At 34.9% G+C, this 124,709-nt stretch overlaps 10 protein-coding genes, 1 long non-coding RNA gene and 2 other non-coding genes across 17 annotated transcripts; 4 read left to right on the forward strand and 9 right to left on the reverse strand.

Annotated features, from left to right (window-relative positions):
* Positions 1–353: 353 nt before the first annotated feature.
* Positions 354–1,153, reverse strand: LOC132314816 (uncharacterized). Its single transcript, XR_009483512.1, has 2 exons — positions 1,121–1,153; positions 354–886 (listed from the first exon to the last, which is right to left on the reverse strand). It is a non-coding gene; the product is annotated as an uncharacterized LOC132314816 (long non-coding RNA).
* Positions 1,154–34,895: 33,742 nt separating this feature from the next.
* LOC132314794 (uncharacterized) lies at positions 34,896–35,780 on the forward strand. The gene has a single exon (XM_059813614.1). The coding sequence runs from the start codon at positions 34,922–34,924 to the stop codon at positions 35,621–35,623; it is 702 nt and encodes a 233-aa protein (XP_059669597.1). The 5' UTR covers positions 34,896–34,921; the 3' UTR covers positions 35,624–35,780.
* An 897-nt stretch (positions 35,781–36,677) lies between these two features.
* On the forward strand, positions 36,678–36,797 carry LOC132282490 (U5 spliceosomal RNA). The gene has a single exon (XR_009471782.1). It is a non-coding gene; the product is annotated as a U5 spliceosomal RNA (small nuclear RNA).
* A 239-nt stretch (positions 36,798–37,036) lies between these two features.
* Positions 37,037–39,950, reverse strand: LOC132314805 (large ribosomal subunit protein uL5-like). Its single transcript, XM_059813622.1, has 5 exons — positions 39,872–39,950; positions 39,650–39,757; positions 39,530–39,572; positions 39,251–39,446; positions 37,037–37,424 (listed from the first exon to the last, which is right to left on the reverse strand). Exons 1-5 carry the CDS (start codon positions 39,872–39,874, stop codon positions 37,226–37,228), a joined length of 549 nt encoding a protein of 182 aa, XP_059669605.1. The 5' UTR covers positions 39,875–39,950; the 3' UTR covers positions 37,037–37,225.
* Positions 39,951–40,040: 90 nt separating this feature from the next.
* TRNAE-CUC (transfer RNA glutamic acid (anticodon CUC)) lies at positions 40,041–40,113 on the reverse strand. The gene has a single exon. It is a non-coding gene; the product is annotated as a tRNA-Glu (tRNA).
* A 2,659-nt stretch (positions 40,114–42,772) lies between these two features.
* On the reverse strand, positions 42,773–47,323 carry LOC132314822 (uncharacterized). 3 transcript variants are annotated; one of them, XM_059813642.1, is made up of 3 exons: positions 46,116–47,323; positions 43,301–43,469; positions 42,773–43,144 (listed from the first exon to the last, which is right to left on the reverse strand). In XM_059813642.1, exons 1-3 carry the CDS (start codon positions 46,598–46,600, stop codon positions 43,130–43,132), a joined length of 669 nt encoding a protein of 222 aa, XP_059669625.1. In that variant the 5' UTR covers positions 46,601–47,323; the 3' UTR covers positions 42,773–43,129. The 3 variants fall into 3 exon arrangements, with proteins under 3 accessions (XP_059669625.1, XP_059669621.1, XP_059669615.1); XM_059813638.1 differs by having other exon boundaries at positions 42,773–43,469; positions 46,116–46,785; positions 46,881–47,322; XM_059813632.1 differs by having other exon boundaries at positions 42,773–43,469; positions 46,116–47,322.
* A 1,546-nt stretch (positions 47,324–48,869) lies between these two features.
* Positions 48,870–54,058, reverse strand: LOC132314845 (probable LRR receptor-like serine/threonine-protein kinase At5g45780). 2 transcript variants are annotated; one of them, XM_059813646.1, is made up of 11 exons: positions 53,787–54,058; positions 53,554–53,686; positions 53,343–53,414; positions 52,855–52,998; positions 52,694–52,765; positions 52,502–52,561; positions 51,783–51,856; positions 51,550–51,696; positions 51,121–51,459; positions 50,210–50,601; positions 48,870–49,484 (listed from the first exon to the last, which is right to left on the reverse strand). In XM_059813646.1, the coding sequence occupies exons 1-11, from the start codon at positions 53,887–53,889 to the stop codon at positions 49,164–49,166; spliced, it is 1,857 nt and encodes a 618-aa protein (XP_059669629.1). In that variant the 5' UTR covers positions 53,890–54,058; the 3' UTR covers positions 48,870–49,163. The 2 variants fall into 2 exon arrangements, with proteins under 2 accessions (XP_059669629.1, XP_059669632.1); XM_059813649.1 differs by having other exon boundaries at positions 53,554–53,663; positions 53,787–53,844.
* A 1,755-nt stretch (positions 54,059–55,813) lies between these two features.
* Positions 55,814–58,866, reverse strand: LOC132281028 (shaggy-related protein kinase zeta-like). Its single transcript, XM_059782770.1, has 4 exons — positions 58,831–58,866; positions 57,492–57,575; positions 57,125–57,226; positions 55,814–55,882 (listed from the first exon to the last, which is right to left on the reverse strand). Exons 1-4 carry the CDS (start codon positions 58,864–58,866, stop codon positions 55,814–55,816), a joined length of 291 nt encoding a protein of 96 aa, XP_059638753.1.
* An 871-nt stretch (positions 58,867–59,737) lies between these two features.
* Positions 59,738–67,125, forward strand: LOC132314860 (probable LRR receptor-like serine/threonine-protein kinase At3g47570). Its single transcript, XM_059813654.1, has 8 exons — positions 59,738–60,150; positions 60,223–60,366; positions 60,671–61,027; positions 61,952–62,242; positions 62,507–64,498; positions 64,620–64,982; positions 65,267–66,750; positions 66,929–67,125. The coding sequence occupies exons 1-7, from the start codon at positions 59,781–59,783 to the stop codon at positions 65,314–65,316; spliced, it is 3,567 nt and encodes a 1,188-aa protein (XP_059669637.1). The 5' UTR covers positions 59,738–59,780; the 3' UTR covers positions 65,317–66,750; positions 66,929–67,125.
* Positions 67,126–69,115: 1,990 nt separating this feature from the next.
* LOC132314875 (O-fucosyltransferase 8) lies at positions 69,116–74,987 on the forward strand. Its single transcript, XM_059813658.1, has 10 exons — positions 69,116–70,389; positions 71,001–71,090; positions 71,242–71,341; positions 71,492–71,562; positions 71,747–71,835; positions 71,999–72,119; positions 72,205–72,348; positions 72,945–73,279; positions 73,387–73,627; positions 74,318–74,987. The coding sequence occupies exons 1-10, from the start codon at positions 70,000–70,002 to the stop codon at positions 74,624–74,626; spliced, it is 1,890 nt and encodes a 629-aa protein (XP_059669641.1). The 5' UTR covers positions 69,116–69,999; the 3' UTR covers positions 74,627–74,987.
* Positions 74,988–75,307: 320 nt separating this feature from the next.
* Positions 75,308–80,490, reverse strand: LOC132314885 (nucleobase-ascorbate transporter 2). Its single transcript, XM_059813665.1, has 14 exons — positions 80,068–80,490; positions 79,850–79,947; positions 79,386–79,562; positions 78,499–78,599; positions 78,321–78,396; positions 78,166–78,225; positions 77,335–77,519; positions 77,073–77,169; positions 76,900–76,986; positions 76,537–76,595; positions 76,343–76,434; positions 76,178–76,255; positions 75,928–76,088; positions 75,308–75,773 (listed from the first exon to the last, which is right to left on the reverse strand). Exons 1-14 carry the CDS (start codon positions 80,156–80,158, stop codon positions 75,561–75,563), a joined length of 1,575 nt encoding a protein of 524 aa, XP_059669648.1. The 5' UTR covers positions 80,159–80,490; the 3' UTR covers positions 75,308–75,560.
* Positions 80,491–85,739: 5,249 nt separating this feature from the next.
* On the reverse strand, positions 85,740–110,430 carry LOC132314905 (uncharacterized). Of its 2 annotated transcripts, none has more exons than XM_059813686.1 (8): positions 109,752–110,430; positions 108,785–108,845; positions 107,245–107,501; positions 102,713–102,914; positions 101,682–101,813; positions 101,398–101,498; positions 101,123–101,241; positions 85,740–86,022 (listed from the first exon to the last, which is right to left on the reverse strand). In XM_059813686.1, exons 1-8 carry the CDS (start codon positions 110,172–110,174, stop codon positions 85,956–85,958), a joined length of 1,362 nt encoding a protein of 453 aa, XP_059669669.1. In that variant the 5' UTR covers positions 110,175–110,430; the 3' UTR covers positions 85,740–85,955. The 2 variants fall into 2 exon arrangements, with proteins under 2 accessions (XP_059669669.1, XP_059669661.1); XM_059813678.1 differs by having other exon boundaries at positions 101,383–101,498.
* On the reverse strand, positions 88,750–90,762 carry LOC132314897 (uncharacterized). The gene is made up of 3 exons (XM_059813672.1): positions 89,950–90,762; positions 89,750–89,868; positions 88,750–89,659 (listed from the first exon to the last, which is right to left on the reverse strand). Exons 1-3 carry the CDS (start codon positions 90,752–90,754, stop codon positions 89,204–89,206), a joined length of 1,380 nt encoding a protein of 459 aa, XP_059669655.1. The 5' UTR covers positions 90,755–90,762; the 3' UTR covers positions 88,750–89,203.
* Positions 110,431–124,709: the final 14,279 nt, after the last annotated feature.

The following is a 124,709-nucleotide window of genomic DNA, read 5'->3' on the forward strand; positions in this document are numbered from 1 at the left end:
ATAAATCATTTAGACAAATCATTTACTTTTTCTTATGAAATTTCTTTTATGTACTTCTTTTCCTAAAATAAAAGTAGACATCACTAGATAGTTTATAACATTTGCACACTTAATTACTCACATATATATTTTTTAATTTAGATGTTTATATGTTGTTTTGATGGACATACAAGCAAAGCCAATTGAATTGGTATAAAAAATGAAATTTTGATCCATTACTCTACTTTATAATTCAACCTCCTCTTGAGAATTAAAAATAAACCAATTTGAAAATATAACACAGGTTGAAATTTTGAGTTACAGTACGTAGTAGATATTTGATATTTCTGTTAATAGTGTGAAAGACCAATTACTTATGAGCCAAGAGTAGAAAATTCTTCTGTTGATCTTATTCAAACGTGTGCTAATCATGATCCAACAGAAACAGTTCATGACATTAGGAAACTGGATTGAACTAATCTGAGACTTGTTTAAGTGGTAAAAGGAAGAAAAAAATATGGAAAAAGAAAAAAAAAATTAAAGAAAGAAACAGAAAAGAATTAGGGTTCGGGGTGTTCCCCTTCTCTCTACATAGTTGACACATCATTATTATACTTTCTTACCTTACACGGAAAAAAAAAAAATAGGGTTCTTGAAGACATGATACTTAAGTTGAGCTAGTCATACAATTTCTCCTCATTTTGCTGCCGAAAGAATATGTAACCCTATCTCCAAAGCACCTTCTATCTTGAACTTAACTCCATTTATAGTTGTAGTGTATGTGATGTATTGTTTAGTACGTAGTTTCCATGATGAACTTGTGCTTTCAGTTTCTCGATTAAGTGGGTAATCACTGACATCTTACATTGCTACAGATCTCTGCTACTAGCTTGAGTACTCCTTTCACCTGTCAGTGAATAAAATAAATTAGGAAATCACTAAATATATACATACAAAACACCCGCCCTTAAATATATCAATATAGAATTAATAATGAATGTGTATTAAAATTGAACTTAAAGACGAAAAATGGTAGAGTGTAGAATGGCAGGGCAATTCTCCATTGGCAGAAAGGTCACTCCATGCAATTGCATGTGTAATTTTTCTGCCAAACGAGAACGGCCCCGTTATTCTTCTTTACCCTAAAAACTACTTAGTTTGTTCGATCATCCTGTACAGCTTTTTATTCCGAATGATGGGGCTTCGCATATTATGTGGATATTCCGTGAAAATGAATCCATCCGCATATCCTAAGCATATTTCCTTTAGACCTTTCCCTTGATCACTACTGTTCACTCTGTTGTCGCAGTTATGGTCCCCCTTACCTTACCATGCTTTTTTTTTTTTTTTTTTTTTTAAATTTGAAACTGGTTAATAAAAGATGATCAAGAAGGTGTTTAATTATGGATCTCTGAAATAAAATTATTATTTATAAGATGATCTTCAGTAACCATCATTATCATGATGAGTAAATTTTTTTATTAATTATATCCAAACTTAACGAGGATGTTCTCATGACATCCGGCAATTCGTGGCTAACATGACAAAGTCTCATGAATATGCATGCATGATAACGTCAGATGTAAAACAAACATATATGAAAAATCTATCATATATGAGCATGCGTTGATCTATCATCCCAGCCACAGAAAAAAGAAATAGCACATCCTAAAGATAAGAATAGGAAAAATATGCCAAGGATCGGACAAAAATAACATGTTTTTGTATCTTCCTTAATGAGCTGTTTCTTTCCAGCTTTGCTTATTTATTTATTTTCATCTTTCTCCATGGTGTCTATGATAATCTTCAGGGTAAAGGAAAACCACCTGTTTAACTGTTTTGATACTCATCTAGATAAAATATGGGTATATATATGTAGTTCTCATGATATATATATATATATATATATATATATATATATATATATATATATATATGAATGACTTGATATTAATGGACCGACTGAACCGAACAATTGTTGGACCACTGTTTAAGAATTAAACTCAATTTTGTGGGAGACAATTAGACATGAGCTCATAGCAAGCTATATATATTCCGGTAACGGCATATATAAATAGGACAGTCTATACATATATAGACGAATATTTTTCCTTGGTGATGGTCCTGATGGATACTTTTACCAACAAAAGAAAATATATGATAAACTTTCCCAAGTCAATTTTTATTTATTTATTTTATTATTATTTTTTTTTTCACCAAAGGGTATTTGGCTCAATGGTATAATCTTCCCATCTTCAAAGAAGAGGGAAGGAGTTCAAGCCATGGCATGGGCAAAAAAGAGTGTGTATGTTTACTTTACTATCCAAAAAAAAAAAATTCTATTTTTTCTCCTGTACTGCAGTACACTTAATAAAAAATATAAAAATAAAATAACGAAATAATATTTAATTACCAAAAAAAAAAATTAGAAGAACATTATGTAAAAATTCTGATATATATTGTGCGCAGGGCAGACCAAGTGACCCCTAGGACGTCCCCCACCCCTAGGACGTCCCCCACCCTACATGATAGAGTGTTTCTCAATTTCATCATAGTGCTTTATTTGAGGTGGAGAAATCTTTAGTTGAGATGGAGCTATGAAGAATTTGAGGTGGAGCTATAAAAAAATCCATGTTCAATGTGGAGTTATGCATGGAGGAGCACATTAAGACATAGTCTGATCATGTATGGAAAATTTGGGAGGGTCGACCTTGGCTATTGGCATATTGCAATCGGTATCTGCGTGTGATGTTGTAGATTTTGGTTTGGCTACTGCCAACGTGAAATCGGCATATGTAATTCCCGAGTGTATACATGTAGTCTCAAAAGAGATGATGAGTGAGTGAGTGGGGTTTTGACATGTGGTTGTATATTCTCTTCATTGATTCATAATAGTGAAATCTCTCTCCATAGACGTAGCCCTAAAGTTGGGTGAACCTTATAAAATATTGTCTTGTGCGTGGATGTGTATGATTGTTATCTCTATATATACTTGTGTTGATGTGATACGATGATATTTTTGCTGTGTGTGTGATGAATGAGGGATTTAACTCTTAACAACAGCTTATTGTTGAGTGGGTTGGAGGAAGTTAATTATCCCTGACAACTGATATCAGAGCCGATGGTGGGTCAAGGCCTGTGATTGTTCTTGAAGATCAGTAGTAGAAGATTGGTGTGAAATTTATCAGAGCAGAGGATGATCATGAGGTGCTATGGAGATTCAATTAGAATTGACAATGACATGAAGAAGATAGATAATGTGAAGCCCATAAGGAACAAATATTGGGATATGCCAAAAGATGCTCATTTTTAAGATGGGGCGAAGGTGATCGATAAGGGTGAAGCCCATCAGGAACAAGTGTTAGGGACAAGTTAGAGAAGGTGGTAGTTCTTAAGATGGGCAAAGGTGTAAAGAATGAAGGAGTTTGATCTAAGCCCGATAAAGAGCAAAGAGGAATATGAAGAGTGAAGAGGGAGATATTTGTTGGTTTGAACCAGAAAAACAATTGATGAAGAAGAGTTGAAAATTGGTGGGTTGCTATGCGTGAGTAATTAAACACCAATGGGGTGGATAGAGAAGAAGAAACATGATGAATTGAGAAAATGTTGAGATTGTTAGAGTGTTTCTCAATTTCATCATTGTGCTTTATTTGAGGTGGATAAATTTTCAGTTGAGGTGGAGCGCGTTATGAACATTTTGAGGTGGAGCTATAAAGAGATCATTGTTCAATATGGTCACCCAAAACTGCCAAAAACGGGGCGGGGCGCGTAGGTATCCGCAGGGGCGAGACAAATTGCTATCCCTAGTTATGGACATGAGGGAAATAAATTAATGAAATAGGGTCGAGTAACTAATAATAAAAATAACTTTGTCTCACAACTATTTGATTGTTTTATTTGGAAAATGAACTAAAGGCTTGAGAATGAATTTTATATTTTTAATCAATTGTGAAATTTTTAATTAATTGTGATTAAACTGGTTTTGTGATCTAAAGCTCTTTTATTATTGGATAATACTTAGCTGCTCACTGGTGAGTAGGGTGAAGCTACTCACCCCTATGTGATCCAAGAACAAAATAACACATTACCTTTAATAATAAAATAATTCACACATTTATCTGCTTTTTCGGATCAATCATTGAATAAACGAATATAATATTTTTAGGTGTGAATTATTTTTATTATTAAGTGTGATGTGTTATTTTATTATTGGACCATGTAGGGGTGAGTAGCTTCACCATACTTATCAGTGAGTAGCTAAGCATTATCCTTTATTATTAGGAATCATGATTTTTTTAGATTTTATTTCTTTTAATTAATAAAGTTGTATTCTTTGCTATTATTATTATTATTTTTTTTTCTTTTACACTCAGGTAAAGTGGTAGGCTTACTAACTTATGATGTTATTCACTTTCATTTGCCAAACTACTTTTACATGAAAAACAATATTTATTTGTCCAAATTGTTCTTACGGTTTCATTTAGTTAGATATAATCAACAGGACAAAGGAAAAAAAATAGAAAATTTTAAAACTTTTTTTGTAGTTTAGTTAGATAGAAAAGGAAAAATTTTAGAAAATTGTAACGACCCGAACCCGGGGGTCCGAACCGTTAACCGGGTCCTTACTCGAACCCGAAGTCACCTAAGTCAAACACTTCAATTCTAGGTCAACACATCATCATCTTGCCTTAAATCAAACGTTAAGGAGACTCTAAACAATTTTTCCAAAGCCGAAAATAACTTATTCCAAGGAAAGAAAAAGAGTATACAAAGCAGCACCATTTCGGTAAACCGAAATGGGGCTTCGGTTGGCCAAAATGGCCTCTAAAGCTTCCCCTAAACAGGTTGACCGAAATGCCCTTTTCGGTCGGTCGAAATGCAAAGTCCCAAGGTTGTGAAAAGGATCGGTCGACCGAAGTGCCATTTCGGTCGGCCAAAATGGCTCTGAGAGCCCTGGACCTGCTACTAGTTTTCTATAAGTTTTGAAAAAAATGCAATAGGCCTATACATGAGTTGAAAACTGATTAGAACTTGCTCAAACAAGCTGCAAAATGGCCTTTTACATTCCATTTAATGAAAATACAAATTCTACACACCCTATATATGATCCCAATATGATTTACATGTATTGCGTCAACATTGTCTCAAGTTTTACAACAATTGCCATCATGAAATTTTAATTACAACCACAAGCTACAAAAATTTATACATGTTATACAAGCTTGCAAAATGGGATATGGTTACAAAAGGTACCCAAAATAGTCTTCTAATCTAAGCTAAGGCTGTGGTAGGTTGTCGTCCGCCACTTCCTTTTCATGACCTAAAAAATGTTAATATGAAAGGGGTGAGCATAAACTCAGTAGGAGGTGCCTAAGGCACACCTCTTGAGACCCTGTGAATCCATACAATGAATAGATAATAGGGAAGTCGGGATCATGCCATACCGAGAAGAAATTACCACATAATCATATCAATAATCCAACTCATGAATGAAAATGCCGTACAATGGGACAATGCCATGCAATGTCGCTCCCCATTTTCAAAGCCATTTCCATCATCATTTTTAAACCGTTAATGCAACCCGTCCCATGGCAGCTCTATGGCAGCACGAGAGAAGGATTGACTAACTGTAATATCCCTAATTTTAAAAGGATAGTCCTGGTATTTTAATATATTGTTCAATTGCATTTTTAATTATTTAATTGTTTATTTGTTTGAATTATTTGAATTATTTGAATTATTGGTTATTATTTGAATTATTTGAATTAACTGTTTAATTAATTGTTTTATTTAATTGTATGTATTTTGTTTTCTCGGTAATTGACTAAATTGTATGATTATTATTTAATTAGGGTTTTGTGTTTTATGTTTCACGTTGTGGCCGACTAGATTTTGGTTAAGGTTTTTGGTCTCTAATTCTATGTGGATTAGGGTTTTCAGAGATGCCTATATATATATATATATATATATATATGATGTCTGTCTAGGGTTTAAGACATAAACCACAAATAGAGAGTTGTGAGAGGCAGAGAGAAACAGAGTATGCAACGTGATAGATAATAGAGGGATTCAAGGAGTACAGGATTGAGTGCTTTTGGGTTGAACCAAGAGCAACGGAGGTGTGGAACGGCAGTCTAGAAGGTGGCCGGAAAACTTAGAGACGGAGGTTTAAGGTTTTGAACGGAAACCTAAAGGCAAGTCTCTATTCCATCTCTTTCCCTTAAACCTGTGTTCTGTGCATGTCTAGGTAGACTCTAGGGATTAAACTAATGCTAAAACACATCTTTTATGCATGTTTAAATAGTATGTAATTTCTTTGAATTAATCTGGTTGAGTTTGCTTAAAGTTTCTAACTGAAATCTTGTTACTTGTTTTAAAAACTTGTGTTCAATTCATGTCATGGTTGTATAATAATGTATTATGATTAATCTGGGACTGAGATTGAACCCTAGAACAAGTAATAAAATTAGTACAGAGACTCTGAGTATTGCCGGAGGCAAGGAAGATAACGGAAAACGGACCGACGGCTCTTAAGGGTAAGAGAGCAGGCTCCCAAAAGGAGGGAGCCAGCTCCCACAAATCAAGAGCCGGCTCCCAACACCTTAGAGCGGGCTCCCAAGGGTGGGGAGCCGGCTCTCCTTGTTCTGGAGCAGGCTTTCAACTTTTGAGAGCCTGTTCTCACTTTGAAACGCACTTAAATGGTTTTTTAGGGTCTGTTTGAACTGTGTAGGGTGTTTCTACTCAGTTTAAACTATTTTAAATTATATATATGATTGTTGTATATCTATAAAATAATGGGAAAACATTAATTCATAATTCGACTAAGGATTGGAGCAAAGTGAATTTGCGGAAAAACCTATAGGTTGTGCACTGTTTTGATTAATAAACTTATTTACTGGAACTTGGAGGTTATTTTATTTATGATTTAATACTGTTAATCACATTTAGATGGAGTTATAAGTATAGTGGATCATCTGAATTTACCTATGCTTGGTTTGGAATAAATTGATATTTGTTTGTTCTTAACTGTATCAATTTCTGGATAATTTGGAGGATGTAAATGCTTAAATTTATTTTAGCGATTTACATAGTTGTAACATGATTTTTAGATTCTGTAATGAGCATCTAATATCATTATGTATTTAGATGCATATCTGGGAGAATGATTGATGAATACCTATCGCTGTTTTGTCAATTATGCTAATTGGAGGATTGTATATACCGGTATGGGACGGTATGTGATACCCCTCGGATCCGAGACACGGGTTGATCAGGCTCAGGCCCAAACCTGAGGGATATTAAACAATTAAAGTATTTTAAATCGAACACGGAATACAAAATGAATTGAAGAAATAAAATTAAAAGCTGAATGAAAACTAATTTAAAATCCTCAAATACATATAATTATCCAAATCCAATAATCCAAAACTCCATAAGTTTATAACTCGGGAATCCATCCAGTGGATCCCTTATTAACATTCTCAATCCAAAACTGACATGACTGAAATAAAGTCTAAAGCTAATATAGAGAAGATTCCTACGTAGTCGGAGGAATGAATATCTGTATCTGCTCTGCACGTCCAAGCTCTAACCCTGGAACTGACGACCACCTGAAAAATAAGAGAATGGGTCAGGCCCACATGCAAGTCCTATTCTACTACGATCCATACAGTAATCCGATACGCAGATACATCCTAGAAAGACTCAATAATATCTAGAGTAGTCCATATATGTATATATAGTACACACTATAGGATGCTCGCTAGTCCAATAGGTCTGTCTCAGCCTGAATAGAAGGCAATATGCGAATACGCACCCGAAGGTAGGCATGCATACCTAGACCTACCAGGGAATAACACCTATATCCAGTTATTCATCCTAGGCGATATACGCGCCCTAACCATGTTCCTGAGACTCAAGCTCAAACCATGGCACATAAAATAAATATATAAAGTCCGTACTCCTATCACAAAATATCAGCCATCTATGTAGTGGTCTAATATATGTAAATACTCCATCCTAAAACCATAGTATGTCATTCAATTTATTTGATTGACATGACACAAGTAGGTGATGGACTTAACCTTTATGGTTAATCCATGCCATAATCCAATTTAGGTAGGACTTAGTGTTTTGATCTAATCCATTCCCAATATGACACCGTCCCATACCGGTTCATATATATATCCAATGAAGTAAGATTTAACCTTTTTATGGTTAATCCCACTCATTCCAAATTAGGTAGGATTAGTGTTTTAACTAATCCATACCTAGTATGTCACCGTCCCATACCTGTACATACAATCCTCCAGTTAACATAGTTGACAGACAGTAATATATACTAATCAACCACACTCCAAAATTAGCTTACATATGGTCTAATATGTATATGGCCAATTAAGATGTCCATTATAAGAATTAGATCTTACATTACAGTTCTTAATATAAAAGAAATAAGACTGCGCATTAAACTCCTCCAAACTGAGTAGTTAATTTAAACCACTCTATATACTCAACATCCATCCTCCAAAACAAGCATCAGTATATACTAACAAATATCTAATGTCATGAGAAAAATCACTACAAAGATATGTTCCAACAATTCAACTGGTAAACAAATTATAACATTTAAATCTTCCAAAAATATCCCATACATTGATACCATTACAACAACTTATGTAACGGTTAAATTCCAACTAAGTATAGTAAATTTTAGTTAACTCACCATACTTATAGTACTGTACAAATATGATTATATATATCATTATATCATATTTAAAAACCTTGTAAAATTCTAGAACATCCAATTAACAAAATAGTGTGCAATAGTAATAGTTTTCTTAACCGTAGGTTACTCCATGTTTAAATCAATTTACAGATTAATGTTACACTATTGTTTTATAAGACTACCATAGTCCTGTCCATCCTTTAAACCAAGTTAAACAAATTAAAAATACCCTACACAGTTAAAAACACTTGAGAACCAAAACTGGGAGCGTCCAGTTAAGAGCAGGCTCATTAGAAATAAAGAGCCTGCTCTTTTTCACAAAGAGCCGGCTCAATGGTCCTAGAAGCCGGCTCCTACCATGCTAGAGCCGGCTCCACATCCTTTGGAGCTGGCTCTAAGGGTAGAAAGAGCCGGTTCCTCCTCTTTTGGAGCCTGCTATTCTCCCCTTAGTTGCTGTTGTTCGTTCTGCTGCATCCTCTTCGACTCCGGTGATTAACAAAGCCTCTGAAAACCTTTTTAAAATCTTGTTCTATGTTAAAACTCAGTCCTAGGTTCATCTTAAACCACTGACATCCCGCCATAACATATATTGAACACCACCTCTTGAAACAACGGCTTCAGAATTTCAGTTAGAAAAATTTAAGCGACTCTAAACAGATCTATTCAATGATAACGATTACTGTTTTTAAATACTGGATTTAGAGTTTAATCTTAGACTCAGATTAACAACAAGTCATCATTACATAATCATGATCTTAATTTAATCAAAACTTAAGCATAAACACAAACACTGAGAAGAACAAATAACAGGAACACCAAGGATTTTGCAAACCACTTGTACCAATGAGATTAATATCACTAATACATGCATACAAGAATGGATATAATGTTTGTTTAATCCATTTTTAACCTTTAATTTAATTCCTAGAATCTAACTAGGCATGCATAGAACACGAATTAACGGGAAAGAGAAGAACAGAAACTTGTCTGCAATTCCAGATTTTGAAACTGTAATCCTCTGTCTCTGAATGTTCCATTAATAACCTAGACTGTAGTTCCACCTCTGTTGCTATTGGTTTCACCTATGAGCAACCTCTCCTTTCTCCTTCTTGGTCCAACCTAGCCTTCCTCTCCTATCTCTCTTTCTTGCTCTCTGTTGCTCTTTCTGTATCGTGAACAGAGTTTTGTATTTTCTAAAACCCTTAAACCCACATAAGATTATATTTATAGGCTTAATACTCCAACCCTAATCCTTGTATAATTAAAGCCCTAATGCAACTCTTAGTCGGCCCAAGAAAACCTAAGTTATAACCTATGTCGGCTAAAACCAAAACCCTAAATTCTTAAACAGTTAATTCACCTAAGCACGTAAATAACTAAACTTAAGAAACATAACTAATAACCAATTAACATAAAACAGTTTTATTTAAAACAATTAATACAATTAAGTCAGTAAAGAAAACAAAATCCAATTAATCAATTTAAAACACAATTTAAAATAATCCAATTAAAAACAATAATAAATAAAAGAGAATAATTAATTAAAATAAAACACAATTAAATAAAATAACCCACAAGTTATTTAAATAAAACAAACAAACAAATAATTTAAAAAAAAAATGACAACTAATCAAATAAAATGCAATTAAATACAATAATTAAATTCCAGAATTATCCTTTTAAAATTAGGGGTATTACACGGTGGCATACTAGGGATGGATTAGTTCAAATACTAAGTTCTACCTAATCTGGATTGAGGTATGGATTAATCATAAATAACCCACAAGTTATTTAAATAAAACAAACAAACAAATAATTTAAAAAAAAAATGACAACTAATCAAATAAAATGCAATTAAATACAATAATTAAATTCCAGAATTATCCTTTTAAAATTAGGGGTATTACACGGTGGCATACTAGGGATGGATTAGTTCAAATACTAAGTTCTACCTAATCTGGATTGAGGTATGGATTAATCATAAAGGTTAAGTCCAACTCATACTTGTGTCATGTCAATAAAATAATTGAATGACCTACTTTAGTTTCTGGTTGGATTATTATACATATATCAAGCCACTATACCAGATGAATGATATTTTGTATTAGGAGTATACGGACTTTATATATTTATGTTATAGTGCCATGGTATGAGCTTGAGTCTCAGGACTATGGTTAGAGTGCGTATATCGCCTAGGATGGATAACTGGACATAGGTGTTGTTCCCTAATAGGTTTAGGTACACATGACCACATTATGTGCGATTTGTATGATATCTCTACTCAAGCTGAGACAGACCTATTGGACTAGTGAGCGTCCTATAGTGTGTACTTATATATATATGGACTACTCTAGATATTGTTGAGCTATCTAGGATGTATCTGCGTATCGGGTTTCTGTATGGATCGTAGTAGAATAGGAATTGCATGTGGGCCTGACCCACTCTCTTATTTTTCAAGTGCTCGTCAGTTTCAGGGTTAGAGCTTAGTTGTGCAGAGCAGATACAGACACACATTCCTCCGACTACTTAGGACTACTTTCCATGTTTGGGTTTAGATTTTATTTCAGTTGTTTCAGTTTAGTTTGGGATATTATTAGGGGTCCACAGAATGGATTCCCGAGTTGTTAATTTAATGGAGGTTTTGGATTATTGGATTTTAACATTTATATTTTGAGGATTTTTAATTAGAACTCTGTTAAGCCTTTATTTATTTATTTCTTATTATTTCAATTTGTATTCTGTATTCGTCTAAATATTAATTGTTTGATATTTCCTCGGGTTTGGGCTTGGGCCTGATCAACCCATGTCTCGAATTCGAAGGGTATCACACTAACTGTCTCTGACCACAAGGCAAGTTCCAAGGCGTCATTTGGGACCCAGTTAACTCAACCACGTTAGGACAGTCTTCCTAATTCTCTCTAGGTCACATTAACGCTACGAACCCATAGGCAATCTCCTAGGCAACCAGGTTTTCGCAAACTTTTCAAAACTTCTTTCCCAAAAACTCATTCTCATTTCTTTCAAAACAACTTCCCATTTCTTTCCAAATGCCTATGCTTGGATGTTTCATGTTTCACGTTTCACGTTTCACAATCTCATACATGAATGTACCATGCCAATGCTCATCATTATACAACTACTTCAAGCTTAAAACACATAGCATGATTTACAAGAATTTCAAAATAATTATAACATACTTTCATTAAACAATAATTTGGCAAGGCAAGCATATAAGGCATGAATTCTATATCATACAAGCATGCTAGTCCATGTAAATCAACTAAAGCACATAGTCACATACTTTATTCACAACAATTCAATCATTTTAGAGGAAATTCAACATAAATTAGCATGCTAGACAACAATTCAAAAAGGGAAATTCACAAAGGAGCAAGAAGTTTTGTGAATTAGAAACCCCTACCTCAAAATGATGAAAACCCCCAAATCAAGCCCTAGAATTCAAAATTCTTAGGATGCACCAAAGCTGAAATTGCTTACGTCAACTAGAAGATTTCGTCAAGTTCTCCGATTTGCCGTAAATGGCACCCAAAAACTCCAAAAGGTTGTAGATAAATCAAAGATTGAAAATTTAGAAGAAAAGAAAAAGAAAAAACAAAGAAAGAGGGAGAGAGAGATAACGGGGAATGAGAGGAAAAGAATGAGGCCAATGTTGGCCTCATGGCCATTAAAACATTAGTGGTGGGTCCCACCATTAAAAATTCTCTTTTTTACTTTTCTTTTCTTTTTCTATCACATACACATATGCATGCATACAAACTAAATTAAACCCACACAAAACACATTAAATAAAAGAAATGAAATGCAAATGGACCCAAACAAAACCCCTATACGTAAAAATTCCGGTAGCAGGTCCCACACGGGACTTTCTGGTCCGAAAAACGGACAAATGCCGAAATGACAACCGGTACATTTTCAAGAGTCCTAAACTCAATAGAATGCTCCAACTAACTTTTGGACACACCCGGTACACCCCCTCGGTGTCCGGCATGCAGAACGTGAAAAGACGAAATTGCCCTCGTAAAATCAGAAAATTCCAAAAATGAAAAATAATAAAAATTGGAAACATTACAAAAATCCAAAATGTTTTTTGCACAAAACAGGGGGAAATTTTATTTTCCCGTAAAAGTATCATCTTTTTATAGGCTCTGTTTGGTTAGGTAGAATCAACTAGAAAAGAATGGAAAGTGAAAATTTTATTACTTTTTAAGAGTTTGGATAGAATGAAAATGAAACGTTCTGGAAAATTTGAATTCTCGCAATCCGTTATTTTCCCCAAAAAGTTTCTTGCCCAAAACACGCAAAAATAAAATTTTCTTGTGAAAATAATGTCTTTCTATTTTGCATTCCTATGTTATCCAACAACTATATCGACAATTGTAAAACAACTATATATATATATAGTCGATATATATATATATAGTTGTTTTATATATATATAGTTGTTTTTGCATTCCTATTTTATCCAACAACTATATCGACAATTGTAAAACAACTATATATATATATAGTCGATATATATATATATAGTTGTTTTATATAAAACAACTATATATATATATATCGACTATATATATATATAGTTGTTTTACAATTGTCGATATAGTTGTTGGATAAAATAGGAATGCAAAATAGAAAGACATTATTTTCACAAGAAAATTTTATTTTTGCGTGTTTTGGGCAAGAAACTTTTTGGGGAAAATAACGGATTGCGAGAATTCAAATTTTCCAGAATGTTTCATTTTCATTCTATCCAAACTCTTAAAAAGTAATAAAATTTTCACTTATATATATATATATATATATATACAGAATTATTCAATTGCTCCCTGGTGTGCAAGAAAATATATGTACACCTCAAGTATTAACCGTTAAATTCTATTAGGCAGTTAAAAAAATAGTTTATTCTTTTATATCCAACGATTAAGATTTAATTCGTACATAAAATTCTTGCACACCAATGAGCAGGTAAACAGTCCTATAATATATATATATATATATATATATATAGACACACACACACACACACACACACACACACACACACACTAGGTTTAAAAGAATCACAAACCAATAATAACTTTATTGGTGGTAGAGTTTGAATTAATTTTACTTCTATAACTAGTAATTTATAAAGAGTCAATTAATTGAAAACTATATCATTTTTTTTAGATATATATTACTAATTATTAATTTTTATTACTCTACTATTTATTTATTATTTTACTATTTTACTATTTTTTATAAAATAAGGACAATTTAGGTAAGTACAAATATTTTTGTAACTTTTACACTATTCAATACAATTTTCTTGAACAAATTTTCACCTTAACCACATGCGTGTTAGAAAATAAATTTTCTTTTCATTTACTTCACTTTTCTTTTCATTTTCCATTTCTTTTCCTTTCTTCTTAGTTCTATCTAACCAAACAGAGGTTAGTGTTCCTCTATTTTACCTAATAACTTCATTGATATTATTTTAACTAATAACCTCATCGATATCATTTTAACCAACACAATAATTTTTTATTAGGTTTCAAAGAATTGGAGTTCACTAACAACTTTATCATTGATAAATTTTTAATTAATTTGACTTCCATTTCTAGTTGTTTTTCACCTTATATATGAATAATAGTAATTCAGAAGATCTAAATTAATTAAAAACTTTATCATTTTTTTAATGTATTTTATTACTAATTCTGTGTTATTTTTATTAAATAAGGATAATTTAGGTATCCAAACTATAATATGATATTTTCTTACAATTTTCTTGCTTAAATTTTCATCCTAACCAAATATATAGTAGAAAATCAATTTTATTTTTATTCACTTCACTTTTTTTTTTCATTTTTCATTTATTGTCCTTTCTTGCTATTTCCATTAACCAAACGGAATAACGTATCTTTTTCTTTTCCTCTTTACTTAAATATGACTAACAATGTAAGAAAATGTGTCATATTATTATTATTATTATTATTATTTAATTAAATACTACACAACTATAAATGTTTTACATACAGTCCAACCCTTCAAAGGTTGAGAGTATAAAAATTGGGCTTGTTAGTGGTGCTACGCAGGCCGAATGGACCTAAACCAGCCACTCATAATTATGTGGGCCTCATTGTGTAATCACACAATGGTGGATTCCACGTACTGTTATGTGAGTTTAGATGATTCTATAGTATATGTCATAAATAAATAAAATAGTTGTGAAAAAACGTTCAAAAACTCATCTGACTATAATTATATGAATGGAGATCAGATGTCAATCATAATGATAATTATGCCTGTGGTGCACTCACACGCATGGTAGGAGAATAAACTCAGAGAAAACCTAAAGAATTAAAATAAATATTCTGCTAGAAGTTTCACTATTGTTTTTAATTATTATTATTATGATTTTTTTATTTTTGTGGTGGGGTCTGTCAAACAAGTAGATATAGATACGGGCCTTGTGTTTGCACAGAAAAGCGTCCCAAAACAAAACCTAAAAGGTCACAATCTAATGCCCCCAACAAGTTTCACTATATATTGATTCATTACCAGTACTTTTTGGTAAATGTTCTTAAACAGCATAAATTAATTCAATCGAATTTTCTCCCTGAAGACGATCAGTGTATCCTTGCTTTATTTGAACAATATATATATATATATATATATATATAGGAGAAGAAAACAAAAATAATTTTCAAAGGTAAATCTTGTGTATCAAAATTAGAGGACCACATATACAAATTTCTCTTACAACATGTACAAAAAAAGTGGATGTGCTTAGAATATCCTGTTTCATTGGAAAAGAGCATGCTTTTCTCATCAACTATAAAATGAATTCAAAGCTCGAACTAATTGTTCATCTCTTTAGCATGCAAGTTAGTGTATGGACGTATATTACTGGGCAATTCCTCTTTTGGCAGTTGGCCACTAAAAATGCCTGTGAAGATTTATTCATCTCACAATTAAGTGAGCTCACTGCCAAAGGAGATTTGCCCCGCAATTCCTCTTTGCAATCATCCAGCTCGCTACTTTGATTTCAACTCCATCGCAATTATTTGGTAACACTCTCTCTTCACTTCAGATTCTATATGTAGATGGTTATTATGTATATATTGCATGTAAAATGATGTAGAACAAGTTATTGAATCTTATGTCTGGTCTGTTTGGACTGTCAAAAGACCACATGGCAGGACTGACACATTTTTCGGTGCAATTTGATGAGCCTGTTTAATTTGTGAAGACATATTCCCGATCAGAATTGATGAGCAGGTTTTCACTTATGGAGACATTCTCGATCAGAATTGACGAGCTTGTTTTGACTTGCAGAGACATTTTCTCGATCAGAATTGATCCAATAATCAATACTCACTAGCTTTGTTCATGGTATACCTAAATGAACTCATATTATTATAATTTTTTGATAGTTATTTTAGTTTAGCCATTAGAATTGATCTGATCATAAAATATATATATATATATATATATATATATATATATATATATATATATTCATTGGTAAGAAACACACTCATACACTTATAATGCTCCTACGGGAACTTGAACCCTTGACCTTCTCATTTGGAAGGTTAGGAAGTACCATTAAACTATACGTCTTTAATTTTTTCAGAATTTCTTTAAAATACTAATTTTGGACAAATATCAATAATATTCTAGTTTTCTCAACAATTTGTGATCCTAATTATACTAACATAATTCTCAATTTGGCTTATACTTCGCCACATAAACTTTATGTTAGCTTTACATTGAGTAGAGAGATCTTTGTACAGTTTATGGAAGAATTTATATATTTAAGTTATACCTACTCTAATCTAATAGCTTTAACTTTTAGAGTAGATGACAGTTAACATGATATTCGAGTCAAAGGTTTCAAGTTCAAATATCACCGTCACCTAATTAAAAATTAAAAAAACCTCACTGTCACCTAATTAAAAAATTAAAAAAACACGTGTCGGATCAAAAAGAACATCACACGGAAGGAGACGTATCGAAAATTTTATGTATTACCTAAGCTTTTATACTAGGTGATAGTGAACACAGCTTTACATTTAGAGGGTGCTTCCTTTTTCTTTTTGTTTTATTTATTTATTTTTTTTAATCCTAAATGGCTTTATATTTAGAGGTTCTATATGTCCATGTACCTAAACTCTTTAGAGAACTGTTTTTAATTACTACGTAGTATTATTTATAGAATCATATTATTGCATGTGCACTTACAAAAGTTGTTTTGTAAAGACCTTTTTAGCTTACCTAATATGTATAATTATAACATAATGTGATCATTTTTATGGTAACACATGCTAATGTAAAATGTCTTCGGAAATTGTAGTAAATATCATTATATTTGTTAAGAAGACAAAAAGGATTAAGTTCAAGAAACCTCTAAGCAATAATTTAACTTTTGCTACTATATTACATTTTAGCAAAAAAATCTAAAAAATAATAATAATAATAATAAATCCCTCCTATATGTAGACTTACATAGAATATAGGTGCCCAATTACAGTTGTGCGTATAGCACTATGGTAATTACTAATTAGGGGATTACAATACTTATAGATGTTACTGGCAGCTATACCTCAAAGATAAAATAAATAAATAAATAAATAAAAATGTTTTAATTTTTTTTTTCCCTGCCCTGAATCATTGAGTCGTTAAAAAAAAAAACAATATTGGATTCAATTAATGAAGACCTACATGCATTTTTAAAATTTATAGGCCATTAAAGAAGCAAGCCTATGAAAATTAACATAGCTTTATAGTATGATGCAATAATGACTGTTTTGATCTTCTCTAATTGGATTTGATTACTGGCAGTACTATTACTTTCTTCACTGATTATTTGGCAACAACATTCTTGGTTTTCAATCCTGAACGCTTGCATGACAGAGTTAGCTGAGAATCTAATGTAAATATGAAGGACCGCATTCATTTTCGGTAGTGATTAAAGAAGTCAGAAAAAAATGATTTTCTCTATTTAGATTTGATATATATAAGCTTAAGTAAATGGGTACTTAATTTTAGAGTTGTGACAGAGAGTCTAAAAGTTGGAACAATTTATACAACTTATTTTTTTTATTATTATTTCTTAATTTTTTATTTAAGTGAGTGGAGAATGATGCCGGTCGTTTTTTTTTTTTTTTTTTTTCTGTAATTAAGTAATTCACATAAATATAAAAGAGTAATTACAAAAAAAAAAAAAAGGAGGGCATTTCCCTCAGCCCAAACATTACAGAACTGGGCAAGATACTAAAAACAAAATGTCCACTATAGTGGCCCAAAGAACCCAACTAAGAAGCCCAAAACGTGACAAAACCCATGGTCCAAAAAATACTTCATTCTGCACATAGATATGTATGTACCTTCAAACACATCCTCGGCTGGGATGAATCAACAAATCATAAAGTATTAACCAGTGATTCAATATATATATATATATATATATATATATATATATATAAGTTAATTAAAATGTCAAGTTCGCCCTTTAACAAACCGCATGTCGAATCAAAAACTGAAAGTTGTTGGTTTTTCCTTTTTTTGGGAACCTTGATGGATATGCATGGTAAAACATTGAAGGATAGTGAGAGCGTACGAGGGGCGCGATCTTACTCGTGAGGGTAATGAAATTATCCGTGAGGCTAGTAAATGGAGTCTTGAACTAGCTGCTGCTTGTGAGGTATGGAAGGAGATTAAATTTGAATTTGAAACAATGGATACTTTGTAATCCAGTAATTATCGTTCGTTCTCTTAATTGAATTGCAATTAAACTCAGCCCAATCTTTTACTAAAAGGATTGAATTGCAGGGCAATTCTCCTTTGGCAAAGGAAAAGTATGCAATGTATGTATATATGTGCATGCATATATATATGGTTTCCTTGCCAAAGGAGGACTGCAGTACTGTAATTCCTTAAACCCCACATTTTAATTTCCTTGCTTCCAAACACACAAGCTCGAGTACGTTGTCACAGAAGTTGAAGCTAAGCCCTCAATATACTAATCTGTTGGATATGCCAAAGAAAGGAATAGCATATGCTGGGACGACTTCAGTAGTGGTTTCTCTTTATCCTTCACATGGAATAGCAAGGATATATATATATATATATATATATATATCATCACCTCTTTTTTATTTTGATTCTTTGTGAGTACATGAAATTAAAACATACCAATTAATTTGCTGGTCATAGAAAAGTAGAGATTCTTATTGTTCATGTTATTGCATTTTTGTATATGATAAATCAAATATGTTTCTCCTTATTTTCTAGTGCTACAAATGAAAGTTGATAATATTGTTTACAAATATTTCAAAGAATGAATTCTATATATAAGAATACAAAAATTCAAAAGCAAGGGAAACTTTTTTACTCCCCTACACCAAAAAAAGGAATAAACACAAGTAATAAAGGGACTCCTAGTTGACATGTTTAAATGGTATACAGAGATAATGTGATTACAAAGTTAATTCACTGCATGATAAAAGCTTGTCACAACATACAAGGATTATTCTTGGATTTTTTCCTACATTGCACATTATTTATGTGCATGAGGCCCTCCTCATTGGAACGTCTGGAAAGCTAAGCTCAAATGTACTCAACTTTACCTTTGTATAGAAAGTTTCCTATTTTTGTTGTTCATCATGCGAAAGACCAGTAACTTATGAGCCATACCAAGAAAAATCTTCTGTTGATGTTATTCAAACTTTTGCTAATCATGATCCAACAGAAACAGTTTATGATATAAGTAAACTGGATTGAACTAATCGGAGACTTGTTTTAAGTAGTAAAAAAATAAAAATAAAAATAAAAATAAAAAAACTCAGAAAATATCACATTGACTTCTCATTAACACCCCTATTAGATTTGGCCAAATAGCACATTAAAATATCTTTCGAAAATAACTATCACTTGCATTGTAAACATTTGGTCCCTTTTTCACTCTCCCCAAAAGTTATTTTTGAAATATGTCAGACCACTTTTTACATGTAAAAAGATATTATTACCTTTTTGACTTTGTGTTGACTTGGTAAAGGGATGTTTGATGTATCAAATGACATTTGTACCCCCATTGAACCTATATTAAGTGACCAAAATACCCATTGGAATATATGTGTGTGTGGGTATATATATATATATATATAAATTTACTAAAAATTCAACAAAATCCATAAAATAGATAAATAAAACCTAAAAAATAGATCGCTTAATCCTTCACATACACTAATTCTTCCATAAAATAGATAAATAAAACCTAAAAAATAGATCGCTTAATTCTTCACATACGCTAATTCTTCATATATATATATATATATATATATAAAATTAAGTGAAGGTGTTAGTGTTTTTGGATAATTGATGGAATGTAATTTCGTCCTTATATAATTATGATGTTTTAGATTAAAAGGCATTAAAAAAATGAGGGTAAAAATGTCATTTCACACTCTTATTGACTGTGTCGAGTGATTTGGGGTATGATGATAGTAATTTTCAAATGGTGTTTTAATGTAATATTTGACAAAACTTGAAGGGGTGTGAATGTAATTAATCGTAATATAATTTCTTACCTAGCTTACTGGGAAAAGAATAGTAAAAGGAAAGTCTTAGGTTATTTATGTTGTGGTAGTCAAACAATTGCTCCTCATATTGCTGCCAGAAAGATATCTAACCTTAGCTCCAAAGCAGCTTCTATCTTGAACTCAACTCCATTTATGGTTGTAGTGTCTGTGATCGATGTATTGTTAAGTAGTTTTCATGATGAACTTGTGCTTTCAGTTGCTCGATTAAGTGGGTAACCACTGACATCTTACATTGCTACTGATCTGCTCCTACCTTTTTTTTTTTTCAAACGGTTCTGCTTCTGCCTTGAGTACTCGATTCTTTCATCTGTCAGTGAATGAAATAAATTAGGACATCACTAAATATATTCATACAAACACACACACAAACTTAAATATATCGATAAAGAATTAATAAAGAATTAAAATGGTACTTAAAGACAATGGTAGAGAGTGTAGAATGGCAGGGCAATTCTCCTTTGGCAGAAAGGTCATTGCATGTTTTCTGCCAAGGGAGAACTGCCCCGTTATTCTTCTCTACCCTTAAAGAAAACTACTTAATTTACTCCATCCTGCACGGCCATGCTAGCTTGTGCTGGAGGTTGAAGATCAAATGCTGCCTTTTATTCCGAATGATGGGGTTCGCATATTATGTGGATATTCCGTGAAAATGAATCCATCGGCATATGCTAAGCATATTTCCTTTAGACCTTTCCCTTGATCACTACTGTTCTGTTGTTGCACTTATGGTCCCCCCTACCTTACCATGGCTTTTGTTTCAGTTTTTTTGCTTTTTAATATATTGAAATTAGGTTAATAACAGATGATCAGTGTTTAGCTTAATTAAGGATATATGTAATAATCATTATCATGAGTTGATGAAGAGTATATAATTCGTTTATTAATTATATCCAAACATTTTTTTTAATAAAAATAATTATATCAAAACTTCACGAGGATGTTCTCATAATATCAGGAAATTCACGGCTAACATGACAAAGTCTCCTATATAAATATATATACCTGATACAATGATAATGTCAAATGTAAATTAAATACATAGAGGAGCCTTACGATGGGTATATAACATATTTAGATAGGAGCTAGCACACAAATAATATATATATATATATATATATATATATATATATATATATATAGGCAGAAAAAAACACATGTCCATACAGGTAAATGTATTACATCAATGTGAATTAATTGTAAAATTATGTAAGCAATGAATTTGTTATGTGCATCAATCGATCATTATGTGCATGAAGCCATGAACATGCATTTATAAATATACGTACCTACAAGAAAGCTAAACATATATATATATAACTAAGTTTGTGTGTTTTTGTATGTAAATGAATCAGTCTTTGAGTACTCTTTGCTCACCATCATCCCAGCCACATAAAAAAATAAAAAAATAAATTAGCACATCCTAAGGATAAGAATGGGAAAAATATATACGAAGGATTGGAAAAAAGAGAACATGCTTTTATATCTGTTTCTGTCCAGCTAGCTGTTTTTTCCATCTTTCTCCATGGTGTCTATGATAATCTTGAGGTAAAGGAAATCGACCTGTTTTGATGGATACTCATCTAGAAAAAGATGGGCATATATTGTTCTCATGATATATATATATGTATGACTAGATATTAATGAACTGGCTGAACCCTACATTGTTGGACCATTGTTTAAGAATTAAACTCCATTGTGTGGGAGACAATTAGACATGAGATCATACCAAGATATTATATATATATATAGGAATATTTTTCCTTGCTGATGGAGACTTGGCAACAAAAGAAAATGTGTATTAAAATTTTCCAGTTACATCAATACCTTCTTTTTCTCAGTGGTGCTACTAGGCCGATCCAGCCTGGGACGACCATTATAAAGTAATGGATCCCACATACTGTTATCTGAGTGATAGATTATTCTACTCAGACCTAAATAAAATTCTAATCTCCATTCAGCAGCAGCACGAGTAGTTCTCTAAGGATAAGGGAATAAATTCTATGTACGTACTTGTGTAACTAGGCCTAAGTACTCCTATATAAGTCTTCGATCTCCAAAAGTATAAAATACTATATATGTTATTTGATATTTACTTGAAAGCATATGTACCTGCATTTGATCACTGCGATGAATTAGTGAGTGAGTCTCCTCTTGGCAAATCGCCATATGATAACATGGAGAAATTGAGATTGTACAATTAATTCCATGGAACTTGGGCATCTGCCAAAGGAGATTTGCTCACCAATTCCACTGCACGCCCACAGAAACAAGAAATCTCTATCTGCAACGCTTAATTTCTGGGCCTCATCAAGGTAAATAAAATTAATGCACAAATACCATCCACCATATATATATATATATATCAAAATCAAATTCAGTTGCGCGACACACACTTATACTTATATATTTTTAGTAGTGGCATTTATAAAGTTTAAGCTTGATAGAGAAATATTCAAGTTTAAGCACGTTTTCAGACTTATATTTGCTCATTCCATCTCTTCTATGTAGATTAATTTGATACAATATAAAGAAAAGCATATACGTACATCTATATTTTTGGATTTCATAATTGTGTATGCATATTGATTGCATTAATATATGTCCAGGATGAGCCATCTTTTTTTTTTTTTTGAAAATTAGGATGAGCCATCTTATAAAGCAAGGAGTACATTTTTTTTTTTTTGCTAGCTGTTATGTTACATATACTAATAACACGCAGTGATGCATGTGATTAAAAAAGAAAATTGCATAGACATTTGTTGACCAGTTAACCGTTAACCCGCCACTGGTTACCGTGTACGCCACAACTAGGCTTTCAATTTTAGTTGGCCTTTCCTTCGGTTTGTGATTAATTGTTAAAACCTTATAGTTACTTGAATACAAACTAGGCCTTTGGACCTTTGTGCTTTTTCTAGGGTATGGCGCCCCTATAGTCTATGCCTTTTTTAAAATTTTTTTTTTTTTTTATTATTTTCCAACTATTACTTACCAATTTTTATTTTTTTTATTTTTTAACACCACCGGGCCTCTAGCCGGGATGTTATTGACCTCTCCCCTCCAAAGGAGAGATTAAGAGCTTGAGTACCTTTGAGGGCAGGGATGTGTCGTTAAATTTGCTTTTATCTTTCGAAATTCAACTTATATATATATATTTTTACAAAAATAAGTATGGAGGAGAATAAAGTCATAGAAAACCGTCAAAATCAAAATAAATATTTCGCTAGAAGTTTCACCATTGATTCTGTACTAGTATCATCTGGTAATTGTTCTTAAACGGCTTAATTAATTTAATTGAATTTACTCCTTGAAGATGATCAGTATAAATTAGAAGAAAAAATGAAGCAAGGATACAAAGATCATAGCTACATTTGAACTGTATATATATTTAGGAGAAGAAAATTAACAAAAGTAATTTTCAAAGGTAAATGTTGTAGATCAAAATTAGAAGACCACATAGATACATTTATCTTACAACAACATATACAAAAAAATAAAAATAAAAATAAAAATAAATAAAGAAGAAGAAGAAGAAGGTGGATGTGCTTAGAATATTATGTTTCCATGTTTCCATGAAAAAGAGCATGCTTTTCTCATCAAAAATCGAACTTGTTCATATATCGCTGTAGCATGCAAGTGAATTAGTTTGATATCAACTCACAATTATTTGGTAAGAAATGGTAGGGCCTTCAGGAATAAATCTTCGAGTGTGCAGCACATCATATGTCTTATTAAAGGCTGCATCAGAGCAAGGCTTGCATCACTGGCATTGAAGAATGGTGCTAAAATGAACCAAAAGGATTCCATTGAGGATATTTGTTGTATATTTGCAGGACACCCTTGGCTTCTCTCGGATTGACTCATCTCATATAGGGTTTGTCGCTGTACTTTAGTAGTATGTCTTTACACTCTTGGCTGTAGTTTAGTGTGCCTGTAGGGCTATGTTGCCTAAGGTTGTTCTTGTAATGATTGTCTCACTGCTCTTTCTTTCCTTGGGGGTTTAGAGTTGGTTGGGGGCTTCTTTAGCTGCCCTTGCTGCTTTGTTTTGTTTTGCATCTTGTTTCCCCCTCAGTAGAGGCTACATGTACTTTCTTTTTCTTTTTTCTTTTTTTCTTTTTTTAATATGCTAACCCTTTAACTAAAAATAAATAAATAAATAAAAATTCCAATTCTATAGCAGTCCCAGTAAAATAAGCTGTCGCAAGTTTATTTATAGTAGAATTTTGGATGCAAAAAAGGGAACATACACGAGCCCTCATACGCATATATGTGGACAGTTAGTTTCTATATATTTTATTGCTTGTAGAATGATTCAATGATTATGTGTGGGCCATTTCGACCGTCTGTGTAGTGTGTGACATTGGCAATGACAGTGGTTAATTTTTTTTTTTGGGTGCAGTTTAACACATTCATGATTATGTGTGGGCCATTTCGACCGTCCGGAAACCGAACTAGCTGAAGCACTAACATATTTTTTGGTGCAGTTTAACTAGCTCTTTCTATTTTTTGAGATCGATTCCTGGTTGGGATGGACACAGATCAATACTCATGAGTTTTGCTCATGATATATGTTTTTTTTTTTTTTTTTGCATTTTTTTATTTTTTTTTTGAAAGTTAAAATCAGATTTTATAAAAAAAGAACCAAACAAAGGCTAGGTGTAACGGGTGGGCGCTTGTCCATTTACTCAAAAGCTCGAACTATTGGGTAGTGCTGCATACCCACCCATTTATACCCATGTCACTTCCCATCCGGATCCGATGTAGGACAAGTTTTCCCCTGTAACATTCTCCCCCATCCGAACTTGCAACGCGCCCTCGTTGCGGTCGGGCCACCCTGCCTATCCGGGGTGGCTCACCCGGACGCCTTCCGGGCCGGGCGCTAGGTGTGGCACCGAATCAAGGACTGGGTTTGACTCTGATACCAACTGTAACTGGTGGGCGCTTGCCTATTTACCCAAAAGCTCGAACTATTGGGTAGTGCTGCATACCCACCCATTTATACCCATGTCACTTCCCATCCGGATCCGACGTGGGACAAATTTTCCCCTATAACACTAGGCCACTGGCCTCCTTTGAGAGGTAGGAATTTGATACTGGTGAGCCACTGACTTGTTGATAACTTTGGTGTTAAGTGTTTTTCAATGTTAGGTGATGTGGGACAAGTTTTCCCCTATAACACTGGGCCACTGGCCTCCTTTGAGAGGTAGGAATTTGATACTGGTGAGCCACTGACTTGTTGATAAGTTTAGTGTTTTTCAATGTTAGGTGGTGTGTCCAATTTTTTTTTAGGTTTGTTTAGAGATTGAAATGTACTAGGATTATTCCCAACTTCTTCTTCTTCTTCTTCTTCTTTTTTTAATCTCTAAACATAATCAATTTGGCAATTTGGCAATGACGGGTTAATTTTTTTTTTGGGTGCAGTTTAACACATTTATGATTATGTGTGGGCCATTTCGACCGTCCGGAAACCGAACTAGCTGAAGCACTAACATATTTTTTGGTGCAGTTTAACTAGCTCTTTCTATTTTTTGAGATCGATTCCTGGTTGGGATGGACACAGATCAATACTCATGAGTTTTGCTCGTGATATATGTATTTTTTTTTTCATTTTTTTTTTTTTTTTTTGAAAGTTAAAATCAGATTTTATAAAAAGAGAACCAAACAAAGGCTAGGCCACTGGCCTCCTTTGAGAGGTAGGAGTTTGATACTAGTGGGTTACTGTCTTGTTGATAACTTTGGTGTTTAGTGTTTTTCAATGTTAGGTGGTGTGTCGAATTTTTTTTTAGGTTTGTTTAGAGATTGAAATGTACTAGGATTATTCCCAACTTCTTCTTCTTCTTCTTCTTCTTCTTCTTCTTTTTTTATTTTTTTGTAAGTTATCTTAGTTTAGTCATTAAGGTCTTATTCCTTTTCTTTTTTATTTTTGATTTTTGATTTTTGATTTTTGCTTCTTTTTATTTATTTTTTATTTATTTATTATTTTTTTATCTCTTTGATGGTCAATCTTAGAATAGGAATATAATAATTCTCAATTTAGCTTCTATTTCGTCACATAAACTATCTGTCTTTAAAGTAGGATCTGTTGAGTGAGAAATCTCTATGCAGATAATTTTATATCTATCTACTGGTTATACATGTAAAAATGATCGAAACTCTTTGATGATCAATCTTAGTATTTTTTATAGAATCATAGCCACCTAATATTTATGAATGTAACATAATGTGATCATATTTCAGTGGGTAACACATGCTAATTAATGCTAATGTAAAATGTGTGCGGAAATTGTTGTAAATATCATTAAATTTGTTTTAAATATTTACTACAATTAAATTTAAAACAAAATTTAATGAGAAGACAATAATTTAACCTTTTGCTAGTTGCTACTATAACCTTTTAGCCGGAAAAAAAAAAAAAAAAAAAACCCTCCAATGAATATTATATATATAAATATATATCATAAACTTCCCATGCCATATTGTAGTGAATATAAAGCACGCAATTACAGTTGTGCGTAACATTAATTAGGAGATAAAAAGACTTGATGTTACCAGCAGAAGCAGCTATACCTTAAAAATTGGATTTTTTAATTTTTTTTTTCTGCCATGATGGCATTGAGTCATTAAAAAAGCACAAATAGTGGATTCAGTCAAGACCTCCGCACAATTATTGTAAGCCAGTAAAGAAGCAAATTATTGCTTTACCTTTCAAAGAAAAAAAAAAAAAAAAAAAAAAAAGCAAATCTATGAAATCAACATGATTTTCATTGAATGATGATGCTAATTATTCAACACACCATTTGATATTTTAAAGACATAAAATAGCTTTATGGTATTACGCAATAATGGTTATGTTTTAATTCAACCAAAAATAATAATAATAAAAATAATGGTTGTTTTGATTTTCTCTAATTGGATTTAAATATTACTGCCAGTATCTGCCTTCAGCCGATGTCTACTTTTCAATTGTTGGATCTCCTATAGCAAACAAGAAGCGACACCCAGCCAGTTACTTAGTTGGAGCTTCACACGGAGACTTCAGGAATTCGGAACGTAGATCAATGGAGTCTGATTCCCTTTGAAGTTGAGAGACTAAGCTACGTATTTGGCTATTACGTTTTTGGTTTTCAATCTTAAGCGCAGGCATTTAAGAATTCTCCAATAACTTAACGTAGAAGTGAAATATTTAATTTTCGGTCATGACAAAAATCAAAGATTTAAATATTTTTTCTAACGGGATCGATTTGATAGAGGTTATGGCGTATAGGTAGTTAATTTTATGGCCATCGTAAATTCATAATTCAAAGGGTTAAAGAGGTTTATTATACAACTTGTCTCGTCCACGCCTTACTAAGGGTGAAAAATCATCAATAAAATTCACACACACACACACACACATATATATAGTTTAGCCAACCAGCAGCCTGCTGATTAGTGTTCCTGTGAAAAGATTGTAGAAAAGCAGCAGTGTTTCCCACTAAATGAAATTAAAGAGGATGCATGACTAACGCTGTTCTGGCCAATAGTGCATGCTATAAATTCTCCACATTTAAAACAACTGATCAGCCAATTATATATCATAGACTGGACATCAGCATAATTAATTTGATCAACCATAAATTTCTTACATGAAATTAACTCATTATGGAGAATGGAATGAATATAGAAACAAATTTTCCCTGAGATGGGGTTGTTGTACTTGAAAAGAAAAAAAGAAAATCTATTTCATGATTTCTCTTATATATTCTTAATTTACCTTCAACAATATACATGGAATTGAAGAAATATAGCAATGCTGATTAAATTCAGGAGTTCATCATGGAAATGGTGGCACTCCACTCCATCCACGCTGCTTGTAAAATTACCCAGTGATTCAATAAAAAAATCCTATATATGAATCTCATGAACAATTACCTGCCAAAGAATAGAAAGATTATTGAAAAAGAACAAGAAAAAATTATATATAAATCAATGAAAATATCAAATTAGACCTTTAACAAACCGCATGTAGAATCAAAAACTGAAATTTAGTTGTTGTTTTCTTCTTTTGGGGGGAAACTTCATGGATATGCATGGTAAAGTATTGAAGGACAGTGAGAATGAATTGCAGGGCAATTCTCCTTTGGCAAAGAAAAAGTACATATGCGATGTATGTACGTATATATGTGCATGCATATATGGTTTCCTTGCCAAAGGAGGACTGCACTGTTATTCCTTAAACCCCACATTTTAATTTTCCTTCCTTCCAAACACACAAGCTCGAGTTGTCACAGAACTCGAAGCTAAGCCCTCTCTATATACTACTTTAGTTCGCACCTTCAACTTGGATATGCCAAAGAAGGGAATAGCATATGCTGGGATGACTTCAGTAGTGGTTTCTCTTTTTCATTGACATGGTAGGCCAAGGATATAAGCACCTTTTCGATTTTGATTCTTTACTAGTACAAGAAATTAAAACAATATATAAATTTGCTTGTCAATATATCAGAAGGGTATGATTATATGATTATTGTTCTATCATAGAAGTAGAGATTCTGATCATTAATGTTCATATAATTGGATTTTTTTTTTTTAGTTGGTACTCTCACACACACACTTCTATTGAGGCTCGAACTCCTGACCCTTCTTTGAAAAGTAGGGGTTTGATACTGTTTAGTCACTGGCCTGTTGGTATAGTTGCATGTTTTGCATATGATAAGTCAAATCTGTTAACCTTAATTATTTTATAGTACAAATGAAAGTTGATAATATATATTGTTTACAAATATTTCAAAGAATGAATTTTATAAGTATACTAAAATTCAAAAGTAAGGAACGTTTTTGACTCCCCCTACATCAAAAAAACAAAGAATAAACACAAGTAAGAGAGGGACTACTAGTTGACATGCATGAAATTAGAATACAGAGATAATGTGATTACAAAGCAATTTAATTAACTTACTGTATGATAAAAGAATGTCACAACATAGAAAGCTTATTCTTGGATTCTTTCGTCAAACGTACGCAACTTACTCATGTTTAGGGAGACTGTTTTTTATTTTGAAATTGTGGACCTCCATGTCATAATGGAGCAACATAACTTGCTATTGCGCCACGAGCCATCCTTACTTATTTTCTCATGTACATTGTCCATCATTTATTAACTATACATCTCTTAGTCCCGATATGAGTAGGTTTTCCGTTTAAATTAATATTAGTATAAACTAGATCGAAAAAAACAAAAGAGAACCAATTAAGGCAATGAACATAAATAGTACATCCTCATATGAATACTGCTACATTTCCAAATTTGAAGTTATTACGAAGATAATTAATCAACTTCTGCAAATAGACCAGTCTACATATATATGGCTTCCTCATTTATCTGGTCAACTTCTGCAAATAGATCAGTCTACATATATATGGCTTCCTCATTTATCTGGTTTTCCTTGTATACAAATTACAAGAGAACCTGAACATATATAGCATGTCTATGTTGGATTCATATATGCATGAATGAATGTAAATAAATCAATGGATGCATACATACATGCATGCATGCATCAATTATATATCGACACCTGCACGCAAAGACAAATGGAACCCTGAACTTGTATCTGAGGCTCCAAATGGAGATAAGAATGGAATAGAAATGGAGGAGAAAGGAAAGAACATGCCATTGGATCTTTTGAATATGCTCTTATATTTACATTTTCTCTCCTCATCTTTTTATGATTTTTTTGTTTTTCTCTCTCTTTTATCTTTTTTCTTCCGACAGGCAGGTATTGATCCACTAGATCATTAAAGTGAGGCACACTACCTTCTGATATCATACTTTTCTTTCAAGGCTTTTATACTTTCAACTAGTTCTGGTGTGTCTCTGGATAGTAAAGGGTCAGGAAGGACAATATTATTTAGCATTACAAGCATTAAAAAAAAAAAAAAAAAGCAAAAAGGAGGCAACAAGCAACTGATGTCTTTAAATGGTATTTCAAGAATTCATTAATATATATTGTATATTCAGTTCAATTTTCATTTTAACAAAACAAGTTTGCTTTATAATTTTCTGGATTACAATATTGCTTCGCTAATCAATTTATGCATGGTATCTCATAATTATTATATATGGAACAGTGTGAGTGTGAGTTGCCAGTTAGCTAGATTGCTTAAATAGTTAACAGAATTAAACTCCATAGAAAGAATCATTATGGTTTAATTTCTCATGTTCAAAGGAAAACTTTTTTTAATGAAATTTAATATATTTTTGTATATTATTGGATCGCCAAACTATTCTCGATCAATAATGTAAATGTATTACAGTACCCTACATAGAGTAGTATCCATGCATTAATAACACAACACATTGAAAACATTAGATATAAACACAATATTTGAACTTCTAATCGAAGCATATAAATTTATTATCAACATAACCAGCTCATGCACACATATTTGACACATTTAAAAAAGTCACAAAGGAATAAAATGTGTCATAAACAGCATTGTTTCATCCATCGATCCCCAGCCTCCAATGAATTATATTTTCAAAAATTATATAATCAAATTTAATTTTCATTCCACCCCTTTGTGGAGAAAGAATTTTCATTTATCTAACAAATTTTGGTAAATGAGAGAACAAAGTGATGAGGCTGTCTCTGGATAAATTAAACAGGACCACTTGTTCTCTATAAAAAAAAAAATAGTGGATGTGCTTAGAATATGCTATTTGCGCGGAAAATTCCAGACTTTTATCAAGACCTATAAATTGATTTCAATCCTTGAAGCTATTCATCGACGAAGTGAGTCTTGTGTATGGATGCATTACTGGGCAGATACTCCTTTGTCAGACGGCAACTCGACTGCACTTGGATTAATATCACAAGGCAGACTAGTAGGCTCTCTGCCAAAGGAGATTTGCCCGGCAATTCATGTTGTACAGTCTTCAAGACGAGAAATTATTGGGCATCCCGATGATACTGATAATATAGCGCTCCCATCCAATTACTTTTATGTAATTGAATCCACCATTTCAAGGTATGACTTGCTTAATTAATATCTATGAAGACCATATACATATATATATATATATATATTTTTTTTTTCAGATCAGATTATACATGTTATACTAGCTACTAATAGTCTAATACTCGTATTCAGCTTCACTATTCTTATTTATGGTTTAGGTTTTGATCTCTAATGCCATCCTCTTTTTCTTCTTCTCAGGTAATTCTTTGATAATTGGGAATAAAATATGATCAATAAAACTAATTAAGTATGGTCATTTGTCCAACTGACAATGTGCACAAAGGTTTTGTTTTACCTACCCAAAAACAAAAACAAAAAGTGCAAAAAGGCTAAGATGATCATGTTTGTTTATAGGTTACGATTTATTTGTATCTTTTGTATTTGTTTTTAGTCAATTAGATGATTGAAAAAAAAAAAAAATTATGGAGTTTGATGTCATGATAATCTTATTTATAAATTTTCTTCATATTGTACAGATAATGCATATTACGAGATTTATAATATAGTTGAATTTGCGCCATGTAACACAAAAAATTCTACTTCTAGTATATATGGTTCTAAGTTCCTGTGAGTAACGTTTGACATCAATCAATTTGGACCATTAACTAAATGTGTATTTAGCGATATTAAAAACTCTAAGGCTATGTTTTGCTACATGAAATTGAAATTAGTGAAATTGGAGAAAGTAATTCACAAAATTGAACTAATTTCTCAAATTTCATCAATTCTAATTTCATATAACCTAACGCAGCTTAAAAGTAAAGAATGTAATTTTTTTTTGAATATATAGAATGGTCATAGTACTTTCACAAAATTTGTATTTTTCTTGTTTTTCATTTTTTTTTTTTTTTTCCTTGTAAAATCCACCAAGAAAGCAAAATCGAATCCCTCAGCAGGTACAAAAGATTGGAGAAAAAAAACACAGAGTTAGCTACATGGAACATGGCGGTTGACTGGAGAGAAAAGCAGCATGCATGGGTACGTCTTGAGTCTCTCGACCCAAAACGCAGGAAGGGATGGTCTGACTAGTTGTTCTACACCTTTTATTCCTTTGGACCCCACACACACACACATATATATATATATATTTACTGTTTCCAAGCTGTTTGGTGCCCTCTCAAATTGGTATACCAGATGAGAATCTAGTCTCTGGTCCAATGTTACTACAATAATATGAAGAACAACATTACAATCCCATTGTGCATGTTGAAGACTATTGTTATTTTTTATTTGTTTTTATTTGTCACATTATAATTTTATTTCATTCATGTGATAATATTATTACTAGTATTAACAATCTTATAATAACTATATGTTGTATGGAATTTTAAAACTAATGTCTTAGAATTTCATACAACTGAACACATAATAATTGTTTTTAAAAATTTTCTTCAAATATGTCTTACGGGTAAATTGAGTAATTAAAATTTTGAAAAATTGACAAAAAAGAAAAAAAGAAGGCATTATGAATATATTAATTAAATAAACAAATCAAGAGAAATGTGAATCACGTGATTTAAAATAAACACGTGGGTTTTTTTTTTGTTCAAGTGAGACCCCATTGTGCATTTTATGATGATGTGGTAAGAAAAAATATATAGATAAGATGAAGGTGTAGAGAACAGTAGGAGTAGTAGGGTCAAAAGGTTGCTTGACATTCATGGACGCGTGGCAGAAATGTCAGTGCCATCGGTTTTTGACTGTCCAAATTTATATGCCATAAGAATATCCGTGAAAACAATATCTTGACCATATCACCCTCCACACAAGTGTCAAATTTCTTACACAACCACTATTAAAGAAGTTCCATCAGCCCTATCCTTTTCCTTTTCCTGTTTTTTTTTTTCTTTCATTTTTTATTTTGGTGACAACTGACAAGAGAAATGTTGACTATTTCTTTCCAAACACATAGCAGCCTCTAACCGTTCTTCTTTGTGAGAAATTATTTATATTTTCATTTGTGTTTAAGAAATGATTAATTGAAATTATATAATTTCGGACCATGTTATGCGATACTTGGTGCATAAGGAGGGGATTATAATTCATAATGTCATACATCGATTGTGATTAATCTATTAATGTTCACACTTTATGAATGTAGATGTTGTCTTTTTAAAAAAATTACTTTCTTTATTATGTATATTTTTTATTTTACCAAAAAAAAAAAAAAAACTCACACTTACTTTATATTAACCAAGACTTGAACAAGTTTTATGCAGGTGCGATGCTAATCCAGTGACAAGGCGTGTATTGTTTGGAACTTTTGATTATATTCGAAACTCACCAACATCATTTTTCCTCCCCTTCTAACATCTAACTCCCTAATCCCACCAACTATTGCCAAGTAATCAAAAAAAATATAATAATAAAAATAAAAAATCTACTATAACAATAAAGTGAGGAAACAAGACTTGGTTATTAATAGTGTATTTATATATTTGGTAAGACTAGGATATAGTCTTTGGTTATTTTTTTATTTTTATTTTTTTTCTTAGAATCCGTATATCGGTCTCACAACACACGCTTCATTTAAGTTAAGAGTGCAATTCGAAAATAAGACCTCAATACTTACCCCCTCAATCCCTGCCAAAATCACTATGCCCCTGGAGACATAGCCCTTGGTTATTTATTGAGTATTTATATATTAATTTATATTTTTTCTTTTGTTAGCAATAAATATGAAGGAACTTCTCCCTCCTCGCATCTATTTGCCTTTTTTCTTTTTCCAAATTAACAAATAATATACCTATCTATTTTGTTTTATAGGACTTCAACTATTAACTTTTCACTTTAAAAAGTTAAGATAATTACAGTAATTTGAAAGTGTTAGACCCTTTAATAAATTAATGATTGTTTTTGCATTAGTTCCAACATTAATATTTTCTCTAGCTCTCAAAGTAGAAGATGAATGTTCAAGTTTTCAAAGAAGCTAATACATGTGTGATTTTTTTTTTTTTTTGCCCAGAGAAGAAAAAAAAAACATGTTACACATTTAGCTACATATATACAAGTCCAATTTGAGAGACTATGAAAAATAAAAAATAGAATGAGGTTGAGTATTTAGAATTTTCTTTGAGTTGTTTGGATTACAAAATTTTCATATGAATTGACAATCAATAATAATTAGTTAAGAAATTATAAAGAAAATAAACAAATTTATAAATTCAAAGAAAAACAATTTATAATACGGACAGGCTTAAAATTTTGTTGTAAGGTTAAGTCATTAAGCTGCAATAACTGCAAAAATTTGTTGTTTTCTAATATTTTTATTTTCAAAATTTTTATGTCTTAATTGTGTTGAAATATAATAATAATAATAATAAATAAATAGCGATAAGCATCATCTAGTTGCATATAGTGACATCTATAGTGAGTCATGTTTGTCCCGCAGTCAAATGGATCACCTTCGAAGCAAATACAAATGTCATTTCTTTCCATTTTAATATAGAACTTTCCTGAAACAAACCAACCCACGTAAACAAAGAAAATTCAAAACGTTAGAAGTGTTTCAGATTTGAAGGGTAATTCTGTCAACAAATCTAATATAAATATCTCATAAGTAGCTAAAATTCTCATATCATCGACATCCTTCTATCTGTTTTTCTTCCTTATGGACCCCGAAGAAGTTATGAACCTCTTTGATTCATGCTGGTTCATTTATGAAATCTTCAAGAACCCATCAAATTCTGAAACAAACCCAGTTCTCCAAAATCACCAAAACCCACAAAAACCAGTAATTTCGAGGCCACCAACAATCCTTGTCAGGTCCAAAAGTGATGAACTTTGCTCAAAAACAAGCTTCAACTCTGATTCTCCCTCTTCAAATTCAATCATCTCCCTACCACATCTCCAAACCATCCTCTCAGGTAAAGAAGCTTTCCAACAAGAGTATTCAATTATTGAAGAACAACAACAACAACCACCACCCAAGAAAGCTACAGATAAGAGAAGAAGAAGAAAGAAGCGTGGAAGCAAGAGCTTGTCAGACCTTGAGTTTGAGGAGCTAAAAGGGTTTATGGACTTGGGTTTTGTGTTCTCTGAAGATGATGAGGACTCGAGTTTGGTTGAGATCATTCCTGGGTTGCACAGGTTGGCAAAGAAAAAAGATGGTGAAGAAGAAGCGAGGAGTAGTATTTCTGATGAATCTGCAGTTCGAAGACCGTATCTTTCTGAAGCGTGGGAGATTTGGGAGAGAAGAAACACAGAGAAAAGATTGATGGATTGGAGAATTCCTCCTAACGTGGTTAATGAAATTGATATGAAAGATAGTCTTAAATGGTGGGCTCATACTGTTGCGTCTGCAGTTAGATGATGAGGATGAAGGTCCTCTTGATTCATTGTTTTCCTTTCTGTTCTTAGTTTTGATTCAATTAATTTGTTGTTTGCTATTGTTGATATTCTAGAACTTGAGTCTGTAAATGTAAATAGAAGTATATAAAGTGAATTTGTCAATGGTTTTGATTGTGTCATCATTATTGATTATACATTAAAATGGTTGGGAAAATCTTGAAGAAAGACAATTAAATGACAGTTGGTAGAACGTAGAAATCAAGGTTTGATTGTTGGAATTGGTCACATCCCTTAAAAAAAACAAACAAATTATGCTTGTGACTAGTTTATGTTGCTGTCGTGTAACATAATTTTTTATTTTTTTTTTAGATAAATGGTTGTGTAACATGATTGATGACATGAAACGAAGGTAAAGTTGATCTTAATTGGAAAGAAAGAAGATGACAAAATGGATCACTACAAGAAACCTAGAGACTTCCCGATAATAACATATCCTACATAAATAAACAAAACTCCAACCAGTTATCTGCTGCTAAAATTGGACAATATCAAGCTCTCTACGGCAAATAGAAATCAATAGTTGCCCTCCAACACAAGCACGTTTAAAGCCGTCCTTAGACCCTCGCCGTCATTATTTGTTATTTTTACTTTAATTATTTGTCATTTTTACTTTCATTGATTACTCGTTTAAAACATTAAAAACATTACTTTTTTAAAAAAAAGATTTTCCTCCTCACCACAATTTTATTTCAAAATTCAAAACTCAATTTTATAATTTTACTTCAATTAAGATTTATAATTATAAAAATCCACATTTAAAGTATAAAATTATATATATGTAAAGAATATATTTGCTTAAGCTCGGTGTGAATTCATCATACCTCAACTGTACATATTTTAAGTTAAAATGGCCACCACTGAAAAAATAAATAAAGGGAACTCGCGACCGGAAAAAATAAAGGAAGGAAACAATTATACATAAATAAAACAAAGAAAGAAAGAAAAGGTATTCATTCACAAGAAATTAAAAAGTACTCCGAGATTTTGGTTATTTGACGGTAGAGATTGAATAGATTATATAGAACGAAGCGACCCTCACCAACTATTCTTTCGCCTTTTACTAAAGAAGACCGTGTGCGCGCCGCAAATAGTGGCATACGCCCATTTTTGGAGGGGCCCATCCCATTAGGGATGGTCTCCAAAATAAATAAATAAAAAATTATATAGAAATTATGTTTTGATTGGGTAAGTGATACATATCTATATAATTTGTTAAAGGGTATTTCTGTCTTAAGATTTTAGATTTTTAATGCTCCATTAAAATAGGAGCAACCTATAACTGCTATAATTGATTTTTTAACCAAATTGTAAGAGCTGACTATAGACTATAGAATGACATTGAGCGACTACAGAAAAACAGTTGAGGTAGTGACAGTTTCAAAAACCACAAAACATAGGATTGATCTACTCCCACATATAAAAGCAAAAGGTGTGTTCAAGCATGAAAAACACCAAATATGGTACTACTACAAAAATGTGAACCACTGCAAATTATAAGGGAAACAGAAAATAAAATTCAGCTTCATAAAAGCTGAACTACAATCTAACCAGTGTAGAAAAGTCCCTAACCACCGATTTGTTGAGATTTGTTGAGGATCACACCCTCGTATTTGACCTGGAACCACTTCATTGCATCCTCCTTTGTAACTCTATGCTGGATCCCAACAGTGGACTTACATCTACGGCGACGACCCACACGATACCCTGGGCGTTCTAGAACCACATAGAAGTCCATCCCATAAATACCAGTTGAAGGGTCGTACCTGGCAAAATAAATCAAAAGGGGCAAAAAAAAAAAAAAAAAAAAGTCAATTCTAACATGAAATCCTTCCTATAATAGCAAAACGAACTGTCCTCTAAATCAGATGAATCACAATTCCTGCATATCATTTCATCCATTTTAAGCTCCACCTGAATTAAATGCCCATAAACCTCACACAAACTTCATCTTTTCAACATGGGGCCTCTTTTCCAAGTGCACGGAGATTGTTTTAATCAAACAAGTTAGTTGAGTTATGATTTGAAAAATGTCTGAACTTCATGCTACTTATCATTCACCACATAGATTTTCCATTACAAATTACCAAGGATTTCATCAATGAACCAGCATCATACAGGAATCATATTAATCAAAAACATCATAGTTATAATTAAAATTTTCTACAGAATATAACTCTAAAAATGAAATGATTTTCAGCAGCAATACATGGTTATTGGATGAACTTTAACAACATTTAGAAATGCATTAGGGAGGAACAGGTGTGCACATGTAACACAGTTAATCTCAATCAGAGTGGCAGATAACTGAAACCATGTAACACAGTTAATCTCAATCAAAGTTGTCTCCATTAAGTACTAAGATGATGTGAGGTGTTAGGTGCCCATTTTTCTGTATGGAGTCTAACATTTACTTAAAGAGCTAATTGTTGAAGGAAGAATATCGTCCATAATTTCTTTTTTAGGGTAAACAACATTGTTCTCACTCCTGTCTAAACCATCTTGATGCCTGTTACCACCGTGCTTTGGCAACTTTGGCAGCAAGGCTATACGAGATGGAAGATGTGAAACTTCCTAGCAAACCAGTTATCAGCCAAAAGACTCGGACTGATAATATCGGAATATTTATTTAAGAGATGATTTATTCAACATCAACCTAATCCCCATGATTTATTTGCATCACAAGTGTCAAACACTACTGCACCTAATATGCAGAGATCATGGAAGATAAATAAATACAACAGAGCAATGCATCAACTCATGGCCATAGCAATCATGTAGCTAGTTCAAAATTTAAATATCAAACAACTGCATCAAGGCACCTAAGAATTGGTACACGAGACGGTATACAAGATATTCTCCCATACACGGTTGTTAAAGGCTCAAGGTGCACTGATGCGCCCAAAAGCCTTCCAGAGCCTAAGCACAAAGAACAATATAAGGCAGGGGAACAATTGAAGGACAGCATGTACGATAATAATGTATATTTAACCATATATTGTTATATATATTCAAAATCAAGCACTAACTGCAGTTAGTAAGTAGTGTACCATAAATTTATGAATTTTTTCAAATATTTCAAAAGGTTAAACAATACAATATACTATATAGAACCTTTTAATTTAGTAGTCATTAAATAAATAAAAAATTGATATGAATAAATGATTAAAAAAATACAAGGCGTAGCCTGATTGAAAGGGCTTGGCCCGTAAGTAAGTTGAGGCACTCTAGCTGAGCATTGACGAGCAAAAAGCCTAGGAACGCCTTAAGGTTTAACTTAATTCAACAACCCCGCACACTCATGATTCATTGCAAGCAGAAGTTCCGTGTAAACCTAGATGTGAAATCACACTACACTTCAACACTCCAATTGACAAACTGTATGACAATAAGAACCCAAATTAACTCTAGAAATTCAGTAATACATCAACCACATGAGTATTTCCCAATCAACGTTATGAATCAAATAATACCCAATTGGAGACTCATCACAGGAAGAATAAAATTCATGCAAAGTTTGTCTAAAAACTGCAATAAAATAGATCATACACATATATATTCATTATCAAAGAAATATACAATGCTGACTTACTTAATGCCGAGATCAATGTGTTCTTGAATACCGAAACCGAAGCAGCCAGTGTCACTGAAGTTGCGCCTAAGAAGTTCGTATTCCTTAACCTTCAACCCACTCTCCAAAAGTTGCATGGCTTTGTCGCCTCTTACAGTGACATAGCACGCAATCTTCTCGTTACGCCTGATTCCGAATGATCGAACGGTGTACCTTGCTGTGGGGATGAACATAACAGACCGTCAAATTCAGAAGATAATATTTGTAATTGAATGGATCAAAGGTAGAATTTTTATATACCTTTGGAGAAGACAGGGGTTTGGCCACTCAATTGTTCCAAAACCTAATAAGTGGAAATCGAAAAAAATGGGTCAGTATAAGAGAAGATTGAGTAGAGAGGGAGAGTTTTGAGATAGAGACCTTGGCGGCGCGGGTGAGACGATCGCCGCTTTCGCCGACGGAAATGTTGAGGACGAGCTTCTGAACTTTGATCTCTCTCATGGGGTTAGAGAGCTTTTTCTCTGAAGCCTGACATTCACATCAACTCAGTTAGTAGATATATATATATACATATATATATGCGTAAGTGTGTGTATACTGTATATACATATAAAAAGAGAGAAAAAGGAGAGGGAGAGATACCATTGTGAAGACTGGAGAAAAGCTCTGAGAGACGGAAGATGAAAAGATCGTGAACGAGGAGGTGAAGCTACTCGCTAGGGTTTTATTGGTGAATGATTTAAATGACCATAATGCCCTTGGGAACAAGGCTGAATTGCAAAAATGGAAAAAATAAAAACACAAAAAAGGTTTCCGTTGCCGGGACTTGAACCCGGGTCGCTCGGGTGAGAGCCGAGTATCCTAACCAACTAGACTACAACGGAATTGTTATTTACATCTCTTCGTAAATTAATTTTATTTATAAAGGCTAAGAACTGAATGTATAATACTAAAATCCAATAAAAAATGGGGTAAAGTGCATTAAACCCCCTTCAACTATACCTTAAAGTAGCATTAAACCCCCCTGAAGTATGTTGTTTGGTTGCACTTTACCCCAATCCGGCAACCGGCCGATGGATTTCTACCATGCGATAGCCCATATTTCTCTAAATGACCATAGAGCCCTTATGGAATGTAAAAAGACCATAATAACCTTTAAAGACATTTGAACCCAACTAGTATCCAAACAAGCCCTAACGTTTTGTCCGTCTCCCTCATCGATCTGTGCAGTATATATCTGCCAATATATGTATACATCTATATATATATATATATATATATATATATGTTGTATGTTTTACAGATGCTCGTGACCGGTCCTTTGGCATTAGAATTGAAACGATTCAAGGCATAGAAGCTTGGATTCATCCCATTTACAGAACAAGAAAATTTCAAAATTACAAAAAAATTAAAAAATTAAAAAATCAAAACCCATTTACAGAACAAAAAGCTTGGATTCATCCTTGCCGGCCGGTCCACTCCACCGCCGCATTTCTTCCTCACGGCCGAGCCCTCGCCGGTCCATCACTGCCACTGCATCACAGCCGACATCATCCAAAGCCGAAACCGCCGAGGCCGCCTTCATCCTTTCCACCGTCCGAAGCTTTCAACCCATAACCACCAGTCCACCACCACCTTCAACCAATTAAAACCATCACCACTCTCCACCCAAAACCTCCACAGTCACCATTCTGCCCAACCAATCCACCCTAGCCGAAAAAATGAAATTGATTATGGTTTTGCCAAATTTCCCCAAATAATATTCAACCAAAAATAAAATAAAAAATAAAAAAAATCCCCAAATCACGAACTCTGCAACTGGTACGGTTTTTTGTTGCCGTCGAACCCAGAAACGGCGCCGACGAGGACAGAGGACAACGGCACAAGGAGTTATTGGTGAGGCGGTGAGGACGCGCTGGGTGTGGCACAAGGAGTTACGGGAGTCCATCACCGTCTGCGCCGTCAACAACTTTGGGATGTCAGATCTGCTTTCGTCGTTTGCCGCTGTGAAGAGGTCGACTATGAAAAGGTCGTCCGGTGAGGACTCGGCCATGATGGTCCATCTCCGCCGCCCGGGTCTCTGCCGCCTTTATTTCTGTTCTTCGCAGGACACATGGGACATGTTGGTGATCTGGAACGCCGACGAGGACGACGGCTGCTTGCCGTCGGTGTCGCCGGTCAACGACAACATGAACGAGGTGGCATTATAACTGGCCGGCGAGATCGATGTGCTCCCTCTCCTCTCTGTGTCTATATATATATGTATATATATATATATATATATATATTATATACATATATTTATAATATATACACACATAGAGAAATAGAGAGAGGGAAATAGAAACGATGTAGTTTTGAATAAGGGTAAAATTGTCTTTTATCTTTTCCGGTGGCCTGAGTGGGCAAATTGCAAATAAGTGAAAGTTCAAGAAGTTTTTTTGTAATTCAAGGGGGTTAGTTGCAAAACCCCCCATAGCTCAGGGGGGGTTTAATGCACTTTACCCTAAAAAATGATTACAAGATGGAACTTATTGAAAGGAACATGTTCGATAAAAGATGACAACAATAATAAAGATTCCATTGCAGGGACTCAAACCCGGTCCTATTTGGATAGAGGTACAGGCAGAGCCTGTTGGCTGTTATTAGGAGTCTTGTTCATGATTTCATCAACAAAGCATTGAGAGTCATTTTGCTTATGTATATCTCAAACAAAATGCAATGCACAGTTGTTTTTACCAAGATTCACAGCTTGCTCTGGAAAGATTGTTTCCATAAGTAGGATAGAAGATTCAAGTTTACTTAAGAGAGTTGGGAACCTTGTTGCAGTGATTAAAGTTTGAACTGCCAGATGTGTAGGCTACAACATTGAGAACTCTTCATTCCTGGACCTTTCTTTGTTATTTATCAGATGAGCATCAAGATTTTCATAACCATTGTTACAATCACACATGAACATGACCTCGATAAGCTATTACATTACATTCAAACGATTCTCTCATCTCGGGGTTCTGAAGCATTGTTCTTTGCTGAATTTAGCTCATAACTCAGTACTAAATGCTTATTGGAGTAGGAGGTGAGTAGATTCTGCCTTTTGCACTGTTCCTCAGCCCATTTATATTCTTCATCAGCTGCCTGTTTAAAGAAGCCAGACTGAAAGACATAGGACCTCTTCCTTCCAACAATTTTCACCATTTCAACAAATCCTAATTTTCTTATTCCTTAATTAAAGTACTACCCAAGTTTGCAACTATTCCTAATGCCTCCTAATGTTTTACTTTAAGTACAATAGTTTCACATTCTGGTTCTGAGCCATGTAATAAACTAAAAACTCGTGATAAAATCCTATTGATACCAGCAGTTCATATCAGAATCTGATACATTCTTTCAAGAGTCATGCTTGTGCATCAGATAAAAACATGCACTAATGTAACAACCGTAAAAGTAAAAGAAAAATAGAAAAAAGAAAAAGAAAAACAGAGAAGTTATATTACCTACCAAGTACACAAAAGAATTCTCTTAAGCTCAGCCAGCAACCAAGAGGAAACAAAAATTTAAGATGCTTATTTCACTAAACATAAATATTGAATGAATCCGTAGCAACTTCCATTTGTACAGGGAGACTCTCAGAACAACAATGGCATGCCAAACTGAGAATAACCTAAGGATTGAAAACTAAGGGAAGAAGAGAAACTCACTCACCGACTCGGCCTAACAATCATTTGGAACCTATAGTTTGGAACCTATGCCATATGCCAACTGCAAGGCAGAATATAAAAAAGATAGACTGCCTACACTATCACAGCCAGCCTAACTTTTAATAGTTGAACCCTTGGATCTTCATGGCTGAGGAATACGGATCGCGCCTGTGTAACTTCTTTAGGGAATGGCTGAGCGATATTACAATTGGACTTCCTTTAAGCATCCGACGACACCCAACAATCAACATTATGCATCAGCATACAGAAGTAGGCATGAAAAATGATGATGAATGGTAAATATCTTTCAATTCATTTGCTTCAGTTAAAACATATTTACGCGAAAAAACCATGGCAACACAAATGCTATTACCAGGCATGCCATCAAGAAATTACAAAATGGTTGTCCTCGCCAACAACCTCCACCCCTTTCTGACGCATTAGTACCACTACCAGCAGATCTTTCATTCCACTCTTCCATGAATCTGTTATCCCCAACACCTGTAACGTTTTTTGCAGTCTCGCCACAAATTTCACACATTCTGCATAAAGAGTAAAAAAAATAAGATATTTATTTAAAATATTTCTTATTAGCTTTCAAGCAAAACTAGAAGAAGCAACCACTTTTTTGAGACTTTGAACTTGTCAGAACACAGCCAATTTAAACCCATGAAATTTGGCAATTGACATTGAACAGTCAAGTGTTTTCATTATTTTCCCATTCCTCCAATTTCACGAGTTCAAAAACTGCCTGCACTTTCAGCAGCATGCATGCGTGCAAGAGTAAAAAAGAAAAAAAAAAAAAAAAGGGCTAGCAGTGTGCACGAGGCTCTCAACAGTATGCAGCTTGGGGAGGGGTCAAATATACACAGCCTTACCTCCGCATGGAGAGGCCTCTTTTTGGTTTCAAACCCATAACCTCCAGCTCATGATGGAACAACCTTACCTTTGCGCCAAGACCCACCTTCAAATATTTACTAAGCTAATTAGCACATACCTACATGTCCTACACTTTCGAGCCATGGCTAATTTCTATCTCAAAGAGACAAATCTACCATGAAAACTAAAATATGGACAGGATATAGCATGCTGACATGTTAAACAGTAGACTCTCATCTTCGACAAGTTTCAATTTACATGTAAATATTAGGATAACCATTGTATTTTTGCAAATAATAAAAAACCTATGAAATTATTGAGTTATTACTTGTGTACATTATACAAACAATATTAAAAAAAAAAAAAAATGCATCAAAATTTCCAAATAAATAAAGCAGAGAGAAGATGCTTGGAACATATGAGCTGTACAAGAACAGATATGCGCATAACCGGTTCAATTAATGGAAAGTATTATAAAAGAAGGACCCTCCCTCCCTCAAATAAATATATATTAACAGCCTCTGCCAAAAAATATCTTCAATTAAAAACCAGCAACAGTTAAATCATCTAATTCAAATATAATAAAAAGCTTATTCCTGGTTTTATCGAAATCTAAAAGATAAAGAATAAAAGGGCTTGTCCAGGTAATAGTAAATTAGATATAATTCAAAATTCCCACATATTCAATTTAAGGAAATTAAGAGAGAAGAATAATAAGTCCTCAAGTGGAATTTGCATGCATTGGCCAAGAAAAAGATTCTCCTAGTATTGTAGCTAAAAAGCAACTATACGCATGGTCTGAAGCCGCGGCGTAACAAACGCAGGGCATAACTAGCGTTATGTAATAGTATCAACTATCGAAAACAATGGTCACGAAATTTTCTTGATCTTTCACACCATTAGATGTGTTGCCTCGGCCAAGTTGCTAGGGACAAAAAGGGGCTAAACAAGGCTTGGCCAAGTCGCAAGGGACTTGGACGAGTCCAAAGGGACTCAGCTGAGTCTGATGTGATTCAAATTCCAACCGATATACCCATGAGTATTGGACCCGAGCTTGGGCGATAAGCAAAAATTCTGACACTATGCAGAACCATGTCTGTACATGCTAGGGAAAAAAGAAAAAAAGCATTCTCCTCAAGATTGGGGGTCTTGAGTAAAATCTGAGAGGCAGATTTGCACTGGTATAAGAAGCACATGGTTAACTGAAACTGATTGTCCTTAAACATACCAACAGTGGCAATAAAATCCCAGTCATTCAATGAAAAATATGCTATTGTTGCTCTATATATGATAGTTATAGTGAAAATACTAAATGAGAAGCCAAAATTCTCAAAATTTATAGATCTCCTCCCCCTCCTTTACATAAAACACAGTTAAAAGATGTTATTGTAAGAAATACAGAAAAAAGAAACTATTAATCAATGGGTTCCCATTTATTTCTACATTGTTCATATAACTCGTAAGATCTTTTATGAGCTCTCAAAAAAGATTAGGTCCCATCTTTTGTATATTTTTCATTTCAATTTGATTTAGAAAACAGGAACTGAACCACGACAACACTCAGTTCGGGTGTAAATGTTTCCTCTCAATTCAAGTACTGTTTGTTGCCAGGAAATTGCAGATGTGGCACTATCTCTGATGATGTAGGAGGAGAGGGAACCAACCAAAGCAGAAGTTAAGGCCAAGATGCTCCCCAAAACGGCAAAAAGATCTAAGCCAACCATGACGAATTCAATTAGAATATTATTCTTTTAGCAGAGTAACGGATATAGAATTGAATTCTTTTAAGGTGAAGCTATTATATTAATTAAGGTAATCACTTGTTCTTGTCTAAATTTCAAACTAAATTTAGAGGCCATACTAAAAATTTAAAAAGTTTTCTTACATTTCCTGTGAATAATACCATAGTACATATTTCATCAATTATTAAACTAATTGATGACAAAACCCAGTCCATGACACCAAAATTACGCATACACACACCAACAGGTAAGTGGCCTAGCGGTATCAGCCTCTTGCTTCCCAAAGGAAGGTCAGGGTTCAAGCATCATAAGATAGATGTGCACGTGAGTACCAACTAGGAAAAAAAAAAAATTAGACATACACACAAAACCAAAAAAAAGGAAGTGAAAAAAAGAAAAGAAAAAGAATACCACACAAAACAAGTAAAATAGAGAACATAGAATAAGTAAATAAAACAATCAAGCAAAAATAAAAATACTCATAATGAAACAATACATATTTCCTCCACAAAATCTGAGCAACACATAATAAAATTCCTTGTCAGTCAAAAGAAAGAGAGCAGTTACCTATTCCCTTTTAGGGTAAACCAGGCCTCTGCGCAATGAGAATGTGCAATTCCAAGCTCATCTTTACAACCACAACCAAGATGAATTAAAATCACTGTCACAGTAGCAGTAGTAGTTTCTGATGATTGATCAGAGCTCAAATGGCATATCCTACAAACCCTCTCCCCATCCAAATTCTCACCAAGTGCTCCACCTCCACATTTCACATCAATCACACAGGAATGCTTCTCCTCAGGTAAAACCTTTATCTTTGGCTCCTCCACTGATACCTTACTCGATCCCGGAACATTTGCCTTCACAATCAAATCTCCATTTTCTCTACCGACGCACGAGGCCTCTTCCTCGTCGGATTTTATCACAACTACAGTTTCAGACACAACCCCATCAACCAAAATCTTTGAATTCTCACCGGCCCCTGAATTAACTGAATCAACTGAGTCCACAGACTCACTGATTCGTTCTTGGTCATGCGTTTCATGATCCATGACTTCTTCGATCAATCAATCAATAAATCCCAATATTATTTAAAAACTTCACAATCCAAACAATCCATATTGCATATACATATATAATCAATCAATCATATAGCTGACATTCTATCTTCAAATTGAGAACAACCACCAAAGTGATCGGCCTCAGTTCTACCTCAACCAGATCAAACTTCCAAGTACTTAAAAAAAAAAAAAAAATCAAATTCTAAACTTGATTAGAGGATAATTAGCGAACTAAATCACAAAAATTATGAAGCGACTAATGAAGTCGAACCTTTTGGCCTTTTGGAATACTTAAACATATATTCTAGATCGCACCAACCCGCACTCCATGGTTTCCTTCGCTTCCACGCTGAGATTGACCCATCACTACACGACACTTGCGAAGAAGAATAAGCCCGTTTACTTCCATGACAATAAATCTATAGAATTCTGAGATCTACTATAGATCTAGGGCTTGGCTTCAGTTCAACTACAGCACGTCCTTCTGTTGACCCCCATTTCTCTCTCTAGGTTTATTGGGGGCACCGCACTGGCATTGGGTTAGGCGAAGAAAACAGCTTGATAACATTAATACTTGATAAATATGTATAGTAGTAGTGCTACTCAAATTTAGAGATGTAAATGCACCTGTGAATAAATATATAGATACATACAATGATACACAGTGGATAGTAATTTGGGACGTGTTAAGGAGGACAAAAATGGATAGATATATATGGAGATAGAATTAAGAGTCACGGAGTTCTCGTCATCCATTAACGAACTCATTGCAGGGGTTAGGTGTGGGCCTGGAATTGGTAAGTTGATGTGACGCTTTTAATGCTTGATTCATAACTGCCGTGATGGGCGTTAACGCTTTCTCCATCGTTTGATGTTGGTGTTGGACACTTGGGCTCTACTTAATGGACTACTGAAATTTACCATCTTACCTTAGCTCAACTCAGATCCAATAAACTTTTATGTTGACACATTGATCTGTTCGTTTTTTTTTTTTTAAATTTGATATCGTTACATATGTTTATAAACGGATCGATTCAATCGTTTAAATTGTTATTCATCTGAATCTGTTTACATCATAATCATGAACGACACCGCAACTGCAAACTATGCATTTCACAATTTACAATTCTCATCCAATACAAAATCACGTCAAATTCAATACGTACCTTATTGACTCGCCACCTCATATTACAAAAACAGATGTAAAGGCCGTGCACTTATTATTACCTTGATCTTATGTGTTAATAGGTGTTGCATTCTATTGATTTATTTTTAAGGTAAACGTGTTAGAAAGGCATTGGGTGAGTTACGATCATTTTAACACAAGTGGGGAGGATATTTGATATGTGGGGACATGTTTATTTTTAGGTGTATCTTGATGCAATTCTGAATGTGAATGGGTCAATTGACTCGATCCTACGTGTACTCAACACATATCTATCTAATCATTAAAATATCCAAATTGTTCCGTCTTCAGATTACACACAATCACGCAGAGAAGGTGGTACCTCCAGCATTAGATTGTGAGTGTCACAAAATTGTACACGCCATACCATTTCAATTGGTAACGAGACTGACTAGGAGCTAGCAACTGACGTGAGTGGTGCCTAGCAATTGATATAAAATCAAAGTGATATATTTTTTGGAGAGAAAAAAGATACGCAATGTTGATCTGCTATTATAATTATTCCCCACCAAATCAATCAAGTTCATGTAACATTATTATACACATATATGATATTTTCAACTTTAGAAGATCAACATGCTACTTCCCGTCAAAAGAAAAATAAAAAATAACCATTCTTGTCCATTATGATATATATATATATATATATATATATATATATATATATATATTTGTAATTTTGTGCAGACGACTGTCACGAAATACAGAGCAAGAGCGCAAGCAATCACTTTCTTTTCTTGTATAGTAAACCAAATAAATAAAAGGTTAAGAAAAAGGTCAAATGTGGGTTTGTAAGTTTAAAGCACACCCAAAAGCTCCAAAGTGGGGGAAAAAAAAATACTCTGAAGTGCATATATGTAAATGCAAATAAACAAGTATGAATATGCTTGAGTTAGTGACTTTGTAAGCGTAACAAAGAATATACGTAAATACTAAAACATCCGTCGTAGCACAGTATACATGCAGAATCGCAGATATAATTGTGGCTTTTTTTTTTTTTTTTTTTTTTTTTTTGGTTGCACCATTCGAAAAAAAAAATAGAGGAAGAACATGAAATTAACAAAAAAAAAAAACTTGTGTGTATTCATGATACAAAAAGAAATATTTGAATCTTCCTTTAAATAGTAGCACAAATACATACTCAAGATGACCAAAATTTCTTAATAGAAATATGCTTCGAGTTTCAATATCTACACTTGTTATAGTTAACATTTCTCGCCTGTATGTACTGGACTGGAGGGTCTTGTGACCAAGTCACAAATGATATCCACTTGCACCATTAGGAAGCTTACCCAAAAAATGCAGAACTTCTATAAACGAGTCAGGAAGAAGGCATGTAGTCATCATGAATTATACTACCATATTCTGTCACCGAGGACCAGAAAGCTCTATTGCTTCAATGATGAACGAAGACTCTTCATGGACATCACTGAAATTCCTACAGAAACTACAAGTCCTTCCCTCAGAAAGGTTGTTTCCACCTACTGGTTCTTCTGTGTGCCCTGGCTGTCCAACCATACTTTCCAGGACCTTCAGGACTTCTGACATCTTCGGACGAAGGTTGGGGAGCGACTGAGTACACAGCAAAGCCACTTCCACCATTTTTTCTAGCTCTTCTGCATTGAAACATCCCTTCAAATCCCTATCTACCAGCACTTCTAGTCTCTTCTCCTCAAATAAGGTTCGAACCTACATGATTCAACTGATATTATTATTTAAACTGATGGAATAAAAAATAAAATAAAAACCAATGTATGGTGGTTTTTATCTTGTAGTTCATTTGCACCAGGCAGTCTATAAGCTTAAATGTTATTGCACTTTCCTCCACCAAGAAGTAACAGATGAATTTTTAAGGCCCTCTAAACATGACATGCATAAGAACAAAACAACGAAGAATACAACAGTGCATTTTGTTTTCCTAGGTGACCAGGACGAAATGCAGCATGGGAGAAGTAAAACATCAACTAGTCTGGATCTGTTTCAAGACTCTGCTTTAGGTCACATATACAGCAAGTCTTGCCTGAAGGGACATACCTCCTATACAGTGACTATTAAAGCCACAGAAGATGGGGGGCAAAGCAAAATCAACACAAATATGAAGGGAAAACGTGGAAACTGAAGTTGAAGTGAAAAATATCTCTAGGAAGCAAAAACACCAAAGAACATGCACCTGACGGAAAAATTTAGCAATTAATTGGTCAACTAAGTTGTAGAGTCAAGCAGAGTTCCAGCATAATGTGAAGAGAATCACTCAACAATCTTCTTTATCAAGCAATGCCCAATTAGAGAATCCACATCATTGGTTTATTTACACCTTATGATTAAAGAAAGGTACATTCAGTTGAAATATGTCAAGACGATTTTGCACAAAAAGGAAAAGTATCAAGGTGCTGTTGACATCGGAAATTACTTACCCAATCAAGGATCATTCCTTTCTGAACCTGACCATTTCCAGCATCCAATGCCTTCTGCCCTGTTATGAGCTCTAAAAGCAAAATGCCAAATCCAAAGACATCTGTTTTCTCAGATGACTGTCCAGTTGAAAGATACTCAGGAGCAATGTGTCCTACAGTACCCCGCACCGCAGTCGTGACATGTGAATCCCTACAGTCCAACAGCTTAGCAAGACCAAAATCTCCAACAACCGCTTCAAAGCTTTCATCCAGCAATATGTTTGCAGCTTTAACATCCCTGTGAATTATTTTCGGATTGCATTGTTCATGCAAGTATAGAAGTCCACGAGCAGCTCCAATTGCAATGTGCATGCGTTTGTTCCAATCTAAAGATGGCCTTTCCCCACCAGTTTCTGTTAATAAGAATGAAATCGAAGTAAGGAGAGAGCAATGGCGAACAAAGAAGCAGTGTTTGGCTTAATTTGTTTGAATAAAAAGAACCATGGGTACAGAATATAATTACATGCACCATGCAATCCAAAGCCCTGCTATGGATGAAATTCTGTTAGATAACTATTATAGTGTCATCGTTTACATGCATAGTCAGAGTATACATGAACAACATATTCAAATAAAAAATGTTGCAGTTTACGTAACATGGAATTGGGAAAGGCTCTGAAGCAAAGGACAGTACTTTTCACTCTTAAAACCTATTTATTCCTTTTAAAACATTTTGTTTGTTTTATCAAGAAGGAAAAAAAACACATATACTTCAGCATTCCTTACAAATGAAAATCATGTCTAAACAACAAAAGTTATGGATGAAAATTCAACATATCTACCAGCATATTGTTGGGGGGAGAAAGGGTCCTACTTGAACGAGAGAGATGGGGAGGGGGGCAACCACAACAATCAACCCATTGAAAACAAACCTCTCAAGCGATCGGCAACGCTCCCATTTGGCATGTAAGGATATACAAGCAATCTCTCGTTACTTGTCATACAGAATCCGTATAGCTGTAGAAGGTTTCGATGCAAAGCTAAGCCTATCATTTCAACTTCAGTTTGGAACTGCACTTCTCCAGTGAAATTGGGATCTTTCAGCCTTTTGACTGCAACTACTGTCCTGTTCGGAAGACATCCTTTATAGACAATTCCAAAACCACCTTGTCCTAGGATGTTTTTGGAACTAAAATTGCCAGTAGCAATTTGCAATTCACGAAACGAGAACCTCTTTAAATGATCAATATTGAATTCATAATCTTGCTGCACTGCACATTCAAATGATTAGGGAGTCTCACAGTGTCTATCATGTACATGCTCTATAAGAATAGAAAAAACCAGTGTCATTTAGAGAGTACCATAGGATGTAGATAGAAGACGAGATCTGTACCAATGCACCCAACAAACAAGCAGCATCACAGAAACCACAAATGTGCAACTGACCCCAATGACAACAGAAACAACCCATCGACGAGGACTGCTGACTTTCGGGTATGAACTTGCATCTTAAAAGAGAAACTTACTTCAAAAAATTAACTAAAAATCTAAAATTTAACATAACCACCGTTATGACAGAATGTACATATATTACTGTTTACTGGTTTTGGAACATCCATGCAGACTTGTGGGGATGATGCGGAGCAAAGAAAGCTGTTCCCCGTAATGCTGAAATAAAAAGATACACAATCAGATGGCTGAAAACAAGATAGCAGGAGAAATTTCTTGACCATGTATACCAAGGAACTTTTTTTTTTTTTTTTTAAAAAGTGTTTTGTTGAGATAGCAGACTTGGAGTGCCAAGTATACTAACAGATTTAGTCACTATTCAAATGTCAAACACACCATTGCTGGGATTCAATTTCTCTCCAAGGACTTGCATGCATAGGCACAGGCAATGGTGGTGGTACACCAACTGGACAGTGTCAGATATTGATGGTAATCCAATAATGGCAACAGAAGTGCCAATGCATTGCTGCTGATTGAGATAGCCCGTTATGGTAGTGATAGAAGTTGACAGTGGAGGCAACAATTAGCATATTTGCGCGTGTTAGTTCGAGGGTAGGAAATTATGTAATTATATTTTATCTTCTAGTAGAATTAATACAATTGTTGCTTTCAACTGTACAAGTGATACATACAGAAAATTCATCTTGAACCAAATAAAGGACAATTATAGCATAGAGTTAGAGGCAGTCAACTAAAGTCAGGCCACTGCAGTATGGATAAAGCAATCACATTACACCTAAATATTGGAAATCAATGTAAGCTCGTCTATTAAGAGAAAACAGTCACTTTTCACTAAGATGTTACCTGTAGCCTTGAGCTAGTATTTTTGGTGTGGGGCCACTAAGGTTATTGAATGATAGGTCCCTGCAAAATGAGATTAAAATAGTATTTAACAAAGTAACACACTACTTAACCAACTGATGATAATACTAGTAATAAAATTACTAACACAACTTCAATGAGGAAATTCATTTGACACTGCAATGGAGAACATACAGAAATGTGAGGCCTTTAAGGTTTGCAACAGGTCTAGGAATCTGTCCGGACAACTTGTTTTTGCTGAGCCGCCTGAAATAAAAAAATTAAAACCCAAACAACTAAAGCAAGCTGAGTGTTAAACCAATAGGAGTAACAGTTGAAATGTAAGTTGCACTCACAAGTAACTTAAATGTGTCAGGTAACCCAAAGAGCTTGGAATTTCACCAACGAACTGATTACCCGAAAGGTCAAGAGTTTGGATTTCTGAAAGCTTCCCAATCTCAGCTGGGATTAAACCAGATAACTGATTGTTCTGCAATAGCCTGAAGGAATATCAAGGGAGATGGAAAGGGTCAGGTAGAAGAAGTTTTACAAGCCAATAATTTGGACTATCAAATTGTATTTCTATTTTTGGTCAAGCAATCAGATAAATAAATAAAGAGTTTCAATACTCTTTCAGTAACACTACAAGAGTGATGTAATCTTACAGCAAACAATGTAATTTGTGCGAGAATATAAAATAGCTTTTGGCAGCCAAAAATGAGTCAATTTTAAGCTAAAATAGAAATGGCCCTGAAATTCCATTGTGAAATCTTTTTCTACATATATATATAATACCCCCTTAAAAGTTCAACAAATTTCAAGCAAAGAGATTAAATGGGCTCACATTGTCTGAAGGCGACTCAAATTGCCAATGCTCGGCGAGAGGGTTCCTGATAAGCCCACACTAGCCATTTCCCTGACAACAATAACCAAAAACAAGTTATAGCAGACATTTATTAAAAAATAAAAAATAACCCTAACCAATAATTCAAATTCATTAGCATAAAAAATTCAAATTTAATTCCTTCAAAACACTGAACATCAATGTGACTTACAGAGAAATGACGAAACCCTCAGGAGAGCAACCAACCATGTTCCAAGTGCAAGGATCAACGGAATTTATATCCCATCCATCAAGCACATGATATTCATCTCTCATTTTACTCTTCACAGACATCAATGCAGCCACTAAAAATTCACCCAGCAAGATTTAAAAAAAAAAAAAAAAAAAAAAAATCATACATATTAAGAAGAGAAAGGGAAATCAAGAAATGGAGTCTCTAAACACCTTCATAGTTGACTCCCTTGGGAGAGAGAAGACTAATGGAAGCTCCAACCATAGGCAGCAACCAAATCAACGGAAACATCAACTCAACCATTACACTCCCCATTTTACTCTTCGAATGCAGTGTAGCGACTTCTCCAAATTTAGTGCCTGAAAACCCTAGAAATACTGTATTTATGTGTATACAAAATTGAGTACATTGTAGACTACAAGAGTTACAAATTTGAGTTAAAAAGTTTCGAGATCTGGAAATGGACAGAGATTGTCGCCTTGTCCTTGTGTTTAAACAGCATGACTTTTGTTGACTTCAGGTCCTGTGTGGTGGGGCATAGCATTGAATGTCACACCAGTGACACGAGAACCGCGCCATTGATTATTAAATGTTTAACATACAAGTGGGTCCCACTGATCGAACGCTACCGAAAGAGGCCCTGTTGTCGACGTACAGAATCGGCTAGCTTTTGATGATTTTTGAGTCGTAGCCTTGGAGTACTCGTTCGCCCATTGGCGCGCAAATATATGTTGACAACTTGACGGTTCCATGTGAATGTTTCCAACAGAATCGCATCCGTTGGATTGTATGACTTCTATTAATGAGACTTGATAATCATGGATTCAGGGTAGTCTAATACAACTCATTGAATCATGTTAAGTACGTAGTACTCCGTAGTTTCAATTCTACAAGCTGCCGTTTTACTTGGTTACTTGGCTGGTGATCTTCAGTCCTACGTATTTTGGTGCACAGTTTTTCCAAACAGGACATGTGTTTTTTTGGAATAATAACAAACAATAAGTCCGTCCCATAATAGTTATCAATTTGAAACGCTTTGACTCACTACTATCTTTTATTTTTAAATCATTTGATGTTATTTTTAGCCATATTCCTTTAATATATATACTACCTATATCCCATACTAGAGGTCTATTTCGATAATTTTGACTCACAAAAATTATGAGTCAAAATTTTTTTAGAGTTAACAAGTAATATGGGACCGAGGAAGTAAGACTTTTTAACTTTTTTTTTTTCCAAAAAAAATTGGTGGATGATAAGTAACAGAATCCTACGTTGTACAACAATGTATTACAGCAAGGATGATTAGGATTCTTCACTTCACCCGTGTAGAACCACCACAGGTGTGAAAGATCCTAATCATTCATTGCTACAACATGCACGCTGCACTACAGAGAAATCTACACACATATAAATTCAACATTCAACCAAGCATGCCTCACCATAGGTTTTAAGTGTTCCAAGTAATCCTGCAAATTGCAGCCCTTAATGCAAATTGGAAGCAGATTACATGAAAGAAATGCAACTAATTTTAGGATTGCTCTAAAACTTAATTTCAGCCATCAATACAACTAATTTCACCCTATCGTGGATGAGAATAAATTTTACATTATGCCCGTGAAACCAGAGTAATGTCAACTAATGCAAGCTCACAGAAACCTGCTGCCTCAATCACATTCCATTGTGAAGTCACCATGTTTTCAGCTTTGCTCAAAACATGAGGAAACTTTTTACACTAGAATCTGCATAGTAATTATGGAGTATATGTATAAAACAAACAAATGAAAGCAATGGAATATCTGGATGGGAGAAACCAAGCTCTAGTATAGGTAAAAGGACAGAGTACTAAGTCTTTTGCAAGAGTAACAATATTGCTTTGCATTTTGAAGTCAGCAACAACAAACACTAAGTTATAGACATGTAAAAGAAAGATTGACAATCAACGACTACCTCACCCAGCTCAAGCCCTCCATCCTGGTTGCTATTTTTGGGGCCTTCCTTCTTCGAGATGTTCTCTGATTTACTTACGTTCAACATATGTATGATGCAAAGATAAAGCATCATGCAAGGAGGTGCAGCCATCCGGCTGCCTGAATCTGTACTCATGCTTGTAGATCAAGAAATGCTTCTGGTCAGGCAGGTTGAATGCAAGGTGATAACGGTTGTCTTCATATCTCACTCGTCATTTAGCATTCCATGTCATTAGTCCATGTTTATGTGACTGATGGATGCATGAAATTTAGACCATTTGCCGCCTCACGTGCTCTGGTATCAACTTCTTAGCAAGCTCTGGAGAAGCTCCAGACAACTGTAACCAGAACAATGAAATTGCTTACATATTAGAACAGTCTCAATCAGCATGCAACAGTAATCACATACAATATAAATCAATGGTTGATCTCAGAATGATTTTTAGCTTCACTCAACTCAACATATCCTCACTCGTATTGTGCTTATTAATTGCAAAGCTTACAAATATGTGCCTGCTGTTTGATAGAGAAAAACATGTGCCATTTCAGCAATGCATGCTGTTTGATAATAGAAACGATAATTATATCTCCTTTTTAATTCTTAATCACTACCAAAAGAAAAAAAGATGAATGTGACAATGCATTAAGTTCATATAAATCAGTAACTCTTCAACTAAAGATATGATAAATAAATTAAAAGACTGTGCCTGATATTAAGGATATCATTAAGGTTGTCAAGATTAAAGACCTCTCATGTACAATAATTTTTCAATAATCAATTTCTTTTATAGTAATATTTAATATTATTATTAACATTCACCAAGTAATAATACAATTCGCATGTTTATATTTTAGACTAAATATAAAGATCTGAGCTTTACGGAGTAATATTAATGATTGTCTTATTATATGCTTGTTTAATATTGTTAATCTATAGGTTATGTTTCAATCTTTAGTAGTCACAGCCTAATCACTAGGCCACGCTACAGTCCCTCCTGTGATCCTAGGGGTTCCATGAATTGATGGATGAAACGAAGCACTTGCCAAGATGTAATTCTAAAAGCAGGATGCCTAGTGGTAGATTTTAGAGAGAGCAAGATCGTATGTCCTTCGAGACACCGACTGTCTGCCAAACATCTACCCTAACACATTCTCCACCTCACTTATGTCTGCTCTCTTTTACTGAACTGGAATTTACTAGGTTATTCACTAGCAACGAGTTTCCAACAGGCTACTGCTCCTTCACTTGGCTAATTTGCTCCAGCATGTGCCACTGGATGCCTCTGCATAAGAATGACTCTTTCGCCATTGAAGTTCTCTCTGATATCTTTCAACACCCATTGCTCTCTCTCTCTCTCTCTCACACACACACACACACACACACCTCTTTCTAAAAATACATATAAGATCCTATGCTTTAACATATTCTATTTTATCTTGAGCAATCTTTTGCTTTATCTTTTAAAATATTTTTTCAACAAAGTTCTTCATTCAGGTGCATCCTTTAAAGGGATTTAAGTCTACAAAAATAAAAATAAAAAAAAAAGGCAAAATTTCAGTTCAGGAAATACAAGATATACCTCCTGCTTAAAGTTGAAAAGGGGAGGTAATGGACGACCATCAGGTAAGCGGGCATTGGGTTCTCGAAGCTCATCAAAGAAAGGATGTGCACATGCTTCTAGCTGCAATGTAAAGAATAAGATGTAGTCAAGCACGAAAACAATGGATGTGTATATATACACCTAAGGGGAAAAAAAGCACGGCAGTTAAACAAACTTTGTTCCAATTAAAGGGAAAGAGTGACAGAACAAGACGACGGAGTACAAAATTACCTAAACATTCATTTGCAGGTAAATATTAAACCACGTTGACTCCTCATGGTTATAACCTTTTAGATAACTAGATATCAATGAAACATCTACAAAACGAAAGCAGAATCAAACTCACTGCGGTGCAACGGAGACTAGGGGAGTATTGCAATAGACGTGAAGCAAGATCAATTGCTTCAGGAGGCATCCATTTGTGGAAAACCTGAAACCAAGAACATAAAAGGTAAATGCACATATAGTTCTTAGCATGTAGAGGAAAAACAATATTACTTCATCAATTTTTAAATATTTGCGCCATTTAAAGACTGCCGTGTCAAATGGTGGTTCAGGGTTAGAAACTAAAATAGAAAAGTCATTTGAACGGTGGTATATTTACATCTGTAATGGTGAATGTAGATAGAGAGAAATAGAAAAATTCAAAAGATCAATAGTACAAAAGTTAGGATGTCTCTAATACAACACTATAATTTTTCATTTGAATGTACTGGTCCTGAGAGTCAACTTATATTGAAGTTGTTAGATGGTTGTCGGTTGTCTTCAACTTGTTTTAGCTTTGTTAACCATGCATTACTGTGCCTTGCCCTTTATGTTTCTCAATTTATTTACTCATCAAGAAAAATTTGTAATATTTGCTCCATTAGAGATTTGACAAATAATCTCAATACAAACATTATAAATTCAAACTCGGAGAGAGTAAATTTATTTCTTTTTAGAGGTTAGAATGAAACTCAAAGAGTTGGAATAAAGGCTTGTTAATTAAGTTTAATGAAACATATTTTTAGCTAAAAGTATAGTAGAAATGTAAACGTCATTGCTTGAACTATACTAGTCACATCAGATTGTTTGCAAGAAAACAAACTGATCCAAATTTTTGGGTTAACCTACAACGCCAATATTGGGTTTGTATGAGCGTGCAGACAATGTGCCACTGCAAAAGCTTTACAGATTCTATGTAGTTCTAATAAACTTTCAATGAGGGATGCAAGTAATTGTGGATTGCTTTAAGCTTAACGATGTGCGATAAAATATGTACGTGTGTATGTATCCATACATCGAATATGCCAAATCTCCGAACAGGACACATGGATATCACTAAAAATTAATATAATTTTATAAAATAATTTTAGTTTCTAAAGTAAAACAATGTCATTATGTAACACAGTGCCTAATATAATCATTTCATTTATTTTGAAGCAATAATATGATAGCAATGAATTATTGCGTCTGTTTTTTAGGCGCATGTCCAACCAAAGCTTTCGGATACACATACCCATGTCTGAGTGTTGTGTGTCCGACATGAGTACTTCACCTACTTTTGAAGAATTCAGGTAACATAGGTGAAAACCATACTACATGATATTGGGGTTGAGATGTCATAAATTCGAATGAACTTTTTTTTTTTTTTTTTTTTTTTTTTCCTGGGTGAATTTGACTCAATAAATCCCCTAGTTTTCAACCTTTGATACATACAGCTCAACTATGAAGTCCGCCATGCATAAGCATGCTGCAAAAGGCACAGTGTTCCATGTGGCAAACTATTTTCATCAATTAAAAAAAACAGGAAAGACGAAAATACCCTTGAAAAAATCAAAAAATTCCAAAAATTGGAAAATGGCAACAATTGAAAACATCACAGTTATATGATATGTGTTTGAATCCCCATCCAACCATCTTAATGCAACTGGAAGCATAATTATGGAATCTCTTTATTGCTGTGCCCCATGATCACTAGAACAGAGTTAGTTGCTAACTGATAAGATGATTAATTAGAAGACGAGGCAGTGATTAATGATTTTGGGGATGACCAATCAAGCACGAAATTTTTTATTGATTTTCCAAACGTACTATTGTGTGGAATCTTGACTTGGAGACATTCATTATACAGAAATTAAAAGGTGGGTCTGCAAATTGAAAGAGAAAGGGATAGAAGTGAGCAAATCTTCTTGTCCAAAAGCGAAGACTGAATTTTTTTGATTGATTTTCCAAACGTACTATTGTGTGGAATCTTGACTTGGCGACATTCATTATACATAAATTAAAAGGCGAGTCCGTAAATTGAAAGAGAAAGGGATAGAAGTGAACAAATCTTCTTATCCAAAAGCGAAGACGGAATTTAAGGCATAAAACAAAATGCATGAATGGTCACTATGGAGTCCTTTTCTAGAGGAAGCCTCCATGTTTGAAGACTTTGACATGATCAAGGTCTGCGTTTCCGTGAACCAAAAGGCACAGTGATAGCTTTCGATTTTGGAAGTATGCAAAGACTTAAAAGACTCGAGGCAAGACCACATATATCTCATCCGAATTGCTAATTAAAGCGAAAGAGACAACTATACTAAATTCATCATATTAATACCACACTTGCCTTCCTCTTCTGATTCACCTCGACCAGCTGTGTCTCCTTTTCATGATGGAGAAAACTAGCTCCCTTATTTCTGTTACATTTCTATTTTTGGTGCACTACTACTACTACTCTCTCATGGCTTGCTTGGCTGTGACGGTGAGTACTAGTAGGACTGTAACCAATGTCACCACTGATCAATCGGCTCTTCTTGCCCTGAAATCCCACATCACTAGCGACCCTCAAAACATTTTGGCCAACAATTGGACCACCTCAACCTCCCATTGCAACTGGATTGGTGTCCATTGCAGCACTCGCCACCACAGAGTTGCTGTCTTGAACCTTTCTTACATGGGCTTAAGAGGCACCATCCCTCCACACATTGGAAACCTCTCCTTTCTAGCCTTACTAGACATCAGAAACAACAGTTTCTATGGTAATATCCCTAAAGAGATTGGTCATTTGCGTAGACTAGAATCCATTAATTTCTTTTCCAATGACTTTACAGGAAACCTTCTTAAAGAAATCGGCAAGCTTGCTAGTCTAGAGTTTCTTGACGTGAGGTGGAACCAACTTTCGGGCTCCATACCAAGAGAAATTGGGAACTTGACTTTCCTCAAAGAGTTATATCTTGGTGCAAACAATTTAAAAGGTCCAATAAATTGTACTTTTGTTCTCCTTAATTACTATACCCATATAAGCTTACATATATGGGCAAGGACTTTATCGATCTTATACAGTGACAAATTTTGCATACCAGGATGGTTTGGGAATTTGTGCTCTATTAATTATTAATTACTAGGATGAATATTAAATACATAACCTCCCCATCCTGCTATCCCTCAACATTAAAAAGTTAGAAACAATAATTTCTGTTATGATATCCCTAAGGAGATAGGTAATTGTGTTGACTAGAAATATATCGATCATGATTTTCACTCTCAATGACTTTACAGGAAACATTCCTACAGAAATTAGCAAGCTTACTAATCTGAAGGTTTTGAGAATGGGGTGGAACCAGCTTTCGGGATCCATACCAGCCTCCATCTTCAACATCTCCTCACTGGAAAGAATTGGTTTGGACAATAATAGCCTGTCGGGTAATCTTCCAATGGATATGTGTTACAGTCTTCCAAAACTCTACTGGCTTGGTTTGTCCTCTAACCAGTTTGATGGCCAAATTCCTTCATGTGAATGCTCGGAACTTCAAACCTTGTGGTTGTCAAATAACAAATTCAATGGAGAAATACCAAGAGAGATTGGGAACTTAACCTTCCTGAAAGAGTTATATCTTGGCACAAACATCTTGAAAGGTAAGATAAATTCTGTTTTTGTTCTCCCTTGCTATGCCCATGCTTGCTTACATATGGACAAAGACTTTATCTTATAAAATGATTCTGAACAAAGTTTTGCATACCAGTAAAGTTTGGAAATTTGTGCTATATTAATGTTGTATATTATTTACTTAGAGGAATAAATGTATGGAATATACATTCAAATATATAAATAAATAATTTGCCAGCAATTTTTTTTCTTTATACTAAAAATTTATTTTGTCCCAGAAATATATTTTAATAAATTATTTGCAACCTAGTTATAGAACTAGATAGATTAATTTAAAACTTATGTGGACTCACTCTCCCAAAGGGCATTCTGATTGAGTTTTGGTTTAGAGTATAAAAGCAACGATAACATGACATGACATGATTCAACTAAAAAAAAAAAACATTACATGACATGATGTAGTTAGATTAATAAAATGGACATCTATGACCAAAATATTAAAGATTAATTAATCTTATGGCTTCCAGAAAAGGTGAACAATAAGCGACAGAAAGTTGTTTTTTTAAAACTTTGATCGAAAGGCCTATCTCACATTAAAATGATTCTATACATATAGAGACCATGATTTACTTACCAAAAAAAAAAAAACACAAGGTAGGATTTGCGAAGAGATTAGTTGTGTTTCGTTGCAATCTTTTAGTTTTAAATAAAATGTACAAATTAGCTGTGTTTAAGTTTCACATGCTTGGTTGTAGACATTTGAATTAAATCACAACCTTAAGTTGCTCAATAAAGGATGATAATGGTTCTTCGCTTTAATATGTGCAACTGTACCAGCGTGGTGTGGCCTCAAGTTACATGCTATGTTGGAAATCAGCTTTGTCTAAATAGAAAGCCTATAATATACTTGAAAAAGAGGTTAATTAGTTGGTAATTTTGTAATACCCGTGTAGGTAAAATTCCACAAGAGCTGGGAAATCTTCATAATTTGGAGATGCTAGGAATTGACAAAGCTGGCCTCACTGGTACCATACCATCTTTTGTCTTTAACATTTCTTCTTTGAAAGGGATTTATCTCAATAGCAATCACTTTACTGGTAGTCTCCCACATGGTATGAGCCGGCATCTTCCTATGCTCCAGATACTTAATCTTTACAGAAATGAACTGTATGGAAGCATTCCAAGAGAAATTGGAAACTCTACTTCATTGATTCAATTAAATCTGGGGGAGAACAATTTCACAGGTACCCTCTTAATTATCAAGCATATCCAACTTTCTTAATTTAAAATAACTTATTCCTTCTCTTTTTTTCCTTTTTTCTTTTTTCTCAATGGATAGGAGCTTATTAGAACATCTTCACATAAACTTTACTATGTGAGATCGCCAACACAAAGAAAGACGTAGTACTTGCTAAAATGTACATAAGAGAACTGGTAATCATTGCATTCTGCATGTGCCAACAATTTACTTGCTTTTTATATTCTAATACATACATAAAAATTTGCAGGTGCAATACCAAAAGAGATTGGAAACCTTCATAATCTGGAATTTTTAAGTTTATCATTGAATAGGTTAAAAGGTCCGATTCCGGAAACAATTTTTAATATGTCGAAACTACGATCCATTTCATTGGTTGAAAATTATCATCTTTCAGGCAAACTTCCATCAAGTATTAGGTTACCCAATCTTGAAGGATTATACCTTGCTGGAAATAGCCTCAACGGAATTATCCCTCACTCTATCTCAAATCTTTCCAAAGTCACTATTTTAAGCCTTTCCAGCAACAATTTCAGTCATTCAATTCCCAACTCACTTGGTAATTTGAGACAACTCGAATTTCTAGACCTAGCATGGAACAATTTCAACAGCGAATCTCCAAACCAAGAATTAAGCTTGATCACTACCTTGACAAATTGCAAACACTTGAGAAATTTGTGGATACATAACAATCCTTTGAATGGCATCCTTCCAGTTTCCATTGGGAATTTTTCAACTTCGCTCCAAGATATCCAGGCAAGTTATTGTGAAATTAAGGGCAACATTCCCAACCATATTGGTAACTTGACCAATTTAGCTTTCTTAAGGCTAAGTGGCAATGGCTTCATTGGATCTATTCCAACGACAATGAAAGAGTTGCAAAAGCTTCAAATTTTAAATCTTGGAATTAACAAGATACAAGGCCCCATTCCAAATAATCTTTGCCACCTACACAACTTGGGTTTATTAGCTCTGAATGAAAATGAACTTTTTGGTCCAATTCCAACTTGCTTAGGGAATATTACATCTCTAAGAGAACTCTTTCTGGGTTCTAACAAATTAACCTCCACAGTGCCTATAAATTTGTTCAGCCTGAAAGATATTTTGTATTTGGACTTGTCCTCAAATTCTTTAAGTGGCTATCTTCCTTCAGAGATTGGAACTTTAAAGGTCGCAATACATATAGATCTGTCACTGAATAGATTCTCTGGTGATATCCCTAGCGCCATTGGAGATCTGCAAAGCTTAATCAATCTTTCTTTGGCACACAATGAACTACAAGGACCTATTCCTCAATCATTTGCCAACTTGATAAGCCTGCAATTCTTGGATCTATCTTACAACAATCTCTCAGGTATAATTCCAAAGTCAATGGAATCACTGCTGCTTCTTCAGTATTTCAATGCATCCTTCAATAGGCTAAGAGGAGAAATTCCCAACGGAGGACCATTTGTAAACTTCATAAATCAATCCTTCAAGTCAAATGAAGCACTCTGTGGTGCCCCACAGTTCCAAGTCCCACCATGTCACTCAAGCTCTCTTCACGGATCAAGAACAAAAAAAGTTGTTCTAGTTGTTTACATTTTGTTGACAATTGCTTTAATTGCCTTGATCTTCACATTTGTCTCAATAAAATGTCGAAAGAGAAACAGAATTCCAATTGAAACAGATTTGTTACCCACGTTACCACAAGGAAGAATTTCACACCAAGAACTTCTATGTGCTACTGATGGTTTTAGCGATAAAAACTTACTTGGAATGGGAAGTTATGGTTCTGTTTACAGAGGGAGATTTATAAATGGAACCATTTTTGCCATCAAGGTATTCAATGAGCAACTAGAAAGTGCTTACAAGAGTTTTGATACAGAATGTGAAATGTTGCGCAACATTCGTCACAGAAATCTCACCAAAGTTATCAGCAGTTGCTCCAATCTAGATTTCAGAGCTTTGGTGCTCCAATACATGCCTAATGGGAGTCTTGAAGAGTGGTTGTATTCTTCTAACCATTTCTTAGATATCTTACAAAGATTAGATATAATGATAGATTTGGCATGTACGCTCAATTATCTCCACCATGGTTATTTAATACCGTTGGCTCATTGTGATCTAAAGCCCAACAATGTTCTGTTAGAAGAAGATATGGTTGCACATCTCAGTGATTTTGGCATTTCAAAGTTCCTGGGTGAGGGTGAGAGTATTGCACACACCAAGACTCTTGCTACATTAGGATATATTGCACCAGGTGAAGCTTTTAACTTATGTTTTCATTCAAATTTGTACTTTAATGTTTCTTTTTATAGTAAAAAAAATTTTAATTGGAGTTCTAATTTCCATGTACATGTTAATTCTAATGTTGGATGTAGAGTACGGATCGGAAGGATTAGTATCCACAAGATGCGATGTTTACAGTTACGGTATTATGTTAATGGAAATATTTACAAGAACTAAGCCCACTGATGATATGTTTGTTGGAGATTTGAGCTTGAAGGTATGGGTAAGTGAGTCACTACCTAATGCAATAATTAAGGTTACAGATGCCAGGTTGCTCAGTCAAGAAGACGGACAACTTGGTGCAAAGGTACAGTGTGTATCATCCATCTTGCAATTAGCTCTGAAATGTTGTGCAGAGTCACCCCAGGAGAGGATAAACATGAAAGAAGTCCTGGAAACACTAAAGAAGATCAAACATATGTTTCTTGCAAGCCGTGAAGGCAATAAACACGAAGGTATTTGTGTTTTATGTTACATTTAGTTGTAAATATCAAATTTATTATGGCCATATTTAGAAGTTCACCTCATTTTAAGAGGGTATTTCTTCAAAGTAATCTGTTAATCAAATAATTTATACAATTAACTTCCAAACCATAGGAAAGCATTGTGATTTTACCTTGGTATGTGCCACTAGAACTAAGTTTTTAATTTTTCTGCAAATAATATCTGTATCAAGGATAATTACTTAAATAAAGAAATTCAGATGTTTTGTTCTGATAGCAAGATTCTATGGCAACAGATTGCATTGCTTTGAGAGGTGGAAGCGATGGTGGCTCCTCTGCTCCATGATATCAGAACTATGTTTGAAAGGGAGTTTGCTCTGTAAAATAGGTAGATGACATTGGTGGAAGCACATATATGTTGTTCCGTTTTTATTAAAAAAAATTGGATATATATGGTGTGTTATGTCACAGTTCATATAATTGATTGTCTTTTGGATCTAGTGGTCATGTACTGCTTCGCTGTTTTTATTGTGTGTATTCTAGCTGTATGCTGCGTGTATGTTTTTATGGTATCTATACATAATGTTTTTTTATTTATTATGGCGTAGCCTTGATGTGTTTAGTACATTTCTGATGGGAGCTATCCAAAGTGATTTCATTCTAACATTGCTTATGTTGCATTTGCTTTACAAAATCTTAATCATAGTGATTTGAATTAGCCAAGTAAAATTTAACCTATATGATGACATGGTTACCCATGTAGGTGACTGGCATGACAAAGTTTTAAACTGAAACTGAGTCTATGATACAAACCCAAAACCTATTTATGATTCTGGCTTTATGACACCAGGTTATTTCACACTATAATATTTGTTAAACCCCAGTGTGCATTTTCAACTACTCATCAAAGTTATCAGCAGTTCTTCCAACCTAGATTTCAGAGCCTTGGTACCCCAATATATGCCTAATGGGAGTCTCGAAAAATGGTTGTATTCTCCTAACTATTTCTTAGATATCTTCCAGAGATTAAACATAATGATGGATGTGGCAAGTGCGCTGGACTATCTCTACCATGGTTATTCAATACCATTGGTTCACTGTGATTTGAAGCCTAATAATGTCTTGCTAGAAGAAGATATGGTCACACATGTTAGTGATTTTGAAATTTCAAAGTTCGAGGATAAGGGGGAAAGTTTTGCGCACACCAAGATTCTTGCAACTTTGGGATATATAGCACCAGGTGAAGTTTTAACTTTTGTATTTATTCAAATCTTACTTTAGTTATTTATTTATTATTTTTTTTCATGCAAGTACTTTAGGTTTCCATTTTAGCCTAATTTTTTTTTTTTTTTAATTGGAGTTTTACTTTCCTTCCGCATGTTAATTCTTTTGATTAAATCTGATGTTGGAAATAGAGTATGGATCGGAAGAACTAGTATCGACAAAGGTCCGGTGTTTACAGTCACTGTATTATGTTAATGGAGATGTTTACAAGGACTAAGCCGACTGATGAGATGTTTGCTGGAGATTTAAGCTTAAAGCTATGAGTAAGTGAGTCACTACCTAATGTAATAATTCAGGTTATAGATGCCAACTTGCTCAAGCAAGAGGAAGGACAAATAAGTGCAAAGGTGCAAGGTGTATCATCCATCATGCAATTGGCTCTGAATTGCTGTGCAGAATCACCACAGGAGGGGATCACCATGAAAGAAGCGCTAACAACACTAAAGAAGATTAGATATAAGTTTCTTGCAAGTTAGGAAATGCAAGAATCACGAAGGTATCTATTTTATGTTACTTCTAGTTGTGTATATCAAATTTTGACAATTATGTGCTACTAGTACTAATTTTCTATATTTCCAAGAATGCCTATGCCCAGGTCCTCATGAATCAAGGATAATAAGGGAAAAAAAAAAAATTATATGTTTTATGCTGATAGCATGATTTTATTGCAACAGGTTGCACTGCATTGAAAGGTGGAACTAATTGTAGCTCCTATGCTCCATGATACTGAAACGTCTCAAATGAAGTTTGCTGTGTCACATATTTGTTGGTTCATTTTGATAGGAAAAAAAATATGGATATATATGGTGTTGTCTGTAACCCTGACAGTCTATTGGCTTGATTTTCTTTAAGATCTAGTGGACTTGTATTACTTCGGTTCTGTATACTCTGTGTTTTCTAGCTAGTTGTGTGCGGTATGTATGTTTTCATTATATCTGTGTATAATGTTTTTTGGTTAATGAATTTCTTTTCTTCTACAACAACTACATCAGAAAAATGTGAAAACTGATTAAATTAAGAAGATTACATGTGTTGTTGCCTTGTTGGATCACATGCCATGTTGCATTTGCTTGACAAAATTTTGATCATAGTCACTTAACAGTAAATTTGAATTACTCAACTAAAATTTAACTGGATGATGACATAGTTACCTATGTTGGTGAGTGGAATTACAAAGTTTTAAAATTGAAAGTAAGTCTATGGCACAAACCCAAAACCAATCCCTGATTTGGCTTGATGGCACCAGGTTATTTCATTACAATGTTTATTAAATTCATTGTTTGCATTTTGCACTAATTATTGATTAAATGTTTGTCAGAAAGATGAACTTGATATTGTGCTTGTTACGATGTAAATAGGATTGGTAATCATTGCAATATGTAGGATGCTAACAGTTTACTTGTTTGTGTGTGTTACAATATATTTTTGCAGATGCAATATTACAAGAGATTGAAAACTTTTTCGATCCGGAGTTTTTAGATTCACATTTGAATAGGAAAAGGTCCCATTTCAGAAACAATTTTTAACATGTCAAAATCACAAAAAATCATATTTCAGGCAAATGGAAGTAGTTTTAAATTGCAAAGAAAAATCATTTCAAAAGAGTCGTATGCTAATTGGGAATACAATATATGTTAACGTTCACAAGTGCATTATCAAAAGGCTAGGATAGAGGATTTACTAGATACTAATTATTTTATGTCCTTTTTAAAAATCTGTATCTTTCTCTATTTTGTGCCAATTAAATTTGGGGGTGAGGATTAAAGATTTTGAAGCATTCAACCTCCTCATTATCATTATTATTATTATTAGTATTATTATTAAAGATTTTGAAGCATTCAACCTCCTCATTATCATTATTATTATTATTAGTATTATTATTATGCTATGTTGACAAATAAAACACACACATTCAAGAGAATCAAGGGTCCCAGAGGTATAGTAGTGTTGACAGGGATTTGGGGTAAGTTCTTGAGGTGTCACTTTTCAACCACACTCCTTACTTGAATGATCCGTTTTAGAGCCGATACACGTGTTCTAATTTGGGGGGGGGGGGGGGATTAATAAAATAAAATAAAATTCAAGGATTCTCACTTGTCCTGTCTTTATGAGAACCCTTGAAATATCAAGTGAGAAAGTAATTTGTACAAATATTTTACATGGAGTAGCCCAGAGGCTTACAAGGCGTGTGGCTCAAAACAAAGAGACCAACATTCAAGAGGCCCAAAACAATGAACCGAACGAGACCTAGGCCCAAAATAGTTGAAATCCGAAAATAGCCGTTGGTAACGGATCGAGGATGAGCCCGTTAACAATGGAGATTCGATCAAGAGGTCTGGGTGGAGGACGATGACCAGAAGGCGAAGCCCAATCATAGTAAGGATGAGAGATCACAATAGTGAGACTTTCTTAAAGCTAGGGTTTCTGAACAGAGGAGATGATTAATAAATAAATTAGAACTTCCATGTAAAGATAATGGCTCAAGAAAAAAGAAAATTTCATAAAAATTATTCAAGATACAACACTATTTTTTTAGAGTTTAAAACTCTTGTCATTCATTTAAGAAAATAATAATAGAGATATTATTAGACACAAGATCTGTAACTAGTAAGAATCATACTTAAATCACATTAAATGAATTATCCCTCACCAAATAATTTAAATTAAATAATTAAAAACAAAATATATATCCCACGTAATCTTATCATCTAATCCATACTTAAATGACATCAAAAGAATTATCTCTCCCCCAAATAATTTTAAATTAAATAATTAAAAACAAAATATATATCTCACGTAATCTTATCATCTAATCCAAGTTCTGCGTTTTTCAGTAGAAATTTTTTTTTGGCTTTGAAGTTTTAGACCCCTAATATTCTGTAAGCTTTAGCCAACTTCGCAGATTACCGAATTCCACTTCTTATGTCGGCCCTAGTAGTTGGGTATTTATTCATCCTGAGAAATCCTGCAACCTTTACCCTAGCTTAAGTGAACCATCTGTGTATCATTGTGTGTGTTTGAAACTTTATTTATTTATTTATTTATTTTATCCCTGTTTATTTTCCCAACAATCCCAACTGTTTGGTGTGAAGTTGGTTTGTAAAGGCCCGGGAAATCACTTGTATCATATCCGTTTGTTTCTTTCTAAATACATAAACATATACAGCACGCTCTCATGGCCGGTTAAAAGGGGTGTCTCTCTCTCATTCCGTCTGTTCACTCCACTTGCGATTGCGATTGGAAAATGTTGTAGTACCAACTCTCATTGTGTTGGGTAAGAATTAGTTGTTGCAGACGTGATTCATTTCCTGTATTATATACAAGGTCGGTCTTTTTATAATTCTATACTTGGGTATTGGTAAATGTATTTCTTACGTTTCACTTATATATATATATATAGTAGTACAAATATCATTATCACCACCTTCTTTGACTTCATTTCTAATTAATTTAGGGTTGGATGGTTTCATTTCAACCAATTTCTTTCACTAGTCGCTGCCACCAACCTCAAATCTTCTCATACCATCTAATGGGTTGCCAAGTCTGTAGTAGGGAAAGACATTGTTTGTTCTATAGAGTCAGTCTACATAGGAACAGACGCCATGCCAGGGTTCATTTGGACTCTATTGTAATCAATATTTTGGAAGTAATTTTTATTAATGTTTTGAAATTACTCGGTCATAATAAGGGCCGGTGGTGGTGGTGGTGGTGGTGGTGGTGGTGAGAGATATGCTACTATGATTTAATGGGAAAGCAAGGGTCTCCGAGAAGTCCACGTCCTGAACACCCGAATGTTGATGTATCGTTTGGGGCAAAAGATTATCAGTATAGATGCTCGGAAACACAACAAGGCTGTGATCCTTGTAAAGGGAGGAGGATATCAGGGGGAGACTACTACCACTGGAATAAGACCTTTCTTCTTCACAACTTGAAGAATGAGTCTGCCAAATTTAGTGCTTGTAAAGGAGTTTATGTTGGGAAAAGGCATATTTGGTTACGTAAACACGTGAGGTCCATTGTTTTCACTTTTGGGTTTATGGGTTTTCTTTTTCTTTTCGATTCCCTTTTGTTCTCCATTTTGGATCCCACTATTCTGCACATTGGTTCAACTCCTGGAATATCAACCGCTACAGAGGTATGACTTCTTTTTCTTTTTCTTTTTTGTATATTGGGCTTAGAGATGCATTTCCATATGCTTCTGTTCTCAATTAAATTTTAGATTATCGTCCTATTGAACTCTAAACTTCAAAGTGGGATTGGCCAGAATGTACAGGCATTTCCGTAGGCATGGAATGATTATGGAGAAAATATATATGAAAATTTAAAACAAATGAACTTGAGTAAATTCTTTGACTATTGCTTCATAATAAGATACGAGCTTGTAAAATTGATGGTAGTTGTAGGGAGTGTTCTTAGAATTCGGTAGAGAAGGCCATTGATGGTAATTGTAGGGAGTGTTCTTATGATTGATTAAGTTCTTAAAAATGGATAGGCCATAAGGATTTTTGTTAAGGGACTAAGAAAGGACTTTAGTGGTAGTACTTGAGCAGCATTTGTGGTCTGACAAGGAAGTCCTTGAATAGAACTTGGATTCTGATTATGGTGATCTGAAAAACTCTACTAAACAGTTTTGTTCAACCTAGGATTTTACTCATCAAATAGCTGTTAATTATTTATTATAAATTTTAAGTGTAATTTCTCATATAATACCACTAATATTACATTTACTACTTTGTGTTCCTGAAGGAGAGTAGAACTACTTCCATTAATGAAGGAAAAGCGCCAGTACAGATGTATGACCGCCTCCTAAATCTGGCTTCAAGTGCTCTTGCACAGGTTTGATTCTTGACCTGGTTTAATGTACATTACACGCACATTATATGCACAAAAGCATGAAGAGTGTATGATTTAGGCATATTTAGTTTGTTTGACTTTTTTATTATTATTAATTTAATTGTTGTACCTCTCTAAAACCTTAATGGTGCAGAAAGAATTGAAGCAAGACGCATCAAAATTCTGGAAGGAACCATATCCTCAGGCATCTATGTGGAAACCTTGTGCAGATAGAAAGAGTTCAACAAATATAGGTACTCCTCAGTTATATATGATTGACCCTTGGTTCTTGCATGTAGCATTAATGACTAATATTTACCTTTTCAAACTGTCCCATAATTGTCATTGGTGGTATAGGTAATTTCCTCTGTGAATGGCATTGAAATTATTTGAAGTTGTTGCAGGGAATCCTAGGAAAAGCACTGGCTTTATATTGATCAGCGCAAATGGTGGTCTAAATCAACAAAGAGTTGCAGTAAGTTACTAATTAAGCTAACAGTTTCATATTAACTTAGGAAAAATTTTCTGTTCTCTGATATTTTATAAATTGAGTGGTAAAATTCTTGTCTTCCTTATGGCCTTAGGCATCGCATTTACTATGATTTTAGCTGTCTTTTAAAATCAACACAATTAATGAGGTATTTTATTTATGCCTGCAGGTCTGCAATGCTGTTGCCATAGCATCTCTACTTAATGCCACTTTAGTTATTCCTAAATTTCTTTACAGCAATGTATGGAACGATCCCAGGTCTGAGACCATATCTGATATTATTGCTCGCTGTTAGCTTATAAAGATATTTCAATTGTCTAAAGTAGTTGATTTGATGCTTGTGCCCATTTCTATTTGCTTATTACTGCATTCAGTGCTACAAAAAGAGATTTATAGTGTTTCTTGTTCTTTTGGATTGTAGCCAGTTTGGTGACATTTACCAGGAGGAATATTTCATTGACATTTTGAAGGATGATATAGATATTGTAAAGGAGCTCCCTCCCCATTTGGAATCGCTGGACTTGGAAGCAATTGGTAGTCTAGTATGTCATTTCTACAGTTCATCTCTTCCTATTAGGGAATTATATGTGATTGGAGACCAATGATTGACTTTACCTTGCTTTTCAGATTACTGATGCAGATATTCCGAAGGAGGCAACACGTATTGATTATGTTAAGACTGTACTTCCTCTCTTGTTACGGAATGGAGTTGTCCACTTCCTTGGATTTGCTAATCGACTCGGCTTTGACCCATTGCCTTCTGAACTTCAGGTTGAGAAAATCTCTTGGACATCTAATCTATTGGACCACAGATATTAGTGTTCTGAAACTTGAGCTTCAGCTTTCCTGAACTACTAAATTTCTGTTTTCTATTTCTGTTGAAAGAGTAGTGAATCTCTTTAATGTCCTTCTTCAGCTCTGATATTTTTTGCCCCCCTGGATGCTGGATCACATTAAAAATAAATAGAAATAGTTCATCTGCGATTTCCTGAAATATTAAAACTTAAAATTCCCTTTACCGGAAAAACAACACCTTACATTCCAGTTTGAGCTGTAGTAGTTTTAATGCAAGTATTTACAGTGATTATGTTGGTCCTGCATCGATATCAAGGTCCTTCCTTCAGTCACTATTATTTACTAGTGTTTAGAGCAATTCATATCTTATGGCCTTCTTTTAGAAAAGTTCCCTTTGAATTTGATAGTTGCTCATCACTTAAAATAGATTGTAGAACCCTTATCTATTTGACTCATGCTGCTTAGAATCTGCATTCCGCGAATCCTTTTTCATCCTGTTTGACGTTATATATCTTGGATATAATATCAACATTCATGCATGTGTATAATATATATTTGTGAATCTATTGCAGAGATTAAGGTGCAAATGTAACTTCCATGCTTTAAAGTTTGTGCCAAAAATTCAACAAGTTGGCTCCTTACTGGTTAGGAGATTAAGAAAATATGACTTCGCGAACAATATGTTGGATACGCAACTGCTTGGAGACTCCATCTCAAATGTTCCCTTGAAAGGGCGGAATGCCACAAGAGGATTTTCCAGATATCTTGCTTTGCACTTGAGGTTTGAAGTTGATATGGTGGCATACTCTCTATGTGATTTTGGAGGTGGAGAAAATGAGAGGAAAGAACTCCAAGCTTACAGAGAAGTCCATTTTCCTCTGCTCATTGAACGCTTGAAGAATTCAAAGTACCTATTTTTATTTGAGTTTTTTGGTTGTGTGTTTTCTGATAATTTTTGGCCCACATATCAGAGTGCATTAATCTGTTTTTCTTCCATATTGGTGATTGCCGCAGGCCTGTTCCTCCTACAGAATTAAGAAAATTGGGAAGATGTCCACTGACACCCGAAGAAGCAGCACTTGTTCTTGCTGGTATTGGTTTTAAGCATAGGACTTACATCTATCTTGCTGGCTCTCATATATATGGGGGACAATCCAGGATGCATTCCTTCACTAGCCTCTATCCCAATTTGGTGACAAAGGAAGATCTCCTCACTCCCAGTGAACTTGCACCTTTTCGGAATTTTTCTTCTCAGGTAAATTACCATTAGCTTTGCCTTTTCAATTAGTAAATATCAGTTTTAATATCAATTTTAACAATTTATCTTGCCAACATTCCCTTGAATGTATACAAGTTAACTGGTTCTAGAAGAATATTGGAACACTCAAATGTTCTTTCATTACCACGTTCAAATTCTAAATTTGACTTTGTGATATCCACATCATTGGATACAAGTAGTGACCTAGGGCGTAAAATTTTATCTACGATATTTTTTTGAAAATGTTTGCACTCACCAATCTTTATATTGATTGTTGAAAGTTGCAATGAAATTGCGAAACCAGGAGCATTACTTGAATTGAAGGATAAAAAGCTACTAAGTCCAAAAAATCAAGAAAAGATTATGATGGTGAGACAATCATTAGTGGGAACGGAGTTAAAACTCTGCTACTAAGATCTATAATATGTCGCCACTCTAAAAGTCAATATTGTCAAACAATAATTTAATCCCAAACCAAATAGTCTCTAATGTTTCCTCTATAAATAACTCTTGAACTATCAGATTGTAACCTGTACTCCATAACTAATTCTTAAATTATCAGATCTCGAAGTTCTGGTGTCAGTGCTTCAAACCCCATTTCCGAAACTTAGCTCTAGTTATCCCTTGTCAATTTTTCACCCGATAGAAATATTTACAACTAACACGAGTGAACCACTAATGATGCAGATGGCAGCACTAGACTTTATTGCCTGTGCAACTGCTGATGTATTCGCCATTACAGACTCTGGAAGCCAACTATCATCCTTGGTGTCTGGTTTCCGAACATATTATGGTGGCGGCCATGCTCCTACCTTGAGGCCAAGCAAGAAGAGGCTTGCAGCAATTTTGATGGAGAATAGCACCATAGGATGGAATAGTTTCGAAGAGAGAATAAGGAAGATGATTGAGGAAGGTCAAAGAGTGCGCCAAAGGGGTTTTGGTCGAAGTATTTATCGACAACCAAGATGTGCAGAGTGCATGTGCAAATATCACTAGTGTTTGTCATGGAAATCATTCTTTCAGGGCCTATTTTTTTTTTTTTTTTTTTTTTTTTTTGTGTGTGATATTCTTTTGCATTCAGAAAATAATACCAAGGCTGATGTTACATACAAATACTAGCAGCCCATTGTAAATTACACATCATGATGCATGATGGAAAGGTGATTCAAGCTGATGTAGATAAATTGTAGGCATGTGAAAGTTAAGATTCTTATTGTTTTTAATACTCGGGGTTGGTTCTGTCAAATGTAAATGACATCCAGCTGCATTGTAACTCTTTTCCTCTTTTTCTCCCACCTACCACACGTCCATGCATTAAGAAAATGTGATATAAATTTGAGAGATGTATTCGACAGAATTTATCTTATTTTTTTGTCAATTTGTTTCCAGATATTGATGCAACTATTTTATAATACCTTCATGAATCTCACTTGTTTGATTGTTGGATTCTGTTTAGTGTTAATGACTCTAATACTGTGCAACTACAACACCAATTGGCTAGTTAAGTCTTCATTGCAGATGCACAAACATCTCGCAGTCAGCTTAAAATTTTGCAGCGCCAAACATAATGTTTACACACAGTGGAAAAACATATGGAAGCTTTAGTTTGTTCAATATGGAAGCTTTAGTTTGTTCAATATATATATATATACATAATAGAAAGAAAAAGGAAAAGAATAGAAAAATGCAGATGAACCTTATATTACACAATGTGAAGAAACAAATGCACTAGTTTTATTGGATTAAACCTGAATAACCCGAAATATATATATATAATTAATGAAAAAAGAGTGACAGAAAGCAAAGCTTTCGTTCACTATTGAGACAAAAATTATGGATCTCCATCTCAGGAGGACTGTGATCATCACAATCCCGTTGCTGCGGGTGATGATTTCCCTCTTACATCTTGCCATCCAGTAACAACACTACATCAAGATGGAGGGAAAAAACGGTTGAGATTGAAAGGAAGGGTGTAAAACTCCTCATTTCTGCTGTCTCCTTTGAATGTCCTGAATTTGACCCACCATGGCATTCCCCTATCTCTGGCACTATCTTTGTAGTCAAGCGTGTTGTCTAGGAACACAGCAACAATCAATGCAACAGTTGGGGAGGACAAAAAGATGGTATTTAGGAAATCATTAAACTGCAGAAGAAAACAGCAGTAAATGTCAAATACAAAGAAAAAGAAGTATGAGTGACAAGTTTTTAACCAAATCCCTTTTTTGGGATCAATAAAATCATGATGAAGAACCATTTTAAATCCGCTGAAGTAATGTGAAAATACATCAATAACTCACCCATCCAGCCTTGGTATGAGCAGGACCATGAAAAGCAGATGCAGTATATTCCCTGAAGTACTCAGGAATAGACAAGCCTAAGAAAAGGGCAACGCCGGTGATGAAGAGGTTCCTCATCGAGTTCATGTTTGTGAATTGCAAAAACGACAACCCCACAGAAGCTGGAAATTAAGAGCATACTATTTATTAATCACATATATAGAAAATAAGACAGCAGCCTATTAAAAGAACAATATGATATGCAACATACCAACGAGACCAAAGAGGACACAGTAAACAGCAGCAAATATTGGGAATGGTATTGATGCAAAGAGAGCTCCAAATTTCCCTGTACTTGTCAAAATACTAACTTTAAGAGGAAACTGAGTTGAGAATTGGGATTAGTTAGAGTTATAGATGATCATGTTTAACTAACCTAAAATTGAAAAGAAGATCATAAAACCAGCTGAGATTTGAATGACTCTCCGGCTTCCAACACGAGTGGTTCCAAGAAGACCCACATTTTCCCTGTTTTAGCATAAATTTGGCTAAGGTCCATTTCCAAACTGAGTGATAGTTCAAAACTTCAAATAGCAAAACAGTTAAAACAGAACATATTGTAATACTTACGCAGAAACTGTAGAGCCTGTGACCGTCCCAAAGAGTCCATCTAAAAGGATGCCTATACCCTGTATCATGAAGTCCCATTTAAGTATTTTGTAACTACAGCTATCAATAATTTATAGTTATTCTCACACTTCTGCAAAATTGTGCTTGTAAGAAGACTTATCAGAAAAACCAGAGATGACAATCCTTTAGATTTTTGTAATTCATTTCAACACTGTAAAATATTTTTTCTTTTTCCTTTCAGTTTCAAGTCCTATACAATGTCCGTGATTTCCTCTCTGTCATGCCATCCTATTAGGTCCAAAATAGTTCATATATATAAAGTTTTTTTACATAAACTTGTAAATGGATGGATAATTTGTGAACCTGCCAGCCAATACCACGGCTAAGAACATGAGCTGGAGGGGGTGTGGCACTTGCTAGACGAGATGCCGCCTTATAGGCTCCAGTGGACTGTCAAAAACAAGCATTTTGTTGTTATACCGTTGAACAATAGCATCACTTTTTAATTGATCTTGTAACACACATGCAAGGTTTACCTCAATCATGGAGACTAATGCAGCAGCCATCATTCCAAAAGCATGACCAGCATCAAAAGTAGGTGCCCCCCATTGAAGTGGGTATGGGATTTTTATCCTGCATAGCAATTAAACAAGAAAGTAAGCAATCAAGAATAATCTTGGACAGATCAAGAGTCGAATGTGTGAATGAAAGAACCACTCCCCATTTCAAAACCAACCCACACAAACACAGGCTAATATGCATAAAAATAATAACTCAAATAGTTAATATGGTACCAACCATGGGGCAGAAGAAATGAGGTTTGCCTTGTCAGTGCGGCAGTTCCTTTGGGTTAAGTCTGGACTATGTTTGTATGCACCACTGGCTGTCAGGAGGTGTGCATATGCCCATATCACGGTGACTGATATAAGAAGAGCAAAACGCTCCAGTATTGGCAGTGATTTTGTCTGAAAATTTTTCAAGTACTGCACAACAAAACAAGCAAGCACGTTAGAGAGAATTTCCTTGCTTCATATTCTTGTGTTTATAGCACTAAAACCTGGCCCTGCATGCCAAAATGCATTTTAGAATCGGCTTTGGTAAACATTGGCCCTCCAGAAAAACTCCATGACTTGCAAAACTCGTAATGCTTCCAAATTATAAATTTAAAGTAATTGTTCTTACAGGATAATTAAATCTATTAAAGAATATCATCCCTGAGTTTAGACTTTCCTGCCTTTTTTATTAAACACATTGTATCACAAAAGTATTGAAAAAGTCTCGGCCCTTGTACATTTTATAGAGTAGTCAAGGAAATGATTTAAACTAATATTCACAGTAAAAGTCAAGTTCTGGCTTCTTGTAATACTATTTTACGAAAAAAAAAGTTCTGGCTTCTTGTAATACTATTTTGCTTATGATGAAAAATAAGTAAACAGGATTCAGTTTGAATATGTAGCATACTCATAAACAGCTGACAATCAACATTGAGAATATCCACGATATACCAAATACTTAATGCAACTGTCAATTTTTGGTTTTTTTTTTTTTCTCTCACTTATGCATAAATTTTATTAGGCTATAAAGATCAAAATGAAGGGGAATTTGGTCAATCCAGAGTAGAAGTAACACCTGGGAGAAGGCAACAAATAGAATAAGCATGGGAATTCCTATTTCCACGCACCGTCCAACCTGATAAAATTTCATAGGAACATAAATGATTTGAACCAAAGAAAGGGAAAATAATAATTAAAATTTCAGCTTTTCAATTGAATTTTTCATTATACCAATGGGAAGCCTCTATCAAACATACCAAACCCCACCAATGCAACTACTGGAACCATTCCAAGTGGGCTGAAAAACCTGAAGGTACAAACATGTTACAATTTGATCCATAAAGCAATTGTTGAAGCCTATTTTTTTTTGGATTATGAGAACAAAATTCACTATCAGTTTCTGACATACCTGGAAAAAATAGCCCACAGCTGACTATAGCCCAAAATAATCTGCACACTTGATGCTACTATTAGAGCACCTTGTATTGCTCTCATGGTATTGAGAAATCTCTAGAATTAGAAACAAGACATTAAAATGTTTGTTCAGATTAGAAACTTTAGATAATGCATCTAAACTGATGTACATTGGCATGTTGGTAACAAGCTAAATAAGTATGCTCTAAATTTCATTTTTAACAAACATCATTTTAATTGGTTTTAAAAACCGACTTGTGGCAATTGTTCAATAAAACGCTTTAAAAGGAGAGAGACTATATATTATTGATAACTTTGTAAGAGTCTGACACTCTTTATTTGAGAGACTCTATTTCATATTTACACTTCATATTTTGACATATCTTCCATCATGGAATCTTTCTGCAAATATAAACGTCCATAAAGCAAGCATTTTAAACCAGGAATTGAAAGAAACTTGCCATGTTCAAAAACTTCTTTTATTTTTCTAGGTATGTGTCAAAAACTTCTTTTATTTTTCTAGGTATGTGTCAGTTCATAATTACATTACTCTAATTGCAGTTTTTTGTATAATAAATGAGATTTATTAACAGTAGTTCCCATACAATCTGAAACAGCACTAGCATTTAGGACGGTCCTTTGTTTTAGTATGAAAATTTAATCATCCACTGCGTTACTATGTACAAGAATTTTTCTGTTTATTAATGGTGTTTCCACTACACTACTTATGAAATGTTAATCTGTTAATAAGTGAAGCCAATTAGATAAGTGGGTCACACCAAATTGCCCAAAAGAAACAATGCTTTTAGTAATGGAGTTTCAACTTTGTGGAATAAAGAATATGCAGCAGAAAAATAAGAGATACACATATAGAATTGTTACCACATGAGGGTCGGGGATTCCCTCCAAGGATGAGTCGTGAATTATGGAAACAATGGGAACCATGAATGCCCAAGATCCTCCAATCACTGTCGGCAATCGGGTTCCGAAAAGTGTTTGTAAAAGTGTGTTAATTCCTTCAACAAACAGCAGAGTCTGCACAACCCTCACCTTATCATCCTGCCCACAACCATCATGTAACCACCAAAAACATGTCAAATAATCAAAGATATTTTTTTTATATAAAATTCATTACAACTTAGCTAACACAACATAAAAAAGGACTTGATTGGCTAACTTTAAGGACGTAATTGCTAAATGTGGTTACTAACATCAGTCCCTATTCTTTTTTTAATGAAAAATAAAAAATAAAAAAATAAAAATAGATTTTCTCTGATTGAGTGAGATTAGAAACGATGAAAATATATAAACAAAAGAGGATTATATGAATTTGATAATTGGCTTACATCAGATCCACCCATCAAAGGAACAAGGAATGTGGGAATCATCACTGCAGTCCCTAACGCCAAAATGTAGTGTTGAAAACCCAAAGCTATTGCCTCCCCTGTTTTCACAAGCAAATGTGACAGAGATCAGCAAACTTAGGTAGAAAAAAGTGAGTTATTATCAATTTAATGAATGATCGGAGATATGTATCTGATTTAAAACTGAAAAATGGACATACCCCATGAAGGATTTGAATCAATACAATACTCCAATCCCTGAAGTTGGTCCATTGGTGGATGGTGTATCTCTTCAGGTTTTGGTGCTTCCATGGCTTATACCCACTCAAGAACACTTTTTTCCTACTCAAAATCCAAATGGCTATCTGTTGAATACTCAAACCCCAAATGGGTATCTACTGAATCAATGAATGGTGATGGATAGATTGGGAAAACAGAGAAAAAGAAACTGGATTTGAGTGTATCAATGAGATAGAAAGAGGAAGTGCCAAAAAAAATTAAAGATGAAGAATCAAAGATGGTGAAAAGCTGAAAAAGTAATTTGATGAGGACAGCAAAAAGAAATAGAGAAAAAGAGAGATTACAGGAAATGGGGTTAGAATGAATGAGAGAGATGCATTTGCTGCCCACTCAAAGTCTTTGTGTTTTTTCTATCTATCTGTGCGCTTTTTGACTAAAAATGTTCCGTTAACTTCTTTGATGTTCCCAGACTGCCCTTAGAGAACTTCCAAACTTGATGTTACCGTTACTCTCATTTCCTGCACTCTCAACTTATTTAATTTTTCTCCAATTCAACTTATTCATTTAAGGCCTTGATAAATGTAAGCAAATACGGAGTATATGTATGTATATATATTTGTATATCACGTATACCTATTTGTATATTGAAAAGGAAACCAATAGAAGAGGAAAAAAAAGAACAATAAATCTAGCGTTTAAATAGGAAGCTTCCATCTCTACCATTTTCAAGTTTTTCATGTTAAAAGCACCAAAAGAAAAGGAGAAAAGGAGAAAAGAAGAAAGAGATTTGAATTTTGTGATGAACATTGTTAAAAAAATCACCTTTGCTTGCTACATTCTATCCATTTGAAACCATGATTTAGTCATCCGTCTTTTTCTTTTATTTTGTACTTGTTTGGTGGCATGACTAAGATTATACTAAAGAAGGTTTTTTATTATTTTGGTCATGGACAAGAAACACTAACACACCCATAATGTCTCTACGGGAACTTGATCCATGATCTTTTTTCTTCGAAGACGAGGAAAGACTACACCGCCTTTGATAAAGAATATTCATTTGAACAACTAAATTATTTATATCAAGAATATTTCTCTCATTTAATAAAAAATTAATAATAATAAAATTGGATTGTGGATTTGTTTCCTCTTTTATTAAATTGTTGTCCAAACATTTATTAAACCACACATAATACATCAATGATCATTATTATGTTTGATATTAACAAGACACCTCAAGTATCTAATAATTAACTTCAATTGTGTTCTTTTTTTCTTTTTTTCTTCTTTTTTGTAGTTAATTCTATCATCCTTCATTTACTACAATGGTTGATAATTTAATGTAAAATTAGGGTATATAATTACCAATTCAATTTTTTTTTTCAAAAATTTGTTTACCACTTGTGACTCGATGATGTTGACTTGGTGACTAATTTTTATCCTGGTTATCAAAATTTATAAACACTCAAATCAACTAAAGCAATACATCATTTAAAAATAAAATAATAATAAATTACATTTTCTGGTTTGTTATTCCAAATTGGCTTAATCAGAGTTTGTTACTAAGTTTTTAATAACAAAGCTTATTAAATTTAACACTAACCAACAGGCCTATGGCTTAGCGATACAAAGCTCATACTTCCCAAAGGGAGATTAGGGGTTCGAATCTCAGTGAAAACAGTGTGTGTGAGTCCCAACTAGGAAAAAAATAATAATAATAAAAAATAAAAAAATTAGCACTAAATTAATAATAGTATCGAAACTTTATGAATTGGAGTTTAAGGATAAAGTTTTTATTCCAAATTAAACTTTGAAACCACATAGTTTCACCAAACATATTCAGCATGCAATAATTGGTCAAGTTTTGTTTGGCTTAAAATTTAAAACAGAACTCTAGAAACTAACCTGATAGACTAGCCTGAAAAATCAGAGTTTTTCTAATTAAAATTTCTTGTCATTGAAAAAATAAATAAAATATTTTCCATAATGTACGCCGAACTAGGGTTTTTATTTACAGTACACAAGCAGGGAAAGATTTTAGGTACTTCATTAGCTACCATTTATTCACGTTAAAACAAGTAAAATACAAAAGTTTAAATTAAGAAAAAAGGTGGAGAAAAAGCTGTGTCTTTATCCTATGAAGAGATGAAGGTGGTCCATGACTACTGAAAGCATTTAGGTGGGCTAAAGCAAGCATTAAAGCTAGGCCCTTTTTGGCATCATGGAAGCATCAATCCTTCTCTGTTTTTCCTTTTTCTTCAATTTGCTTTTCATTTTACATGAGCTTAAGCTTTTGACCATTATAACGATGATAGATTTAATTCCTTAGATATATAGTACAAGAGAGATGGAAGGAAAGGAGAAGATAAAGTAAGAAGGAGATGTTATTTACCGTGCGAAAAAAAAAAAATTGTTAAATAATTGAATTATTTTTTCTTCTAATATACCAATTTCATATTATGAAACAAGCATGAGTTAGGTATATTCCCATCTTTATTTATTATAACAATGAATTTACTTTATATAACATAACAATCATGTTTTATTCCCTTCCTCTTTAATATCTTTATCAAATAAGGACAAAGAATTGAATAAAATGTCAGAAATCATTAAATACATACATATATTACATTCAGATGGCGGTAATGTTTAAAATAAACAGTGTCTGACTAAGCCCCAACGTGTGGAGGAGCAGTAGTAGTACTGTACAAATCTTCAACGTCTATATTTTTTATGCCAAGACAAGCAGCATTGATAGCCGAGCCCTTTTACGGAGTTTTACTTTTATCATACATACTAGTACATGCTACACACACACATATATGTTTGTGGACTCTGTATGGTACTACAAACGTAAAATAATTACTACAATCTAAAATTTTCACCTTTTCCCCTGCTGAGGTAGCCAAATTCATGGTTTCTTGCCTCCACTGCCAATCACCAACTCAACAAACCCTAAAATAATTGCATATAAAAAGAACATCAATACAAAAGATACTCTCTTTTTAATTTTTCATTTAAAGAATAAAGCTACAACGCGGAATTAGATTATGTTAAACAAAGAACTCTTGCACAATAATCAATTATGAAGAGTCACTCTCATTTTAAAGTGTTTAGTTCAGTCAATAATAAGATCTCATTGGAACCTTTAATATTTTCCTTAATTTTAATAAATTATTTAAACTCAACTATAATGTCAGTTCATGAATATACATTACATCTGCTTTGGATTTATGTATGTTTAAGCTCTGGTATTGTAGGTGAGTTTTAGCAGATGGTAAGTTTATGGTGAAGACAGTATCACCATGACAATGTCTTTCTATGACTAGATTGAGCATTCCTATGCATAGAAAAAGGAAAAGTAAGAGTGAAGGGATTAAAAAACAGATTAAGAAATGAAGGATTCATTAACGTTACAGGATAAGGATTATTGCCTTTCCATTAAGTATAAAAATGAGAAACTCATTGGAAGAAAGTGTAGATGTGCGTGTTAGTGTGTGTTGCTTAACTAAAAATAAATAAATAAATGTAATAGAACAAATAATTCTGGGACCAATCTACAAAGCTAAAAGCAAAACATATCTAGATGAGGTTAGGCCACTTTAAGGAGGTCATGGCAATGCAACAATTAACTAATAAGAGGTGGACATAGCAACTTCTCTTTCTTCCTCTGCAAAACAATGTACCAACTTCATCCAAGACATTGGCTCTAAGTGGATAAGAAGTTAGCCATGGTTCAATCTTTTTGGGTGCAAATAATTTTTTGAAGAAGGTGTGAGTATCAACTAGAAGAAATAAAAAATAAAAAATGTAACAACTTGTTGATCGAGAAAAATACAATGCCACCACATATGGATTAGAAAAAAGCATTTGTACAAGAATATATATATATATATATATCATAAAAAAATAAAAATAAAAATAGTAACAATAAAATTTTAATAGATAACACGGAAGTTTGTATCTTCTTTGACAAAAGCGTGTACCAGGTCTGTCCTAGTAAAAGAGATTCTCTTAATTTCAAGTTGAAAATATACGGAGTATATCATTCTTTGAATATATTACGATAGTTCCAACACCTAGAAAATGCAAAAACTACTACTTTTGGACGTTCATAGAGTCCACACATTTTGAACCCACTACATCTAAATTTCAACATGTTAAATCCAATTTTTAACACATTTTATCTTACTAAAAAAAAGTAAATTTAAATATGCTAAAAATATACTTCCTCCATCCCAAAATAATAGTCCAGACTCACAAATACTACCAAAATTTAGAGCAACAGATCTCCGCGCAACATCACTAATGATAAATGAGACGAAGGATGATGAAATCAAGGAGTTACTTAGTAAACCACAGGAAAACAATCAAAACTTGGACAATCACGGTAACATATTTATACGTATACATGAAATCCAATTCTAAAAATAAAAAATAAAAATAAATAAAAATAAAAAAAGACAATTAGCCATGTAATTGAAGCCTGTTTCAACTTTTCACACACTAGCTCCACTCATGCAGGAAAAAAGAAAGTTCCAAGTCTACACTTTGCCTTCAAACCTAAGGGTTAAAGTCATTTTAAAATATATGCAAGGGCGCAACAGTTGTATATACAATCATAGGCAAACTCAGAATAAGAGTGTATAACTCAAACAAAACCATTGTTATAACATGTGTCCTACAAGAGTCCTTGTAAACATGACATAGATTACTGTGAATTTCTTCCCTATCAATCGTCCAATATAGGATTAGGTGGAACCAATAATGATTTTATTGATAGATACCTTTGACCCTGACCGAGGTATTGGCCAGACATAATCCTAGTAGGACAGCAATAAAGCGAGGAGTGACCAATTCTTAATATGAAGACTGCCTACAAAATTAAGAAAGTTGAGACAAAGTAATAGAACCTGTGGTGATGGAGACGACAAAGGGTAGGGTCATACCTTCTTTTCAATTATTTTCAAAGAGATTCCTTTCGGCTCGGGATTTGATTGAGCATGTGAAGGTTGATTTTGACGGGAAAGAAACACAAGAATTGACTACTGATACATATTTGTAATGATTTGTATATATGTAAACCATCTAAAAAGATTCAGTTCTCATTATCAATCTTGGCAATATTGAAAGTGGGGTCAAGGTTACACCTAAAACAGAGAAATCCAGGAGTCAACATCTACCCAGTTCCAATACACAAGAAACAGAGAATTCTGGAAGTGAAGATCACACTCATTTTGCAATGTCAAAAAGAAAGTCCAGTACTAATGGAACATAACCTTCCAATTTATATGATTCTTCATAAGTATGGCAAACACGTGGTATCCAACATGAATTAGACCAGAACAACCGATTGATCATCGACAGGAACTAGGAACCTTTTGGAAGTACAAAGCTTACTAGGAAAAGAGTACCAAAAGTCACTATTTTTCTAAACAATATCTATAATTAAAAACTATGACCACACCTCCCGCGAAGTACCAGATTGAAGAAAATTTTGATTGATTCACTATATAAAATTAAACAACTGGGAGCACTATAGGATTATCTTAATTAACGGGAAGGGGAAGAAAAAGAGAGAAGAAATGAAGCACTTTGCCCGTTAGAATAGGCACTGCCTCGGGGGAAGAAAAAGGATGTGATTCACCAACCACTCTAGGGGAAGAAAAAGGATGTGATTCATCAACAGTTACAGAAAAAATTATAAGGCAATAATCAAGATAGAAATGCATTTTCGTTCTGCCCATGTACAAAAAATTTTATCTGACCACAGAATACAAGCCTACGAGTCACAACATTGTACGGAGCCATCCCATCTGACTTGATGTTGGGGGGTGTGATAGTTTCATGGTAAAGACGCACAATGAATGGCTCAAGATCTTCTGTCCAATTTCTTTTCACTAGATCTTCTCTCCTCTGCCTCCCGTCGTCTCTGTAGCCTGTAATTTGAAGTATTAATGCATGGAAATCATGATAATGTTCATATTAAGCTAACTGTATGCGGTGTGGAAAGAGAAAAGTAAAACCACACAAGTTCAAAATCTATTTCAATTTATTAAAACCACTATAAGCTTCTCATCCCATATTACTATCATGTGAAACAGCCACAGCTATCCATGTTTAATTCACACAAAACTGTCATTAACGTAAAATTATTCCACAATCCCTGAAATCAATGGTCCTTTCTTGTCATGAAACATATAATTAGAATCTACATCCATAGACTCTAGAATATAACTTTTATACTAATAAATTTATTAATATATTATCTCAACTCAGCTAAATAAAAATTTAACCCAATCATTTAGTGTCAGTTAAGGGCAGAATTGGTGTTCATTTTCCTTCAAAGGCAATTTCGTAGTAGCATATGTTTAAAGTTTTGAAGAGAATTAATTAATAAAATTAACAAGTTTAATTAGCCTTTTACACTGCATGTCTTGTAACTGGGTCAGGTTGGAAACAGAAATAAAAAAGAAAAGAAATAATTACCTCTGATTTCCTCTTCTGCTTCGAACAATCTTAGAATTTAAAACTTTCTAAAAGAAATCGTTAAGAGAGCAGGAAAAAAAAAAAAAAAAAGAATTCTCCCAATGCACATCATATTTTCTTTTCTTCATTTTTCAATGGTGAACAAACAAAGAAAAATGTTTTTCTTTACACCATCTTTTCCTTCTTTCCCCAAAACCACAAAGCAAACAGAGCCTTACAATATATACATAATAATAATTCTCATACTTTTAGAGAATCAAGTGCATGAATTGCGTGTTATAAAAATTCCACGGAAAATTTTTCGATACCTCCAGGGTACATACTTTGTAGTATCCCCACCCAATCAAAACTATATATTCCCTTGATAATAGGAAACGAGAATTCCTTATTTGGTGGCTAAGAAGCACGGATACGGACGCGGACACGATACGACATGGATACGCCGACACACCAAATTCTAAAAAGTTAGGACACAAACACGGCTAATATCAATGTAAATTTTCGTCTATATATCTAATGAGTGAGACAATCATTGAGCTTTAATTAATTTATAAATTCTATACTAAAGTTACATATATTAGAAGATAACTCTAATTGAATATTAAAAAGAATATGTTCTATTATATAAGCTATTACTATCCTATCTTGTCATTATAGTTATATTTTTGTTCCTTTAGAGGCCGAACATTTTGATGTATGTTCATAATGTTATTTCTACGAGTTTCAAGTGTTTGTTTTATATAAGTTGAAGAGCGTAGGATGAGTGGATGTGTTGGTCCAGTGTTCGGAATGTGTTGATCAAGCGTCCAAGATGTGTCAGCCAAAAGTGTCCTAAGTAATAAAATTAATTTTTAAATAATGGACATAGCCATGAAGTGTCGGACACGTGTCTAGGAGTGTCCATGGAGTGTTGGACATGGCACCTTCACATAAGTGTCCGTGCTGCTTAGTTGAGTGGGGGTACTATATTCCCAGTATCCGTGGGGTACCCAATACCAGGTCAAATTCCACATATATCAATGAAGACCAAATTATAGGGCCAGCATTCTATGTTCTTAAGACTACTTTAGTTGCTGGATTTCTTTCAGCTTAGAGTAGCGCTTTCCGTTGTTCTCCCAACAGTTTCCTGGTTTATCTTCCACTCCAACTTTTAGCTGCATCATTCACTATCGAACCGGTGATCTTATCATGCTGAGATTCCATTTCGAGGCTAAAGATGGCAACCCAAATATCAATGTGCCCAACTCTGCCCTACACCTACTGGGATTGGCATGATGCACCATTAACCGCCACCTTTATCCTGAGTTATGTTTGTGACAATAGGGTATTATGTCGCTACACTCCAATGGCCTTGATCTATATCATTATATCTTCTGTTTCTTTTAGAGGAAGCATTATACATTGTTTTATCAGGAATTTCTAAGTGGGAATGTGGGAACAAAGAGCCGAGATGCCGGCATGTTCATTCATCCCATGACGTAAACAAAACTGTTGTAAACAAAAAACTAATGCAATGAGTGGACAGTGTTGAGCATTGCTTCAGAAAGTAAATAGCAATTAAAACTTCTAAAGCTATCCCACATCAGTTTTGTACCGAAGAGAGAATATAACAATTGTAGAAATGGCTGCATCCCCTACCCACATTATTTTTTTAAGTGCTGCTCCCTACCCACTCATACCATGATGTTTTGTGTATAACATGGCGTCCTGACCCAAATTTGAATTGATTTTTAATAGCACTTCAAAATTTAACCAGAACCTATTGAACCAATTAACTCATTCTATTACCCAGTGGCCTAGTCGGTAGAGCGCCCAGCTCCTCGAGCGGGTGTGCCAATGTTTGAGTCCCCCCCTCCCCCTAGTCTGCTAGGGAAAAAAATAATACATATACGTAGTAAATGTAAAAAAGGTATAATAATTGTATTCATCAATGGTGACTGACTTTAAGGGCAAAAGAAACACACAACTTTCTTTATTATTTGTTAAAAGAAGAGGAAAGGGATGTTTATAACATAACAAGGGATATAATTTCAAAACACCACACTATTTTTTTTTTATAAGTAAAAATATATTAGAAAGACATTCAACAGGGGAACGCGTCCCTAATACCATAGTTATTAAAAGCCCAAGGCGCACCGAGGCGCTAGAGGTCCCTTGGAGCCTAGGCGCAAGGCGCACAGCGAGGCGCGAGCCTGAGTGATGTGAGGCGCACAAGTAAAATTTTAAAACAATAATTGTTAACAAAAATAACACAATTAAACAATGAACATCCAATAATAAAAACACTAAATTAGTCTAAATATATCACAATTAAACCAATAAAGCAACTAGAAAAATAGAACAATTAAACTAATAAAGCTATTTATTCATAAGAAAGATTCAAAAAAAGCAAAACATAAACCAATTAACCATATATTATAAATTTATACTTGATGTCTTAAGCAAAAGCTATCATTTGACTCCAAAACAGATCCATCAAAAGATACTTAGTAGCCTACCAAATCTATAAAGTATCATAGTCAATACTTAGTAGCCTACCAAATTTATAAACCAAGCAACAAAATATCAGTTTCAGTTTTGAGTTTTAGCAAGGACTCCTAAAACCAAAGTTACCAAACAATCTTAAGGGACCTAAATATCACCCTCTTCACCAAACAACATAGTCTCATCATCGTCCCCATCAAAAGATTTGTAACCCTCGGCATCTTCTTCCTCTTCTGTGTCCTCAGAGTTTGCCTCGTCATCATCTATGATTCGTAGTGAAGACGAGCATGAAGGTGTTGTCCTCTTTGTTGCCCTTGGAGCTGATCTTGATCTTAAATTATGGCTGGACTCTCTAGCCCCAATACCTCTAGCAACTGCACCCCATGTCAAAGAGTCATCTTCAAACACAGACTCATTTTCGGCATCTACATCTTCATCCATTATTCCAACCAACCACTCATTGCTATCATCTATATCATTTAAAAGGATTGGATCGATCCTATCACGCATATCATATCGTCGTTTTAGTGCTCTATTATACTTGATGAAAACCAAATCATTCAATCGACATTGAGTTAGCCGGTTCCTCTTCTTGCTATGAAGCTGCATTAATTCAAATAATTAATGAGTATAAGTGTATAACTATTTATAATATAATTTTTTATCATTGAATTACTAATACTACAAACTTACATGTTCAAATACACTCCAATTTCGTTCACACCCAGATGCGCTACATGTGAGGCTAAGTACTTTAATAGCAAATTTTTGCAAATTAGGAGTTGTAGAACCATATGCGGACCACCAATCGGCTGTTATTTACATATTATTAGTAAAAAATTAACAAAATTAAAATTCAAATATACTAAAAAATGATTAATTGAGTTGTTTACCTGGTGCCCTTGACTTTCTTTGTCTAATAGCAATTGATGAGCCAAATAGACCATCAGCTTTCATATATCTACTCAACTCCAAAGAAATTTTATCTTGCACTTCAGTGGTTGGAACCAATCTTTCTATGCATTGATATAAACCACCCATCACTTCTTCATCTTGCTCAATATTTGGATTGCTATAAAAATATTCTGGGTTTAAGAAATGCCCAGCTGCATGCAAAGGGCGATGGAGTTGGATATTCCACCTTCTATCAATGATCTCAAAGATGTCCTTATACTTCTCCTCATTCCCACCAAAAGCTTTAGCTATCGCTTCTTTAGCCCTTTCCATAGCCTCATAAATATATCCCATTGGAGGCCTTTTCTCATCATCAACCAACTTAAGTACACGAACAAGAGGGCTTGCTACTTTGAGAGAGTACACAATGCTTGTCCAAAATGAAGGCATCAACACAATATGTGCTACATTTTTCCCTTGTATCTCTTTCGCCCATTTACTGGAGGTCCATTCTTGTGAAGTGAACATCTTCCTCAAGCAATCCTTTTGACGATGGATGCTTGATAATGTGATAAATGAAGTGGCAAATCGAGTCGTTGCAGGTCTAAGCAACTCTTTATGTCCAGTATAACGCCTCATCATGTTTAACAAACCCGAACGGTTATAAATATAACCATTTAACATTATAGCTCTCTTTATGGTCATCATTATATTTGGGATCTTAGCAATGTCCTCCAACATCAGGTCCACACAATGTGCAGCACAAGGTGACCAATACAAATGTCGGTGCCTTCCCTCCAACATTCTTCCTATTGTAAAGAAAGAAAATTTGGATTAATAGAAGGCTAGAAGCAATAAACCTAAAATTTTGACATCAAGTGCATATTGACATCTATACCTGCCACAACATTAGAAGATGCACTATCAGTGACTACTTGAACCACATTTGTTGCTCCAATTTGCTGCACGAACTTGTTAAGCAAGTCGAACATTTTTTCACCGGTCTTTGAATAAGAGGAAGCATCGACAGATTGAATGAACATTGTCCCTTTAGGACAATTCACCAGAAAATTAATCAAACACCTCTGTCTTTTATCCTCCCATCCATCTGCCATAATTGTGCATCCGTATTTTGCCCATTCCTCCTTATGATCTCGCATTAAATTGTCTGTATGCTCCAGTTCTTTCTTGAGGAGGGGAACTCTCACCTCATGATAAGACGGAGGTTTCATTCCTGGACCATGTTGGCCAATAGCTTCAACAACTGGTGCAAAACTATCATAATTAAGGGCATTGAATGATATCCCGGCATCATACATCCATCTTGCAAACCGTTGGCATGCTCGGTTTCTAAGTTCTTTCTTGCAAGCACTGTCAATTGTTGTTTGCTTACCCTTGTCATTTTTTCTATATTGCACAGCCACTTCCGGAGGAGGGGTGAAGTACAAATCAATAGGACCTTTCTGCTTCTGCTTTTTTGATTGAATATTATTGCTTCCAGTTCCACTTGTCACTCTTTTACCCTTAACATCAATAATTGCAACATCATCCTCATCTTGATCATCCATGTCACCAAAATCCGGCAACAAATTTTTGTATTCCTTTTCTTCTTTCTTCTTGCTCATGTATTCTCTAATCTCCTCTTCCACATGTTCAGGGCACTTTTTACATGCTTGTACATTTCTATGTCCTCCTACAATGTGTTGTTTAGCCCTGTAAATACCCCCTTTCATAACTTTTTCACAAAAATTACATGTTGCATTCCTATCTTGTGGGTTTTGCAGGTGACAATAATTCCAAGCTAGATCCTTTGACATTTTTTCCTATCTATTTAGTATTTACAATGAGAAATAGAATGGAGTCAATGGAGTGATGGACCAAGTTAAATTCAGCAAACAACATTCACACTTTCAGCAAACACCATTCAAAAAGATGCATTCAAAATTTAAATAATCCATGTAGCAAAATTCAGCAGAACACAAAAAAAAAAAAAAAAAGAGACAAACAGCCTTCAAAGCAGAGATTGAAAAAAAAAAAAAAGAAAGAAAATACGGTGGAGTAGATGAAGGGAAAAAAAATGAAGGCTAGAGAGAACAAAAACAGAGTCTGAAATTTTACAGCAATTAAGATGCAACAGACAACAAAAAAAATAATAATTTTAAAAAGTCTTATTCTGTTCAGTATTTCTTTATTAAAGGGTGAGGTGGTGTACTGATTCTCCTACGGGTAATATAGCACTGCAAATTATGTTTGCTGAAGACTGATGATGATGAAGATTGAAGAGCGTACAGATTTACAGCTATACACCAAGAAGTTGAAAATGATGGAAAAAAATACAACGAGAAAAAAAATACAGGCCAAAGAGAACAAAAAAAAAAATTATATAGATATATATATAGCAAGACACGGGAGAGGAGTAGATGAAGAAAAAGAAAGAAAAAAAAAACAGAGACCCACAAGAACAAAAACAGAGATGGAGAAAAAGATAGAAGGAAAAAAAAAAAAAAAAAGACCCAGAAAAAGAAAGCTAAAAAAACACAAAACCAGATATATAGAGAGAGAGGAAGAAAAAAAAAGACCCAGAAGAACAGAAACAGAGCCGGAGAAAAAAAAAGAAGAAAAAAAAAATATACAGAGATAGAGAAAAAGATAGAAGAAAAAAAATAAAAGACCTGAAAAAAAAAATTTCCAGTCTACTAGAGACCCAGAAAAAGAAAGAAGAAAATCAGAGAAATAGAGAAGAAAAAAAAAAAAGAAAGAAAAGGGGCGAGATATAGAGATTAGAGCAAATGAAGAGAGAGACAGAAGAGGAGAAGAGAGGAGAACTGGAGAAGGAAAAAAAAAACTGACCTGTTAATCTGATAGACCCAGAAAAAGAAAGAAGAAAATCAGAGAAATAGAGAAGAAGAAGAAAAAAAAAAAAAAATTAAAGGCTGAGATATAGAGATTAAGAGCAAATGAAGAGAGAGAGAGAAGAGGAGAAGAGAAAAGGAGAACTGGAGAAGGAAAAAAAACAAAACAAAACAAAACTGACCTGTTAAATTGATTAGGTGATTCCTGGCCGGCCGGACTAGTAGCCCTCTCCTCTTCTCTGCTCTTCTCTTCTCTTTCTTTCTCTCTTCTCTCTCTTCTCTTTCTCTTTCCCACTCCCAGACGTCTTTATTTCTGCTGCAGCCTTTGCTCTTTGACTGATTTGTTTTGTTGACTGTTGGGAGACATTTCCATTTTGTATTTCTGCTGCAGCCTTTTCTTTTTGTACTTTAAGTTTCCATTTTGTACTCTTTCAGTTTCCAAAAGCTGTAACTATATATATATATATATATATATATATATATATATATATATATATAAAATAATATAAACTAAACAAGCAAACATACACGTAATACATCAAACAAATATTTGAAGGAGCATAGAATATATGAAGCGCGCCTAAGCGCGCCTCTTAAAATATCCAAGGCGCAGCCCAGGCGCGCGCCTAGTGAAGGTCGCTGCGCCTGGGCTAGCATGAGGTGCGCCTGTAGGCGCCTTGCGCCTCGGCGTGCGCCCAGGCGCGCTTTTAATAACACTGCCTAATACACAAAAACCAAAGAGCAAAAGCCAAACCTATGGACCAACAGAGTCCAACAGAATAAAAAAGTCATCGATCGAGGAGCAAGCTCTGCCTCTGACATAACAGAAAAGAGAGCGTAGGATAAAAGGCTTAAGGTTTGCAAAAGACGATTCCTTCCCTTCAAAGTTTCTGTTATTTCTCTCTCCAAATACATCACCAAACACAATGTGGGGCGACCCTCCAAAAATCACGAGCATGACCAGAAATAGGGCATCTTCTCCCAGCATTAATTAATTGGAAAGAGTGCTTAGGCATTACCCACTGAACGCCAAAAATACTGAATATAAGATTCCAGCAATCAGATGCAACAGGACAATGCATAAGAAGATGGTCCACGGACTCACCATCATTTTTACAAAGACAGCACCAATTAACAATTGTATTACCTCTCTTACGCAGAATATCCAATGTTAAAATTTTTCCCCAAGTAGCAGTCCAAACAAAGAAGGCAACTCTAAGAGGAGCTTTAGAACGCCAAATACACTTCCAAGGGAAATCATATCCAATAAAATTAGACAAACACAAGAACATGGATCGAACTTCGAATCTACCATGAAAAGAGGGAGTCCACAAAATATCATCACAACCTCTGCCAACATCTTTCTGTCTATACAACAAGTCCAAAAAGACGCAAACTTCAGCTATCTCCCAATCCTGAAAGGAACGCCTAAAACGCACATCCCACGTAACTCCACTGTTATCAAGATGATAACAGTCAATTACAAAAGCATGCTTATTCTCGGCAATGCTAAAGAGACGAGGAAAAGAAAGAGATAACAACTGATCACCACACCATAAGTCTTCCCAAAATCTAACATACATACCATTACGAACCTTGAACTGAATATGGGTGGAAAACACATCCCAACCTTTCCTAATGTACTTCCAAACGCCAATGCCCCCGGTAATAGAAACAGGACGAGAGGACCAACCTCGACTCTCTTCCCCAAAACGAGACGAGATAACTCTTCTCCATTGTCGATGACGTTCTTTACCGAATCTCCATAACCACTTCCCCAATAAGGCTCTATTGAAAGGGATTAACTTCCGGATACCTAAACCACTAAACTTCAACGGTTTGCAAACCTGCTCCCAATTAACAAGATGATACTTAAACTCCTCTCCTTTTCCACCCCAAAGAAAATCTCTCTGAATTTTTTCAATTCGTTCAGGAACAGAACACAGGATCTGAAATAGAGATAAGAAATATGTGGGAAGGGACGAGAGGGTGCTCTTAATAAGAGTGACCTTCCCCCCTTTCAAAAGATACTGTTTTTTCCACCCCGCCAATCTTTTTTCATACCTGTTAATCGCCGAATCCCAAGTCCCCACTATCCTAGAGGAGATTCCCAAAGGTAAGCCCAGATAAGGGAGTGGAAAGGCACCCACTCCACATCCAAGAACAGCAGCTAAAGTGGAAATATTAGAAACCTCCCCCACTGGGACAAGCACACTCTTTCCAACATTAATCTTAAAACCAGACACTGCTTGGAAGCATGTAAGAATGCACCTCAAATACCTGAGTTGGGAAACATCAGTATCACAGAAAACCAGGGTATCATTTGCAAACAACAAATAAGATATTTCGATTTGGTTAGCAACATCTCTACCAACAGTGAACCACCTTATGTAACCCAGATTCTCTGCCTTTTTCATTAATTTACTCAATCCCTCCATGACAATAAGAAAAAGAAAAGACGACAAAGGATCTCCTTGTCTCAAACCACGCGAACTCGGAAAAAAACCAGCAGGAGAGCCGTTCACAAGCACAGAGAACATAACTGATGAGATGCAAGATTCAATCCATTTTTTCCATCGATCTCCGAAGCAAATAAAGAAGAAATTTCCAATTCACGCAATCATAAGCTTTCTCGATATCTAGTTTGCATAAAACACCAGGAACTTCACTCTTCAACCTGGAATCGACACATTATCCTGCAATAAGAACAGAATCTAAAATATGTCTACCACCAACAAAAGCATTTTGTGACTCTGAGATGATTCCATCCAAAACAGTCCGCATTCTAAGAACAAGGACCTTGGCAATAAGCTTATACATACACCCCACTAAACTGATTGGCCGAAAGTCCTTAATGTCAGAGGTGTTGTTCTTCTTAGGAATAAGAGCTATAAAAGATGCATTTAATGATTTCTCGAATGTGCCATGAGAATAAAATTCCTGAAAAGTGCCCATTACCTCATTACGCACCACCTCCCAACTCTCTTTAAGAAACCGCATAGTGAATCCATCTGGAGCTTTATCACCATTACAACTGAATAACGCCTTAAGAACTTCCTCTTCAGAGAAAGGAACTTCAAGCATATCACTATCCAGCGTAGAAATAGCATTAAAGTGCAAACCATCAAGTTTTGGTCTCCATTCCAAAGTCTTAGTATAGAGTGCTGATAAAAAGAAACACCACCCCTAAGCACCTCATCTTCTTTCCACAGCTCTTAACCATTCACACGAATACGCCCAATATTATTGTATCTTCTATGAGCATTAGCAAGTCTGTGAAAGAATTTAGTATTACGGTCACCTTCTTTAAGCCACAAAGCCCGAGATTTCTGACGCCACGATATCTCCTCCATAGTAGCAATCTCAGCAAAAGTCGCCTAACAAGACGCTCTTCTAGAGCAAAGAGAATCCGTATCTTGCCCTGTCTCATCAAGACAATCAAGATCAGCGATATCAGCCAGGACTCTATTTTTCTTCCATTCAAGATTCCCAAACACTTCTTTATTCCATTTCTTAAGCTCAGATTTGAGAGTCTAAAACTTCTTAGCAAGCACATAGCTATTAGAGCCAGTAAGCGTTGTTTCTTCCCACTAGGACTGGACCTTCCCTTGGGAGTCCTCGGCTCTCAACCACATATTTTCGAAACGAAATGGAGTCCGTCTAGATCTCATGCCTCCACAATCAAGAACTAAGGGCACAGACGTGACTCTAACCAAAGCTGACTGAGTGACATCCGAAACTTCTCCTCCCAATCTCCAGAAATCAGGAATCTATCAAGCCTCGATAAAGTAACTGGGTCTCTGCCACTAGACCAAGTGAAAGTTGCCCCTTCCAAAGGCAAGTCAATAAGAAGGTGACCATCAATAAAGTCAGAGAACTGGGTAATCTCTGAAGACCACCTCCCCCCTGTGGATCTTTCAAATGGAGACCGAACAGAATTGAAATCCCTGCCTAAGCACCAAGGCAACAAATCCTTAATGTAACTGAGTTCTTGCCAAAAAGCAGGTCTAACACAATCAATAACAGGTCCATAAACTCCAGAAAATACCCAACTGAAGTTATCATCTTCCATCTGAAACACGCAAGACAAAGAAAATAACCCTTTTCCAGATATTCGTTCTAGACATCCATTTACGATCCCACATAATAAGAATACCGCCTGATGTACCATAGGCGTTCAAAGCTTCCTAATCCACGAACCTACTTCCCCAAAGGCTTCTAACCACGGCATTAGAAATAGAAGCCAACTTGGTTTCTTGCAAGCAAATAACATGGGCATTCCACTTCTTCAAAGCAACTTTAACCACCTTTCTTTTGTTCAGATCATTTAATCCACGGACGTTCCATGTAATAATTCGTATCTTCATTGAGAACCAAAGATAATTAGTGCCCCTCCTCCCTGCTTCCCACTTCTAGTCCTTCCCCTTTCTTTATTCACCCCATCCTTTCCTTCGTAATTGATATTGGAAATAAGGTTATTAACCTCCTGATCACCTTTCCGATGTGCATGTTTCTTATTTTTAACAACTTTTGTGCTTTTAAAGGTCTCTACATTATTGTTTCCTTCCACAATATCATGAAGAATGATTTGTGTTCGATCATCATCTCCTTCCAAGGAGACACCCAAAGCTTCGCTGACCTCGCCAATATTATCCAACACCCAGTCCATACCCATATCGTTAACTGTCTCTAAGCAATCAGGGTGCACAGTTGCTAAGGGTTCCATAATGTCCACATCAGATTGATCAACATCCCAGGCAAGAGGACAAATCTGTTGAGACTGATCATCAAAGTCCTCCCCTTCGCTTTCAGCACTGTTCTGATACAAGTTTAATTGCAAATTCAATTCTGTTCCAGTGTCATCCATAAAAAATTTTCATTAAATCATGGGTAGAATTGGTCCCAGTCACGTGGGGTAGGCCATTTAAGCCTTTTAGAGTAGCACAAAGCTTGAGTTCATTAAGTAAAGTCACGGCTAAATCATCTTTCAGTTTAAAATAAAGGTCTCGACCAACACAAACTGTCACCCCGTTAGAACAATCAATACTTCCGGACTTGGACATTGAAGACGATGATTCTGCATCCCGTGGTACAATAGCTTTAGAAAAATCTCTCCCTTGATCCAAACGATCCTCCACTCTACCTTCACCATTCCCCAACACCTTACTCGAAGAAGGGGTAAAAGATGAGCTCTTAGGATGAGAAACAGGGGTCAAACCTAGAGAAGGAGAAGGAGAGCATACTACCCATTTCTGTTTTTCAGTACGAGCCCATCGAGTACCTTGTCAACTAGCTGAACCAACCAGCCGTCTCCACTTTTCTTTCTCAGTCCAACGCTGAAATGAAGAAGAAGAGAGAGTTTGATTTTGGGCTTGAGTTTTAACCTGGGCTTTCCTTGGATCTGGGTCATTAAGAACTGAAACAGAAACTGAGTTTGGTCCTCTAATAACCCGTCTTTTAGTATGGGCTGGCTTAGGCCCAAAATCAGGCTTGAGCCTTAACGCTTTAGTTTGCCCATAACCCCTCCAGCCCAAATCAACTTTAGGCCAATCTGTGTGGCCCAGCCCATTTTCCTCACCAACCCTTGTAGATAAGGATAGTGTGGAATCTGGAAATGAAACTCTATGAGCGCCACGTGTAGAGTAATTATTATCAGCTGTGACGCGCGTAACCGACGCGTGTCGTTGACTTGATCTTCCTCGTACCCATCCTTTCTCCGGCATATGAGTAGGCCTTTCGCCGCCTTTGATACTCTCTGTTGAGGGAACCAACGCCGGTGCAATTTCTTCCCAAATCGCCACCTTGTAGCAAAAAGTATCATCATTAATGAACACAAATTGCGGACAAGTCGATCCTATCCTCACTGTAATACGAACACTCTCGGCATCCCTGGTTTCATCGGCAACAGGTCCCACAAATCCGCCGCATAACTCCCCTACTTCAACAAATAGGGCATGACACCATAGATGAAGGGGGAGCCCAAACATCCGGATCTGTTTGAGTCCTTTTTCTCTAAGGACGCCACAACATCCAACCCTAAAAGACCACACATCGATCCGTAGAGTTGCAGATCCCCAGTGACGTCGTCCTTCCTTTAACACGCATTGGGCTTCGGCCTGAGAAGGAAACCTGAAAAGAAGCATCGAATCAGATAATGGAGTAACCCCCACACCACAGGACGTATTCCATGCTTTCGCTGCCCATTCCTCCACACGATCACAGCCCCCAACTCTTGGTTGTTAAAAGCGCCAAAGGCGAGCGCCTCGGGCGCGCGCCCAAGGCACAGGGCGCCTACAGGCGCAAGTCATGCGCCTGAAAGGGACTAAAGGCGCGGCCCTTTACACAAGCGCTCGCTTTTACAGCAGAGGCGCAAGGCGCCATGCGTACCAAAGGCGCGCCTTCTTTTAACCTTGTCTTTTTATTTGTTATTTGTTATTTGTTATTTTTTTATTATTTGTTATTTGTTTATTATTTGTTATGTGTTTATTATTACTGTTTTAGACAACTTTACAAAATGAAAAACAATAAAATAAAAGGAAAAGCAAAAGGAAAGTGATTTGAAGCAAAGAGGAAGACAGAGGGCTAGGGCTTGCGATCAAAGAGAATCTGCCAACTGTTGAGTGCTGACTGCTGACTGCTCTCTCACGAATCTAGGTAAGTTCTTCTCTCCGTATTCTCTCTTCTTCTTCTCTCCTTCTCTCTTCTTCGGTAGATCTCCTTCTTTCCTCTCTCTTTTTTTCTCTCTTCTTTTCTTTCTTCTTCTTCTTCTTCTCCTTCTTTTCTCTCTCTTCTTTTCTTTCTTTCTTCTTCTTCTTCTCCTTCTTTTCTCTCTCTTTTTTTCTCTCTTCTTTTCTTTCTTCTTCTTCTTCTTTTCTCTTCTTTTCTCTTCTTCTTCTGCTGCTTCTTCTTTTTTTCTCTCTCTCTCTCTTCTCCTTCTTCTTCTTCTTCTTTTCTCTTCTTCTTCTTCTTCTTCTTCTCTCTTCTTCTTCTTCTCTCTTCTTCGGCAGAATTATTCTCTCTTCTTCAGCAGAATTATTCTCTTTTTTTTTCTCTCTCATTCTTCTTCTTCTATTTGAGTTTGGCATTTAAAATTTAATTTTCCAACTAACAGATTTGTTAATCCAAGTAGTGTTTTGGTTTCAATTTTCATTTAATCCTTTGTCTCCTTTGTGATCAATTTGAATCTAATTTCATTGGTCTTTTTTCTGATTATGAAGATCTCAGGCTTGCTAGGATTGCTATTTATAAAATTATATGTCCAATGTAAATGGTTGTGTTCCAAGTATATAGATATTATATATAGTACGATAAAATCATAAAAACAGTACTGATGAACAATAAGGAAAATTACAAAGTTAATTTATTTATTTTTATTTTTTATTATGAAATCTGTTTTTTTTTTTTTTTTAATGAAATCTGTGTCTTCTTTTCTTTCTTTTTATGAACTGAACTGGAAGTTTGGAATTGGACTGCAGTCACTGCACAACTCTGTATTTATTTATTTATAATTTGAAATGTTAATATTGCTTTGAAATTGAAATCTGGTTTTGCTAATTGACATGAAATCTAGTTTTGCTAATTGAAATCTGGTTTATTTTGTTACAACACCTTTATGTTGAATATTGAACATAAGTAATTGATTTAGTTGAATTTTGCATCTTTATATATACTATTTGCATCTTTATTGGGTGGTTTTTTTTTTTTTTTTTTTTCATCGTGCACCTTGCTTCAATCGGGCGCGCACCTCGCCTTGCGCCTCAGGCTCCAGGAGGCCTTTGCGCTTTTGTGCGCCTTGAGCCTTGAACAACTATGCCCCAACTTCCTTATCAAAATGACCAACCAAGCAAGATGAGAGTACTGATTTCCTCCCTCCGACGGACTTCCCGTCGATATACAAAGACGGTCCTCGGTACGGAACAGCCGACTTCACATCCCCAGCTAATGAAATTCTTGGAATCCTTGCAGTTTCTAAGTAAGATTTCATCGCGGAATAAAACAAAAAAAGAAGAAAGAAAAAGACAAAGTCTCTATCGCTGTAAAAATCGCCCATAGTGACGTCATTAACTAATATCGTATGACACACAGATCATAAAAAAATCCTCAAAAACACCACATTATTCATGAAGGACTCTGTTATCTTCCCTATTTTTAATACAATATAGGATGTTCTCAAGAGAAAAAATATATATTTCTAATGCATTTAGCAGATGCAAAACAGCAAAACCAAGAGGAAATGTAAGCACAAACGCATACATGGAGAGAGAGATAGGCAAACGAGCAATGATAAAATGTGTCAATGTAGATATAGAGATGAACTTACGCAAAAGCAGTATATCCAGTACCAGCATTAGCAGCAGACAGAATGGCCGCATGCGATCCAACAGCAGATACAGAATCCTGCCCTCCGGCCGGCAGAGGATTCCTCCGATCACCATCCACCTAAAACCAGAAAATTGGAAAATCACGGTGACTAGCAGATTAAAATATGTCTCTTATCCACCTTAAACCAGCTGATTTGGAAAATCATGGTGACTTAAAGATGGTAATATTATCTTTCATTAAGAAATTATAAATTATTACAGCATCTATGGAAACCTTATCCCACTTTGATTTCTTATTCTGCCTACCATCCCGAGCCACAGCATCAACTGCAGCTGGAACTGAATGCAATCCACCAGCAACCACAGTGGATACACCTGCAAACAATAGCAATCAACCAAGAAAAAACAGTTATATCTTTACAGACAAATAATCAGAAAGAGAATTTTTTTTTTTTATCCTGAATGAAAGAAAAAGAATTCACAAATCATCAAATATAAAAAATATTGGTAAGTCATCTTCAACCAATGCATTCATATGATAGAAGGTGGTTTATGGACCTGTAATTGGCATGCTAATTTTTGGTGCCGAAGCAATTGTTCCAGGCTGTGTTCCTCCCCCGATAAATTCAACCTTTTGACTCTTCTTCTTTTCTTGCTCCTTCCTCTCCATTTCACGTTTCATATCAGCCTCTACTTAGGAACATACATAACATGAGTGGCACAATACTAGAAATATGACTTCACAGAAAAAATATGAATAGCTAGAAATTTTTAAGAAACTTCAATCAGCAAGCCAAAAAGTGGAAGTTCATGTAGAGAGGAAGGTGTACAAATTATTAAAAATAAAAAATAAAAAATAAATCAAAGAAACCTGACTAGTGAAGATTTAGAATGCTTGAACAAAGATTAACATAAGCTCGGGGGGGAAAAAAAATTCTTGTGCATGTAGGCTGTTATTATAGGCAGTCTTTCACACATATCTGTGTGTCATATATTATCTACTAGTATATTCAACATGTACACACACTCTGTAGGCAATTGCGTAGTCAAATTCAACCATGGAGAAAGCTGATACTAATTTGATTTGTTAATGAAATCTGTTACCATGTTGACCTTCTGCTAATGATGGGGAAAATAACCCTTAGTAGCTTAGTTGTATTTGGTTCCGGAAGAAGCAGGAGAAGAACAATAACACAACAATGATCAAGAGTATTATTATGTTTGATTTATTTTAATTTATCTTTTAAATGGTCCTGATCAAGTGTAAGGCAGAATCTTCCTTTGATTTTTTCAAATTGGCAACAATGCAGAAAACTAATACGAATGGCAACAAAATATAACCGCAAGGGAAGTGTTCAGGAACCACTTCTCATATCTGCTTTACACATCATCGAACACAACCGAGTTTGACTGTGGTTGAAATTGCAAAGCCATGAAAGCTAACATGGAGAAAGAGAATAAATCCAATATTGAATACTACACTCAAACTACCATTGCAATGTATTATTTATATCTCATATGCACGCAGCTATATAGAATAATAGATGGTGAGAGACAAGTGAGGGTGAGTACAAGGAATTGTTAGTGACCTATTTCATCATAGTAGTCACTTTTGTCATATCCACGAGGGTCGAATACATCTTTGCTGAAGCAAGATCCTATCTGATCAATGTCTTGATACATCACTGCATGCTGCAAGAAGTCAGGGTTCCGATATTCCTTCCTGTTGCGGACTTCTGAATTAAAGCTTTTTCCACTTCTCTTATATGCAAGAAACTTCTTGATTTTTTCCTGCAGTGTCAAATGAAGGATTTCAGGACAATTTCAGAGATCAGACACAACAGCAGCAGCATTTTTTAAGAAGATATTTTTGGCAAGTACATTTGCAAATAAGTTGGGTTCCCTTCATTAAAAATTGGGGCATAAGAAATAGTTTTTTTTTTTTGGGGGGACATGTAAGCAACGCACCCACCCATTTTGCTCCACTTGGGCTTGAACCCTCCTCCTCCTCAAAGTGAGGAGGAAGTATAAAAAATAGTATTTCATATGCTAATAAAATCAACTACATAAAACTGCAGATAATATAGTAGTAATTGAATTTTTTTGCATGATAACTGATGGTATAAGCTGGAAAACTCATCCTATCAACGTTATTCAAATCTTAGAATATGTAAAAATTATTTCAAAAATAGAAAGAAGGGAGTGATTTAATGCATGTTACCAAAAGAAGTGAGGAAAATCCTAATTACGCTATGGCCCCCTCTAGCCTGCTAGAGATATATTTAAAGATCTCCCAGGAGCTACTGATGGAATTATTTAGAGCCAGCTAAGTCAAACCACCCAATTGTAAATAGATAAGCATAACAGACTCTACACCTCTGCATCGATTAACAGAACGGTAGAACGTCACTTAGAAGTCTATAATGGGACTCTTTTGAAGTGTCAGTTCCTCAAAAAAAAATCCAGAGAATACTAATATCGCTAGGCTCCATTTAGTTCAAACTTCACAGATTCTTTTTCATAAAGCTTTAGAAAAGCTCATCATGTTTAGTTAGTTCAGGGGAGAAAAAAATTCCCTTTTACTTTAACATGTGCGCTTGGTGGACATGCCAATAACTTGTTCGGTACTCTCCTTTGTGTCATATCAGGGACCTAGATTCAAGTCTTCCAAGAAACTTCAAAAATGAACTTCTCACCAACCGTCAACTACCAATACCTATCTCAACACGTTAGTTTTGGCTTTCCCTTTCCCCTAACATTACCCTCAATAATGGGGATAAAGCTCCTGGTCCAGATGGGTTTTCTATGAGATTCCTTTTGGAGTGCTGGGAAGAGGTCCGTGAGGAGGTGATGAGCTCTTTTCACGCCTTCCATGTTCAGGGTTCTTTTGAAAAGAGTTTGAATGCCACCTTTCTTGCTCTTATTCCGAAGAAGGGAGAAGCGATGGATGTTAAGGATTTTCGTCCTATCAGTTTGGTAGGATGTTTTTACAAATTGATTGCGAAAGTTTTGGCTTCCAGGTTGAGGAAAGTTATGAATGGCGTCATTTCTGATTCTCAGTATGCTTTTGTGGGAGGTCGTCAGATTATGGATTCAGTTCTTATTGCCAGTGAATGTATGGATTCCCGGTTGAGTAGTGGGATTCCGGGTGTTTTATGTAAGCTGGATATTGAGAAGGCGTATAATCATGTTAGTTGGAGTTTCCTTCCTACTTATTGGAGAGGATGGGCTTTAGTGAGCGTTGGAGGAGATGGATTCTTTTTTGTATTTCCAGTGTTCGATTCTCTGTCATTGTGAATGGAGCTCCGACGGGTTTTTTCTCTTCTTCGAGAGGGTTGAGACAAGGGGATCCGCTTTCTTCATTCCTGTTCCTTTTTGTGATGGAAGCTCTTAGCAGATTACTAAAGAAGGCAGTGGAGTTAGATTTTTTGAAAGGCTTTCGGGTGGGCAGGGATGTTGCTAACCAACTAGAGATCTCCCACTTGATGTTCGCGGACGATACTTTAGTGCTTTGTGATGCTGATGAGTGTCAATTGAGATATCTGAAATGCGTTTTGATTTGGTTCCAAGTTGTCTCTGGCCTTAAGGTGAATGTTGGTAAGAGCATCCTGGTACCTGTTGGGGATGTCCCTGAGATCGAGAGGTTTGCTCAGATTCTTGGATGTTGCACTGGTTCCTTTCCCATTTCTTATTTAGGGTTGCCTTTGGGAACTCCTTCGAGATGCGTAGGGAGTTGGGATCCAGTTATGGATAGATTTGAGAAGAGGCTGGCGGGTTGGAAAAAGCAGTATCTCTCAAAGGGGGGTCGGGTTACTCTGATTAAGAACACCCTTTCTAGCCTCCCCACTTATTTCTTCTCGCTCTTTCAGATCCCTTCTTCTGTGGCTGAGAGAATAGAGAGATTGCAGCGCAACTTTCTTTGGGGGGGGAGAGGAGAGGAGTTCAAATTTCATTTGGTTCGATGGGAGCAGGTGTGCCGTCCAATTCGGTGTGGAGGTTTAGGATTAAGGAGATTGGTGCCTTTCAATAAGGCTCTCCTTGAGAAATGGTTATGGAGGTTTGGAATTGAGAGGAATTGGCTTTGGAGGAGAGTTATCGTAAGCAAGTTTGGGGAGATTAGTGGTGGGTGGTGTTCTGCTGAGATTCGCGGTACTAGAGGGGCGGGGGTCTGAACTATTATTCGGAAAGGGTGGGATGATTTTTGCAAGCATGTTCACTTTCGGATCAAAGATGGCAGAAGGATCAGATTTTGGGAGGATCTTTGGTGTGGGGAACTTCCTCTTGCTCTTGCTTTTCCACGACTCTATAGGATTGCTTCTCATAGACAGACCATGGTGGTTAAGTGGTTAACTGTTACCACCTTGATAATGGGAGACTGACTTGGGATGTCCAGTTTAGAAGACACTTTCAGGACTGGGAGATTGAGGATGTTACTCGTCTTTTCGAAGTTTTGTACCGTCAGGCGATCATTGTTGGGGATTCGGATTACTGGTTTTGGGTTCCTAACTCTCACGGTCGGTTCGAGGTTAGGTCCTTCTTTAAGTGCCTTTCGGTTGATTATGGAGGCTCTTTCCCTTGGAAGTCTATTTGGCGGTCTAAAGCCCCCCTTAAGGTTGCCTTTTTTGCATGGACTTCCGTCCAAGGTAAGATTTTAACCCAGGATAATTTGAGGAGGAGGAATCAGTGGTGGTCAATCATTGTTATATGTGCTTGTGTGATGAGGAGACCGTTGACCACCTTCTTTTGCACTGCAGTATGGCCAGAGATTGTTGGGATTTGATGCTTGGATTATTTGGAATCCATTGGGTTATGCCTAGGTCTTCTAAAGGGTTGATTGAGGCTTGGAGAAGTGTCTCTGTTGGGGCTCTTATTCGGGAGGCTTGGAGGGCTACGCCTCTTGGTATTTGGTGGTGCATTTGGCTCGAGCGAAATAGGAGATATTTTGATGGAAAGAAGAAATCTATTTCTACGCTTAAGTTCTCTATTATTTCCACTCTTTTTTGTTGGGTTTCAGGGAGAGATTATAAATCTATTGAGGAGATTATTGCATTTTTGGCCTCGTTGAAGTTTTAAGGCGCTTTGTGGCCTTTTTGGTTTCTTGGGTTCCGCTCCCCTTTTTTGAGCGTTTTCAATAAATTTTACTTATCAAAAAAAAAAAAAAACATTACCCTCAATAAGGACTTCCCAAATGTATTCATAATTTGTAAATATTATTTTCATTTAAAAAGTGTCTTCAATACCTTTCAGCTACTCTGGAAGACATGGACACCTTGAACATTGAGTTACGACATTCCTCACATAACATCGAAGGGTAATTGTTACTAAAGGCTGTTGTAAGTAATAAACAGGCATCCAACAAATAGGTACTTGAACTAGACACCTTGTGATTTAGAAGTGGAGGAAGACACCACCAAACTAAGAGCTGGTAGTACTGTAGCATTTAGGAACTTAATGGAGACAAATTGCAGCACCATATAGAACGTATAAATGGCGGTTTTACAGCAATCCTGCAACTCAACTTAAAAATGATCAAATTTAGAGCATGATATCGCTGCCGTGGCCAAGAGAGCAAAGAATAGAGAATATCCTACTCTCCTAACATGCTACAATACTTGAAGAAGAGATCAAGTCAGGTTTTAAAATTATAGTCAAATTTCAAAAGATGCTAATTCTAGAACAGTCGCGCACTTATTGGCAAAAAATAAACTATTACTAAATAAAGGGAAACAATGCTTCAAACAAATCCCAAAAAAAAATAAAAAATAAAAAATTTGGTATGTAGTATGAATGCCACTGATTGTAGACCGAGCTACATCACATGTCCAAAATGAACCTAGATTTGTAGATATCAATGCATGAAATGGGAAAAGTATCAAAAAGGTTCTGGAAACTGCAATCTAAACAGTTCATAACCATAGAAACAATAACAAATTAAAGTCACAAAAGTATTGAGTTTGTTCAAAGTTCAAACATTATCTGACAAAGTACAGAAATAAATAAATAATGACCAATTTCACAAGGGTTCCCAAATGTCAAATGATGTGTTTTATCAACTTCACTTTAAAATAGTAGTAGCACAAAATCATAATATAAGCTTTCAATTTTTGAAAAAGGCACTTACTTGAAGTTCATCAGAGCACTTGGATTTTGGAGGCGAGGGCAAAAACCCGTCCAATGGATCAACATCTTTTGGCACCTCTATAGAAATTTGATCAGCATTGTCAACCTCTGCAGGTTCTGATTCATTTACAGCATAGTTAATTGGATCAGACTGTGATGGATTGAGTTGTTCAGATGATTGAGGAGGAGTTGCTTGAGTGTTTGGCGTTAGGACCTGGACAGTTCCTGAAGGCGTTTTCTCTTGAAAGTCACCTAAAACTGAAGACAATTTGCAAAGATACAGACGAAAATAAGAACCTCCCATAATTTTTCAGAAATCTTATGTGAGACCTCGAAAACCCAGCAACAAATATGTGTGTGTGTGCACAGCGTACATATATGTGGGCATATTTTATCATATTCATCTAAGAGCACTAAATTAATTGTCATTTGACATTGTTTCCACTGAAGCCACAGCTTAGTGTAATAGTAAAACCTCATATCGTCAAATTGTGCAAAAGTAGGTTCAAGTTTGAGAGTAACCACTTCCTGAAAATAATGTCAAAGCTCAAGTTTTGTACCAATCTATAATGTGCTTACGTATGTACCAAGAAAAACCCAGCACCAGAGGGACAAACACTGGGTCATAGCCTTTTCTATGAAAACTGTTCCACATTAAACTTGAAAAGGTTCAGAGTAGAGATTGTTAATGCATGTAAAAATATCCAAACTAGGAAATCTCGATAAACACAACATTATTACAAACTCAAATGCAGATCTCCCTTCTTTTCTGATTGAGGATGGGGCCTTTTTTACAATTAGAAGGCCTTTCCACCAAATTACACAAGGAAAATGTTAACCAGTCACGTCGGCAAGTCAATTCTGATTTCAGTATCATTTCCTCTAATTCTACATAAATTCATTTAACTTCCTTATCGAAGTGAAAAAAAAAAGTACTTTCTACAATTATTAGGGAAAATATTCAGAAAATAGTTCAGGAGAACATATGAAACATGAGACATCATATATGACAATTTTTGTGTTACATATATGGTTGCATTATATGTGATGACCTTGTGTTTGGTATAGTGGGGAGGGATGAAAAAGGGAAGGAATATTAAAAGATGAGTAAGGATGGAAAGGAAATAAAATCATTTGGTTGGGAAGAGAAAATGGAGGGAAAATAGAAGTAAAGGAAGATAAGAGAGAGAAAATAAAAACAAAATAAAAGAAAATTCCACTTCTCTTGTTTGGTAGGAGAAGAGATGAGATAATATGAAAGATGTGAAAAGGGGAAGAGGAACTACTTGTTTTCCTTTGTTTGGCTGAGAATAGAAAGTATAGGATTTAAAAAGAAATAACTTCTCTTCTCTAATTTCATCCAAAAAAAAAAGTAATACTGATCTCAAATTATTAAATCAGTTCTGAGCAGTTAATTGAATTACATCATTACAAAATCAAGCATTGTTTACTAAACAGTAGGCACTGAAAGATACAATAGTAAACACCACACTTACACACACACCCCAGCAAGATGTATTCGTCAAATACAAGTCACATACCGTTAGCTGTTTGAAGCTCCACACCAAACATAACACGACCAGTGGTTACTATTTCTCCCTCCTACAATTAACAGAACCAAAAAGAGATTCAATCAGACAATCAACAGACAAACTAAATCATCTTCACATAATTATTTGAACAACTTGCTTTTTGGACCTCAATACTGAGCTGCCTTGGGCGCCAATTTCGGGGCTCCTTTTTCTTGGTTATGACTGATATTCATATACTTATACATCAGGTCTAATGCGCAAATAATATTTACATATATGAATATTTTTATATATACACTCCTTTGTAAGTGCATACTTTGGAGTAACTATTGGCTTGTTTTCGGAGTAATTTATGATTAAAATTGATTTGCAGAGGGAACAGAAGCTTTTCAAACAACCTCAAGCTATACATGGTGGTTCGGTATTTCCTAGATTCTTCAATTCATGTGCCCTGCATGGAGTGTATGCAGCTAATTCATTTTTTTCCTCTTAATAATGTAATGCGTTTCAAACTACAAAATTAGTTTCACCAGGCATTTTGCACTACTATTTTCAAGGTTGACAAGCTTTCATATTCAAATAGACTATGTTAGCGAATATTACAGGAAAATTAACCAGAGGAGTCATGAGCCACGACAGATTGAGGACAAGGAATTGTTGCACCCAGTTAGTTCTTTCTAACTGCTTTGTTTGAGGGTCATCTTATTGTTAGTTCTTTCTAACTGCTTTGTTTGAGGGGGGTCATCTTATTGATTCTCTATATTTCATTGTTTGTCGGTGCTCAAAATGTCATTTATTACTTTTGTACATATAAATTTGAAATAGTATAAAATTGATCCAAAATACAGCAGTTCTAAGAACTAAACATTAGTGGTGAATCAAACCTACACATAATTCAAATTTTCTTTCTAGGTTTTTATACACATAACAAAGTGTACCTCAGCTTCAGGGTTTTTATACACATAACAAAGTGTACCTCAGCTTCAGGGGAGAGTGCACCTTCATCGTGACCGTAATCAACAATCGTTAATGTCCCCCTTCTAATTCTATTCGAATCCGACGGAAGCTGTTGTTGCGGTGGCAGTGGTTGTGGCGATGAGAGAGAAAGCTGATCATTTTGAGGCGTCGAAGTCCCGAAATTGAGGGATTTAGGGCTAGAAACTTCATTGGAAAGTGGCGGTGTGTAATCATTGGCAGAATCAGAATGAACAATCTGATCACTGTTGTTCTTTGAATCATCTTCTGTAATGTTAACGTCGTTACCATCAGTCATGAAGTCGTCTTGTTGTTCTTCTTTGTATTCGTCGTTAATATCCTCCATTTCATCGTCTTCGTCGCCATAGATGGAGGAGAGGGAGAGCAGGGCTATACCTTCCGATTGTTTCTTCCCTGTGGCCATGAAAACTAGGGTTTTTTTGGGTTGGGATATGTTGATACTTGATAGGAACAAAAAGTGAACGAAGAAAATTAAGGTTTTAGTGGAGGAAATATGGTAGTGTTGTCATTCACTGTACCAATTCCATCAGGATTCAGGACTTGGAACGTCTTCACCGACCGAGAGAGAGGAGATACCTCCTTCCAGAAAGACAAAACCTAGTATTTTAATCAGGAATTTCGATTTGGAAAAAGAAAAATGAATTTGATTTGATTTGATTTGATTTGAAATGAAATCTATTTATGCGTCTGCTGGGACTACGGAATTAGTTGATATTTAAAATATTAAAATAGTAATTAAAATTAATATTTAAAATATTAAAATTGTTATAGATATAGATAAAATATACAACACCACCTGATACCCACCTAAAAGTGGACTTTTTGAACTTGCCATACTCTTTACAAACATATCTACTATTTTTTGGTATTATGAGATTTTCTAACTGCACAACAACGATCTCCATTTTAAAAGACTCTAAAACTTCACTTTACTGCCGCAACAATATGAAATCCTCTTGAACTCGGCAACAATCTGAATAACCCTAAAACTCCGCTTTCAATGTTCAGAAAATTAGATCCTAAAAATAATAACAAAAAATGTGATAATTCACCATCTCACCTTCTCAAATGCCCATCATGATAATTATTTTTCTTCAAACAACTATGTCCTCCCTTCTTGTAACAACTACTGTATGACCTTCAAACCGAGAATTGAGATATTGGGACAATACCAATCAGGAGTTGCTCGAGCCTTAGACGAGTTAGGCTAAAGCCTAGCCAATAAAAAGACCCTAAAATATTATAGTTACCTTATATATAATATATTGTAATTGTTTCTTTGAACACTAATTCTAAAAAAATTATCTCTTAAAACAACCCTTCTTTTTTGTTTTCTCTCTCCTTATATTCAAACCTTTTCATTAAACTTTAACAAGGAGAGAAATTATTTATCTCCTAAAATATCTCATTAATATTTTTTTTCTTTGTTTATCTTATACATGTTTTTTTTACACGTTTTTCTGATTTCTCTCCTCTCCTAGCAATTTCAAAATTACTTTCAGTCCTTTCTCATTACAACTTTACAGTTTTCTTTTTCTCGACTCAATATTCATTAGTTTCAAATCTCAATTTGAACGCACTTTTCTTTTATTGAAGAATTTGTAGTAGCATTGAATTGAGACTTTCTAAATTAGGTTATATTGTTCTTTTTTCTTTAATTATTTTTTAGTTTTACTAACTTTTGTTATTATAAATTTGTATATATCTATATTTTTCATATATTTGTTCGTGAGTTGGGGGTCTTGTGACTATTTTGACCCATATTTTTTAATATGTATGCTAGTAAGTATGAATCCAGATTAAAAAAATAAAAAAAAATAAATAAATAAATAAAAAAAAGATAAACTAATTTAATCTTAAAAGGGAGCTATTAATAAATTTGTTACAACTAATTATCAAAACCTAAAAAAAAAAATTAGATAAAAGTTCAGCAAATGAATAATCAAATTATCTAAAAGAATTAGAAGATTATACAATACTAAAAGAAAAAGATAACAGTGACTTGATTCACAATAAAATCATATCTGCGATCAACTATGTCACAAGAAAAATTAAATGGATTAACTATATTATCGAATGAAAAAGATATTTTAACCACAGTTGAATATAAGAATTTAATTAATAAGTTTGATCTCAAAAAGCAAAAAAAAAATGAATTTTAATTAATTATTATTTAATAATTAATATATTACATATTATGATATAAAAAGGTCACTTTTTAATTTTCGCCTAAGGTCCCGAGTTATACCGAGCCGCCCTGGTGACTCAATAATGTTAACTTGGTAACCAATTTTTATATTGGGTATCAAAATTTATAAACACTCAAATCAACTGAAGCAATACATCATTTAAGAATAAAATAATAATAAATTACATTTTCTGGATTGTTATTCCAGGTTGTTATTCAAATAAAGTTGGCTTAAGTTTTTTTTTTTTTATATAACAAAGTGAAATTTTAAGAAACTGAAATTAAACTTTTCATTTCAAATTAAACTTTGAAACCACATAATTTCACCAAACATATCCAGCAGGCAATAATAGGTCAAGCTTTATTTGGCTTAAAATTTAAAACAGAATTCTGGAAACTATCCTGATGGACTAGCCTGAAAAATCAGAGTTTTCTAATTAAAATTTGTTGTCATTGAAAAAATAAATAAAATATTTTCCATAATGTATGCATAACTAGGGTTTTTATTTTCAGTAGACAAGGGGGAATGATTTTAGGTACTTCATTAGCTACCATATTTTTTCACATTAAAACAAGTAAAATACAAAAGTTAATATTAAGAAAAAAGCAGGAGAAAAAGCTGTCTTTATCCTATGAAGAGATGAAGATGGTCCATGACTACTGAAAGCATTTAGGTGCGCTAAAGCAAGCATTAAATAAGCAATTACAATAATAATAAAATTATTTTTTCTTCAATTTGCCTTTCATTTTACATGAGCGCTCTTGACCATCATAATGATGATGATTTAATTCCTTAGGTGTATAAGAGAGATGGAAGAAGGAAAGCAGGAGATAAAGTCAGAAGGAGATGTTATTTACGGTGCGAGAAAAATAATAATAATAATAATAAATTTTTTTCTTCGATTTTAATTTTAAGATACCAATTTCATATTATGAAATAAGCATGAGTTAGGTATATTCCCATCTTTATTTATTGAAACAATGAATTTATGTTTCGCCCTTTTTACTTTATATAACATAACAATCATGTTTTATTCCCTTCCTCGTTAATATCTTTCTCAAATAAGGACAAAGAATTGAATAAATCATTAAATACATACATATATTACATTCAGATGGCGGTAATGTTTAAAATAAACAGTGTTTGACTAAGCCCCAACGTGTGAAGGAGCAGTAGTAGTACTGTACAAATCTTCAACGTCTATATGTTTTTTTTTTTTTTTTTAGGATAAAGTGCATATAACCCCCTAAAATTTCAGCAAAAAACACAAAACCCCCTAAACTAAAAAATACCCCCTGATCTATTAAAAATATACAATTTAAGGACAAAATTAATAGTCTTCGGCATAAGAGGTCACCAGAGATGTTTGATTACAAAATTACCCTTTTATAAAAGGACGTCGTTTTAGTGTTTGATTGCATTCTATTGCTGATATGTGACGAACCTGATTTTTAGGCCAGCGTGTCCTGTGATGAACCGAAAATTGACCCGATAACGGATCCGATATGCGGAAGCGAAAACAGAAAATAAAACTCTAAGAAGTCAAAGTGACCTTCCATGAGGTCGTGGAACTCAACAAGAACTAATGCGGAAGCAAAAGATCGAAAATATGACAAATAAGCCCCCAGGGGAAAAATAGTCATTTATGAAAACTGTAGATTCGGGTGCCACCGAGCACACCGCTGGAAGGACAACAAAAAACTAATCAAGATGGGCTCAAGAATCGCATGATTCGGAGTCCGGACGAAGGAGAAACGACATGACGACAAAAAATGGACACTTAAAGCTTTAAGGGCAAACTGGTAATTATCCAGAAATATCCAGGTGTAACCGAGCACACCGTTGGATAGACGACGAAAAATTAATCAAGTTAAAAAAAAAATTCACTTGAATCGGAGTCCGGACGAAGGAGAAAAGCCCAAAAGAAGAATTGACGTCGCGGTAGCCCAACGAGGGGCCATGACAGCCCCATACGCGCGCCCATGCACGCCGCGCGCGCTCTGGGTGCACCATGGCTAGCAGCAGCCCATAAAGCTGCTGTGTGGTTTTTTTTCCAGAAAAATCCAGAACAAAGGCTGAATTTGGAGGCCTAAATGAATTTTTTTGCAAAAACACAAAGAAGAAAACCCCCTCAAAATTGAGTTTTCTACGTGACTCGCTAGAGAATTAAAAAAAAAACTCACTACGAAATGGCCAAAATGCCCTCCCAAGAAATCTGGTCAAAAGAGCTAAAAAACTGCTAAAATGAAACTGGAAGCTGAAACTTCACGAGGGATTTCCGGTACCAAGACGATATTTTTTGGAAAAACACGAAGAAGAAACCCCCCCTAAAATCACGTTTCTAATCAACCATGTCAAAAGAAGAAAATAAAAACTAATGTGAAAAGTCTATAATGCCCCTAGAACAGATTATGCAACAAAATTGAAAAATGATTCCATAGAAGGCTCAAATCACAAATGAAAGGGTTTTTTCTGGAAACGATCATGCACGCAGACGTAAATTGTGATTTTGAGCGTGCGGGAATAGTCCGCGGCTCCCGGAAATGGCCGAGTCAAAATCCGACCCCCCAACGGCCAAAAAAGCGAAAATGAACTTGAAATGGAAAATATGGAAACTAAAATTAGGAAATAGTTTCAAATGACTATTTGGCCCTTGGTCACACTTCATACAAGATTAATGAGATCGTACGGAATAATCAAAATAGAATTCCCACACCCGATGCAAACATGGGAAACAATAACTTACGATTTTTTAATGTTGTCATAATATTTCAAGAAGTCAAGAGATACATAGAATATGATTTACATGTCATTGGCCTCCGGCCTCATCTCATACATGTCAAATACATTGAAAAGAATGTACTTATGTACACTTTACATACATAGAATCAAGAATACAAGTTTTGTCAAAATAAACAAAAGCAAACATGATATGCTAACATGTGCATATTCAATGTCATCAAAAATACTTCAAGACTTCTAGCATGTCTAAGAGTATTGTGTATCTCACAACAAGTCTTCTTTACCTGCAAAACATCCAGTAACTTCGGGGTGAATAAACAAGACTAACAAGTTTATTCGTAGGGAATGAGCATGCATGACTCGATTTCTTTAAGATTTTTAGACAACATGAATCATTTCAAAAAGGATCATGTTATCTAACGTCTATGTCAAAGTTAGACTCAGGGAGCATCCTAAGCTACCATGGAGCACTAACAACAAGAATCATGATATAAACACATATGAAACAAGTCAAGATTTGGGACAATCCAAGAACACGACAAGAAGCATACTCGAAATCTAGAACAAGGCATAATATCTATGCTAGCAAACAAGGATATAATACGAGACATGAAGTATGCTTAAAATCAAGAACGAAGCATAATATCTATGCTAATGACAAGATTAGAACATTCTAATTTACACGATAGGAGTCATACAAGAAATCAAGATCAAGGGATAATATCTATGCAAATAACAAGGTTGGGATAATCCAATTAGCAAGACAAGAGTTATATATGAAATCAGGAACAAGGCATAATATCTACGCAAATGAACAAGGATGGAACATTTCATAAAACACGAAAAGAGTCTTAAATCCTCAAGGAATTCAACATCTGAAATTTAAGGAATGAAATCACGAATGAAACATAAAATCTATGCAATGAAACAAGATTGGAGCATTTCATATATACGACAAGTTTAAATCTTCAAGGAATAGCAACAATTTAAAGAGTGAAATCAAACAAGGTGGGAACTTGGATATCGCCCGGATTAAAACCGTACTCTTGGGATCACTTTAGGGTTACCAACCCAATGGTACCTTCCCCTAGTCTTAGGATCACTTTAGGGTTATCAACCCAAGGGTACCTTCCCCTGTTCTTGGGATCACTTTAGGGTTATCAACCCAACGGTACCTTCCCCTTTCTTGATTGATATCCCAAGTCCCAAAACCAAGAAGTTGTGCAAGTCAAGATTATATCAAATACAAGAAACGTATTAACCACGTTTCATGCACAACCAAGATTTTGGAACACACAAGTCATTCCCTAAGTACTCAACTATAATGGCATGTGAAATGTCAAGAAATCATAATATACAACTATATAGACAACAACCAAGATATATAGTGCAAGGAGTTCTTTGAAGTAAATATACCACAAATATAAGATACATGATTTAATTACTTTCTAAGCAACACATGTGTAATAAATCATTCCAAGACAATTATGCATGTTCATTAAGTACATTAATGAAACCAAGATACTAGTGTTCACGATACTTGATAAAAGAATAAGGTTCATGGAATTCAAGTCAAGTTCACAAGTTTAACAAGAATTCATAACGAGGCATGATTAACACGATGGAAGCATATAAGGAAATTTAATCTACTTAAGAGATTAAATTGTCTAGATTACAATGCAAGTCCAATGTCAAGTTACAAGTTCATTCTAAGCAAGATACAACCATGTGAATTAAGTTCCATACAAAGGAATTAATTAAATATAAGTTTCAAAACTTATCCGATTATTCTCGATTTGATACACGTAAAGGAACTTGTCAAGGAAAACACGAGTGCAAGGTTAGAAACCTAATCAAGACCAAGGAACCAATGAATTGATTTTGATTAATTCTTTTAATTAAAATCCCTAGATTTTGAAACTCACCCAAATAGTCTCAATTTAATATATGTGAAACTACATGACATGCACGTCATAATGTCCAGTTGGAAATCCAATGGTGTGAATAGTACACTCGGGATAATTTAATTTATCAAATTAATTAAATATTTCTATATTTCAAAACAACTCCGATTACTCTCAATTTAATCTATGTTAAAGAGCATGCTAGGGCCTAATGTAATACGCTAACACATATTGATTTCAAGCTAGTTAAGGCCATGTGAATTAATCTTTCACTTAAGATAAATATTAAATAAAACATTTAATACTTATTCAAATGTTCTAAATTTAATACATGACAATGAACATATCAAGGGGCAATATAATATCATACTACATGTTTAAACTAAGTCATGAGCAACCGGGAAAATCAGATCCCGTACAAGAAAAATAAATAATAAAATCTTTAGATTTTATATTTAATCATGCAAATAAGTTGTATAAGCATCACAAGCATGCTATATAACAAGAAAATAAATTATAACACCCCCTACCTCGATTTGAGATTAAATCTCAAAAGCCCACCGAAATAAAAGTACTCCGAATCCAACGATACCGGAGGGTTTTGTCGGGGACTACACCGGGAACAAAAATCCGCAAGAAGCCCCATGAAAATCCAAACTTGACTCCAAACCCGAACTCAAAATTTGGTCAGAAACGGGTTCTAATAAGGGCAAAAGGTATGCGTCGCCAAGAGAAGCATTAAACGTTAAGGCCGAAGACTTTTCCTTTAAGAAAAGTGAACCAAAAGAGGAGAAACAAGATGGCAGTCATGGGAGACTGTGGAATTTGGTCCAGAACGTGTGGAGAAGAAGAGGACAATTATGTTTTAATTTTTTAAACCTCCTATTTATAGAAAATCTCAAAAAGTGCCCTTAAAGGGCTCCGCCGGGTCTGGAAAAGTGGATTTTGAGCAGACGCACTCAAACGGCAAAACTCCATGAACGAAAAAGATTCAAAATGAGAAATATGAACAACGGAAGAAATGGCGTCAAAAACCGAGTCCCGTGCAAAGAGATATGCCCCAAACAAGTTCGACGGCAACTAGGGCCAGAAACTCTGAAACTAGAGAAAAACGACCAGAACGAAATTCTAAGAGTACACGACTCGACGAAATGTGAAAATGAATCCCACACGAGGATCCAGGCATCAGACGAGGTATTTTACAATAACTTTCATTAATTACAAAATGGTCCCTACAAAAAGGGTTAACTGAAAAACTGCCCCTGAAGATACCCCTGAAATAAAATATCTCCAAAAGATATTTACGAAAAATACCCCAAGAAAAGAAAATAATTCCAAAGAATTGTGCATCCATGCCCTTATGGACACCGGGAGCAACTAGAGTACTTTCTTGAAAAAGTAAAGATACGTATTTTGTGGAAATCACCCAAGATCAAGATATGTGAAGTCAAAATCTAATTCCGAGCACGAAAAGTGTGGTTGTGCCAAAAACAGACAAACGGGGAAAAGACAGAATAGGGAAAAGGACGAAATAGTGCATAGTGTCCGAAAAGTGAAAATGTAGAAATGATTCGGTCCTTAAAGGAAGTTGTCAATCCGAATGAAAGAGTCTCAGAAACCTTTTCCAAGCACTTGAGACGACACTATGAGATGAGAAACTGAACTCAGAATAGAAAATTAAAAGAAAAAAATTTATCCATAAAATTTCAGGAAAAAGAAAAGGGAGTCAAATGACCGGGTCATTACAACCTACCCTCCTTAAAGGAATTTCGTCCCCAAAATTCAGAACATACCGGAAAAGAACAGAATAAGGACCGAACAAAAGGTCGAACCAAAGACAGCTCATAAAGCATCAAAGGATACAATAGAGGCTCCAAGATCAACTGAAGGAACGTGAAACCATGAGTTGAGACAACACCTCACATGATCTGGCATGTCAACTCAACGTCAACTACCGAAAGAATCCTAAGGCAACGAAATGTTAAAACACAACAAAAGAAGAGAGTGACAAGGGAGTACGAACAATGACCAGAACCCGCCCACACTTACTCGTCAGTAAGGTAGCATGACAGTATAAGGCACTAGTTCATAACATGCCCCAACCAGGTCAACTCTGAAAAACCTATGGATACCAATGACATCAATGGCAAAGATGATCATTACCAAAAGTACTGCGAGAACCAGGCATCTGTGAGAGTTGGGGTAGCTAATCCCAAAACTCTGACAACAATGACACTGGCACCATTACGGTTAAGGCCTTAGATCTAGAAGCCATGAAGGAAAGGGAAATGAAACGGTGCCTCCCTGGCCCACGTCTCACTCCATCAGATAAGAAAAAAGAATGAATCGCAGTCCTCTACGCTCACGTGAGCCTTACTCACATCAATCGACAAAACAGACAAGAAGGTTCCCTATATGGGTCTTTACGGAATGAATTTCTCCTATCCAAGGAAGAAACCCTTGAAACAAGAACACATCCAAGGGATATGACAGATCCTATAAGGCAATGTCAAAGCCTGATAGGAAAGTAAATAGGTAGCATGCAGTATAACATAACTATCTACTCACACAAGTAGTAAACAAGTTACCACATAAGCAAATAGACATGTTATCAAATCAAACATGTTATCAAGAAACACGCAAGTACATGTTACAACAACACACACGAATGAAAAGCGTAAGGTATGCCGACATACGTCGCATACGGTCATGATAACATAAGCACGTAGACATGTTATCACAGCAGAACATGATAGTGACACAGAACATGCTATCAGGAAGCATATATACACAAAAGCATGCTTAACCAATGATAGATGTCTCAAAACACCTGAACATATGAACATGTTATTATACAAGACATGTTATCAAATAAAGCATGTTATTAAGATATAAATGACACATCAAAGCAAAACAACGTGAGTATGATATGCACCCAAAACCTGTCGTCCAAGGTATTCAAACCCGAACGCTCTGATACCACCTGCGACGACCCTGATTTTTAGGCCAGCGTGTCCTGTGATGAGCCGAAAATTGACCCGCTAACGGATCCGATATGCGGAAGCAAAAACAGAAAATAAGACTCTAAGAAGTCAAAGTGACCTTCCATGAGGTCGTGGAACTCAACAAGAACAAATGCGGAAGCAAATGATCAAAAAGATGACAAATAAGCCCCCAGGGGCAAAATGGTCATTTCTAAAAATTGTAGATTCAAGTGCCACCGAGCACACCGCTGGAAGGACAACGAAAAACTAATCAAGATGGACTCAAGAATCGCATGATTCAGAGTCCGGACAAAGGAGAAACGGCATGACGATGAAAAACGGACATTTAAAGCTTTAAGGACAAACTGGTAATTATTCAGAAATATCCAGGTGTAACCGAGCACACTGTTAGATAGACGACGAAAAATTAATCAAGTTTAAAAAAAAAATTCACTTAAATCGGAGTCCGGACGAAGGAGAAAAGCCCAAAAGAAGAATTGACGTCGCGGTAGCCCGACGAGGGGCCATGACAGCCCCATGCACACGCCCATGCGCGTGCTCATGCACGCCGTGCGCGCGCTGGGTGCACCATGGCTGGCAGCAACCCATAAAACTGCTGTGTGGTTTTTTTTTTTCAAAAAAATCCAAACTAGAGGCTGAATTTGGAGGCCTAAATGAATTTTTTTTGCAAAAACACAAAGAAGAAACCCCCCTCAAAATTGAGTTTTCTACGTGACTCGAGGGAGAATTAAAAAAAAACTCACTGCGAAATGGCCAAAATGCCCTCCCAAGAAATCTGGTCAAAAGAGCTAAAAAGCTGCTAAAATGAAACTAGAAGCTGAAACTTCACGAGGGATTTCCGGTACCAAGACGATGTTTTATGAAAAAACACGAAGAAGAAACCTCCCCTAAAATCATGTTTTCTAATCGACCATATTGAAAGAAGAAAATAAAATTGATCTGAAAAGTCTATAATGCCCCTAGAACAGATTATGCAACAAAATTGAAAAATAATTCCATAGAAGGCTCAAATCACAAAGGAAAACGGATCTGATTGTTGTCCTAGGGGAGCATGGTACCTTTCCTTACTCGATTCCAGAATGTTTAGAGGAAAGAATGACTCGGTCTTTGATATAATCGGAGTTAGAGCGATCGGAATGGAGTCGCCGGAGACAGAGAGGATGACCGAAATTGCCCGGCGGCCAGCTCACTACCACCATCAACGTGGAGAATTTTCCTCCTACCGAGACCTCTGCATCAACAACTTCAGATCGAGAATCCGTGCTCACTACCAATCCTCACCGCTCGCCGAACCGAAAAATGGCAAACCCAGTTCGGTACTGATCACCGCCGTTCATCCCGCTCGATTGAAAGCAGCGGGTCGCTGCTCTTTGTGGTGACCGTAACTCTATACCACCGTTAATTGTCGAAGGAGGAAAAAGGTCGCCGATGGCTGGAGCGACCGGTTTGGGGGTTTATTACTCACTCTCTCTCTCTCTCTCTCTCTCTCACTAATAAGGGCAAAATTGCCATTTAAAATTTACAGCACAGGTCACATGTGTAATACCCCTAGTTTTCAGAAGGGATAAAATGGGAATTTAAATTTAATTTATGTGCATTTTATTTTATTAATGGGAATTTGACTTATGTGTGTAATTGTGGTTTTATGTGAATTAATTATTTATGTTTGTTGACTGATTTGTTGAATTATAATTATTTGTTTGTTTGAGTTTATTTGTTTGTTTTAAATTTGACTTATGTGTGTAATTGTGGTTTTATGTGAGTTAATTATTTATGTGTGTTGACTGATTTGTTGAATAATAATTAGTTATTTGCTTGACTTTATTTGTTTGTTTTAAAGGTATTTATTTAATTTCTAATTACAGTTGTGATGTAGGGTGGACGTAATTGTTTAGTCATTGGTTTAATGCATCGTTTGAGTTATAATTAAGTTTAGGGTTTATGTTATAATTAGTTAGCCGACATATATTGAGTCGTGAAATTAGGATTAGGGTTTTAATGGAGCCTATATATATATATATATAAGTTGTAGATCTAGCAAGGGGTTTTTTAAAAAACAAACTCTGTTCCAGTAACTAGAGAAAAAGAGAAACAGCGAGGCTGAGGGGAAAAAAACATAAAAGGAAAACTAGGAAGGGCTTTCAGCAATGGAACTGAAGGTCGTATTAAGGAGGAAGGAATGGTTTACTGTGAGATAGAACTGAAGCAGTGATTAGAGGAAGGAACAGTCTTAAAGAAATTCTGAAACTTAGAGACGACGATGAAGATTTCAAACCGGAATCTTAAGGCAAGTTTCAGTCTACTCCTTTCTTGTAAACTTGTGTTCTGTGCATCCTATATAGACTCTAGGAACTTAATTAAACTATTAAAATGAATTTTAAGCATGTTAGATTATTTCAGTAATCTATTATGCGTTATTGAAATTTAAAACTGGATTGTTTCATAAACTGTTCTGTGGAGGTTTTGGTTTTTGTCAATTACATCACACTGGAATATATAGGGTTTCTAGGACTTTAGGAACTTGAATAGAACCCTAAGAATGCTACAAGGGTTTGGGGTAGGACACTAGACTTCGCCGGAATCACAGACGACAACCAGACGAAGCAGAATAAAGCAGAAGAAGTAGAGAAGGCTCTCAAAGAGGGAAAGCCGGCTCTAGGAAGCCAAGAGCCGGCTCCCACTCTATTAGAGCCGGCTCCAAGGTTATGGGAGCCGGCTCTAGGCAGGTTAGAGCCTGCTCCATTTGTTTTGGGAGCAGGCTTTATGTTTTTGTGTGTATACTGGATTAATTTGTGCACTGTTTGGTTCAACTGTAGTTTTGAACTGTGTTTGGCTATTGTGATAATTTTTAAAAACTAATCCATGGAGTATTAAAGCTCTAGGATGCATCATTTTACTTATGTGCTAATGTCTTAAACAGTAGAAAAAAATCTAAAACAAGTCGCAGGATGCTTACGGACATAACGGACCGGAAGGAGTTATTTGGCCAAACTGTGTCTAGTATATAAAAGGGGTTGGAACATGGATTCCAAACATTGTACCATGCTATATTAGAGCCACATTTGATAAATTAATGTCTCTGTACTCATAGATTTAGCCATAAGAAAGTACAGCGGTGCAGGCTATTAACGGAAGGAATGAGTTTAATTGCCAGTTAAATTTCAGCAATTTAATGGAGTTTATATGTATTTGTAAATCTTTTATGGTTGCATGCTAGGGTCATTTAATATATTATGTTTGATCTATGCATACCTTGGATGTTAATTGTTGAAAGACTAAGTTCTGTTCTACAATACATGGATTTGAGTTTGGGTTTTAATTGCTGTAATAGTAAGCACTACCCTGTAATTATTGGATTTTGGTTTGGACTGAAAATGCTGAACTAATGCTTAAGTTCTGTCAATCTAATTGGACGTTGGCCTGGAATTAATCGCAGAATTATTTATATATTTTCTGTCAATTATCTGGATGGTTGCTGGACTTTAACTTAATGAACTATTAAACTTTGTTTCATTAAGTTACGTGGATGGATTCTGGATTTGTAGTTGATGAATTGTTTACATTCTGCATTTATCAACTATTTGGATTATGTGGACCTTGTATGATGTATTGTATAAAATGTTGCATCATTTATGGATCATTTGCATGTATGCACCAGTATGGGACGGTGGCATACGGAGGAACGGATTAGATCAAAACGCTAATCACTATCCATTCATACATAAGGAATGGATTAACTAAAACAGTTAAGTCATACATAGATGCATGTCCTGTCAACTAAAACAGTTGAACGACATAACGAATGGTTGCTTTACTTTTCAGTTTTAGGAAGGAATTTATATATATATTTATGGTACCGTGGTACGAGCTTGAGTCTCCTGATCACGGTTAGGGTGCGTATATTGCATGGAAAGATAACTGGACCTAAAGACATTCCCTGGTAGGTCTGGGCGTGCATGACAACGCGACGGCGTTTTTGCGTGTTACCTTCTACTCAGGTGTGATGACTATAGGTTAGTGAATATCCTATAGTGTGTATCTATATATATATATGGACTATCTTTAGATATTGCCGAGCTATCTAGAATGTATCTGCGTATCGGGTTTATGTACGGATTGTAGTAAATTGGAACTTGCATGTGGGCCTGACCCACTATTATTTTCCAGGTGTTCGTCAGTACCAAACTTAGAGCTTGATCGTGTTGATGCAGATACAGACTCTCACTTTTCCGACTACATAGGATTTTCTTTCTTACTTTAGTTTTGGATTTTAATTTTGTAAACATTTTATCAGTTAGAATTATTAGGGGTCCACTAGATGGATTCCCGAGTTGTACGGATTTGAAGGATTTAAATGAAATTAATTTATTATTTAAAGTTTGAAGATTTTTATTTTAAATTTCTTTCAGCGTATTATTAATTTATTCTTAATTCAGTTTTTATTCTTGCTTGTTTACATATTAATTGTTTGGTATCTTTCGGATCCGTGCTCGGACTTGATCACCTGTGGCTCTAGAATCGAGGGGTGTCACAACATGCCTCACGTGCCTCTTTCACAGATAAAATCAACTGGAAAAGTGATCCCTGGGTTTTTTTTTGCAAAAATAAAGATAGTTTAGGGAGTTTTTTGCTAAAAAAAAAAGTTCAGGGGGGTTTTTAGGGAGAGAAAGTAAAGTTCAAGGGGGTTATATGCACTTTACCCTATTTTTTATGCCAAGACAAGCAGCATTGATAGCCGAGCCCTTTTACTGACTTTTACTTTTACCATACATACTAGTACATATCTACGTGCAGGGGCGGAATCAGGATTTTATTTCAGAGGGAACACAATGCACTTGTTAAATTTTTTATTTTTTATTATTATTATTTTTTTAATAAATATGACAATATAATTTTTTGTAAATCAACAAGGCAAATTAAAAAAAAAATAGTTGTAAAATAATATGCTAAATAAATACCGTAAAAAATATATAGTTACAAATATAACAATCAAAATATTAATTAATAATATTTTAATTAAATACAATCACAAATGTCATCGATAAAAAAAATTAAGTTTAAAAAAATAGAAAAATACATAATTATACATAAGTGAAAA

This window comes from Cornus florida, unplaced genomic scaffold (assembly GCF_030987335.1).
Source record: "Cornus florida cultivar Cherokee Brave unplaced genomic scaffold, ASM3098733v1 CherokeeBrave_3.0.0_Hap2_Chr01, whole genome shotgun sequence".
Taxonomy (NCBI): Eukaryota; Viridiplantae; Streptophyta; class Magnoliopsida; order Cornales; family Cornaceae; genus Cornus; species Cornus florida.

Excerpts from the sequence above, each read along its gene's own strand:
- LOC132314875 (XM_059813658.1), top strand. The coding sequence starts at position 70,000 with ATGGGAAAGCAAGGGTCTCCGAGAAGTCCACGTCCTGAACACCCGAAT. Across the intron at positions 71,342-71,491 it reads AAAGAGTTCAACAAATATAG|GGAATCCTAGGAAAAGCACT; the intron begins GTACTCCTCAGT and ends AAGTTGTTGCAG. Across the intron at positions 71,836-71,998 it reads AATGTATGGAACGATCCCAG|CCAGTTTGGTGACATTTACC; the intron begins GTCTGAGACCAT and ends TTTGGATTGTAG.
- LOC132314845 (XM_059813646.1), bottom strand. The coding sequence starts at position 53,889 with ATGGGGAGTGTAATGGTTGAGTTGATGTTTCCGTTGATTTGGTTGCTG. Across the intron at positions 52,766-52,854 it reads CTGACACATTTAAGTTACTT|GCGGCTCAGCAAAAACAAGT; the intron begins GTGAGTGCAACT and ends TTTTTATTTCAG. Across the intron at positions 51,460-51,549 it reads TCTTCTATCTACATCCTATG|TGCAGCAAGATTATGAATTC; the intron begins GTACTCTCTAAA and ends TTGAATGTGCAG.
- LOC132314905 (XM_059813678.1), bottom strand. The coding sequence starts at position 110,174 with ATGGCCACAGGGAAGAAACAATCGGAAGGTATAGCCCTGCTCTCCCTC. Across the intron at positions 101,499-101,681 it reads AATTAGCATGCCAATTACAG|GTGTATCCACTGTGGTTGCT; the intron begins GTCCATAAACCA and ends TATTGTTTGCAG. Across the intron at positions 101,242-101,382 it reads ATAAGGTTTCCATAGATGCT|GTGGATGGTGATCGGAGGAA; the intron begins GTAATAATTTAT and ends TTCTGGTTTTAG.
- LOC132314860 (XM_059813654.1), top strand. The coding sequence starts at position 59,781 with ATGATGGAGAAAACTAGCTCCCTTATTTCTGTTACATTTCTATTTTTG. Across the intron at positions 60,367-60,670 it reads TGGTGCAAACAATTTAAAAG|GAAACATTCCTACAGAAATT; the intron begins GTCCAATAAATT and ends ATGACTTTACAG. Across the intron at positions 62,243-62,506 it reads GGGGGAGAACAATTTCACAG|GTGCAATACCAAAAGAGATT; the intron begins GTACCCTCTTAA and ends AAAAATTTGCAG.
- LOC132314794 (XM_059813614.1), top strand. The coding sequence starts at position 34,922 with ATGGACCCCGAAGAAGTTATGAACCTCTTTGATTCATGCTGGTTCATT.
- LOC132314897 (XM_059813672.1), bottom strand. The coding sequence starts at position 90,754 with ATGTTGGAGGGAAGGCACCGACATTTGTATTGGTCACCTTGTGCTGCA. Across the intron at positions 89,869-89,949 it reads AAGAAAGTCAAGGGCACCAG|CCGATTGGTGGTCCGCATAT; the intron begins GTAAACAACTCA and ends TGTAAATAACAG. Across the intron at positions 89,660-89,749 it reads ATTGGAGTGTATTTGAACAT|CTTCATAGCAAGAAGAGGAA; the intron begins GTAAGTTTGTAG and ends GAATTAATGCAG.
- LOC132281028 (XM_059782770.1), bottom strand. The coding sequence starts at position 58,866 with ATGGCGGACTTCATAGTTGAGCTGTATGTATCAAAG. Across the intron at positions 57,576-58,830 it reads TTGAGCTGTATGTATCAAAG|GTTTTCCACAAATGGATGCC; the intron begins GTTGAAAACTAG and ends TCTTGGTTTCAG. Across the intron at positions 57,227-57,491 it reads CTAGTCTCCGTTGCACCGCA|CTAGAAGCATGTGCACATCC; the intron begins GTGAGTTTGATT and ends TTTACATTGCAG.
- LOC132314805 (XM_059813622.1), bottom strand. Across the intron at positions 39,573-39,649 it reads GTCTCACCCGCGCCGCCAAG|GTTTTGGAACAATTGAGTGG; the intron begins GTCTCTATCTCA and ends TCCACTTATTAG. Across the intron at positions 39,447-39,529 it reads AACCCCTGTCTTCTCCAAAG|CAAGGTACACCGTTCGATCA; the intron begins GTATATAAAAAT and ends TCATCCCCACAG.
- LOC132314885 (XM_059813665.1), bottom strand. The coding sequence starts at position 80,158 with ATGGAAGCACCAAAACCTGAAGAGATACACCATCCACCAATGGACCAA. Across the intron at positions 77,520-78,165 it reads TATTTGTTGCCTTCTCCCAG|TACTTGAAAAATTTTCAGAC; the intron begins GTGTTACTTCTA and ends TTTGTTGTGCAG. Across the intron at positions 76,256-76,342 it reads GATCTTCTTTTCAATTTTAG|GGAAATTTGGAGCTCTCTTT; the intron begins GTTAGTTAAACA and ends TGACAAGTACAG.
- LOC132314822 (XM_059813638.1), bottom strand. The coding sequence starts at position 46,600 with ATGGATCATGAAACGCATGACCAAGAACGAATCAGTGAGTCTGTGGAC. Across the intron at positions 43,470-46,115 it reads TTTACCCTAAAAGGGAATAG|AATGTGTGAAATTTGTGGCG; the intron begins GTAACTGCTCTC and ends CTCTTTATGCAG.